The 142,538-nt window shown below is 45.2% G+C and overlaps 9 protein-coding genes and 1 pseudogene across 18 annotated transcripts; 4 read left to right on the top strand and 6 right to left on the bottom strand.

Annotated features, from left to right (window-relative positions):
* Window positions 1-53,785: 53,785 nt before the first annotated feature.
* Window positions 53,786-56,845, bottom strand: LOC125510845 (putative ALA-interacting subunit 2). 5 transcript variants are annotated; one of them, XR_015602776.1, is made up of 9 exons: window positions 56,609-56,845; window positions 56,080-56,141; window positions 55,908-55,982; window positions 55,699-55,815; window positions 55,403-55,473; window positions 55,010-55,304; window positions 54,584-54,885; window positions 54,249-54,331; window positions 53,786-54,135 (listed from the first exon to the last, which is right to left on the bottom strand). XR_015602776.1 is itself a non-coding variant. In XM_087521906.1 (9 exons), the coding sequence occupies exons 1-8, from the start codon at window positions 56,685-56,687 to the stop codon at window positions 54,277-54,279; spliced, it is 1,044 nt and encodes a 347-aa protein (XP_087378032.1). In that variant the 5' UTR covers window positions 56,688-56,844; the 3' UTR covers window positions 53,786-54,135; window positions 54,249-54,276. The 5 variants fall into 5 exon arrangements, 3 of the variants coding, with proteins under 3 accessions (XP_087378032.1, XP_087378033.1, XP_048532076.1); XR_015602777.1 differs by having other exon boundaries at window positions 54,254-54,331; XM_087521906.1 differs by having other exon boundaries at window positions 54,596-54,885; window positions 56,609-56,844.
* Window positions 56,846-57,027: 182 nt separating this feature from the next.
* On the top strand, window positions 57,028-63,498 carry LOC125510844 (uncharacterized). Its single transcript, XM_048676118.2, has 7 exons — window positions 57,028-57,198; window positions 58,280-58,526; window positions 58,881-59,004; window positions 59,863-60,203; window positions 60,325-62,065; window positions 62,487-62,728; window positions 62,966-63,498. The coding sequence occupies exons 1-7, from the start codon at window positions 57,104-57,106 to the stop codon at window positions 63,035-63,037; spliced, it is 2,862 nt and encodes a 953-aa protein (XP_048532075.1). The 5' UTR covers window positions 57,028-57,103; the 3' UTR covers window positions 63,038-63,498.
* Window positions 63,499-63,716: 218 nt separating this feature from the next.
* LOC125510847 (transcription termination factor MTEF1, chloroplastic-like) lies at window positions 63,717-65,098 on the top strand. The gene has a single exon (XM_048676121.2). It carries the CDS (start codon window positions 63,816-63,818, stop codon window positions 64,776-64,778), a length of 963 nt encoding a protein of 320 aa, XP_048532078.1. The 5' UTR covers window positions 63,717-63,815; the 3' UTR covers window positions 64,779-65,098.
* A 2,060-nt stretch (window positions 65,099-67,158) lies between these two features.
* On the top strand, window positions 67,159-71,310 carry LOC125510843 (uncharacterized). Its single transcript, XM_048676117.2, has 5 exons — window positions 67,159-68,379; window positions 68,473-68,571; window positions 69,292-69,402; window positions 69,483-69,624; window positions 70,937-71,310. Exons 1-4 carry the CDS (start codon window positions 67,618-67,620, stop codon window positions 69,621-69,623), a joined length of 1,113 nt encoding a protein of 370 aa, XP_048532074.1. The 5' UTR covers window positions 67,159-67,617; the 3' UTR covers window position 69,624; window positions 70,937-71,310.
* A 1,905-nt stretch (window positions 71,311-73,215) lies between these two features.
* On the bottom strand, window positions 73,216-74,555 carry LOC125510842 (uncharacterized). Of its 4 annotated transcripts, none has more exons than XM_048676113.2 (2): window positions 74,406-74,555; window positions 73,216-74,242 (listed from the first exon to the last, which is right to left on the bottom strand). In XM_048676113.2, exon 2 carries the CDS (start codon window positions 74,108-74,110, stop codon window positions 73,304-73,306), a length of 807 nt encoding a protein of 268 aa, XP_048532070.1. In that variant the 5' UTR covers window positions 74,111-74,242; window positions 74,406-74,555; the 3' UTR covers window positions 73,216-73,303. The 4 variants fall into 4 exon arrangements, with proteins under 4 accessions (XP_048532070.1, XP_048532072.1, XP_048532073.1 ...); XM_048676115.2 differs by having other exon boundaries at window positions 73,216-74,283; window positions 74,406-74,495; XM_048676116.2 differs by having other exon boundaries at window positions 74,397-74,491.
* Window positions 74,556-79,815: 5,260 nt separating this feature from the next.
* On the bottom strand, window positions 79,816-85,477 carry LOC147973129 (uncharacterized). Its single transcript, XM_087524582.1, has 3 exons — window positions 85,457-85,477; window positions 82,841-83,199; window positions 79,816-82,751 (listed from the first exon to the last, which is right to left on the bottom strand). The coding sequence occupies exons 1-3, from the start codon at window positions 85,475-85,477 to the stop codon at window positions 82,112-82,114; spliced, it is 1,020 nt and encodes a 339-aa protein (XP_087380708.1). The 3' UTR covers window positions 79,816-82,111.
* Window positions 85,478-96,562: 11,085 nt separating this feature from the next.
* Window positions 96,563-97,761, bottom strand: LOC147973128 (uncharacterized; annotated as a pseudogene). Its single transcript, XR_015603577.1, has 2 exons — window positions 97,657-97,761; window positions 96,563-97,514 (listed from the first exon to the last, which is right to left on the bottom strand). The product of XR_015603577.1 is annotated as an uncharacterized LOC147973128 (transcript).
* A 498-nt stretch (window positions 97,762-98,259) lies between these two features.
* LOC125510839 (Zinc finger C-x8-C-x5-C-x3-H type family protein) lies at window positions 98,260-104,748 on the bottom strand. Of its 2 annotated transcripts, XM_087521903.1 has the most exons (10): window positions 104,579-104,747; window positions 104,320-104,446; window positions 103,405-103,563; window positions 103,168-103,302; window positions 102,868-103,026; window positions 101,709-101,801; window positions 100,206-100,322; window positions 99,925-99,999; window positions 99,539-99,765; window positions 98,260-99,458 (listed from the first exon to the last, which is right to left on the bottom strand). In XM_087521903.1, the coding sequence occupies exons 1-10, from the start codon at window positions 104,647-104,649 to the stop codon at window positions 98,486-98,488; spliced, it is 2,136 nt and encodes a 711-aa protein (XP_087378029.1). In that variant the 5' UTR covers window positions 104,650-104,747; the 3' UTR covers window positions 98,260-98,485. The 2 variants fall into 2 exon arrangements, with proteins under 2 accessions (XP_087378029.1, XP_048532066.1); XM_048676109.2 differs by having other exon boundaries at window positions 104,320-104,748.
* Window positions 104,749-104,950: 202 nt separating this feature from the next.
* Window positions 104,951-107,430, top strand: ACD11 (Glycolipid transfer protein (GLTP) family protein). Its single transcript, XM_048676110.2, has 4 exons — window positions 104,951-105,275; window positions 106,212-106,384; window positions 106,539-106,684; window positions 107,038-107,430. Exons 1-4 carry the CDS (start codon window positions 105,081-105,083, stop codon window positions 107,142-107,144), a joined length of 621 nt encoding a protein of 206 aa, XP_048532067.1. The 5' UTR covers window positions 104,951-105,080; the 3' UTR covers window positions 107,145-107,430.
* A 588-nt stretch (window positions 107,431-108,018) lies between these two features.
* LOC125510841 (small ribosomal subunit protein eS12) lies at window positions 108,019-110,240 on the bottom strand. The gene is made up of 5 exons (XM_048676111.2): window positions 110,110-110,240; window positions 109,958-110,005; window positions 108,848-109,151; window positions 108,421-108,486; window positions 108,019-108,313 (listed from the first exon to the last, which is right to left on the bottom strand). The coding sequence occupies exons 2-5, from the start codon at window positions 109,960-109,962 to the stop codon at window positions 108,254-108,256; spliced, it is 435 nt and encodes a 144-aa protein (XP_048532068.1). The 5' UTR covers window positions 109,963-110,005; window positions 110,110-110,240; the 3' UTR covers window positions 108,019-108,253.
* Window positions 110,241-142,538: the final 32,298 nt, after the last annotated feature.

Below are 142,538 nucleotides of genomic sequence, written 5' to 3'. Positions count from 1 at the left end.
GGACTACGATAGATCCCCTATACTTGTGGGTCATCAAGTTGCCACGGTGGCCTTCATCTTCGCCCAGTGCATCTTGACACGGGCAATGGCCATCCGCGCACCTTCTATGCACACCGAGTGCTTCACAGCTTTGACTCGGGGCAGTGGATCGGCGAGTCGCTTCACCAGGCTGAAGTAGCTGCTAGGAATGGGTTCGGCTGGCTAGAGCCGGACTATGATGTCCTTCATGGCCAGACCGGACATCCTATGCAGCTCCGACAGTTGCATCATCTGGTTGTTCAACAGCGCCGGACGCTCTAGCGCCAGGAACTGTGACCAGAATGGCTTCTCTGTTGTGTTCCACTCCTGGGCTTGGAATAACTCCGCAGCGTCAGCAGCACTCTTCGGAAGATCCGCAAAGGCGTCTGGAGAACTCCATAGTCGAGTGAGCAAGGCATATATTCAACCCCCAAATATACTCTGCAAGAGAAAGGGCCTGTCGGACCTCTTCACGAGCACTCCAGGACTCGGTATGTGCCTCCTTGGCCTCGTGGAGGGCTTTGGCGAGTTCGGCCGCCTGGGTCGTAGTCTTCTCCTCCAAAGTCTTGCATTTGTTGATGGCGTCTTTCAGCTCTTGCTCCACTTCAGCCACCCTCTCTTTGTGCTGGCGGCGGGCGACCTGTTCGGTCTTTAATTCCGAAGTCGCTTTATCAACGGCTGCTTTGCTCGCTTTCGCCCCCTCCTTGGCTTGGGAAAGGGTGCTCTTGAGGGTCTCCACCTCGGCTGCACTACCTGCACCCATAATCACAGTAGTACATGAGTTATACTCTGAATTTGCATGTTACTACAGATATATGATTAAACTCTTTTAAAAGTAGACACATACCTTGCGCCTCATCGAACCGCTTGTTAATGCGGTCGATCTCATCATCGGCCAGCTTCAGCTTCTGATTGAGTTCGTAAACTTCAGCGGCCTGGGCGGTTGCCGCCAACAGGGAAGCCTGTTGAAAAAAAATAAAAATATGTCACCTTCTCTGAATTCAATAAGATCCTATATTCGGCTTTTTTCAAAAACCGGACAGAGTATCGGGGGCTACTACCTATATATAGGTATATTTACCTCATATGAAAAGCATCTAGAGCATTACGTCGCATACCTCAAAGCCTGTTAGCAGGCTGGTAAAGGCTTTGTTCAGCCCGCTCTTGGCGGACTGAACCTTCTCAACCACCACACCCATCAGGATGCGGTGCTCCTCCACGATGAAAGCATGTCATAATGCTTCCATCAGAGCATTCAGCACCTATGGATTAGTGGAGGTCGCCGTCGGAGCTGATGCTCCTCCCTCCTTCAAAGGGGGCTGCTTGCCAGATTCTAGAACCGTATGGGTCTCCGGAATGGTGTCCGGCTAGGGCCCGGACTGGTCGGGGACCCTGCTGTCGGTCGCCATGGGGATCGCACCCCCCATGTCTTTGGCAGCCGAGGTATTACCCTTGGGCTCCGTTTTGGCCGCCTCACTCACTCCTCCACAGCCTGGAGAGGTCCTTCGGGACAACATCTCGGTGTCATCCACAACGGTAGGCGGAGTGGCTCGCGGAGGCATCTCGCTCTCTGCCATCTCAGGCGGCAGAGAGCTCCCCGGAGATAGTGAAGGGTTGGGGAGGTCGCGAGCAGGGTTGAAATACACAGAATATAATATGTTATATTAAAAGCATAAAGGAACGAATACTTGTAATGAAGTCTTTGGTACTTACGATTCGGCCAGGGGCTTCGCCCTGGGAAGCCTCTTGGGGATGGGTTCGACCTCTTAATCCGAGCCATCCGAGAGGGTCACCTTCCCCCTTTTGGACGCCCCTCCTCCGGGTCTATGGACGCTGCCCTCTTTTCTTCCTCCCCTTGAGAGGGGGGTCGCTTTCCGCCTCCTCTTCCTCTTTGTCTTCATCTTCCTCGTGGGAGGAGGGGATTTTGGTTTCTTCGGACACCGCGTCTAAAGTACCCTTTCGGCAGGGGCCGCCCTTGGCCTCCTTGCCCTTCTTCTTGGCCTTCTTCTCTAGTGCCTGATAGGGCACTGGGACCAGCATCTTCGTTAGCTGGGGAGTGGCTGGATCTTCAGGTAGCGGAGCCGGACACTTGATCCGCTCCGCCTTCGCTATCCAGGCCTGAGCAAGGGACGGAGAACTCGTTAGGCCCAATAACTTATGGGATGAATGTATGTTCGGGAATAACACACTTACCAGTGTGGCCAGATTCTCGGTGTCGTGGCCGATGTCTTCGGTCGTCTGCGGCCACGCTTTCTGGGTCTTGAAGAGCATCTTCCAGATATCTTCGTGCATTGTGCCGAAGAAGCGCTTCAGGGTCCGTGGACACTCCGGATTGAACTCCCACATGTGGGAGGGCCAGAGTTGGCAGGGAAGGATCCGGCGGAAGAGCATCACCTGAATCATGTTGGGCAGGCTGGTGTTCTTGCTGATCATGTTTGTGATGCGCTTTGGCAGCATCAACACTTCCGCCGGGGATCCCCAATCAAGACCCTTGTTGGTCCACGACACGAGCCGCATAGGGGGTCCGGATCTAAACTCAGGAGTGGTCGCCCACCTGGCGCCGCAGGGTTCGGTGATGTAGAACCACTTCTGTTGCTAGACCTTGACGGTCTCCACAAAGGCCCCTTTAGGCCAAGTGGTGTTGGGGAGCTTTCTCACCATGGCGCCGCCGCAGTCTGCATGTTGCCCGTCGACCACCTTCGACTTCACATTGAAGACCTTGAGCCATAGTCCGAAGTGTGGGGGTGCGGAGCAGCACCTCACACATGACGATAAACGTTGAGATGTGCAGGAAAGAGTTTGGGGCTAGATCATGGAAATCTAGCCCGTAGTAGAACATGAGGCCGCGGACAAAGGGGTGGAGGGGAAACCCTAGCCCATGGAGGAAATGAGGGATGAACACCACCCTTTCGTCGGGCTCTGGGGTGGGGATAACTTGCTTCTTGGCAGGGAGCCTGTGCGAGATGTCCGCAGACAGATACCCCGCCTCCCAGAGCTTGTTGACGTCCTTCTCCGTGACGGAGGAGGCCTCTCACTTGCCCTTAGAGACAGATCCGTACATGGCTAGAGAGGTTGGTGGCGGCAGGAAAGATTGAAGTTTGGGCGCTAGAGCTCGAAGATGGGAAGGCAGGAGAAGGAAGAAGGCATGGGAAAAGGGAGGAATCTTTATCCTCTTATATAGGCAGTGAATATCAAACGCCCCCCCCCCCCCCGCTCAAGCCTTAAAACTTGCCCGTTCCCAAGGGGTCGTGCGAATGGCACGGTTATATTACCCAAACCGTATTGATGAGGATCCCGCAATAAGTGGACATGATCTCTGTTTTGACAAGACATGTCAATAGAGGCCGCGCCTCGAGACGCGAAGCGGGAGGCAAAAAACAGTCTGAAATGCTAAAGAGGCATTATTTTGGTTAAATATTTTGCCTACATGGTTGAGGGTTGTGATTATTATGCAGAGCCGGCTACAGCTCTTTCATTCGGAAGATTGCTTTGAAGTATTCGGAAGGAGGAACCCGCCTTTCAATGCCGAAGACAATCCGTGTGCCGAACATATCGTCATTGAAGACTGGTTCAGGGGCTACTGAGGGAGTCCTGGATTAGGGGGTCCATGGGTGTCTGGGCTGTGTGATATGGGCCGGACTGATGGGCCATGAAGATACAAGGTAGAAGACCTTCCCCCGTGTCTGGATAGGACTCTCCTATGCGTGGGTGACAAGATTGGCGTCCGGATATGTAGTTTCTTTCTTCTGCAAACCGACTCTGTACAACCTTATGCCTCTCCGGTGTGTATATAAACCGGAGGGTTTAGTCCATAGAGGCTATCAGAATTCATATAGGCTAGACATCTAGGGTTTAGCCATTACGATCTCGAGGTAGATCGACTCTTGTAACCCCTATACTCATCAAATATAATCAAGCAAGATGTAGGGTTTTACCTCCATTAAGAGGGCCCGAACCTGGGTAAAACATCGTGTTCCCCGTGTCCCTTGTTACCTTCGATCCTCAGACGCACTGTTCGGGACCCCTTACCTGAGATCGTCCGGTTTTGACACCGACACCTATACCCCTCTTAATATAGGTCCTATGACTCAAAAAACAGAAGAAGAGCAACGAAATGAATACAACGTCTTCACTATGTCTTCGACTTCCGTTCTCCGCAGACAATTTCTTCGGATGGCCATACCGAAATATATGCTTCGCTTCAGCAGTAAACTTTCGAGGATTAATTCCTTCACTTCAATCTTCTCGTCTACATGTCTTCATCAAAATGTAGATCTTTCTTCTCTGCAATGCAGATATACATCAGTGAAGTTCATCGAACTTGACATCGGAGACAGCATTCTCTTTGGTTCTGTATGGACTATTTCTCTCTGTATGCACTAGCAAACAAATCAGTCCATACTTGTTTCTGTCAACAATCTCCAAAACAAAGGTAGGCAGATATTGTACCAACAAAAAGTCCAAGGAATTTCAGAGGGAAGTGGAAAATCATCGTAACAAGAAAATAAAGTATCTACGATCTGATCGTGGTGGTGAATATTTGAGTTACGAGTTTGGTATGCATTTAAGACAATGTGGAATTTTTCATAGCTCACGCCACCTGGAACACCACAGCGTAATGGTGTGTCTGAACATCGTAATCGTACTCTATTGTATATGGTGCGTTCTATGATGTCTCTTACCGATTTTCCACTTTCATTTTGGGGTTATGCATTAGAGACAACCGCATTCACTTTAAATAGGGCATCGTCTAAATCCGTTGAGACGTCACCATATGAGTTGTGGTTTGGCAAGAAACCTAAGCTGTCATTTCTTAAAGTTTGGGGATGTTCTACCTCTTTTAGCAATGCGTTGGTTTTCCACGAAGAGGAAGGGATGATGCAGCAAAGTAGCGTAAGTATTTCCCTCGGTTTTTGAGAACCAAGGTATCAATCCAGTAGGAGGCTACGCGCGAGTCCCTCGCACCTGCACAAAACAAATAAATCCTCGCAACCAACGCAAATAGGGGTTGTCAATCCCTATAGGGCCACTTACGAGAGTGAGATCTGATAGATATGATAAGATAATATTTTTTGTATTGTATGATAAAGATGCAAAGTAAAATAAAGGCAAAGTAAATAACTGAGTAGTAGGAGATTGATATGATAAAGATAGACCTGGGGGCCATAGGTTTCACTAGTGGCTTCTCTCGAGAGCATAAGTATTCTATGGTGGGTGAACAAATTATTGTTGAGCAATTGACAAAATACTGTTGAGCAATTGAGAGAATTGAGCATAGTTATGAGAATATCTAGGTATGATCATGTATATAGGCATCACGTCCGAGACAAGTAGACCGACTCCTACCTGCATCTACTACTATTACTCCACTCATCGACCGCTATCCAGCATGCATCTAGAGTATTAAGTTAAAAACAGAGTAACGCCTTAAGCAAGATGACATGATGTAGAGGAATAGACTCATGCAATATGAAGAAAACCCCATCTTGTTATCCTTGATGGAAACAATACAATACGTGCCTTGCCGCCCTTACTATCACTGGGAAAGGACACCGCAAGATTGAATCCAAAGCTAAGCACTTCTCCCATTGCAAGAAAGATCGATCTAGTAGGCCAAACCAAACTGATAATTCTAAGAGAATTGAAAAGATAACCAATCATAAATAAAAGAATTCAGAGAAGATTCAAATATTATTCATAGAAAGACTTGATCATAAACCCACAATTCATCGGTCTCAACAAACACACCGCAAAAAGAAGATAACATCGAATAGATCTCCACAAGAGAGGGGGGTAATATTGTATTGAGATCCAAAAAGAGAGAAGAAGCTATCTAGCTACTAACTATGGAACCGTAGGTCTGAGGTAAACTACTCACACTTCATCGGAGGGGCTATGGTGTTGATGTAGAAGCCCTCTGTGATCGATGCCCCCTCCGGCGGAGCTCCGGAACAGGCCCCAAGATGGGATCTCGTGGATACAGAAAGTTACGGAGGTGGAATTAGGGTTTTGGCTCCGTTTCTGATCGTTTGGGGGTACGTGAGTATATATAGGAGGAAGAAGTATGTCGGTGGAGCAACAGGGGGCCCACGAGGGTGGAGGGCGCGCCTAGGGGGGTAGGCGCACCCCCTACCTCGTGGCCTCCTGTTACGTGTCTTGACGAAGGGTCCAAGTCTCCTGAGTTGTATTCGATGAGAAAATCACGTTCCCGAAGGTTTCATTCCGTTTGGACTCCGTTTGATATTCCTTTTCTTCGGAACCCTAAAACAGGCAAAAAAACATCAATTCTGGGATGGGCCTCCAGTTAATAGGTTAGTCCCAAAAATAATATAAAAGTGGATAATAAAGCCCAATAATGTCCAAAACAGTAGATAATATAGCATGGAGCAATCAAAAATTATAGATACGTTGGAGACGTATCAAGCATCCCCAAGCTTAATTCCTATGCCACCGACCGTTACCAGCTTCTTGAAAAAGAAAGCCGAGTGAAGGCGACGGACCTGGAGAAGGCCATGGTAGAAGCCAAGGAAACCCGCTCCAAAATCAGAGCGACGAAGGAGGAGCTACGTCAAGCTGGAGATATCGCGGCTGGGAACCCCTTTTTGTTGCAGACTAAGTTCGGAGATCCGAAGTATGCCCCTCTTGATCAACTATGGAGTTCTGCAGACGCATACGTGGATTTCGCAGCCAGTGCTGGTGATGCGGCCGAGTACTTCAAGGATCAGAAAGATCGTGAAGTGGAGAAGCTGTTCTGGTCACAGTTCCATGCTCCAGTGTGTGCTGTTGTTGAATGAGCGAATGGCTGAGTGGGCCGAGCTCCATAGGTTGTCCGGACTTGCCATGAGGTCTGTTGTGGATCATCTGTGGCCGGGAGGGCCAAGGCCGAATGGTTACTTTAGTTTAGTGCAACAATTCCTTGGCGTTGTGCCGCACATCGACGCTACGAAGAGGTAGGTGTGCATAGAGGGTGCGGGGATGGCACTTGCCCGTGTCAAAACATACTGGGCAGATATGGAGGCCACCGCTATTGCAACACAGGGTTCAGCCGTGGGCCGAGTAGCTGTCGAGCACTACTTTGAAGAGGTCTTTGAAGGCGCTCGTTCGATAGAGGCGCGGTGCTCGAAGAATATTATGTTCTAGTGACATGTATCCCATTGTAAAAACAATATTTTATTGAATTATGAAGGCTGTGTTTATACTTTTGCCTGAAAGTATTATGATGCCTCCTGTGCGGCCGTTTATGTATATATGTATATAACCTGAAAGTTTGCACTCGTCGGCTTCAGCCCCCACGCATATAATGCGGGGGTGTTCGCAAAAAACGCGTATTCACACTTGATCCAACGTCTTGGTCCATTAAGGAGGTGGTAGCGTAGCGAGCGAGGCAATCGGACTATATTGCTTTAACACTTTCACTTAGCCATAGGAGTTTGACTGCGGGACTACTAGACAGCCCCTGGTACCTCCGTGCTCATCCGAATACGGGGCCCGTACGTACATGACCAGGAAATGGCCCTTCGTTAATGCGGAGGAATCCCGAAGATTCCACTAAGTCATCGAGTGGTTGACCAGTCTCGCGCTGTATCATGACAGTCAGTTTTCGGCTTTCTATACTGAGGTGCTCATCCGGATGAACCAGGGCACAATCGCATTAGTTCTCCCAGTGCTACCTTAGCCGATATAGCGGAACGTAAGGTACCAAAACATAGGAGCCGGGCAAACCCAACATTTGACCAAATACATGATTCGGAGCTGATGCATATAAGGCCAAACTCGCGACGCCGAACACTCCCTAAGGTATTCGGTCTTTATAACATATGTCGGGCTGAACAATGCCCTTAATAATAAACCCCGAGTGTCCAGGTACGTGCAATATCCTGACGTGGCCACATGCCAAGAACGTCAGTATCCTTCTCAGTTGTATTGAGTATCTGGAGGATGTGAACAACAAGAGACAGTAAAAAAGCTTTACGCAGGGTCTTAATCTGAAAAGAAACCTTTGAGCGGGTCCCTGCTGCACGTCTGCGCCTGTGTCTCCATTGTGTCGTGTCCTGGACGGGTGTAGCATGATTGTCATCTGTAAAAGAGAAGAACTTAGGTGAAAGTTGCCATGCAAGAAAATTGGTTATTATCAATAAACCATTAAAATTCAAGATAAGTCAGGTTGAGCCGAACTAGCCCTGGTTACATGTAGGAAGGCCCTGGTACCATTTATGAGGGTTTAACCATCAAACCAATCTCATGTAATTGTAGTGAGGCGCCAGACTCGTCTAACCGTGTCCATGGTCTTGACGACCTGTCGTTTATTCTGGTTGGTGAGGCCGTCTAGTGCTCGGCTGTTAAAGCCGCCGCACATTCTTCCACGCGTAGAGAACGCTCAATATTTCCACTAACTGTGATGGTGCCACATGGACCGGGCATCTTAAGCTTGAGATAAGCATAATGTGGTACTGCATTAAACCAAGTGAAAGCCGCTCTTTCGAGTAGTGCTTGATAGCCACTTCGGAATGGAGCGATGTAGAAAGTTAACTTTTCGCTTCGGAAGTTGTCGGAAGAGCCGAATACAACCTCTAGTAATAGAGAGCCCGTACAGCGGGCTTCTTGGCCTGGTATTACTCCCTTGAAGGTAGTATTGTTGCGGCTGATTTTTGTCGGGTCTATCCCCATTTTACAGATTGTGTCCTGATATATCAGATTTAGACCACTGCCGCCGTCCATAAGGACTCATGCGAGATGGTATCCATTTATTATTAGGTCTAACAACAAGGCAGCCAATCCTTCATGCCGGATGCTTGTCGCGTGATCCCTGCGATCAAAGGTGATCGGGTAGGCCAACCAGGGGTTGAACTTAGGGGTGATGGGCTCTACGGCGCATGTGTTTCGGAATGCATGCCTGCTTCTCCTCTTCGTCACATGGATCATGTTTACTGTTTTAACCTCTGGTGGGAATATTTTCTGTCCTCCAGTGCTTTGCTGGCGAGGTTCGTCCTCGTCTTCGCTTGGTGTCTCCCCCCCCCCCCTTGTGGTCGGCGTTTAGCTTACCGGCCTGCTTGAAGACCCAGCATTCTCTATGGGTGTGATTTGCAGGTTTATCGGGGGTGCCATGAATCTGACATAGTTTGTCGAGAATCTTGTTTAGGCCAGACGGTCCATCTCTGCTGCCTTTGGAAGGCTTTTTCCGCTGACCTGGTCGAGAGCCGCTGAATTCGGCGTTTACCGCCGTATTATCCGGGCTTTCTTCTTTATTTCGACGCTTGCTTTTATTGCGTCGTGGTTTTACATTGCCATCCCTAACTTCGGATGTGGTTGGGTCACTGGTGCTACTGCGGGCTAACCAGCTGTCTTCGCCCGCGCAAAAGCGGGTCATGAGGCTTGTGAGGGCTGCCATTGTTCTCGGTTTTTCTTGGCCGAGGTGTATGGCGAGCCATTCGTCTCGGACGCTGTGCTTGAAAGCTACTAATGCCTCGGCATCCAGGCAGTCGACGATTTGGTTCTTCTTAGTGAGAAACCTATTCCAAAGCTTTCAGGCTGACTCTCCGGGCTGGTGAATTATATGACTTAAATCGTCTGTATCCGGAGGTCGGACATAGGTCCCTTGAAAATTGTCTCAGAAAGCATCCTCGAGCTCCTCCCAACTTCCAATTGAGTTTTCGGGGAGGCTTTTCAGCCGGTGCCGAGTTGGTCCTTTAAGCTTGAGGGGCAAGTATTTGATGGCATGGAGATCGTCTCCACGAGCCATATAGATATGGAGGATAAAGTCCTCAATCCAGACCCCAGGGTCCATGGTCCCGTCATACGCCTATATGTTCACTAGTTTGAATCCTTCTGGGAATTCATGGTCCAGCACCTCATCGGTGAAACATAGGGGGTGTGCGGCACCCCTATATTTGGGTGTATCATGGCGTTTGGACGCTTGTAGTATTTGGTTTTGATTTTGTGCTGGAGCACGCTTCCTAGATCCATAGATGGATCTGGTCATACTGGATTTTTCACGCAAGTACTCACGTAGATCATGTGTTGACTTATGTGCGACCTTGTTAGCCGCTCTATCGCGGTCACAAGGTGGTTGATCCGGCCGGTTGGCCGTTTTATTTTTCGGCTATGTGGGCTCTAAGGCCTCATCGTCGAATTCAGGTAATAGCTTGCGCTTTTGGTAGCTCTTTGTGTGGTAACTTCCACCATACTTTTCTTTGTTGTCGAGCACTTTGTTCCACCTGTTGTTGAGCATATTGTGTGCGGCCTTAAGCCGTTGCTTCTGCTTCTTCAGACTCCTCGCTGTGGCAATAAGCCTTCTGCGGAGGTTCTCTTGCTCCAGGTGTGTTTTCGGGATGATGTGTACATCTTCGTCTGGACTATTTTCCTCCCAGAGGGGGTTTGATGAGGTTTATCCTCGGCGTCGCCGTGTTCGGATATCGGATCCATACTATGTTCGCCGTTTGCAGCTTCATCGTGCTCTGCCGCCGGGGCAATGTGGTTATCGTTTCCTCTGGAGTCGATCCTCCGTTGTCTCCTCCCGTCGATGCTTTGTTTGTTTCTTGGAGGGGTCATCCTCCACTGTCTCTTCCCGTTCCTCGTCATCGTTTTCTTTGGGTGTATCCACCATGTATATGTCATGTGATGAGGTGGTTGTCCAGTGCCCTGTGGGCACTAGTTCCTGTTCCTCTCCTGCATTGTTGTCCATGCCGTCGATGTCTGCGGAGTCAAAATCGAGCATGTCGGTTAAATCGTCGACAGTGGCTACTAAGTGGGTGGTGGGTGGGCAGCAAATTTCTTCGTCATCCGCATCCCATTCTAGCCGGACATAGTCCGGCCAAGGTTCTCCTGACAAGGAGAGAGACCTTAATGAATTTAGCACATCGCCAAAAGGCGAGTGCTAAAAGATATCCGTGGAGGTGAACTCCATGATCGGCGCCCAATCGGATTCGATAGGCACGAATGTAGGCGGCTCGGAGTCCGTGGCTGGAGATGAATCCAGTGGTTTGGCAACACGGCTCTCGTAAGGGGTGAAATTAGTATCCGGCTCCATCGCCACTGAGAGTGTGGCCTCCATGGCGGGGTCTATCCCTCCATCCTCGGATGGCTCAATTTGCTCCGGATTGAAGGCCGGAGTATTTGCAGATGCGATCTCCCAAACATTGTCCGACGGCGGAGTTATGTCATGCTCATCGTGATTGTGCGGCGCACCTGACATGGACTCGAATCCATCGAAGATCAAGTCTCCGCGGATGTCGGCAGTGCAGTTTAGGTTTCCGAACCTGACCTGATGGCCAGGGCGTAGCTCTCGATCTGCTCCAGATGGCCAAGCGAGTTGGCCCGCAGTGCGAAGCCACCAAATACGAATATCTGTCCGGGGAGGAAAACCTCACCCTGGACTGCATCGTTACCGATGATCGAAGGGGCCATCGAGCCTTATGGTGATGGCACAGTGGAACTCTCAATGAAAGCACCAATGTCGGTGTCAAAACCGGCGGATCTCGGGTAGGGGGTCCCGAACTGTGTGTCTAAGGCGGATGGTAACAGGAGGCAGGGGACATGATGTTTACCCAGGTTCGGGCCCTCTTGATGGAGGTAATACCCTACGTCCTGCTTGATTGTTCTTGATGATATGAGTATTACAAGAGTTGATCTACCACGAGATCGTAGAGGCTAAACCCTAGAAGCTAGCCTATGGTATGATTGTATGTTGTCCTACGGACTAAACCCTCCGGTTTATATAGACACCGGAGGGGGCTAGGGTTACACAGAGTCGGTTACAAGGGAGGAGATCTACGTATCCATATTGCCAAGCTTGCCTTCCACGCCAAGGAGAGTCCCATCCGTACACGGGATGAAGTCTTCAATCTTGTATCTTCATAGTCCAACAGTCCGGCCAAAGGATATAGTCCGGCTATCCGGAGACCCCCTAATCCAGGACTCCCTCACATATACTTACCATGTGGTCTTGAGCTGGCTTTGGAGGAGGTGAACTAGAGAAAACAGGGTTAGATAACACAAGAACACCTACTAAGCAATGCAAGAATAGAGAACCACAAGAGTACCAAGATTGGGATGACATGTAGAGAGTGAGTACTAGGTACTCTATTTGATATAGACATGTCCCCAAAGAGTAAAGATATGCAATGAATTCAAAGATTTCCTTCCCTTAGATGTCTTTCTCCCCCTGAATCTGATATTGGATAATGGGAGAAGATGGGGAAAACAAAATTAGAGCAAAACAAACATAACAAACTTAACACATGCTACATGTCTTTCCCCTCTCGAAGACATGTGACTTCTCTCCTCTATGGATAAAAGCATCTGGAGAAGCTTAAGGAGTGCATTCTCTCATATGTGATAAGCTTTGATGTACTCTCTCTCCCCCTTTGACATCAATTCCCAAGAAGGGATCTTCTGGAGTGTGAGTCGAATGGGTTTGGTCCTTGAGTCACATCACAAAGCAACATGTAATGTAAGATGTTGGTAGAGGTCAAGAATAATCGAGTGGAGTTGGAACAAATATGCAGGATGCAAATGGCAAAGTGTTTTCTCAGCATTGAAATCGGTAACACCGAGCCTTTTTCTTCGGTGGCACCGAGTTGTTTCGGTTTAGCCGAAAGAAACTAACCTGTGAGGCCGAATTCAACACAAAGGGAAAACAATTGTCATCTCAGGTCACTAGGCAAATAAGATCTCACAAAGATTTGCAAGGAATTAACTAAAGGATTTGCAATGAATTGGATACAGGGAATGCAGAACAAAACAGAGAAAATAAAGAAATCTAGATGAAAATGGAAACAAACATGCAACCGACTAATGCAAGGACACAGAAAACACTAGAGAACTTCATCTAGAATTGGTCGGCGACAAAGTCATGTATGTTAGAGTATATTGACTGAGGAGTCAAGTGAGAACACTTGACCGTAGGTCATACTCATCATTTAAGCTCAAAATGGGGTTGCCATTTTTCATTTAAGCATTTTGATGTATTCACATCTTGTTGAGCTGCTTTGACCCATGACTTGGGGTAAAGCTTTTCTAAGATGGAATAACATACCTTGGGTGGTGGTATTGATCTTGATCATGTAGTTGAACTTGTGTGGGATGCTCAAAGTTGATCTAGATGGGAGCATTGTTGGGGAGCGTAGTAATTTCAAAAAAAATTCCTATGCACACGCAAGATCATGGTGATGCATAGCAACGAGAGGGGAGAGTGTTGTCTACATACCCTCGTAGACCGTTCGCGGAAGCGTTATATCAACGCGGTTGATGTAGTCGTACGTCTTCACGTCCGACCGATCCAAGTACCGAAAGCACGGCACCTCCGAGTTCTGCACACGTTCGGCTCAGTGACGTCCTCGCCTTCTCGATCCAGCAAGAGGGACAAAGTGGTAGATGAGTTCCGGCAGCACGACGGCGTGGTGATGGTGTTGGTGAAGAACAATCTCCGTAGGGCTTCACCTAAACACTGTGAAAACTATGACGGAGGATAAACTAGAGGGGACGGGGTTGCCGGCACACGGCTTGGTGTTTCTTGATGTGTCTTTGGTGCTAGCCCTACCCCTCTATTTATATGTTGAGCCCTGCGGTCGAAACTTGGAGTAAAAGCCTCCTCAAAGTCGGTTTCACCCGAAAGGCAAGAGTCCTTCTCGGACTCCAGGGCTAGACGCCAGGGTTCCCGGCATCTACCCCCTAGACGCCAAGGTTCCTGGCGTCTAGCCTCTGGTCTCCGCAAAACTTCCTTTTGCACTTTCCAAAAGCCTCGTGGGCTTTCCCCTTTGGCCCAGATAAAGTGTTCTCGTGCCCAAACATTTCGGTAAACATCCGGAACCCCTTCCGGTGAATTCCGGAACCCTTCCGGAGATCAAACACTACTATCCCATATATCAAACTTTATCTCCGGACCATTCCGGAGTTCCTCGTCATGTCCGTGATCTCATCTCGGACTCCGAACAACATTCGGTCATCAACATACATAACTCATATAGTACTATATCGTCAATGAACGTTAAGCGTGCGGACCCTACGGGTTTGAGAACTATGTAGACATGACCGAGACACCTCTCTGGTCAATAACCAATAGCGGGACCTGGATGCCCATATTGGCTCCTACATATTCTACGAAGATCTTTATCGGTCAGACCGCATAACAACATACGTTGTTCCCTTTGTCATCGGTATGTTACTTGCCCGAGATTCGATCGTCGTTACCTCAATACCTAGTTCAATCTCGTTACCGGCAAGTCTCTTTACTCGTTCCGTAATACATCATCCCGCAACTTACTTATTAGTTGCAATGCTTGCAAGGCTTAAGTGATGTGCATTACCGAGAGGGCCCAGAGATACCTCTCCGACAATCGGAGTGACAAATTCTAATCTTGAAATACGCCAACCCAACAAGTACCTTCGGAGACACCTGTAGAGCACCTTTATAATCACCCAGTTACGTTGTGACGTTTGGTAGCACACAAAGTGTTCCTCCGGTAAACGGGAGTTGCATAATCTCATAGTCATAGGAACATGTATAAGTTATGAAGAAAGCAATAGCAACAAACTAAATGATCAAGTGCTAAGCTAATGGAATGGGTCAAGTCAATCACATCATTCTCCTAATGATGTGATCCCGTTAATCAAATAACAACTCATGTCTATGGCTAGGAAACATAACCATCTTCGATCAACGAGCTAGTCAAGTAGAGGCATACTAGTGACACTCTGTTTGTCTATGTATTCACACATGTATTATGTTTACGGTTAATACAATTCTAGCATGAATAATAAACATTTATCATGAAATAAGGAAATAAATAATAACTTTATTATTGCGTCTAGGGCATATTTCCTTCAGTCTCCCGCTTGCACTAGAGTCAATAATCTAGTTCACATCGCCATGTGATTTAACATCAATAGTTCACATCACCATGTGATTAACACCCATAGTTCACATCGTCATGTGACCAACACCCAAAGGGTTTACTAGATTCAATAATCTAGCTAGTTCACATCGCTATGTGATTAACGCCCAAAGAGTACTAGGGTGTGATCATGTTTTGCTTGTGAGAGAAGTTTAGTCAACGGGTCTGCCACATACAGATCCGTAAGTATTTTGCAAACTTCTATGTCAACAATGCTCTGCACTAAGCTACTCTAGCTAATTGCTCCCACTTTCAATATGTATCCAGATTGAGACTTTGAGTCATCTGGATCAGTGTCAAAACTTGCATCGACGTAACCCTTTACGACGATCCTCTTGTCACCTCCATAATCAAGAAACATATCATTATTCCACTAAGGATAATTTTGACCAATGTCCAGTGATCTACTCCTAGATCACTATTATACTCCCTTGCCAAACTCAGGGCAGGGTATACAATAGGTCTGGTACACAGCATGGCATACTTTATAGAACCTATGGATGAGGCATAGGGAATGACTTTCATTCTCTCTCTATCTTCTGCCGTGGTCGGGTTTTGAGTCTTACTCAACTTCACACCTTGTAACACAGGCAAGAACTCCTTCTTTGATTGTTCCATTTTGAACTACTTCAAAATCTTGTCAAGGTATGTACTCATTGAAAACCTTATCAAGCGTCTTGATCTATCTCTATAGATCTTGATGCTCAATATGTAAGCAGCTTCGCCGAGGTCTTTCTTTGAAAAACTCCTTTCAAACAGTCCTTTATGCTTTACAGAATAATTCTACATTATCTCCGATCAACAATATGTCATTCACATATACTTATCAGAAATGTTGTAGTGCTCCCACTCACTTTCTTGTAAATACAGGCTTCACCGCAAGTCTGTATAAAACTATATGCTTTGATCAACTTATCAAAGCGTATATTCCAACTCCGAGATGCTTGCACCCGTCCATAGATGGATCGCTGGAGCTTGCATATTTCATTAGCACCTTTAGGATTGACAAAACCTTCTGGTTGCATCATATACAACTCTTCTTTAATAAATCCATTAAGGAATGTTGTTTTGTTTATCCATTTGCCAGATGACAATTGCTAACATGATTCGGACAGACTTAAGCATAGATACGAGTGAGAAACTCTCATCGTAGTCAACACCTTGAACTTGTCGAAAACATTTTGCGACAATTCTAGCTTTGTAGATAGTAACACTACTATCAGCGTATGTCTTCCTCTTGAAGATCCATTTAATCTCAATGGCTTGCCAATCAATGGGCAAGTCAATCAAAGTCCACACTTTGTTCTCATACATGGATCCCATCTCAGATTTTATGGCCTCAAGCCATTTCGCGGAATCTGGGCTCGTCATCGCTTCCTCATATATAGTTCATAGGCTCGTCATGGTCAAGTAACATGACCTCCAGAACAGGATTACCGTACCACTCTGGTGCGGATCTCACTCAGGTTTACCTGCAAGGTTCGGTAGTAACTTGATCTGAAGTTTACATGATCATCATCATTAGCTTCACTAATTGGTGTAGTAGTCACAGGAACAGATTTCTGTGATGAACTACTTTCCAATAAGGGAGCAGGTACACTTATCTTATCAAGTTCTACTTTCCTCCCACTCACTTCTTTCGAGAGAAACTCCTTTTCTAGAAAGGATCCATTCTCAGCAACGAATATCTTGCCTTCGGATCTATGATAGAAGGTGTACCCAACATTTTTCTTTTTGGGTATCCTATGAAGACGCACTTCTCCGATTTGGGTTTGAGCTTATCAGGTTGAATGTTTTTCACATAAGCATTGCAACCTCAAACTTTTAAGAAACGACAACTTAGGTTTCTTGCCAAACCATAGTTCATACGGTGTCATCTCAACGGATTTAGATGGTGCCCTATTTAACATGAATGTAGTTGTCTCTAATGCATAACCCCAAAACGATAGTGGTAAATCAGTAAGAGACGTCATAGATCGCACCATATCTAATAAAGCACGGTTACGACGTTCGGACACACCATTACACTGTGGTGTTCCAGGTGGCGTGAGTAGTGAAACTATTTCACATTGTTTTAACTGAATGCCAAACTCGTAACTCAAATATTTTACTTCTGCGATCATATCGTAGAAACTTTTATTTTTGTTATGATGATTCTCCACTTCACTCTGAAATTCTTTGAACTTATCAAATATTTCAGACTTGTGTTTCATCAAGTAGATATACTCGTATCTGCTCAAGTCATCTGTGAAGATCAGAAAATAATGATACCTGTCGCGAGCCTCAATATTCATCGGACCACATACATCAGTATGTATGATTTCCAACAAATCTATTGCTCGCTCCATTGTTCTGGAGAATAGAGTTTTAGTCATCTTGCCCATGAGGCATGGTTCGCAAGCATCAACTGATTCATAATCAAGTGATTCCAAAAGCCCATCAGCATGGATTTTCTTCATGCGCTTTACACCAATATGACCTAAACGGCAGTGCCACAAATAAGTCGCATTATCATTATTAACTTTGCATCTTTTGGCTTCAATATTATGAAAATGTGTATCACCACGATCGAGATCCAACAAACCATTTTCATTGGGTGTATGACCACAGAAGGTTTTATTCATGTAAGCAGAACAACAATTATTCTCTAACTTACATGAATAACCGTATTGCAATAAACATGATCCAATCATATTTATGCTCAACGCAAACACCAAATAACATTTATTTAGGTTCAACACTAATCCCGAAAGTATAGGGGGTGTGCGATGATGATCATATCAATCTTGGAACCACTTCCAACACACATCGTCACTTCACCCTTAACTAGTCTCTGTTTATTTTGCAACTCCCATTTCGAGTTACTACTCTTTAGCAACTGAACCAGTATCAAATACCAAGGGGTTGCTATAAACACTAGTAAACTACACATCAATAACATTTATATCAAATATATCTTTGTTTACTTTGCCATCCTTCCTATCCACCAAATACTTGGGGTAGTTCCGCTTCTAGTGACCAGTCCCTTTGCAGTAGAAGCACTCAGTTTCAGGCTTAGGTCCATACTTGGGTTTCTTCACTTGAGCAGCAACTTGTTTGCCGTTCTTCTTGAAGTTCCCCTTCTTCCCTTTACCCTTTATCTTGAAACTAGTGGTCTTTTCAATCATCAACACTTGATGTTTTTCTTGATTTCTACCTTCGCCGATTTTTGCATCGCGAAGAGCTTGGGAATTGTTTTCGTCATCCCTTGCATATTATAGTTCATAACGAAGTTCTACTAACTTGGTGATGGTGACTAGAGAATTCTGTCGATCACTATTTTATCTGGAAGATTAACTCCCACTTGATTCAAGCGATTGTAGTACCCAGACAATCTGAGCACATGCTCACTACTTGACTATTCTCCTCCATCTTTTAGCTATAGAACTTGTTGGAGACTTCATATCTTTCAACTCGGGTATTTGCTTGAAATATTAACTTCAACTCCTGGAACATCCATATGATCCATGACGTTCAAAACGTCTTTGAAGTCCCGATTCTAAGCTGTTAAGCATGGTGCACTAAACTATCAAGTAGTCATCATATTGAGCTAGCCAAACGTTCATAACATCTGCATCTGCTCCTGCAATAGGTTTGTCACCTAGTGGTGCATCAAGGACATAATTCTTCTGTGCAGCAATGAGGATAATCCTCAGATCACGGATCCAATCCGCATCATTGCTACTAACATTTTTCAACTTAGTTTTCTCTAGGAACACATATAAAACATAGGGAAGCAATAACGCGAGCTATTGATCTACAACATAGATATGCAAATACTATCAGGACTAAGTTCATGATAAATTAAAGTTCAATTAATCATATTACTTAAGAACTCCCACTTAGAAAGACATCCCTCTAATCTTCTAAGTGATCACGTGATCCAAATCAACTAAACCATAACCGATCATCACGTGAAATGGAGTAGTTTTCAATGGTGAACATCACTATGTTGATCATATCTACTATATGATTCACGCTCGACCTTTCGGTCTCAGTGTTCCGAGGCCATATTTGCATATGCTAGGCTCGTCAAGTTTAACCTGAGTATTCCGCGTGTGCAAAACTGGCTTGCACCCGTTGTAGATGGACGTAGAGCTTATCACACCCGATCATCACGTGGTGTCTGGGCACGACGAACTTTGGCAACGGTGCATACTCAGGGAGAACACTTTTCTCTTGGAATTTAGTGAGATATCATCTTATAATGCTACCGTCAATCAAAGCAAGATAAGATGCATAAAAGATAAACATCACATGCAATCAATATAAGTGATATGATACGGCCATCATCATCTTGTGCTTGTGATCTCCATCTCCGAAGCACCGTCATGATCACCATCGTCACTGGCGCGACACCTTGATCTCCATTGTAGCATCATTGTCGTCTCGCCAATCTTATGCTTCCACGACTATCGCTAGTGCTTAGTGATAAAGTAAAGCATTACAGCGCAATTGCATTGCATATAATAAAGCGACAACCATATGGCTCCTGCCAGTTGCCGATAACTCGGTTACAAAACATGATCATCTCATACAATAAAATTTAGCATCATGTCTTGACCATATCACATCACAACATGCCCTGCAAAAACAAGTTAGACGTCCTCTACTTGGTTGTTGCAAGTTTTACGTGGCTGCTACGGGCTTAGCAAGAACCGATCTTACCTACGCATCAAAACCACAACGATAGTTTGTCAAGTTGGTGCTGTTTTAACCTTCGCAAGGACCAGGTGTAGCCACACTCGGTTCAACTAAAGTTGGAGAAACTGACACCCGCCAGCCACCTGTGTGCAAAGCACGTCGGTAGAACCAGTCTCGCGTAAGCGTACGCGTAATGTCGGTCCGGGCCGCTTCATCCAACAATACCGCCGAACAAAAGTATGACATGCTGGTAAGCAGTATGACTTATATCGCCCACAACTCACTTCTGTTCTACTCGTGCATATAACATCAACGCATAAAACCTAGGCTCTGATACCACTGTTGGGGAACGTAGTAATTTCAAAAAAATTCCTACGCACACGCAAGATCATGGTGATGCATAGCAACAAGAGGGGAGAGTGTTGTCTATGTACCCTCGTAGACCGTTCACGGAAGCGTTATATCAATGCGGTTGATGTAGTCGTACGTCTTCACGTCCGACCGATCCAAGTACCGAAAGCACGACACCTCCGAGTTATGCACACGTTCAGCTCGGTGACGTCCTCGCCTTCTCGATCCAGCAAGAGGGGCGAAGTGGTAGATGAGTTCCGGCAGCACGACGGCGTGGTGACGGTGTTGGTGAAGAACAATCTCCGCAGGGCTTCGCCTAAGCACTACAAAAACTATGACGGAGGATAAACTAGAGGGGACGGGGTTGCCGGCACACGGCTTGGTGTTTCTTGATGTGTCTTTGGTGCTAGCCCTACCCCTCTATTTATATGTTGAGCCCTGGGGTCGAAACTTGGAGTAAAAGCCTCCTCAAAGTCGGTTTCACCCGAAAGGCAAGAGTCCTTCTCGGACTCCAGGGCTAGACGCCAGGGTTCCCGGCGTCTACCCCCTAGACGCCAGGGTTCCTGGCGTCTAGCCTCTGGTCTCCGCAAAACTTCCTTTTGCACTTTCCAAAAGCCTCGTGGGCTTTCCCATTTGGCCCAGATAAAGTGTTCTCGTGCCCAAACATTTCGGGAAACATCCGGAACCCCTTCCGGTGAATTCCGGAACCCTTCCGGAGATCAAACACTACTATCCCATATATCAAACTTTATCTCCGGACCATTCCGGAGTTCCTCGTCATGTCTGTGATCTCATCTCGGACTCCGAACAACATTCGGTCATCAACATACATAACTCATATAGTACCATATCGTCAATGAACGTTAAGCGTGCGGACCCTACGGGTTTGAGAACTATGTAGACATGACCGAGACACCTCTCTGGTCAATAACCAATAGCGGGACCTGGATGCCCATATTGGCTCCTACATATTCTACGAAGATCTTTATCGGTCAGACCGCATAACAACATACGTTGTTCCCTTTGTCATCGGTATGTTACTTGCCCGAGATTCGATCATCGGTATCTCAATACCTAGTTCAATCTCGTTACCGGCAAGTCTCTTTACTCGTTCCATAATACATCATCCCGCAACTAACTTATTAGTTGCCATGCTTGCAAGGCTTAAGTGATGTGCATTACCGAGAGGGCCCAAAGATACCTCTCCGACAATCGGAGTGACAAATCCTAATCTTGAAATACGCCAACCCAACAAGTACCTTCAGAGACACCTGTAGAGCACCTTTATGATCACCCAGTTATGTTGTGACGTTTGGTAGCACACAAAGTGTTCCTCGGTAAACGGGAGTTGCATAATCTCATAGTCATAGGAACATGTATAAGTTATGAAGAAAGCAATAGCAACAAACTAAATGATCAAGTGCTAAGCTAATGGAATGGGTCAAGTCAATCACATCATTCTCCTAATGATGTGATCCCGTTAATCAAATAACAACTCATGTCTGTGGCTAGGAAACATAACCGTCTTCGATCAACGAGCTAGTCAAGTAGAGGCATACTAGTGACACTCTGTTTGTCTATGTATTCACACATGTATTATGTTTCCGGTTAATACAATTCTAGCATGAATAATAAACATTTATCATGAAATAAGGAAATAAATAATAACTTTATTATTGCCTCTAGGGCATATTTCCTTCAAGCACCACTTGTAGTTTGAGTTCATCTACCTACATGGGTTAGTTTTGCAAGGAATAGCACTTGTATATCCAAAATGATAATCATGAAGTTTGATACCAAATGAAATTTGATATAAAGAAATTGTCAAAGGATTCATGCTTCCTTGTCTTCAACCACCATATTGTAGAGACTTGGTGATGTAGAGATTGCTCAAGATGTGAGTGAGTTACAATCTCATAGGTTTAGATTCATCCAAGTACCTACTGATACGTCCATTTTGCATCATGCTTTTATATTGATATTTATTGCATTATGGGCTGTTATTACACATTATGTCACAATACTTATGCCTATTCTCTCTTATTTTACAAGGTTTCCATAAAGAGGGAGAATGCCGGCAGCTGGGATTCTGGGCTAGAAAAGGAGCAAATATTAGATACCTATTCTACACAGCTCCAAAAGTTCTGAAACTTCACGGAAGATGTTTTCAGAATATATAAAAAATACTCAGCAGAAGAAGTTAACCGGGGGGCACACCCTGCCCACGAGGGTGGGGGCGCGCCCTACCCCCTGGGTGCGCCCCCCTACCTCGTGGGCCCCCTGGTGGCCCTCCGACGGCCATCTTCTGCTACATGAGGTCTTTCGATGAGAAAAAAATCATAAGCCATCTTATCAGACGAAACTCCGCCGCCAGGAGGCGGAACCTTGGCGGAACCTTGTGAGTGGAGCTGTTCTGCCGGGGAAACTTCTCTCCGGGAGGGGGAAATCATTGCCATCGTCATACCAACTCTCCTCTCATCGGGAGAGGGCAATCTCCATCAACATCTTCACCAGCACCATCTCCTCTCAAAACCCTAGTTCATCTCTTGTATCCAATTCCTATCTCCAAGTCCGGGATTGGTACCTGTGGGTTGCTAGTAGTGTTAATTACTTCTTGTAGTTGATGCTAGTTGGTTTATTTGGTGGAAGATCATATGTTCAAATCCTATATGCATATTAATACCCCTCTGATTATGAACATGAATATGCTTTGTGAGTAGTTACGTTTGTTCCTGAGGACATGGGAGAAATCTGGCTATTAATAGTCATGTGAATTTGGTTTTCTTTAGATATTTTGATGAGATGTATGTTGTCATCCCTCTAGTGGTGTTATGTGAACATCGACTACATAACACTTCACCATTATTTGGGCCTAGAGGAAGGCATTGGGGAGTAATAAGTAGATGATGGGTTGCTAGAGTGACAGAAGCTTAAACCCTAGTTTATGTGTTGCTGCGTAAGGGGCTGATTTGGATCCATATGTTTCATGCTATGGTTAGGTTTACCTTAATACTTTTGTTGTAGTTGCGGATGCTTGCAATAGAGGTTAATCATAAGTGGGATGCTTTTCCAAGTAAGGACAGTACCCAAGCACTGGTCCACCCACATATCAGATTATCAAAGTACCAAATGCGAATCTTATGAACATGATGAAAACTAGCTTGACGATATTCCCATGTGTCCCCGGGAGCGCTTTTCTCTATATAAGAGTTTGTCCAGGCTTGTCCTTTGTTACAAAAAGGACTGAGCCACCTTGCTGCACTTTATTTACTTTTGTTACTTGTTGCTCGTTACAAATTATCCTATCACAAAACTATCTATTACCAGTTATTTCAGTACTTGCAGAGAATACCTTGCTGGAAACCGCTTATCATTTCCTTCTGCTCCTCGTTGGGTTCGACACTCTTACTTATCGAAAGGACTACGATAGATCCCCTATACTTGTGGGTCATCAAGACTCTTTTCTGGCGCCGTTGCCGGGGAGTGAAGCGCCTTTGGTAGGTGGAATTTGGTAAGGAAAAGTTTATATAGTGTGCTGAAATTTACTGTCCCTTGTTACTATGGAAAGTAATCCTCTGAGGGGCTTGTTCGAGGTATCTTCACCCCGACCAGTAGAGCAAAGAGTTGCTCCTCAACCTACTGAAAATGAAAATGTCTGCTTTGAAATTACTTCGGGTATGATAGAAAAACTGCTAGCTAATCCTTTTGTAGGAGATGGAACCAAACATCCTGATGAGCATCTAATATATGTGGATGAAGAAGTTTGTGGATTATTTAAGCTTGCAGGTGTACCCGGAGATGTTGTTAAGAAGAAGGTCTTCCCTTTATCTTTGAAGGGAGATGCATCGACATGGTATAGGCTATGTGATGATATGGGATCTTGGAATTACAAACGATTGAAATTGGAATTTCATCAGAAGTTTTATCCTATGCATCTTGTTCATCGTGATCGCAATTATATATATAATTTTTGGCCTCGCGAAGGAGAAAGCATCGCTCAAGCTTGGGGGAGGCTTAAATCAATGTTATATTCATGCCCCAATCATGAGCTCTCAAGAGAAATGATTATTCAAAATTTATATGCTCGGCTTTCTGATAACAATCGCACCATGCTCGATACTTCTTGTGGTGGCTCTTTTATGATGAAGACTATTGAATTCAAATGGGATTTATTGGAAATAATTAAACGCAACTCTGAAGATTGGGACCTCGATGAAGGTAAGGAGTCAGGTATGACACATAAGTTTGATTGTTCTAAATCTTTTATGGATACTGATGTTTTCCGTAAGTTTAGCACTAAATATGGACTTGACTCTGAGATAGTAGCTTCTTTCTGTGAATCTTTTGCTACTTATGTTGATATCCCCAAGGAGAAGTGGTTTAAATATCATCCTCCCATAGAAGTAAAAGTAGTTGCACCTATTAAAGTTGAAGAAAAGATTATCGCTTATAATGATCCTGTTGTGCCTACTTCTTATGTTGAGAAACCACCTTTCCCTGTTAGGATAAAGGATCATGCTAAAGCTTCAACTGTGGTTCGTAAAAGAAATATTAAAACATATACACCTCCTGAGCAAGTTAAAGTTGAACCTAATATTTCTATTGTTAAAGATCTCTTGTCTAATAATATTGATGGGCATGTTATTTATTTCTGTGATGAAACTGCTAGAATTGCTAAACTGTGTGCTAAAGATAAACCTAGACCTGTGGTAGGCATGCCTGTTATTTCTGTTAAAATAGGATATCATTGTTATCATGGCTTATGTGATATGGGTGCCAGTGCTAGTGCAATACCTATTAGCCTATATAGAGAAATTATGCATGATATTGCACCTATTGAGTTAGAAGATATTGATGTCACAATTAAACTTGCCAACAGAGATACTATTTCACCGATGGGAATTGTTAGAGATGTTTAAGTCTTGTGTGGGAAAACTAAATATACTGCTGATTTTCTTGTTCTTGGTTCCCCACAAGATAGCTTTTGTCCTATTATATTTGGTAGACCCTTCCTGAACACTGTTAATGCTACCATAGATTGCAAAAGGGATGTTGTTACTATCGGTTTAGATGATATGTCTCATGAATTTAATTTCTCTAAATTTAGTAGACAACACCGTGAAGAAGAATTGCCTAGTAAGGATGAAATTATTGGTCTTGCTTCTATTGTCGTACCTCCTAGTGATCCTTTAGAACAATATTTGCTAGACCATGAAAATGATATGTTTATGAATGAAAGAAGGGAAATAGATGAAGTATTCTTTAAACAGGAACCTATTCTGAAAAACAATTTACCTGTTGAAATCTTAGGGGATCCTCCTCCACCCAAGGGTGATCCCGTGTTTGAGCTTAAACCATTGCCTGATACTCTTAAATATGCATATCTTGATACTGTTATTATTAGTGCTAACCTTTCAGAGCATGAGGAAGAGAGATTATTGAAAACTCTGAAGAAGCACCGTGCTGCTATTGGGTATACTCTTGATGATCTTAAGGGCATTAGTCCCACTCTATGTCAACATAAAATAAATTTGGAAGAAGATGCTAAACCAGTTCGTGATCATCAACGACGGCTGAATCCTAAAATGAAAGAAGTGGTAAGAAAGGAAATACTAAAGCTCCTTGAGGCAGGTATAATTTATCCCGTTGTTGATAGTCAGTGGGTAAGTCCTGTCCATTGTGTCCCCAAGAAGGGAGGTATTACTATTGTTCCTAATGATAAAGATGAATTGATCCCTCAAAGAATTATTACAGGTTATAGGATGGTAATTGATTTCCGGAAATGAAATAAGGCTACTAAAAAGGATCATTACCCCTTACCTTTTATCGATCAAATGCTAGAAAGATTATCCAAACATACACAATTTTGCTTTCTAGATGGTTATTCTGGTTTCTCTCAAATACTTGTGTCGGCCAAAGATCAATCGAAGACTACTTTTACTTCCCCTTTTGGTACTTTTGCTTATAGATGTATGCCTTTTGGTTTATGTAATGCACCTGCTACCTTTCAAAGATGCATGATGGCTATATTCTCTGACTTTTGTGAAAAGATTTGTGAGGTTTTCATGGACGATTTCTCCGTCTATGGATCTTCTTTTGGTGATTGCTTGAGCAACCTTGATCGAGTTTTGCAGAGATGTGAAGAAACTAATCTTGTCTTGAATTGGGAAAAGTGCCACTTTATGGTTAATGAAGGTATTGTCCTGGGGCATAAAGTTTCTGAAAGAGATATTGAGGTTGATAAAGCCAAGTTTGATGCTATTGAAAAGATGCCATGTCCCAAGGACATCAAAGGTATAAGAAGTTTCCTTGGTCATGCCGGGTTTTATAGGAGGTTCATTAAGGACTTCTCCAAAATTTCTCGGCCTCTGACTAATTTATTACAAAAAGATATACCATTTGTTTTTGATGATGATTGTGTAGAAGCATTTGAAATACTTAAGAAAGTGTTGATCTCTGCACCTATTGTTCAGCCACCTGATTGGAATTTACCCTTTGAAATCATGTGTGATGCTAGTGATTATGTTGTAGGTGCTGTTCTAGGGAAAATAGTTGATAAGAAATTAAATGTTATTCAATATGCTAGTAAAACCCTAGACAATGCTCAAAGAAATTATGCTACTACTGAAAAAGAATTCTTAGCAGTTGTATTTGCTTGTGATAAGTTTAGACCCTATATTGTTGATTCTAAAGTAACTATTCACACTGATCATGCTGCTATTAAATATCTTATGGAAAAGAAAGATGCTAAACCTAGACTTATTAGATGGGTTCTCTTACTACAAGAATTTGACATACATATTGTTGATAGAAAGGGAGCTGAGAACCCCGTTGCAGACAACTTGTCTAGGCTAGAAAATGTGCTTGATGACCCACTACCTATTAATGATAGCTTTCCTGATGAGCAATTAAATGTCATAAATGCTTCTCATGCTGCTCCATGGTATGCTGATTGTGCTAATTATATTGTTGCTAAATTCATACCACCTAGTTTCACATACCAACAAAAGAAAAGGTTCTTCTATTATTTGAGGCATTACTTTTGGGATGACCCACATCTTTATAAAGAAGGAGTAGATGGTGTTATTAAACGTTGTGTACCTGAGCATGAACAGGAACAGATCCTACGCAAGTGTCACTCCGAAGCTTATGGAGGACACCATGCTGGATATAGAATTGCACATAAGGTATTGCAATCTAGTTTTTATTGGCCTACTATCTTCAAAGATGCCCGTAAGTTTGTTTTATCTTGTGATGAATGTCAAAGAATTGGTAATATTAGTAGACGTCAAGAAATGCCTATGAACTATTCACTCGTTATTGAACCATTTGATGTTTGGGGCTTTGATTATATGGGACCTTGTCCTTCCTCTAATGGATATACACATATTTTAGTTGCTATTGATTACATTACTAGGTGGGTAGAAGTTATTCCAACTAGTAGCGTTGATCATAACACCTCTATTAAAATGCTTAAAGAAGTTATTTTTCCAAGATTTGGAGTCCCTAGATATTTAATGACTGATGGTGGTTCACATTTTATTCATGGTGCTTTCCGTAAAATGCTTGCTAAGTATGATGTTAATCATAGAATTGCATCCCCTTATCACCCACAGTCTAGTGGTCAAGTAGAATTGAGTAATAGAGAACTCAAATTAATTTTGCAAAAGACTGTTAATAGATCTAGAAAGAATTGGTCCAAGAAACTTGATGATGCATTATGGGCCTATAGAACTACATATAAAAATCCTATGGGTATGTCTCTGTATAAAATGGTTTATGGAAAAGCATGTCACTTACCTCTCGAACTAGAACATAAGGCATATTGGGCCATTAAAGAGCTCAATTATGATTTCAAACTTGCCGGTGAGAAGAGGTTATTTGACATTAGCTCACTTGATGAATGGAGAACCCAGGCTTATGAAAATGCCAAGTTGTTTAAAGAAAAAGTTAAAAGATGGCATGACAAAAGAATACAAAAGCGTGAGTTTAATGTAGGTGATTATGTATTGCTATACAACTCTCGTTTAAGATTTTTTGCAGGAAAACTTCTCTCTAAATGGGAAGGTTCTTACGTTATCGAGGAGGTCTATCGTTCCGGTGCCATAAAAATTAACAATTTCGAAGGCACAAATCCGAAGGTGGTGAACGGTCAAAGAATTAAACATTATATCTCAGGTAATCCCATAAATGTTGAAACCAATGTTATTGAAACCGTAACCCCGGAGGAATACATAAGGGACACTTTCCGGAACGTTTCAGACTCCGAAAAGGAATAGGTATGTGGTACGGTAAGTAAACCGACTCCAAAACAGTTTTTAAGGCAATATTTCTCCGTTTTGGAATATTTAGAAAAATAGAAAAATAAGTAGCAGTCCGAGAAGGACACAAGGCTTCCACGAGGGTGGAGGGCACGCCCTACCCCCCTGGGCGCGCCCCCTACCTCCTGGGCACCTCGTGCGCTTTCCGGACTCTGTTTTCTTATACGACACGTATTTTGGTCGGTAAAAATTCATTATATAATCTCCCGGAGGTTTTGACTCTCGTATCACGCAATTATCCTTTGTTTTGTGTTTTGAGCTGTTGCTGCTGCAGATTAGAGCAAGATGTCTTCACAAGAGTCAGTCGGGGAGAGCCGGGTGTCTCACCCGGCATCGAGATCAATGACAAACAACAATGTTGACCTCTTTGGGCCAGCAACGGAGGAAGAAATGGAGGCCGAATTGAAGATGATAGATGCCATGGAGGAGGATTAAGAAGTCACTTCCCGCTTCCGAGCTGGATTCACAATGGGAGAACTGCAGAGCTCGGCTATTCCAAACTCGGTTATCCCTTTCAATGTTAGATTTCTTTCTTATGAGAATATGAAAAAGAGTGTCACTGGTTCTCCCGCAGCTATGCATCACCCTTGGGTGCAGGGAGCTTTGGCTATTACAGGAAAACTCCAAAAGGAAATAATGGACCTCAAGCAGCAAGTCAATAAGCTCGAAGAGGAGAATCGTATCCTGAGGGGCATCATCGCCAAGAACATCACATCACCACCCACGAAAAGAGAGACATAATCACCTGGGTATGGGCACTCCCCTTGGCAACTGCCAAGCTTGGGGGAGTGCCCCGGTATCGTATCACCATCACTTTTATCTTTACCGTTTTTCTTAGTTCGATCCTTTTGGTAATATCTTGATCTAGTAGAATAAAAGTTCTTAGTATGATCTAGTCGTGAGTTTTGCTTTATAATTCCTCTATGTAATCGAGTGCGTGAGTTATATAATAAAGATTAGTGTTGAGTCAAGGGCTTGATTCTTTAGCCATTATCCTAAGTGAATAAAAGAAAAGAGAAAGAAATAAAAAGAAACAAATAGATCATGTGGATCTCATGGAGAATAATGAGCTCACATAGAAAAAGTATGATGAATAAAAGTTGTTGAGAGTTGACAAGCATAGTTTTGGTCATCGTTGCAATTAATAGGAAGTAATAAAGAAAGAGAGGTCTTCACATATAGATATACTATCTTGGACATCTTTTATGACTGTGAGCACTCATTAAAATATGACATGCAAAAGAGTTGATGTTGGACAAGGAAGACAACGTAATGGGTTATGTTTTCTTACATCTGAGATAAATTATATTGTCATGGATCATCCAACATGGTTGAGCTTGCCTTTCCCTCTCATGCTAGCCAAATTCATCGCACCAAGTAGAGATACTACTTGTGCTTCCAAATACCCTTAAACTAATTTTGCCATAAGAGTCCACCATACCTACCTATGGATTGAATAAGATCCTCCAAGTAAGTTGTCATCGGTGCAAAGCAATAAAAATTGCTCTATAAATATGTATGACTTATTAGTATGGGAGAAATAAGCTTTATACGATCGTGTGATATGGAAGAAATAAAAGTGACAGATTGCATAATAAAGGTCCATATCACAAGTGGCAATATAAAGTGACGTTCTTTCGCAGTGAGATTTTGTGCATCCAACCATAAAAGCGCATGACAACCTCTGCTTCCCTCTGCGAAGGGCCTATCTTTTACTTGTATTTCCTACCTTGCATAAGAGTCATGGTGATCTTCACCCTTCCTTTTTATTTTTTATCCTTTGGCAAGCACAGTACGTTGGAAAGATCCTGGTATATGGCTAATTGGATGTGAGTTTCATGAACTATTATTGTTGAAATTACCCTTGAGGTAAAACGTTGGGAGGCAAAACCATAAGCCTCTACCTTTCTCTGTGTTCGATTAAAACTCCATACCCATAAGTATTGCGTGAGTGTCAGCAATTGTGAAAGACTATATGATAGTTGAGTATGTGGACTTGCTGAAAAGCTCTTATACATTGACTCTTTCCTATGTTATGATAAATTGCAATTGCTTCAATGACTGAGATTATAGTTTGTTGGTTTTCAATGAAGTTACGATTCATACTTGAAATTGTGATTGAATTATTACTCTAGCATAAGAAATTATATGACAAGAATTATATAAGTTGTTGTTCTAAGAATGATCATGATGCCCTCATGTCCGTATTTTATTTTTTATCGACACCTCTATCTCTACACATGTGGACATATTTTTCGATTTCGACTTCCGCTTGAGGACAAGCGAGGTCTAAGCTTGGGGGAGTTGATACGTCCATTTTGCATCATGCTTTTATATCGATATTTATTGCATTATGGGCTGTTATTACACATTATGTCACAATACTTATGCCTATTCTCTCTTATTTTACAAGGTTTCTATAAAAAGGGAGAATGCCAGCAGCTGGGATTCTGGGCTGGAAAAGGAGAAAATATTAGAGACCTATTCTACACAGCTCCAAAAGTCCAGAAACTTCACGGAAGACGTTTTCAGAATATATAAAAAATACTCAGCGGAAGAAGTTCACTGGGGGGGCCACACCCTGCCCACGAGGGTGGGGGAGCGCCCTACCCCCTTGGGCGCCCCCCCTACCTCGTGGGCCCCCTGGTGGCCCTCCGACGGCCATCTTCTGTTATATGAGGTCTTTCGATGAGAAAAAAAATCATAAGCCATCTTCTCGGATGAAACTCTGCCGCCACGAGGTGGAACCTTGGCGGAACCAATCTAGGGCTCTAGCAGAGCTGTTCTGCCGCGGAAACTTCTCTCCGGGAGGGGGAAATCATCGCCATCGCCATCACCAATGCTCCTCTCATTGGGAGAGGGCAATCTCCATCAACATCTTCACCAGCACCATCTCCTCTCAAAACCCCAGTTCATCTCTTGTATCCTATTCCTATCTCCAAGTCCGGGATTGGTACCTGTGGGTTGCTATAGTAGTGTTAATTACTCCTTGTAGTTGATGCTAGTTGGTTTATTTGGTGGAAGATCATATGTTCAGATCCTATATGCATATTAATACCCCTCTGATTATGAACATGAATATGCTTTGTGAGTAGTTACGTTTGTTCCTGAGGACATGGGAGAAGTCTTGCTATTAGTAGTCATGTGAATTTGGTCTTCGTTTGATATTTTGATGAGATGTATGTTGTCATCCCTCTAGTGGTGTTATGTGAACGTCGACTACATAACACTTCACCATTATTTGGGCCTAGAGGAAGGCATTGGGGAGTAATAAGTAGATGATGGGTTGCTAGAGTGACAGAAGCTTAAACCCTAGTTTATGCGTTGCTTCGTAAGGGGTTGATTTGGATCCATATGTTTCATGCTACGGTTAGGTTTACCTTAATACTTTTGTTGTAGTTGCGGATGCTTGCAATAGAGCTTAATCATAAGTGGGATGCTTGTCCAAGTAAGGACAGTACCCAAGCACCGGTCCACCCACATATCAGATTATCAAAGTACCGAACTTGAATCTTATGAACGTGATGAAAACTAGCTTGACGATATTCCCATGTGTCCGCGGGAGCGCTTTTCTCTATATAAGAGTTTGTCCAGGCTTGTCCTTTGCTCTAAAAAGGATTGGGCCACCTTGCTGCACTTTATTTACTTTTGTTACTTGTTGCTCGTTACAAATTATCCTATCACAAAACTATCTATTACCAGTTATTTCAGTACTTGCAGAGAATACCTTGCTGGAAACCGCTTATCATTTCCTTCTGCTCCTCGTTGTGTTCGACACTCTTACTTATCGAAAGGACTACGATAGATCCCCTATACTTGTGGGTCATCACCTACAAGGGTTAAATAACATGCAAGGGTGCAAGTATATATATAATATATCCAAGACATATGATCACCTTCATAAGAGAAATACCAAGGATTAGTCAAAGCCTCATGCCTTGCATGTATCCAAATGGAGTTTCTACTCCAAGTTTGAGGAATCAATGATGTTCAATTCACGTCTCAAACGGCAAAATACTTTCTCATCAAGCGGTTTGGTGAATATATCCGCCAATTGCTTATCGGTATGAACATGCTTAAGATCAATATCTCCTTTAGCAACATGATCTTGAATGAAATGATGACGAACTTCAATATGCTTAGTTCAAGAATGCCGCACGAGATTGTGAGCAATCTTAATAGCACTTTCATTATCACAAAGCAATGGAACATGTTTCACATATATGCCATAGTCTTTAAGAGTTTGGGTCATCCAAAGTAATTGAGCACAACATGAACCGGCGACAATGTATTCCTCTTCGATGGTGGATAAGGATACCGAGTTTTGTTTCTTGGAGGACCAAGACACAAGAGATCTACCAAGAAATTGACAAGTACCCGAAGTGGACTTTCTATCAACCTTGTCTCCTGCATAGACAGAATCAGAGTAACCAACAAGATCAAAAGAGGACCTCTTAGGATACCAAATGCCAAAATTTGGTGTATGAATTAAGTATCTCGCTATCCTTTTCACAACCTTAAGATGACATTCTTTGGGGGCCGCTTGATATCGTGCACACATGCACACACTTAGCATAATATCGGGACGGGAGGCACATAGATATAACAATGAACCAATCATAGAGTGATAAACCATTTGGTCAACTAGTTTGCCATCCTTAGTCAAGTCAAGATGTCCACTAGTAGGCATGGGTGTATTCATACCTTTGCATTCTTGCATGTTGAACTTCTTGAATAAGTCCTTGGTGTACTTTGTTTGAGAAACAAAGGTACCCTCCTTATTTTGCTTGATTTGCAACCCAAGAAAGAACTTGAGTTCACTCATCATAGACATCTCAAACTTCTCCGACATTAGCTTTCCAAACTTTTCACTAAAATGAGGGTTAGTCGAACCAAATATGATATCATCAACATAAATTTGACACACAAATAATTTACCATTAACCCTTTTAGTAAAAAGAGTAGAATCAATTTTTCCAATCTCAAAGCCTTTTTCAATAAGGAACTTGGTCAAGCATTTATACCACGCTCTAGGAGCTTGTTTAAGACCATAAAGAGCTTTGTGAAGTTTCTAAACATGGTCGGGTTTCTTAGGATTAACAAAGCCGGGAGGTTGTTTAACATAAACTTCCTCCTCAATTTCACCATTTAGAAAAGCACTTTTAATGTCCATTTGGTACAAGGTAATATCATGGTTATTTGCATAGGCAAGTAAGATGCGGATGGACTCAATTCTAGCAACGGGGGCATATGTCTCACCATAGTCCATACCTTTGACTTGAGTGTAGCCTTGGGCGACGAGACGTGCTTTGTTGCGAACAACTTGTCCATCTTCGTCTTGCTTGTTGTGAAACACCCATTTGGTAACGATGATGTTGTGGTTGTTGTCCGGCTTCTCAACCAATGTACACACTTGGTTCCTCTCAAAGTTGTGTAGCTCTTCATGCATCGCATTTATCCAATCTGGATCTTCCAATGCTTCTTCAACCTTCATAGGTTCAATGCTAGAGATGAATGAATAATGTTCACAAAAATTAGCCAAACGAGTTTTAGAGCGAGTGATTCTCCCAGTTTGGATATCATTGAAGATTTGTTCGACGGGATGGTCTCGTGACACTCTTGCTCGAACTCGTGAGAGCTTTTGATTGGGTCGGGGTGGAACATCTTCTTCATCATCTTGTTCTTCCTCTTGCCCTTCTTCATTGTTGACTTTGTCGTTCTCTTGTCGAGGTGGAGAAGGAGGTTGATGAGGTTCATCTTGGTGTACTTTCTTGTTTTCTTCATCTTGACGTGTCCCACTTGTGGATGCCTCCGTGTCAACTCTTGCTTCACCTTGTCGTGAGGTAGAAGCTTCCACTTGGAAGGACGAGGTACTCTCCTTCACCTCCGTTGGACGAATCTTGTCAATAGACAAGTCTTGGATTGCTTCCGAAGGGTCTTTGTCTCCTACATCAATTGGCAATTGCTCTACTTGCGAGCCGTTAGATTCATCAAACTTCACATCTACCGTCTCTTCAACCTTTCGAGTGAAATTGTTGTAGACACGGTAGGTGTGAGAGTTTGAGCCATAACCGAGTAGGAAACCCTCATGAGATTTAGGAGCAAATTTAGAACGACGATGCTTATCAAGAATGTAACACTTTGAGCCGAATACTTGAAAGTATCCAACTTGGGGTTTGTTACCGGTGAGAAGCTCGTATGCCGTCTTGCCGAGTAGCTTGTGAAGATATAAGCGATTTGTTGCATGACAAGCTATCTCAGCCGCTTCCGCCAAAAAGTGTTTTGGTGTCTTGTACTCATCAAGCATCGTTCTTGCCATCTCAATAAGAGTCCGGTTCTTCCTCTCAACAACTCCATTTTGTTGAGGCGTGTGCGTAGCCGAGAACTCATGTGAAATCCCTTCTTCATCAAGGAAGGTATCCACATTTGCATTCTTCAACTCCGTTTCGTTGTCGCTGCGAACCTTCTTGATCTTCAATTCAAATTGATTTTGGGCCTTCCTAGCGAAGTTCTTGAAGATCTTTTGGACCTGCGATTTATCATCAAGAAAGAACATCCACGTAAATCTTGAAAAATCATTGACTATGACTAGACCAAATGATTTTCCACCGGGACTTTTATAAGCGTTGGGACCAAAGAGATCCATATGAAGTAGCTCGAGCGGTCTTCTCGTGGTCATGATGTTCTTTGTGGGGTGACTCCTCCAACTTGTTTTCCTGCTTAACAAGCACTGCACAATCTATCCTTGTCAAATATAACATATTTTACTCCAAGGATATGATCACCTTTAATAAGCTTATCAAGATTTTGCATGCCCACATGACCTAACCTTCTATGCCACAACCAACCTTTAGAAGATTTAGCAATTAAGCAAGTTCTAGGTTGAGCCTTTTTAGTGAAATCAACAATGTATAGATCACCTCTACGTATACTGGTAAATACCATTTTATGATTATCTCTACGAAACACTTGGCAATCTACTTAAGTAAATAAGACATTGAAACCAAAGTCAGCAAGTCTAGATACGGAAAGTAAATTATAGCCAAGAGATTCAACGAGCATAACATTTTGTATGCAGCTATCATGTGAGATGGCCACCTTACCAAGGCCAACCACCTTACCCTTTGAGTTATCACCAAAGGTGGCATACTTTCGAGGGCCGTCGTTTTCAGCAAACTCACGAAACATATCCTTGTCTCCGGTCATGTGATCGGTACATCCACTATCAAGAGCCCATTCCTTTCCTCCAGCCATGTAGTCGCGAAGAATAGCCATAAGACCAAAATGTCTCATAGACTCATCAAGATCAAAGTCACTATCATCATCCTCATCATAGTATCCATGTTCAACATCGTCTTGTGATTGATCAATTCCTAGAGAGAGTGATTCATTAGATAAGTGATCATCACAATGTTCATCTTTATGAAGTCTAATGGTTTCGGAGATGATATTGCTAATGATTCCAACATCTCCTTTGGCACGCATAAGGTCACGAAGCTCAAATAAACAATCACCAAACTTAGGATCATTGGAATTCATCTTGCTCAAAGCAATAGACTTGTGATGAATCTCATCTAAATTTTGCAAGGAATAGTTTGGGAATCGTTCCTCAAGAAATCTCCATATGGTGTAAGAACAATCAAGAGTAGGCAAGCAACCAAATATATTTCTAGGCAAACCTCTAGTAATAAGATTGACAGTTCTAAGATTGCGGATCATGTCAATAGACTCATCAGGGGTAGGATGCAAGGGGTCAACAAGGGGTGCACACGGGCTAGTAATGTACTTGCTCAAGTGATATTCATTGAAAATCTCAAGCATCTCATTTTTCCATTCATGAAAGAACTCTTCATCAAGTATAGGCACTCTACGTCTAAGACTCCCCAACATAGACTCATCCATCTTCCTCCTATGGTGATTAAACCAAAGCAATTGAGACCAATGCTCCGATACCAATTGTAGGATCGAGAAGAGGTGTCTAGAGGGGGGGTGATTAGACCCTCAACAAGGAAAAATAGCTGTTTTTAATTCCTTTAAGTTAAGGTGGGGTTTTAGCATAGTTTTAAACTTTCACAATACATTTCAAGCAAGCATGGCAAGAGTATATGAGCAGCGGAAAGTAAAGCATGCAAATTGCAAGAAAGTAAAGGGATGGGATTGGAGTGTGCAAACGCAATTGGAGACACGGAGATTTTTGGCGTGGTTCCGATAGGTGGTGCTATCGTACATCCACGTCGATGGAGACTTCAACCCACGAAGGGTAACGGTTGCGCGAGTCCACAGAGGGCTCCACCCACGAAGGGTCCACGAAGAAGCAATCTTGTCTATCCCACCATGGCCATCGCCCACGAAGGACTTGCCTCACTTGGGTAGATATTCACGAAGTAGGCGATCTCCTTGCCCTTACAAACTCCTTGGTTCAACTCCACAATCTTGACGGAGGCTCCCAAGTGACACCTAACCAATCAAGGAGACACCACTCTCCAAAAGGTAATAGATGGTGTGTTGATGATGAACTCATTGCTCTTGTGCTTCAAATGATAGTCTCCCAACACTCAAATCTCTCACACAGATTTGGATATGGTGGAAAGATGATTTGAGTAGAAAGCAACTTGGGGAAGGCTAGATATCAAGATTCTTGTGGTTGGATTGGAATATCTTGGTCTCAACACATGAGTAGGTGATTCTCTCTCAGAAAATGAATGCTAGAAGTTTAGGCACGTTCTGATGGATCTCTCCACGAATGGAGGAAGGGTGGAGGGGTATATATAGCCTCCACACAAAATCTAGCCATTACACACAATTCACCAAACTCGGTGGGACCGAATCGAGAAACTCGGTCAGACCGATATGGTTCAAAATGTGAATGTTAGAGTTTTCGTTGGGACCGATATGATCAACTCGGTGGGACCGATATGATCAACTTGGTGGGACTGATGTGCTAGGGTTAGGGTAAAACCTCAACTCGGTTTGACCGATCACACAAACTCGGTGAGACCGATTTTGGTAATAAGCAAAATAGAGAGTTGGTCAAGCAAACTCGGTGGGACCGATTGCATATCTCGGTGAGACCGAGATAATTGCAATAGGCAACAGAGAGTTTGCAAGCCCATCTCGGTGAGACCGAGATCCCATCGGTGATACCGAATTGATTAGGGTTTCTGGCAGTGGCTATGTCAAGTGAACTCGGTGGCGCCGGATGGATCAAATCAGTGGGGCTGAGTTTGACTTCAGGTTTTGGGACATATGTGGAAATGAGAAAGTGGTTGAGGGCTTTGGAGCATATCACTAAGCACTTTGAGCAAGCAAGCCATTAAGCAACACCTCATCCCCTTTTAATAGTATTGGCTTTCCTATGGACTCAATGTGATCTTGGATCACTAAAATGAAAATGTAGAGTCTTGAAGGGGTTCCACATCCTATTGTCCACCACGCCTTTGTTGAACTTTCTAAAATATACTAGATAAAAGTATTAGTCCAACAAGAGATATGTTGACATTAATTACCAAAATCACCCAGGGAGCACTTGTGCTTTCAGTTCCATAAACCATGAGATCTTGTAACTCCCTAACACCAAAGGAATACTTAGTATGTATCCAAACATCACTTTGTAACTGTGTGATCATAAAGGTGCTCTATAGGTATCTCTGAAGGTATCTGTGGGGTTGGCATGGATCAAGACTGGGATTTGTCACTCCGTATGGCGGAGAGATATCTCTGGGACCTCTCGGTAATACAATATCTTAAAGAGCTTGCAAGCAATGTGACTAATGAGTTAATCACGGGATATTGTATTACGGAACGAGTAAAGAGACTTGACGGTAATGAGATTGAGCTAGGTATGGAGATAGTGACGATCGAATCTCGAGCAAGTAACATATCACCGGACAAAGGGAATTGCATACGGGATTAACTGAATCCTTGACATCATGGTTCAATTGATAAAAGATCTTCGTGGAATATGTAGGAATCAATATGGGCATCCAGGTACCGCTATTGGTTATTGACCGGAGAGCTGTCTTGGTCATGGCTACATGATTCCCGAACCCGCGGGGTCACACGCTTAATGTTCGTTGACGCTAGAGTAGTATTAGGATACTTGATTATTGGTAACCGAATATTGTTTGGAGTCCCGGATGAGATCCCAGATGTTACGAGGAGTCTCAGAATGGTATAGGGGTAAATATTTATATATGGGAAGTCATATTTTGGGTTCCAAAAAAAGTGCAATTTTTCGGTATTGTACCGTGAAGCTTCTAGAAGGTTCTGGAGGATTCCGGAGGGGTCCGGAAGTCCACAAGTGGGTCTACCATGACTCAAGGGCTGGCATGGGATGAGGGGTTGCGCCCTGGCCTTATTGGGCTAGGCGCACCAAGTCCTCAAAAGCCCATGTGGCTAGGGAAGGGGGAAAAGGGGAGTCCTAGTAGGAATATGATTGGACTTGGAGTCCAAGCAAGTCTTCTCCCGCTTGGCTGCACCCTAGGGCTTGGAGGGGCTGTTCCCAACGCCCCTCCACCTATATATAGAGGGGAGGGGGCGCCCAGGACACACCAAGCCCTTGGCGCCCCTCTCTCTCCCGTTACTCCATAGTTCCTCCGTCCTCGTTCTAGTAGCGCTTGGCGAAGCCCTACTGAACTAGCTCCACAACCACCATCACCACCACACCGTCGTGTTGGTTGTGATCCCACCTACTTCTCCGCCTTCTCTTGCTAGATCAAGGAGGAGGAGACGTCATCAAGCAGCATGTGTGCTAAACTCGCCGGTGCCATCCGTTCGGCACTAGATCGGTTGGATCGTGATCGGATCGCGAAGTGTACAACTACATCAACCGCGTTATATACGCTTCCACTTTCGGTCTATGAGGGTACGGAGACACACTCTCTCCTCTTGTTGCTATGCTTCTCCTAGATAGATCCTGGGTGTTCGTAGGAAATCTTTTGATTTTCATGCTTCGTTCCCCATTATCTCTCCCCCTCTAACCTATATATAGTGGAGGTATTGGCCCTTTTCTTCATACAAGTTTTAGGTGCCCCCTCTAGCCCAATACTACTAGTCCTAATTGAGATAACTAGAGCTAGTTCTAGTTCCTATAATCGTCATAATGAGAAGCCACAAGTGGCTCTAATATTCTCCTCTAATTCTCCGGCGGCGATTAGTTCTAGGGTGAAGCGTTGCTGTATCGTGAAGACCGTACGCTTGTAAACTGTAGAGAGGTCGTGCTTTCAGTCTTCGGTTCGAAGCGGTTCATGGGATCGTTCATCCGCGGTACAATGAACTCCAAGTACGATCTAAACTGACTTGTCTGCTTCCGCTACATACTCGGAGTTGGTAACGATCATGATCCAATCCCCTAATGCACCTTCATATTGTTCCTGGGTATTTGTTGGCTAATTTGTTTGTTTTCTATTACGTTTCACAACAGTAATAGACAAAGGCTTTGACTGGACGATAGTGCTCCATTTGTACTTTTGTATGCAGGTGATGGGGGTAGGGGAAAAGTTGAGCAAAGTTAGTTGGCTTGAGCAAAACTGAGCACAACTAAGAAACTAGGGGCATGAAAATAGAAATCTTAGCATATTAACGTTGTCCTCATTTCAAAATTTATATAGTTTGACCAAGTTTATATAAAATAATTTGAACATTTATGATAAGAAGTATATATTATGTGAAAATATATTCAATGATGAATCTAATGGTATTTATTTCATTTTGTAGATATTAATTCTTCATAAACTTGGTCAAAGTTATAAAATTTGACTTGGGACAAAACTAATATGCAGAGTAAATAAAAACTTAGGGAAGATTATCACCAATACCCACATAAGATTATCACCAAAGGTTGGAGAGGCAACAAAGCTTGTCTGTGATCGCTTGTTCCTGGTGGTAGAAGGGTCGGACCTTGTCCGCCTCTCTATGTTTTCTACGTGGCACTAAACATGAGGAGGAAGGGTTTGTATGGAAGGGCACGGGAGAGGTGTGCAGAATAGTGACAATTGGGTCCATCAGCAGCAGCCGGCCCATACTCACCAATAGGCTAGGACTCACATGGAAAAACAAGAGGGGAGAATAGCACACAGAAACCAATATTCAATGAAAACATCATGAAAACCATGTTTCAAAGTTTCAAAAATATATGAAAAAATACATAATGATAAGAAGGTGTTGTTTTAGTGCATTGCAAAATTCCAAGTTGAAACACATTACGAGATGTGAGCTATGAAAAAAATAAATTCAGCAATGGCAATAGATCATCACCCTCTTGACATCCTATATTTTTTTAGGTTTTTTGGAAACTTGGAAACATCTTTTTCACGTGGCTTTCACCTGTTTCTGCCGAATATTGGTTTCCATTTGATATTCAGAAGAAACTACAGCTCCATAAGTGTCCTTCTAATCTCGAGCTCAAATTAATGCTCCGGCATTGAAAAGTACAATAAAAAAATCATATTTGGTTTAGAAACATTGCTTAGTTTTCTCCTCATGTGCAAATTTTTGTGATGAAATCACAGATGTGGAGGTCTGGGCAAAAAACAATCGATTCTGTTGTTTTTGCCCGGGCCTCTGGGATGTTTTTTCTCACAAATTTACATGTAGGAATGCAAGCGGGGTGGGCTGGCGGACAGTACAGCATAAATATAGTGTTAATTTTAGGCAAGTGATGAGCAAATTATGAACTAGATAATGATTTTCGCAGGACTAAGCAGGATGCCGCTTGCACCCCTATTTACATGTATGTAGAACATTCAACATTGTTTGTTGTAAAAAAACAGATTTTTTGTGTTTTAACTAATTTTTTGATTTTTTTTTTGGTACATTTAAGCTCAACAGAAGAAACTCCATGTCTCCGCAACTCTCCATTTATAGGGAGCCTAATATGAGTGCGAAATTACTGAGGACGGGGGCATTGGAGGACTTCTTTCAAATGATTCAAAAACTATTTTTCCAAGTTTAAAAAAAGATTAAAAAATCAGCCAAAACTAATTAACACATATTCGAGATGGGTTTGTAAAATAAAATTGAACGATCCAGCTGGCTTTTCATATTGATCTTAGCAGAGAGCAGTGGATAACAAAATACATGGATGTGGTCCTAGGATCAAGAGAAAAAGATAAAAAGGGGGGGCAAGCAAACTACAACAGATCATAGGCGAGATCATCACCCGATCCCCTCTGGTGGCAGCGTGAAACGGGTGCAGCAAACATGTTGCTCCAGCCAGCGTAAAAAATTATTCAAAAATATTATGAGTTGCAAGCTGCAAAAAAGAAATCCCGGCCAATAAAAACAAAAAATAACCCATTTATCTTTTTGTCTACGCCACGTATGAAAATACTCTCTCTGTAAACAAATATATATAAGTAGAATGTCGTATACTTCGTATATTTGTTTATAGAGGGAGTATGTTCTTATGAAGCTTTCCTTGAAGTATATATATTTTTTGTGCGTGTGCGTGTGCGTGTGCGCGCGCTTATGTACGTGCAAATTTTTTTATATTTTTTGCAATGTGGAAATATTTTTTAAAGTCCTCCACGGCCCCGTCCTCCTCCGTTTGCACTTTTTGACCTAACATTACCTTGGCAACTCCCTTTGAAACACAGTATGCGATATCCAAATTAAGAATTTGCGATCAAGCCACGCATTTTCGCCGCATCACAGCGCGCCACCGGGAAAAGCGCGCACAAACCGTCGACGGTCCGGTGGATGGATCGGCGTGGAGCAACAGAAGATTGAAATGCTTGCCAATGCAGGATGCCCCGCACTCCTTAATCGCGCGGCCACCTCCTGTCCCTCTCCGACACCGCAACAGCACAGTACGGCGTTCATCTCAGCGCCGCTCACTTGCCCACCTTAACACAGTAAACCTCCTGCGCATTTCCTCAAGCGACGGTAGGTGGCCTGGCCATGCTTTCCACTGCAAAATTCCCGGTTGCGCCGTAGCACGTGATGGCAACGCAGCAGGCCGACGAGGCAAAGTCAAGTTATTGGGACGTACACGTACGCGTACGACGTGCGTGTCACTTGCATGCAGGCGTCCACATCGGCCATGGATGGATGGACGGACCATCATGGACGCGACTGTTCCCGTTTACTAGAGCTCGACCGGAGCCCGGCCGACCGGCGCACAATAAAGTCTGCAGCGACGTACGTACGCGGCAGCGGCAGCGGCAACGACTTTTCCTTTTCGGAGCCGGCGGGCGAAAGATCCCAATAATTGCCCACCGGGCTAGGCTGACTGACACCCCGCTAGCTCTCTCTCCGGCCGCTGCGGCGAGCGAGCAGCGGCAGCGCTGTGGCTGTGGCAGGGGGGGAAGAGATCAAGGAGATGAAACTGCATGCACAGGCTGATTCTGGTAGGCAGAGGCTGTCCCCTCCCCTCCTGCGTGGCGTGGCGTTGGTGCATTGATGTGATGCTTTGGCTAGCTCCTGCCTGCCTACGCTGCGCTCCTTCACGCCGCAGACTGCACTGCTGCGCCGTATATGGCGATGGCCGGATGGGCATCCCGGTGGCCTTTTGGAGCCTAACTCGGTTCGAATCAGCACGCAGACGTTACTTATTAATGTCATCCTGCAGCGTTTGGTCCAGTGCTCAGTGGCCCTATGGCAACTCTAGGTCGTCATATGCCTTCGGATCGTCATAATTTATGAAGCACGGTTCAAAACAGGCCTGCGAGAATTCACATTTGGAGGTTTGGTGTGGCGATATGACGCGCCTTCCATAGACTTCAATCTTGGGCTCACGGACATTTCAAGACGCGTGATCCCTTCCGCCGCCGCTCACATTCCCGCGCCCCTTTCATTTGAAGCAACACCCGTCGCTCGGACCGTCGCGATTTCGCCCCAGTCGCCTCTGCTAAGCCGTTCCTGGGCGCCACGTGCTTCGCCACAGCCCCGCACTATCCTTTCCACTGCGTGACCTCAAGTTCAATTTCCCTAATCTTTTCATTTAAATTTAGTTTAGAGCATCTCTACCAGATGATGTATAAGTTGGTGCCAAAAATAGTTTTACATGACCGAACAGTTGTTGCATCGAATTGCCGACGATGTGGAAGCCGCTAAACATTTCTTCCAACAACGGAGGAATGTCGTTGAACCTTTCTTCCAACAACGGATAAATGTCGTCAGTTTTTTGGGGGTTTTTTCTTCAAAAGGTGACTGCGGCACTTCAAATGCTTGCGTATAGCTCTCCCGCAAATTCGTTGGATGACACTCTTCAAATGGCGCAAGATACAATAGTCAAGTGCACAGATGTTTTCGCTGTAACTGTGGTGAAGGTTTATAAAGAGCGGCATATGCAAACACCCAATGCTCATGACACACGACCAGGCTTCTTGTGATGCATGAAGCAAAAGCCTGGAATGCAATGCTATAGAGTATTTTACTGGATGCATTGGAAGTGAAATAAACTGCCCTGCAGCTTGACATGGTCAATTCATTAGACATTACAAGGATCCAACCATAATTTTAAAAGTTGTTGCCTCTGAATATCTGTGAATCTAGCATTGCTACTTTGGGTTGTCTGGTTATCACAATAAAATCAATGTCTTACAGAGATCTCATATGTTTGCAAGGCTACAGGGCCGACTCTGAGGGGGGGCAGAGGGGCGGCCGCCTCGGGCCCCCGGAATGCAGGGGGGCCGCGCCAGGTGGTGCGCCCTATGCAGCTAGCCCATGACCGAAATCACTAGTTAAGAAGTACTCGTTGCAAAGATCACTTCAACTCCCCAAGTTGCGACAAGTGGCGCACAAGCAGTGTGCCACTTGTCGCAACCTAGAGTTTTTCCTTTTTTTTCGTAGATCCGTTTATTTAAAATGTTTTATCTCTCAAACCGTGCGTCCAAATCTCGAACCGCTTTCACCGTTGGATTTCTCGTGTCGAGATCTTCAAAATAAGATCCCATGTTGATAGGTTTTGACGAACTTTTTTTCATAAAAAATACCAGACGAAAAAACTGAACCGGAAGCACGGGGTTTTTCCCTTTTCAAAAGAGGCATGACCGTGCCTCTCACGAAATCACAACCGTGCCTCCCGAGAAAGCAAAACCGTGCCTCTCGTGAAAAGAAAAAAAGAGAAAACGCGTTTTTTTTCCTTTTCAAGAAGGCACGACCATGACTCTCGCGAAAACACAACTGTGCCTCTCGTGAAAAGAAAAACAGAAAACACGTTTTTTCATTTCCGAGAGGCACGGCCGTGACTCTCGTGAAAGCACAACCGTGCCTCCCGCGAAAACAAAACCGTGACTTTCGCGAAAGGAAAAAAACAGAAAACGTATTTTTTTCGTTTTCAAGAGGCACGGTCGTGACTCTCGCTAAAGCACAACCGTGTCTCTCGCGGAAACAAAACCATGACTCTCGCGAAAGGAAAAAAAATAGAAAACACGTTTTTTCGTTTCCGAGAGGCACGACCGTGACTCTCGCGAAAGCACGCCCATGCCTCTCGCGGAAGCAAAACCGTGACTCTCGTGAAAGGGAAAAACAGAAAACACGTTTTTTTTCGTTTCCGAGAGGCACGGCCGTTACTCTCGTGAAAGCAAAACCGTGACTCTCGCAAAAGAAAAAAAACACATGTTTTTGCACACAAAAAATCGATTTTTTTATCGCAAAGCTAAGGAAGACCGGTGGAAAACCAAAACGTCAAAAAAACCGTTTAAAAAGCCGAAAACGCGTGCAGAAAAATAAATAAAAAATTCAAAGAGAACGCTCAAAACGCTACACATAGCGAATGGCTGGGAGCGCACCAAATGGCGCTGATCGTTGCGAGGCTCCCAAAGAAGCGCTTGTTAATTAGTTACTCTCACCCATCACCCTATCCCGGTACACAGCCTCGTGGTAACAGGCTAGCAGCGTTGATTGTGTCTATGCAAAACATTCTAGCTAGCAGGTATGTTACGTACTTAGTAGCACAATCCATCCCGAGAATCCCGTCTACTACTCCCACGGTTCGACTCAAAGAAAAACTACTCTCAGGGCAATTTTTCTTTCCATCATGAGTTCGCATATCTGGTTCTTTCAGGGGCGGAGCCAGAATTTAGTATACGGGGGCCAAGCCAAGTAGATAGAAAAAGAATCCAGTGCAAAAGATAATTATAAAGAACATGGTTGAGAACTTGCACAACAATCTCATTAACAATTTCAGTATGTCAAGAATTCGAAAAAACCAGCTGAGAAAACAAATTAATTTTAATAGTGTTTGGAGTTGTTTTTTTCTCTTCTTAGTTGACGAATTTCAGTTTTATAAGTAACCAACTTAAAAAACAAATTAATCTTAATGGTTTTTGTCAGTTCCTTTTCTATTCATAGTTTAGGAATTTCAATTTCAGAAATTAGCTATACTATATACAGTGAACATAGGAAAATTCTGCATCACAAATAGGACATCGTACAATATAATTTGCATCACGATAATTTCTAGGACACGTATGAGATATGAATTTTTGATAGCATCTCAAATAAAAAAACAAAGCAAATAAAATCTAATGTATAATTTCAACACTAATACGAGATGGGAATTGCGATGAGAGAGATAAGTATAGTGTTAACCTACTAGTTCGTTACCTGAAGCAATAAAATAGGCCTTTCTATTCACAGTATAGATCAGATCGTAAGCAACGGAGCAAAGAGATCAGAGGCAGATGGGCACACGACGGCGCCATGGCCGCAGGGGCACACGACGGGATGTGACCCACGTAGACCTAATCACGCACGAAAGAAAGCAGTTTCACTGCTCCAGGAGATTAGATCGAGGCTTCTTTGCTAATCTCGATGCTAGTGGGCTTTTGTTATGGGCCTTTTTATGCTTTTTAAGGCCAACTCCACCGCGTGACCCATCTGTGACTCATCCGGTCCAAATTTGTTCGTTTCGGGTAAAATACGACCCAGCGGTAATACCCAAACGGGCAGAGTTGTCTTTTGGACACTTTTTTTTGTCCTGCCCAATTCTAAACTTGAAGCAAACTTGGTCCAAAAATGCTCCCGAACGGACAGAAAACAGACACTCCTCACCCCTCTCGTCCGCTCCTGTCCGCCCGTGCCTTCCCTCTGGCCCACAAATCAGTGAGACCGAGAGGCTAGGGCGCGTGCGCGGGCGGGGCGGCGCCGCGGCAAGGGCGCGGCCGAGGCTGGACGAGCGCGGGCGGGACGGCAGCGCGGCGCGCCGGCGGGGCGGGGCGCAGGCGGCGGCGAGCCAGGCGCGGGCAAGGCTATTTTGGACCTCGGGAAGCGCGGACGCACTATATTTTGAAATGGAGGGAGTAGTTCTACATACATTTATTTTGATGACAAGTATTTCCGGACGAAGGGAGTAATGTACAAGACTGTTCAACCTTTCGATGCAAAAAAAAATCCCAGCCCTTCTCTTATCATGTCATCTACAAAGTATGATTCTGGTAGAAAAAAAATAAAGGAAAGGGAACAACGTGTGGATCATTGGTGCTTCGACGAACCCAAATGATGAGTTGGCTATTGGGGATACTTCTGTGAAGGAAGAGGAACCAACTATGCGATTGGAATTATGATCTTTAACAAGATGAAAATATTGGCATCAACATCGGCAATAACAAACAATGTATGCGTCTTTTTTGGGGGGAAACAATGTATACATCAGTGAAAAGAATTTTTACCGGTAATATCAAACACATAGATTTTGCTTATTATTGTTAAATGAGGTTTATACTAGGGGCCCCGAGGTTTGGTTTAGCCCCGGGCCCCTGAAATCACAGAACCGGCCCTGCAAGGCTAGCTGCCGGTACTTCTCCACCTTACAACTTCATGGTGAATGTCCATCAGTATAACCAAGGCTAATTAATGTCCAACAGATGGCATATATCCATTTTGGTCAATCTTTGTGAAGATAATTTCTAAGTCTGAGAGTAGGAGACATAAACATTTCGTCAAGGCACGAGAAGCTTAGAGGAAAGACATTGAGAGGTAGTGATGCAATCAATGTTTGTAATTATTCAAGGGCCTGCTCGTTTCTGGAACAAGTATGTCCTGGTCATAACGGGGAGTAACTTAGACTAGTGTCATATGCCTAATTTACTATCCCTATAATGCAAAGTATCTTAGTAGTAGTGTCATAGTTTGTTTCATTTATTGCCTTATAGACTCATTTTACCCCGGGAAGCGCTATGTCACAGTAACATATTATGTTACTCCAAACACCTCTCTCCTCATTAAATACTTGCCACATAAGCAAAATTGTCTTGGGATGTGTTAAATTACTACCTAAGTTACCTCCACTATAGCTAGCCTTACAAATATCATAACATGTTGTGTTATTTCACACAACATGATCATAGATGATCAGAGGAAAATGCTATGAACTTAATGGCACACCAATCAGGTCTCGCGGACACATAGTGCGCATTCAAACATTTCTTGAGGCGTACTGAAAGAACGAAGACCGAGCATCTCATCATCTTGAACCAGCTGGTAGATAGTGCCCCAATTTTATTTATTTGTACTTGAACATTTTATTTGATTGGATTATTTGTTATACTTGGATATATATTTAATCCAAAAATACTAGAAAGAACGTATGTCGCAGTGACAGATAGATCCTACTTGCAGGAAAATACGAAGGTCGTACATATGACAACTCTATGTTTACGTACAGCCACCGCCGCCTTCATATCCATACGAAATGTGCTCTATATTTCATACGACGACCGCACACTAGTGCGGGGGTATCGAGCCAGGGTCTGAGTGGTGGCCTGGCTCTGTACTGGGATGAGAGTCTGCAAGTAACAGTCTTAGATGCTTGTGCACGGTACATTGACGTGCAGATAGTGGATGCAGCTAATAATAAGTCATGGAGGACAACCTTTGTGTATGGCGAGCCGAGAGTGGAGAATCGGCATCGCATGTGGAGCACACTATCTAACCTTAGGGCAGTTTCTGCGGAACCGTGGTTAGTGTATGGCGATTTTAACGAAGCTATGTGGCAACATGAGCACTTTTCTCAATCTCAGTGTTCTGAAAATCAAATGCAAGTGTTTCGTGATTGTTTGGTAGTATGTGAATTGATGGATCTTGGGTTCAGTGGCGTTCCTTTCACATACGATAATGGCTAGTATGGTGTGAGGAATGTTAGGGTTCGTATGGATAGGGCTTGTGCGGACGAGGCTTGGAAGGATTTGTTCCCTCTCTCATAGGTGGTGCACCTTGCGACGTCTTGCTCGGACCACTGCCCGGTCCTTGTCCATTTACTTTCAACACCACCGAGAACTCGACTGGCGTCACGCTATGAAATCATGTGGGAGAGGCACCCTGGTCTATCTTCGGTGGTGGCGGATAGTTGGGAGCGCAGTGCCCAGCTAGGAACTTAGGTGCGGTTCGGGACGCACTAAAAGAAATGATGAACAAGATGAGATCTTGGAGTAAAGAAAACTTCGGTCATGTCATATCAGATCTGGAAAAGCTACGGGCGGAATTGGCAGACCTGCAACTTTATGATGCGGACAGGAACTTGATCAAACAGAAAATGCATCAGCTAGATGAACTCCTCTATAGGAAGGAAATGCTTTGGTTGCAGAGATCGTGGATCACGTGGCTCAAAGAAGGAGAACGTAATACGACATACCTCCACCGACGTGCTGTGTGGCGGGCTCGTAGGAATTATATTCAGCGTCTCCGGTGACAGGATGGCACGTGGTGCTCGGTCCCGACGGATATGCAGCGTATGGCCACGTCCTATTTTAAGGAGGTGTATACCAAGGACCCAACTTTGACGCCGGAGAGTGTCTTGGAGGTTATTGCACCAAAGGTTACTCAAGGTATGAACGCTTTACTTTGTGCACCCTTCTCGGAGGAGGAGGTGTCGGATGCTCTTTTTCAAATCGGCCCGCTTAAAGCGCCAGGAACAGACGGTCTCCCGGCTAGATTCTTCCAAAGAAATTGGGCCGTGATGAAAGCTGAAATTATAGCGGCAGTGTTGGAGTTCTTTAAGACAGGAATTATGCCTGATGGGGTGAATGACACGGCTATCGTTCTTATTCCGAAAGTTCCTTTCCCAAAGGAACTCAAGGATTTTAGACCGATAAGCCTATGCAATGTTATCTATAAGATCGTTTTCAAAGTGCTTGGTGAACAGGCTAAGGCCGATGCTTGCGGAGTTAATATCAGAAAATCAGAGTGCCTTTGTCCCAAGGAGGCTTATCTCTGACAATTCTATAGTTGCTTTTGAATGCCTTCATCATATTCAATCATTGAAACAGACTAGGCAGGCAGTGTGTGCTTACAAGCTTGATCTATCGAAGGCATATGATCGTGTCGATTGGGACTTTTTGGAGAAAGCTCTTGGCAAATGGGGCTTTGCCCAACAGTGGATCTCGTGGATTATGGTTTGTGTGAAGTCAGTCAAATATTCTGTCAAATTCAATGGACAACTGCTTGAGAGTTTCATCCCTTCTAGAGGACTGAGGCAAGGTGACCCTTTATCACCGTTCTTATTTCTTTTTGTTGCTGATGCCCTATCTGCTTTATTCTCAAAATCAGTGGAGGAAGGGTCCCTGAGGGGAGTATCTATCTGCAGTGGTGCACCAGTTATTTCCCACCTGCTTTTTGCGGATGATACTATGTTGGTGTTTGAAGCGTCTAGCCAGCAAGCGGGCATTGTCAAGGGACTGTTGAACACTTATACTTCAGCAACGGGTCAGCTCATTAACCGAGAGAAGTGTTCCATCCTTTTTTCAGACAATTGTTCGACTGTGGAGGTAGATGAAATCAAGAGCACACTTGAGGTTACGCAACAGGTATTCGAGCCAAAGTATCTCAGTCTTCCGGTTCCGGAAGGTAGAGTGCATAAGGGGCAATTTGAATCACTACAAGAAAGACCGAGGAAGAGATTAATTGATTGGAGTGAGCAATATGTCTCATCGGGGAATAAAGAAATCTTGATCAAGGTGGTGGCACAAGCAATCCCCACGTATGTTATGAGTGTTTTCTGGCTACCGGCTTCTGTGTGTGATGATCTAACACGTATGATGAGACAGTACTGGTGGGGAGTTGAACAAGGCAAGAGGAAAATGGCTTGGCTTAGTTGGGAGAAAATGATTCTGCCCAAGGACATGGGAGGCATGGGATTCAGAGATATGAGGGCGTTTAACCAGGCATTACTTGCAAAGCAAGCCTGGAGATTGCTTGATAGCCCGGACAGCTTATGTGCACGCCTACTCGGGCTAAATATTATCCCAATGGAAATCTGCTCGATACAGTCTTCCCCTCTAGCTCGTCTGCTGTGTGGAAGGGAATTATGTTTGGACTTGAGCTGTTGAAGAAGGGTCTTATATGGCAGGTGGGTGATGAATCGCTAATCAAGACTTGGAGGGATCCTTGGATTCCGAGAAGGCATGACTTCAAACCGATCACCCCAAAGAGGAACTGCAGATATAATTGGGTTGCAGACTTCCTTGATGAGGCAGGTGCATGGAATATGCAGATGTTACGGCACTACTTCTGGGATATGGACATACGCGAAATCATCAAGATCCGGACGTCGCCACGACAAGGTCAGGATTTCCTGGCTTGGTTTCCAGAGAAGAGCGGGTTGTTTACTGTTAAGAGCGCCTATCATCTAGCAGCAGAGACCCAGGTGACACAAGCGGGGGGGGTCGTCTAGCACTAGCCCTAATGGACACAGGACCATATGGAGGCGAGTGTGGGATGCTCGGGTGCCGCTCAAAATGAAAATCATGGCGTGGAAGGTGGTGTCAGGTGCGTTAGCTACTAACCAATGCAAGAAATATAGGCACATATCCACGCGTGATACATGCCCTCTCTGTGGTACGGAACAGAGACCAGCTTCCATGCGTTGGTTACATGTGATCATGCTCGAGCAGTGTGGACGCAGATGCGCTCACTATGGAACCTCCCTGATCCTATACTGCTACGAGATACAAGTAAAGAATGGCTTCTGAATATCCTTATGCACTGTGATGATGCTATGCGGGATTGCACTATCATGTTAATTTGGAGGATATGGACGTTGCGGTCGGATCTGGCACATGGCAAAGAGGTACCGGCTCCGGCAGTAACGGCTGACTACCTCCAAAGCTATATGCACTTGTTACAGCTGGCTTGGAGGTACTCTACTGAGGAGATCATCAAGGGGAAGATGCCAATGAAATGTGAAGACCCAATCAGGCAGCGCGGTGCGGCAGTGCATTTACCATGGCCGTGACCGGCGGAGGGCCATGCCGCGCTTTCGGTCGATGGGTCGTTCTTAGCTTCGGATGAATCAGCGGCAGCAGGCATGCTACTAAGAAGACATGATGGTTCGGTTATCTTTGCAGCCTACCGCTATATCTTCAATTGCAATGATGCGCTCGAGGCGGAACTACATGCAATAATGCAAGGAATGGCATTGGCAATTCAGCATTGCAATATTCCTATCATCGTTCAATCGGATTCCTCTCAGGCTCTTTTAGGTTTGTTAGGAGAGAGCCTATCCCGTTCGGCATATGGCCACCTAGTTGCGGAGATTCGTCATCTGTTGGATGAAAGAGAGTTTATTCCTTTGAAAATTAGACGAGAACAAAATAGGGTAACAGATCGTTTGGCTATGTATAGTCGTACAGAGAGAACTACAGCTGTATGGTTTGGGCAGGGCCCTCCTTGTGTGGAGGAGCTGTTGCCATCTGATTGTAACCCTATGAATAAGGAATAAAACTCTTTTATCTTCGCAAAAAAAAAAAGCATCTACACAGCCGGACATTTCAATCCCCTCAAACGACCGGGCGGATGACCCAGTCACCCCGTCGGAGGTACAGAGATCCGGATTTACCTTACCTTGGCTGAAGATGCTCTTACTCCTCGCGACGTGGCATCTTGGTTATACGCCAAACCGAACAGTGAAACAGGTCCAGTGCCCAGTGGTCGTACAATTTGTAACTAATAATGGCTCTCCCGAACAGCGCCGGTGACAGCGATCCAAACTGTAGACGTCGTGGTCATGCTCCCCGACGAGGCCCGGATTTGTCCGAAGCCTCCTCGGTGTTAAAAAACTGGACGCCATATGCATGTGGGAATGGGAATGGGGGCACGGCGACACACGCCTCGTATCTCCAACAAACTTTATCGGTGGGGGCTGACAAATAACAAACCCTAATCTTCTACTACGTACTACTCCATGTGAGGCCACACCACAGGCAGGGGATATCGGCGTCGTGTTTTGCTACGAGCAGTAGTACTAGCCACTTATCAGTCTGCCACTGGCTGATGCCGGACACTTGTCGGTCTCTCGGCACCGAGTATCTTACTATTACCATTTCACGGCTCCAGGTTCAAGCTGGTTTGGTTCCACATGTCGATATACTATCCAGTCCAGGCACGGCGACACGGCGGAGCCGGTAGCCTGAGACATTCTGCAGGCGGAGCCACCGTAAACGCACGCCAAAAACACGGAGATTCATGAGCAGCAGCAGGCATCGTGGCAGGCAGATCACTGCGACGCGGCGTTATGGGCCATGGACCGTGCCTAGTGCTTCACCGGCCACGACTGCGCGCCACTGTGCGCACATCATCAGCCGTGCAGCGGCAGCAGCAGGCCGGCAGCCGCCAGGCATGACAAGGTGGCCGAACAGCGCCAGGCTTGTCGTATCCTTCATTACCGGTGAACGTCCACATGGCAGCCACACCCCCCGGCCCTGCTCGGCCGGTACAGACGTACCCCTCCTACGATGCAACGGCCTCTGAGCGGGACACGTCGCTGCTGCTAGCATCGCACGCAACGCAAACACAGGCTTGATCAATCATCTCAAGTTTCTTTCTTCTATCCAGTCTTATTAAACGGGCGAATGAGAATGAGACGGCCAGCCGGCTACAGTAGCGTGCGTGCGTAGATGACGCGACGCACAGACAAAATGAGATGATGGTGGAGATACAGATACGGGACCGAATCATAGAGGGGGAAATTAAAAAAGGCAGATCATACAGGTGCAGGGGGAATTAAAGGGCGAGGTACACACGGCAGCTTTAGGGCGTCACGTTCAGCGGCGCATGATGTAGATGTAGATGCAGATGCAGGTGCGGCAAACGAGGCGACGTGTTGCTGCTGTCCTAGCTCTAGCTGAAAAGGAGAGCTGCTCTGGTTGGGTCGCTGACAGGGCGCTGGGTGATGTGATGTGATGTGAGCCTCCGATCGATCTTGCGACGCACGACTGAAGACAGAGTCGTCGAGCGTCATGTCTGCGCTGGCGAGCCATCTGAGAGTAAGTTCAGGCGGGGCTGTCGTCTGAGGCAATGGGATGCGGAGTGCCGGAGACTATCGGGGGAACAGATGGTCACGTCGCGGTTGGGTTGGTTGCTAGTGCCGGACGAGGCGCGCGATGAGAGGTGATGATCTGCACGCGATGGAGGAAGCAGGGGAAGATGAAGACAGGCCAGAGAAAAACATGCACAAACAAACCCGCTTCCGCGTTCGCGGGCCATTATCGTATGCAGCTGTAGTGATCCAACGTCACTCTCACCGGATGTCGATGCTATGTAGAAATGCACGCGAAACCGGATTTTTGAAGCGGGAAAGCATGCTTCGACATCGGTGCGAAACTTAAACATTATATGTATTCATACAACATCATGGAATCCATGGTATGGCGCTTTTTACATACATACTCCAAGTATATGTCAGTTTTACACGGCTCTAGTTTTCCTCGAGGACGCCGTGTCGGTGAACCATGGCCTTACCATATATCCTCAGCAGTCATCAAGCATTTCATGCTCCAAGTATGTGTATGAAACCTGAAGCTGCTACGCATTTCATGCTCCGTCCAAGTGTCAAGTGTATGAAACCTGAAGCTGCTACTATGCCATTTCCCTCGAGACATGGTGCGGAGACGGAACGCCGCCGGGAACCTCTGGCCAGGGTGCTATGCTACTAGCTGCACGGCAGAGTACTTGGAACATTATCTCAACTGCATGTTGTTACAGGTAAAAGAAACAGGATATTTCCTTCCGGCTTTTACAGGGGGGCTAGTGTCGATCGAGCGTGTACCTTACCAAAAAGAACTATGCACAGCAGCTTAGTTATTGCCGTTTTTCCTGCTCCAAGATAGGTAAGCAGCATCACCATGTGGCCTGCAAATTCATCAGCTATGAGAAACAGATCTAGCCAATCCACAAACTACATCGTATATAGCGTATGTGAATATACATGCAATTCAACAATCAGCACTAGGAGGTTTTGTTTACTGCTGCGTAAATACAGTGTTAGGCTGTTATGAGGGGGGGAATCAAAGACTAGTAGTATCATCGCCTTCAGACAACATGCTCTAAGAGAGATATAGAAGAAGTAGAAGATGGTCACACGGGATAATTCAAAACATTCACCTTATCGATTACCTTGGGATTTTCACATGGATCAGAGCAAAGAGAATGGACAAGAAAATGCTCGAGGAACCAGTGATAAGGTATGCATATCCAAGAAAGTCATTCTTGCCACCTAGCCATGTTGATGTTGTAAGAACCAGGCTTTTCTTTCCACCAAAACTGTAGGTATTGTAATTGTTTGTTATGTGCATGGTAATGGTTTCATCAGCTTGTATATCCTCTTCAATGACACCGTACAGCTTTCGAAACTGGGGAAGAGCAGCTGCGCGCATCCACACAATAAGATCTTCCTGATTGCTTAGCTGGCAAAAGGACACCAATTGTTCAGTTAACATAAAAGAAAACCAGCATTAACTTGTCTTCTTAAGGAAAAATGTGAACTATTGCATGAGCAACCAACAACATTCTAGATATAGAAGTACTCACTGGTATATCAGGGTCAAGTTTTCCTCCTCCAATCAAGGATCCATTCTGAAAGTTGAAAGGATAGACATCCTGGCCATACTTATGTTCCCGATCACTTCTCCACGAAATGTTTTTCCTATCAACCATCAATCCCATGGACCCACGGGTAAAATCATAAGTATCATTGAACAAGCTCCAAGCAATCAATCCACAGGGAACAACTGGAAGGCCGTTGCTCCTTTCCATCGGACTGCATGAGCTATCAGTGTATTGGAGCCCATGGCGTAGTTGCTTATCGCTTCTACTTTTGATATACCTGTTCAGCATTTACAGATTCCTTTTGTTCAGCAAGACAGGACATAGTGTTTCTTCTTGTAAGACACCGACCAGTAAATTAATCAGTTGTATAATTACCTACGATGATTCTGGTAGAAGTTGTCGAGTTCATAATACACAAATATTGGAGCTTTCATATGGTATTGAACCTGTAAATATACACTCTCAAGTCTTAATATTTTCTGAAGAATTAACATATAAATAAACAGAAAAATTACGAAGATAGGACAAGAAAACTGTAATATGTGCCTGATGTAATCGCAAAGTCCCAAACTGAACTCAATCAGTTGTACAAAGAAATTATAGTCCAGCCTGTAGTCAGATGACAAGTAAATAGGAGAAATAAGGTCTGACTAGATCTGATAAGAAACTACCTTCACTTTCTGAATACATTTCTTCGAAATCGAGCTGTCTTTGATATAAGCCTGCTTATTGCTTCTGTAAGCATTAGGTACACAATCAATATCATAACGGTGAACGATTTCTGCAACCTGCACGCCCAGAGCAGGAGTGCACATTTAGCATGACAACCAAACTAATGCCAATTCAGCATCCATCAGACAGAAAAGAAATCAATTATTACTCTGTTTGAAGCTTGAAGACAAATTAGCCCAACAGGTACGAAAATAATCCCAATTATCAAGAAAATGGCTATCACCTGCAACAACGGAAGTAATGCCATATAAGGTGGGAGTACTATGCAAATACTTAATGCCATATGTAAAAACCTATATTTAGTGTTAGTGCCAGCTTACGTATCCTGGTGTCATTGTCGGTTTCCAAGCTGGAAGATCCTGCTGGGTGAATTTATAGAATACTGCAAAACCGACATGATCAACCTTGATAGCATCAGGAGGGAAGAAACTTATAGTCTGTAAGTGTGTAAACGACATTCATTCTCTCACTGTGTAACAAACAATTTCAGTAAAGTTGAAACAATGAAGCTTGCTGATAGCGCATCGACATTTGCATCTCCCTCAATCTAGATAATGTTGTGGATGACTTATTTCGTCACTCGATTAACCCTATGCGAAATGGCCTCTGGATACAACACACTAACATAGCATGCCCACACCTAAGATCACCAAAGTCAAGCTACCACGGTACAACACACTAACACGTAGAGGTAAATCCATATATAGCAGCTAAGAGGCATTTGTCGCACTAATTTCTCGAGATCGCACACAGCTAGCAACCCTAGCACACGGAGACACCTAGTCACGCAGATGGGGGCAGTACACAGCTCATCAGCGGTCGAATCGAAGCGAGCGGCGTGGTCGAAACCTGGCTCACCTCCCGATCTCGCCGGGCGCCCCCCGCGCGGGGCGGAGCCTGCGGACGCCGAGGTGCCCGCCTCGTCCATCACGGTTGCGAGCTCGCCGCGCGAGCCCCGTAAGCTCGCCGGAGTCCGTACTTCGCAGGGTATCGGAGCAGGTCGCGGCCGAGAGATCGGGGGAGAGGGGCCGGAGAAGAAGAACAGATGCTGCAGCCTGCAGGTGGGAGAGCCCACGGGTCAGGTCAGCACGGAGAGAGTGACGAGGGGGATGCGGGCCTCGGCTAGGCCCGGTGGATAGGTTTGGGCCAGCAAAGGTGGGGGCCCATGTCTGGCCCACGTAGTGTGGGCTTTGGGTTGAGCGGGCCGTGAGGTTGACGGCGTGAGACGGGGCTAACGACCGGTGGTACCGCCGTTAATTCGCTCTGCGCGTCGCGGTCAGGAGCTCATTTCCCCATTTCGCCCCAGAGAGGGAGAGAGGCGCCGGAGAGAGAGAGAGAGAGGAGATGCGGGAGGAGGTCAGGAGCTCGTCGGGGGCGGCGGCCGAGCCGCAGTTCGCCGTCGTCCGGTCGTCGTCGCCGCCGCCCACCCCGGTCGCCAGGTATGGTCGCCGTCGCTCCTCGGGCCCCCCCTCCCCTGGTGGTAGATTCGCCGAATCGAAGCGAAAGCTGGATTTATTTTGGGCGCGATTCTACGTAGACCTAGGGTAGGATCGTAGGTGGGATACGCGGGGCAGCAGACAGTGGGTATAAATGTTCGATTAAACCATTGGGGAGGAGGAGGGCTATGATCTACAGCCATCACGCTTTCACTCTCCTATGGATTGAACGCATCATTTTTAGGTCTAGGGAGACGATATTTGGTGGCTCAATTCATACCTACTGTGTGAAAAATATAGGGGGTTTTGCTGTGTATTTTCGTAGCACTTTTTTTCCCTTTCAACACTCAACCGAATTATGATGAGGAAATGACATCCAAGAAGTCCAGAAAGGAGTAGGGAAAAGGATAGCTGAGTTTGACTTATGTGCCGTTAGCAGTTTCTCTCGATTACAAACTACAGGGTGAAAACCTAGTAGCACTATCGTACAGCCATATAGGAAAAGCACCACCAGCCAAACATGGGCTAACAAAGAGAAGAGGCAGCGAGCAAACGCAACTAACTAGCCATATTGCACGTCTGAAATCATCAAAAAGGGGGTACCTCACCATCTTGAACAGGGGTTTCAGCAGAGTCCTGAGCAAGTGGCCATGTTAATCACAAACGAGTCACAGCGCCTTCTGCATTACCTGTTCTGTCCCTAGCTGTGAACCCTAGGATCTGTGCTGTCTAATGGTCGCTGTCTCTGTAAAATTGAAATAATGATGCACTGGGCCATTGGAACTGGATGATGCAAAACCTTATGATATACTTGGAGCTTGTGATGCCATATTGCTCGGTCCTTTTCGAGGGGCATTCGTTTCTCGGACCTTGGTCTGCAGCGCTGCTATTTCTGCTTGTTAGAATTCTTAAAGCTTTATAAGTGTTTTTGTTTTCCATATATTTGTTTGGAGGAAAAACTGATTTCAGTATCATCCTTTTGCAATTTAGGGTCCAGCCAGGCGGCTACAGTACTTTGTTGAGAGTCTTGTCATAAACTCGTAACGTTCAATTTCTTGCACTGAACCCTCTTTTGCTTTTTCAGTTCTGCTGGTGCCTCATCACCTGCTATGCAAATTAATATAGTAAGCATAGATTGGTTGGGTAGCAGACAAGCTTCCAGGGTTGATTCCTCATCACATGTTGCACCACATGCCTATGGGCCTGCTCATAGCTTTGATCCTGCTGGAACTGCTTTGGATTCTGCACCATCTTGTAGACCATGGGAGCGTGGAGACTTACTTCGTCGACTGGCAACATTCAAGCCTTCAACTTGGGATGCTAAGCCGAAGGTCATCTCTTCTTTCTTGTTTATTTATAGGAATTTAACATTTCTTGTTGAAAGTAACCGATGCATGCCGTGCTGTGTTAACTTTTCTTTTTATATTTTAGTTTGCAATAAAATATAATCATGGACTCATGGTAACCTAAATCCATAAGCACAGTCAGACTTTTCCTATGATATCACTTATGATGTTTATCTCTAGTTTAGTTAATACTGAATTTGATCCAGGCCACTGTTCCTTTGTTCTCTGTAATTGGCATTTTGGTGGTTTTTATTTGGTTCATATTAGAATAAGATTGTGGACTATTTATGAAAATTCTAATCCTGCCATCATAAGATATGCTGAAATTAACTTTTGCAGGCTGCCAGTTCATTGGCTTGTGCTCAAAGAGGCTGGGTAAATGTTGATATGGACAAAATTGAATGTGAATCATGTGGTATGCATCTTATATTCAGTGCACTGGCATCCTGGTCCCCAACTGAAGGTATGTGATTCTGCTGAAACTACATTTGTTTCTGGTCCACAGGTTTCTTCGTGCTACATTAACTCCTAGTTGTAAAAACCAATATATTCACCACCATGTTTTAACTGGGTTTACTCTGAAAGTATTATCCTTTTGATGTATATCTATCCGACATGAACTTATATTTAGCTCACATTCGTTAACCAAGAAATTATGCATTCAACTATGTAATGGCTAGCAATGCACTTATGCTTGCCACCTATCTGATTGTAATGACTAGTTGTAAAAACCAATATATTAACCACCATGTTTTAAATGTCTTTACTCTGAAAGTATTATCCTTTTGATGTATATGTACCTGACATGAACTTATATTTAGCTCACATTTGTTAACCAAGAAAGTATGCATTCAACTATGTAATGGCTAGCAATGCACTTATGCTTGCCACCTATGTGATTTGTGCATTTGCAGATGTCAGTATTTTCACCTTTCAGTCTAACTATATAGATTTGATTTGGTATTAATAATAATTTCAAATTTTACATGAGCCATGGTATGTTGTGCTCCTTGCTGATTAAAAAAAACATATCTATGGGTCATATTCTCACTTCACAGTTATTTATATTCAATAATTTGATTTACTGACTAACACCTGATGTTGTTTTGATAAAGTAAGTGACAACATTACATAGCATCAACGGTAACATAAATTTGCAGTGCCATGATTTTTCATAAGTCTCACTGATGTATTCATGTCTCCAGTGCCATAAATTTCTAGTACTGTTGTGTTAGGCTGGAAAAATAATTAGTTGTACGTCCTCCTTTGCAAACTGAGTTTTATTCAGCTGTGAAACCTTTCTTTTTGTGTTCTGTATTAGTTACAAATGCTGGAGAAGCCTTTGCGGAGCAGCTTGATGCATCACACAAGAATAGCTGTCCCTGGAGGGGCAATAGCTGTGCTGATAGCTTGGTTCAGCTCCACCTTACACAGTCAGCGCTAATTGGAGGTTTTAAAGATCGATGTGATGGACTTCTACAGTTTCTCTCCCTTCCTGTTATTGCTCCGTCTGCAATTGAGAACATGAGGTTGACAAGGGCCGCTCAGATTAACCGCCTATTAACACAATCGATTAGCTTCTTATCTGGGGAGCTGGGTTACAAAGCTGAGAATACACCAGGAGTTGACATCCATCAGGGTGGTTCTTGTGGCTACTCAAGAGTATGTATTTCTGTTTCTCGTATTGTGTGCAATTTGTGGCACCACTGTAGTATTATTGTTCGATGCCTTTCGTTCTTGTGTCTTTCTTAAATTTGAACATTTATCCTGGTTTACTTTCTAGGCGCAGAAGCTTATAAGCCTTTGTGGATGGGAGCCTAGGTGGCTTCCAAATGTCCAGGACTGTGAAGAAAACTCAACCCACTCAGCTAAAAATGCACTTTCAAATGAACCAGATGAAATGTTCTATTCCCCCCTTGTTGAACATCAGAAAAGTTCATTCTCTGCATCAGCCAAGAAAGATAAAGGAAAAGGCAAAAGGCCCCTCAAAGATTCGGGATGCAGCATGAGCTCACCTCTATTAGATTGTAGCCTGTGTGGAGCTACAGTTAGGATCTGGGACTTCAGATCTGTGTCACGTCCTAATCGTATTAGTCCAAATAACACTGATGCACCAGAAACAGGCAAAAAGCTAACACTGACACGTGGAATTAGCGCAGCCAGTGGGATCAACGGATGGGTTAATGATGGGGTGGTAAGAGATCAAGCTGAAGGACGTGATGAAGCAGCAACTTATGAGGGGAAATTAGTATCAAATGCTGGAGTAGACCTTAATCTATCGATGGCTGGAGGACTACCGCCACTTCATTCTTCAATGGCTGTTGCATCTGAGTGTTGTAATGGAGGGATGGGAAGAGATCTGATGATTGCGCAGCCCGCTGGAAGTGAAGTTGGTGATCGTGCAACATCATATGAGTCTCGGGGTCCAAGCTCGCGGAAGCGTAACCTTGAGGAAGGTGGGAGCACAGCTGACAAGCCACAAGACGGGGTTCGACATGCTGACAGCATAGAAGGAACTGTCATTGATCGTGATGGTGAAGAAGTTGACGATGACGTTCAAGATTCAGACACCAAGAATAAAAAACCGCGCGGATTCAACTTTTTTGATGCCAATCTTCCATCTTCTTCTGGAGCTGGTCCTAGTAGAAACTTGGGCTTTGACTTGGATGTGGATATTAGTATGTTCGGTCACTCTAGAGCTGTTGGTCTAGCTCCTGTTGAGCATCCGTCTGCTAGAGATTCTATGAGGGCCTCTTCTGTTATCGCAATGGATGTTCGCAGCGCTGACGAAGATTCGATGGAGAGTGTTGAGTATCATCCAGATGCTGGTATAGATATTAATATGCCTTCATCTAGTGGACACAGGAATATTGAAATGAATGATGCCTTTGATCTCAACGATAGCAACCAAGCACAGCAAAGTGCTTGTGCACAACCTGCTGCTGGAAGTGACGGAAGGGAGATAGGAGGAAGCAGTACTAATGAAGGGGAGGAAGTCCTTAATGCAGGCACAACTCCTGCTTTTGCAAGGGATCAGCTTAGCTTAGGAATTAGTGGTGGAAGTGTTGGCATGGGTGCTAGTGACGAGGCTGAAATTCATGGCATTGATGTATCTGTGCAAAGAACCGAGAGTGGTGTAGGTGATGCAGAACCTATTACTGACCTTACTGAGACAATGGGCCATACCGGTGAATCAGTTCCAGGGCCTGGATTGATGGATGAGTTTGTACCTGAAGAAGTTGATCGGGAAGAACCTCATGGAGACAGCCAAGATATTGTGTTCCGTTCAGCAGGCCGTGCTGACAGTGGATCAAAATATTTTGGTTCTAATAAAGCTGATTCTGGTGAGAGTGGAAAGAAGATAGGACATGCCATTGGTCATGAAAGCAGCATGCATCCTTCTCTCTCTTGCAATGCTGGGGTGTATGCCGGCTTCGATGCATCTAAAGAGGAAGTGACACAGGTTGGCAAAGCAGTGACTACTGATGATCAAGGCTTGCATTATGATCTGCAGAATGGATTAGGTAATTATCATCAACACTTTATCTTGCTACAGATAACCTAAAAGATATTTCTATACATTTTTGGGGGAGAGTTGCTTATCTTTTGTGGCTTCATGCTATGTTTTTCCTATTAAACTACGGTCATTCGACTGGTACTGGTACTTGCTAGCCATGCTTCCTTTGAAGTTGAAGTTATTCATAGTGATTTGTTTGTGACCAAGGAGCAGCCAGCTAGACTTCCAGGACAGGTGGTATCGATCTCAGATCGGTTTTAGCACCTGCTACTCCAACAAAATAAATGCCATCCTATACCAACTGCTTCCCACAGAAACACATGTTTTTATTATTTCTTACACCTCTGTTTTTAATGTACTTATTCTATTCTTTTCTGCTCAGTTATCTGTGTTCTGCTCATCTCAATACTCTATTATTTGTTTCTCAGGAGCAACAAATGGAGAAAACGACTATGAACCAGGTCTTCCAGATTTTGATCCTGTTAAGCATCACAACAGTTACTGTCCATGGGTCAATGGAATTGTTGCAGCAGCTTGCTGTTATGATACTAGTTCCAGTTCAGAACTTTCTGGCTGGCAGCTAACTGTCGATGCAATTGATACATTCCAGTCTCTTGGTCAATCTCAAAATCAAACTATGCGGTCTGAATCTGCGGCCTCGCTAAACATGGTAATTTTTGTCATGCTCATCTTCTCCATTTCTTCTTCTTTGCACTTCTTCGCAATTCACCATATAAAACATTGGAACCTGGTTGTCCATATTTCAAAACCTGGAGCAAGTGATCTGCATTAGCTGTGACATCTGGACGGCCCCAGCAGTGTGCCTTGCAGAGTTGAACTGCTCACATAGTATGTTCCCTTGTTCACCAAGCTATCCTCACAGAACTCTGGTCTTCCTGTGGCGCAGGATGATCAAGCAGCTTCCAACCGCAAGCTGGCGAGAAGGACTTCAGTGAACAAAAGCCATGGGAAATGTTGAGCGAAGCTTCTTCCTACCCAGCCAGCTTGTTTCGTCCACCTGCTTCTCAAACATGCATAGCATTCGGCCAAGTTCCAGATTGGCGCATCCGGGTGCTTGTTTACGTGCAGTGCTGCTGCCTGCTGTACCCTTTCAAAATTAGGTCTGGCATCGGAGGAAGAAACCAGTTAATAATCCATTTGAGCTAGTCTGTAGATTGTTGTCGCCTATGGTCTCTGGCAATTCGATATATGTTGTTCCAGTGATTTTATATCGGAAGAGTCGATTCAAATCGCCGCCCCTTGTTCCAAAAGGAACATTTGCAGAATTTTGCAAGTGAATTGATTGTTGTTCGCCCCCAGTTTAAACTTGTAAGACACTGTTTATATTCTTGGGGAAGGCCTGACACCTAGTTCAAGGAACATATATATTTAGTGTGAGTCACCCTTGACCTTGAGAATAAAGAATTTAGTTCGAATCCACAGAGGGCATACTTCACTTTCAGTGATGAAAAATATCTTTGAGCCTTTTTCACTTATATTAAGGACAAAAAAAGATATGTCTATCGCTTGTTGTCTCTTGTTTGCGCCTCTGCTGAGTAGTAGCGAGCGGTCTCTTTCTGGTTCAAAATCTGACCACCCAATGAGCAGCACCCAGCGCGCCAGGTCATCACCAACGATGAGATAGAGAAGTGGATGAGATTCCACTTCGCCGCACCCCCCATCATCGTCTCCCCCCTCCCATCTCCGAACCATCAGATCAAGAAGCTTTGGGAGAGAAGCTCCGGCCGCCAGCGACAATGCCGCTCTGCAGCTTCTACGCCTCCACGTCCCTCCCGGTGGCGAAACCCCACTCCTTGCCCTCCTCCGCCGCGGCGGTCACCACCGTGCAGGCAAAGAAATCGCCGCCGGCCGTGGCTGCGGCTGCGGCGGCGACCGTCCTGCCGACGACGGCCGAGAGCACAGCGTCGATGATGCCGGCGGAGGCGCTGTCGCTGCACCTGCCGGAGCTGCCGTCGGCGATGCGGGACAAGATCCTGAGCCTGGAGCTGATGGGGGTGGACTACGGGCGCGCGCTGTCGCTGAACCCGGCGCTCCGGGGCGCGGCGCCGGAGTCCATCCACGCGGTGGTGACCTTCCTCCAGTCGCGCGGGCTCCACTTCAAGGACCTGGGCCGCGTCTTCGGCATGTGCCCGTCCGTGCTCACCGCCAGCGTCCGCGCCGACCTCCGCCCCGTCTTCGCCTTCCTCACCGACGACCTCGGCGTGCCGGAGGCGGCCTACCGCCGCGTGGTCGTCAAGTGCCCGCGCGTGCTGGCCTGCAGCGTCCGCGACCAGCTCCGGCCGGCGCTCATCTACCTCCGCCGCCTCGGCTTCCGGGACAACCGCGCGCTGGCGTTCCAGGACCCCATCCTCCTCGTCTCCAGCGTGGAGCGCACCATGGCGCCCAAGCTGGAGTACCTGGCCGGGCTGGGCATGTCGCGGGACGACGCCGTGGCCATGGCGCTCCGGTGCCCGGCCCTCTTCACCTTCAACGTGGAGAGGAACTACAGGCCCAAGTTCGAGTACCTGGTGGGGGAGATGGGCGGCGGCGTGGAGGACGTCAAGGCCTTCCCGCAGTACTTCACCTTCAGCCTCGAGAAGCGGATCGCGCCGCGGCACCGTGCCGCCGCCGACGCCGGCGTCGACCTGCCGCTGCCGGACATGCTCAAGGCCACCGACGAGGAGTTCAGCGAGATGCTCGAGAGGAGAAGGAGCAGATGAAGCGTGCAGTATGGCCGCCGGCCGGCCGGCTGAGCGCGGCGTGCGCCATGCTCATGCACGCAGGCGGCCGGCGGGTGCTTTGTACACTTGCCACCGAGCTATGGCGACCACGGTCTGTACTGTACATAATGATCAATGGTCGATGCCACGGCTCCCGACTCACATCGTGAAGTGATGGTGCTTCTTTCTTTTGTAGAGGATGTATAATAAGTATACCAATGAAGTAGTCGAGAGCCAAAGTGAATTTCTCGGACGTGCCATGTGTATAGTGTTCATAACACATGTTGGGGCTGTAAATAAAGTCATGGAGGAAAGTTCAATCGGGATGAACTCTATTATAATATCAAGAAGTGTAAAGCAGAGTGAACGTGAAACTTTGCGACCATCCGATCTATTTTTGAATCGGATGGCTCAAGAGCACTTCTCTAGTGTAAGTTTGCAACTGAAACAAGAAATGTAATCCTTTCCACGGCAACGGTTGCTCTGTTGCAAGTCAACCGGTTCTAGTAGAGGAATCAATGGGTGGAAGCAGTGGAAGGCAGGAAGGGGGCCGAGCTCGGTGGCCTCCCCGTCTGTGACTGCACGCCTCGACGTCATCGTCTTCTCGCAACCGCGTGCCTCAACGACCCCTATTCCGATGGCCGCACTCCTCCTCCGACGGCTACGGGTTGTGGGCTCCCGTACCCGATGGTAGGAGCTCGACGACCTCCCCGTACAACGGTCGCGTGCCACGGCGCCATCGTCGCCCGACAGTTGGGCTCGCCTCCCCTGTACATGGCACACTTGCCTCCCCGTTGATGGTCATCTCTCCTTCCCGCCCGGTAGCCGCCGCCCCCCCTCCCCTAGGTGTGAAAACAAACTAGCTCTAGGAGCCAACTTAGGTATGAAAAAAAACCAACTTTGGGAATTAATGAGGTAGGTTATGAAATTGCCAGGTAATGTGTGGGTAGCTGGTCCTGATCAAACATTGTTTTGCCAGAATCTGAACATAGTTTCTTCAGCAGAAAACTTATTTCTTCATGAACTCCTAACTTTGTTTCTTCGATATAAAACATTGTTTCTACACAAACTGAAAAGTTGTTGGCCTTCTTTGATATTGTATCTGAGTTCAACCAACAAGAAGAAGATGAAAAAACAACCACACTTTAAAGAGAATAGGGTAAATTTGAGTTAGCATTCAATTGATCACGTGTTTGCTTGGTGTGTATAGCGGTTGAGTCGTTGATGGTCGAAGGGGCGTCCATGGCTATCATTCCCTCATCAAGGAGGAGCAACAGCAGCTTGTAGTGGTCGCTCGTGAGTCTCGTGCCTACACATATTTTATGGATCTCTTGTGGTTGTCGTCGGAGGAGGAGGACGACTAGGGGCGTGGACTCTAATCGTCGACCACCACTAGTGTAGGTAGTGGCAATACTAGATAGCAATGCCACTAAATGGGCATTTAAAATCATTAATTATCTATAAAGCGGCCGATTTTTGCGGAGATTATAATTCTTATAAAGTTCTTTACCTGATACATCTAATTTAAGCTTAAATTGCCCATACAAAATGGACGATGGTGAAAAAAAAATAAAGGGTTTGAAAGCCAAGATAATGACTAAGTTTGTGTCGCCGGCTCTAATATCCATATGAAGTGGTGGATGACGATCGTTGACACAACGAGTCTGATGATTCGGAGTTTGGACGTCACCGGCTCTATATCCAATTGAAGTGGTGAATGATGATCGATGATACGACGAATCTGCTAGAGTTGCTCTAAGCTTGCATTACAAGTAAGTAAATGTGGGATCCTAACTCAAGCGAAATTAGTACTTTCTTTGTTTCTAAATATAAATCTTTTTAAAGATTTCACTATTGACTATATACGGAGCAAATGAGTGAATTTACACTTTAAAATATGTCTACTCCCTCTATCTATCTATACAGGTCCTAATGCATTTTTTGAGGTTAACTTTGACCACACGTTAGAACAATAATATATGACATGTAAGTTACACAAAGCATATCGTCAAAATCGTACGTGAAAGGAGCTTCCAATGATTTAATTTTTCACATTATACAACTGATATACTCTTAATCTTATGAATAGTCAAAGTCAATTTTGAAAAACACATTAGGCCCTATATATATGGATGGAGGGAGTATATACATCCATATGTATTTGTAATGAAATAGTCAAAGTCAATTTTGAAAAACACATTAGGCTCTATATATATATATATGGATGGAGGGAGTATATACACCCATATGTATTAGTTTGTAATGGAATCTCTAAAACTACTTATATTTATGAACAACCAATACGCTCGATTAACGCTTTAAATTATAAAACAATCTTGCAAGCCGTGACGGTAAATATATTACCATAAACATTTGACCAAGACACATAAGCAATTAAATAGACGAGGATTCGACAATGATCCCGCTTGGTGGCCTTGTCTATGCAGCCAGGGGCAGGCCACTCGGTCACACTCTCCAGTAGGCACCACTCGGGCCCAGGTTTTTTGGGTCGGGCTTGGCTAGGCCCGGCCCAAGGTTTGGCCAGGTATACTCCGGTCCTTCTCAGCTCAGCTCGTCCTCTCTTTACTGCTGCTTCTTCTTCTTCCTCCTCTCTTCCCCTCGAAGCCCCGGGCATGGAAGACAGCTTGAGCCATGGAGCCATATCTCCATCCATCCCCAAGAGAGCCTCCCCCTCAAGATGGAGCTCTGCGCCCGCTGGCTGTCTCAGTGGATTAGCCCCCAAGCCCAAGATCCATGGGAGGAAGGATGGAATCCGTCCTTGTAAGAGAAGAGAGAGGTCTTTGTGTTCTTCACACTCGGTGCGGCAGCACAGCCACGGATGCGAGGCGTGGGGGTGCGGGTGGGGTTGACAGAGGGCCACATTGGGCGTCTGACGGGCGGGTCCTCGGATAAACCCACCCATCCCCAAAGCCCCCAATTCCCCTCCCCGCCTCCCCGGATTTCCCCCGATTCCCACCGCCGGCTAGGGTTTCCGAGATGGGCAATCCGGCTCGCCCGCGCGGGTTCAAGGTCGGGCGCAAGGACCACGGCGGTGGGGGCGTTCGCCAGCCGCGGCGTGACCACGGCCCTGCGCGCGCCCACCTCCCGCCGGCCTCGGTGCCCACGACCGAGGCCCCTGTGCCTGTCCTCCTCCCGCCGCCCTCGCACGCGGTCCCTGAGCTCGCCCTCCTCCCGCCGCCCTCGCCCTCGCCCACCACCCCTGCGCCTGGCGTCCCCCCGCCCACCACCACCACCTCTGCGCCTGGCGTCCACCCATGAGCGCGCTCATCTCACGACGCCCACGGCCACGCCCCCTGCGCCCGGCCTCCTACCGCCGGCCTCGGTGCCCTCGACCGCGGCGGCCCCTGCGCCCGACCTCCTCCCGCGTACGTCAGCGCCGCCGGCCTCGTCGACCGCCCCTGCGCCCGGCGTCCCGCCGCCGGACTGGGTGCCCTGGTACATGGCCCCCGCGTCCTGGTACATGACGCATGAGCGCGCTCACCTCACGACGCCCACGGCCACGCCCCCTGCGCCCGCCCTCCTCCTGCCGCCCACGGCGCCCTCAACCGCGACCTCGGAGCCCTGCAACCACAACGGCATGGTGAGTTTCACATCCGCTCGCCTGAACATCTACTGTCGGTACCAACGATTTGATCTGTTCCGTGCGAACACTGATTCGATTTGTTCTGTGCAGCTGTTGGGTCCCCGTGTGCATGCTAGTGATCTCTCTCTGGCCACAGCACCCGCCACCAGCGTCACTACAGCAGTTTCCTTACCACCTACAGCTAACCCCGTGAGTAACTGACATGTGTTGCCCTGCTTTCACAAAACAATTTCGTTGCAATGAAATGCTCAACGCTATCAAATGTTCAACTACATTGAACCACCAAATCCATCACATCACTGACTAGGATTTTTCTTATTTCTTGGTGTAAGACTTAAAACTTGACTGAGAAATCTCAGCCAAGTTGGTTAGCTGATCTTGCACCAGTTTCGGAGTCTTGAGGTTTTGGCATTTCCATCCATGAGCATTGTTGGGCTCCTGCGTTTTGGGTTAAAAGGAGAATCAGCTACTTCAATCCCATCATCTTTGTTGTCCCCAAGGTCAAAATTTATGTGTCAGTTGCTTTAGTGCTTGGTTGTGGCAACACTCCTGTTGCCGGACAACAATGACCACTTCCATCGCTCATGATGTGTTTGAGCATCACCTTAAGATCCTCTTCGATTTGAATTTCTTTCTTTCGGAATCTGCCACGGCCTGGAATATCCAATTACACAAAGAGCAAGGACATGTTAATACTCCCTCGCAAAAAAAAAAGACATGTTAATACTGTAGAAGAAATAGTGGCTGCAGCCTGCAGCAATGGAAGTACCTTTTTTTTGGCCTTCTTCCACCACTCAGCATCCTGGTTCCGCAGATCTACCCACCTGCCCATCTGCTGTCTAAACCAATGACTTGATATGTTTTTTTATCTGTTTTGTGATTAGAACCAAATTGTGTTTGTACGTGCAGTTCGGTCCCCGGTTATCTGCTCATGGTCTCCTGCCGGCCACAGAGCTCACGACCACCGACCCTCCACCAGCACTCCGTCCGCTGCCTACGGCATCTTCTATCTATAACCCCGTGAGTGATACTATATCTTTGTATTGCATTCAAAGAAACTTCTGGCTGGGATAGCTTGTGTGACGCTTTTATATTTTCAGATGGTTATGGAAAGGAGAAATCTGGCACTGCTGGATTCATTGGCTTTGGAGCTGATTGATGGTGAAACGGAAGCTGACGAGCACTCGATGGATGAGGACGACGAGTGGGATCTTAAGGCAGCTTGGTGCAGTGGTGCTTAAGGTTTTTTGGCTCTTAACTCTGTATCTAGATACGTAATCTTGGTTGCTACATAGTACTCCCTCCATTCCAAAATAGATGACCCAACTTTGTAATAACTTTAGACTAAAGTTATTACAAAGTTGGGTCATCTATTTTGGAACGGAGGGAGTACATACATAGCCAAGTGCATAGTTGTTTGTGTCTTTGGTTACCAGTTTCTCTATCAGGGTTTCCTGATATTACGTGACCGTTCAAAGCTTACAGTTATTTTTCTTAGATTGCCCTTTTAAAAGAAGTCATAACAATGAACAATTAGCTTGTTGACTTCGCAGAAATAACTAGCCTGACTTTTGAGGTGCATGACATCATGAACGAGGTGTGGAAAGTACGGGATGTGTTTTTTTATGACTGCAGAAATGCATATCATGAATGTCAGGATCTAGCACATGTGAGCCAGTCAAATGACCATTTTCAAACACTTGGAGAGGATTATTGAAAATATCAGGATGAGCTTTCTCTGCTTCATCAAGCCAGTTGCTAGCTTGATCCATGTGCCTAGATAAAAAAATAATGGATCTGATCATGCTTCCATGCATGATCAGGAGCTCTAGCTAGCTTGTTTCGTGTGCTTAGATTGCACTGATTGTTGATGAGTGTTTTGCTGGCCGTACTAGCTTGGTAGCCCGTGGTACATGCCACTGCCTACTTTTAAGCCTCCTTTGGTTTACAGGAATTTTGTAAGAATTCTATAGGATAGGATTCCTATAGGAAATTTCCTTTTGAGCCCTTTGATTTGCAGGAATGGATTCCCATTCCTATGTAGGATTGGTTCCTATCCTTCACATTTCAAAGGTAAATATTTTTAGCTCAGACCTATTGGAAAAAATCCTACCCTATGAACCTGAAATGTCTTCTCCTATAGGACTTGAGATGCATGCCATCTCATTTCCTATGACTTCAACCAAAGAGGCTTTTAAAAGACTGTAGGATTGTGCAGAGGAGATGCCTGTGGCCGAAAGCCTGCGTGTTATGTACATGCAACAGTTTGCGATAGTATAACTGGCAGATACAAATCCAGTAGGTCATATTTTTGTGTCCAATGTTTGCATTCTTCAGTCTACTGTTCTTATGCATTTTTCAGTCTACTGTTCTTCTCGTGCATAATGATATTCTATCTAATGTTTGTAGGTTCAGGTGGCAAACTAAGATTTTAAATTCTCTGCAACTACTTTTAAAACTTGCAAACACTTGGGACAAAACAACAAGGAGCCAACCACTTGTATATGTGTTTTTTCTGAGCAACTAACTTCCTTTTCTGCCTTTTTTTTTGCAGAGGCCAGGTGCAAGGCCATAAACAATCCAAAGCAAGCGCATGATGAAGCAAGTTCAGCAAACAATCGGGTTTTTCAGGGAGGGCAAAGATCTAAGAAACTGAAAGTAAGTTGCATGCACGTGGTACAGGGAAGTTTGCAACTATATCGTGTATGAATAACAGAGAGTCGGGGGCCCTTTTCTACCTGATTTTGTGTTTTGTTACCTGATCGTCAACGCACAAGAGAGGTTCCAGAGTTCGTGTGCAACAAAGAATTTGCAGGTCATTTTGGCTTGATTAGCTTTTCGCCTGGGATGTTATCTTTCAGGACAGGAACTCCTCCCCCCTAAGGCCATCATGGCGTGTTTGCCTAATCGTAACACATGGAGATGTTATTTTGCGTGTTTTTTTGCTGTGAATCAGGTATATGTGTGGGGGGCCGTAGGGTGTTTGATGGGGTAAAGTGGGGTTCACGGAGGGGGTGAGGCGTTTTTTGTTGGGGACCAGGGTGTGAGTTTTTTGGGGACATGATAATTGTGGGGGAGGGTAAAACTTAAGCTTTTTTTGCTTGTGGGAAGACCAGCATGTGATTTCTTACCACACGAAATGGTCCGAGCATCAAACGTTTGCAGGTTCAGGTGGCAAACTGATAACACGCGGAGCTCAATCAAAAATAGTCTTGGTACTGTGCAGTTGATTTTGGGTTAAAGAACGAATAGCATTGCCTATGCTCTTCCAGAATTGACTCAATGGCTGTGACGGAGAGAGGAGATTCTCCCAGCACCGCGGGGAAGAGGCTGCCGCCAGTGAACGGCGGTGCTGGCCCATGCAATTATGCGAGTTCGTGCGCAGATTGACCTGCTGCTCCTTCAATGCTTGATTTTGTAGCATCTCCTCTCTCCTTCCCTCCCCACTTTGTTCCTCAGTTATTCAGTAGTACTAAAGAATCTGGTTCAGTCGTCGTATAATCCATGGATGTTTGATGCTGTGAAACCTTGTCACCCGTAGTGCTTTATCAATTTTTGTGAAGAAATCTGAGAATATGTACGCGATAAAGCGTGTGAACTTGTATGGCTCCTTTTCCTTCTTAAAACTGATGGTTACAGTGCCTTCTGCTGGAAAAAATTTCTCGCAAAAAAAAATACTGATGGTTACAGTGCGTTCTGTTGGATTTTTTTTTCACGTCTTCTCTTTGACAAAACAACATGATACGTGGAGCAAAATAAGAAGACAAGAAGAAGAAGCTAATCCTTCATCTTTCAGAGACATGATTCAGATAAAATAAATGGTTTCTTAAGGCCTTGGCTTACTGGAGTTCTTTAACAGTTTCAGTTTGACAAAGCAAACAATTATCTCCGCGTGTGAAGATAGTTGGTCACCAAATCTTTCTTGTATCCTGAGGCTAACGAGCAATGATGATGTGCCCCACAGCCCCAGGTAAACGAACGTGAAGTTTAATTTTTCCTTTTGTTGTTATTTGGCTCCGTGCAGCTTGCTGGAATTAATACTTCCATTATTGATTCGGCTCAAACTTTGTTGAGCAAATAGACAGTATAATCTTCTCACCTTTAACAGACGAAATAACCTGAAGCTTTGTTTCGGAAATTGTGTAACTGAAACTTGGAACAGCAACACATAAGCGCGTAGTGAGGGATTGGAAGAGCCGAACAGGGCAGAGGGCTTATCCAAGGGTCGTGCATCACAGTTTTTTTGAATTGTTTGGATTGCTTACCACATGTGTCATGTGGTTCGTGCATCGCAGTTTGCCTCGCCTCTGCGTAGGGCTACGATGGCACCTTTTTTTTGTTAGAATACAAACGCGGGAGCTGCTGCTGAGAGATTTCAGGAACATAATGCGATGCGATTTGAGGGGGTTTCTGCAAATTTTGTTTAAGCGGATCTGCTTGCCAACCCACCTGCCATCTAATGCCTCCGTAAGCGATCTGATGTTCCAAGAACAAAGTTTTTATCAACCAACTAAAATAAATAGAACAAACTTTTCAGATTTTCACCAAAAGTTAGTTTTCACTGGATGCTTATAATCAAGTCCACCAAATAAATTATCAGATATAGCTTTAACCAAAAAAAATGATATTAAAAACATGACATGGTACATTATCAAAAACTGCAACCAACTACTACAACAACAAAAGCTAAACACACCGAAAACAACAACTACGTCTACTGTGATGCTTAGTAAGGCTTAATTCTCACTTTAGAGTTTACCTTGTAAGTTAGAAAAACAACGTGTTTTTGGCTTTGGCTTTGGCTTATGGCTTATGACTGAATATTGTTGAATATGAGCCACAACCAAAACACATAAATAGATATTTTTTTGACTTACAAATCAAACTTGAAAAGTCAAAGTTAAACCTAACGAAACAACTCCTAAGTTATCTTTTTAACACCGCATGCTTGCTTGACGACTCCCGGGCGAAATCTTCTTCGGCCTCTTCCTCGTGGAGTGATCCAAGGAGAAGTTGTCGCTGCTGCACCGTCATTCTCCTCATGAAAAGATGCCGCTGATGTTTCATCCTTCTCCTTGTAAGGAGTCGTCACTGCTGCTGCTTGTGCATCGTCATTCTTCTCATGAAAAGATGCCGCTGATGTTTCATCCTTCTCCAAGTTCTCCTTGTAAGGAGTTGTCACTGCTGCATCATCGTTCCGCTCATGAAAAGATGTCGTCAATGTTTCATCCTTGTCCTGATAAGGAGTCGTCACTGCCGCGTCTTCCTCCTGCTCATCATCGGTGACCTCCGCTTCAAACGTGGCGTAGCCCAGGGCCTCGTACTGCCGCCTCATCTTGTCCTGCCCGGCGAGAAAGCCTACCTTGATCTTCTCCATCTCGGCGACGACCCAAGGATAGCGTTTGGCCGCACTCTGCCAAGCGGGCGCCGGCGCCGCTTGGTACAAAAGAATCTCATCCAGCTCGTCCTGGGGCACACGGAAAATCTTCTTCTTGGTCTTCTTGTTCCCCACATTCATACTGCCCCCCTCTCCTCCTACTCGTCTGAGGTTGATGTAATTTGTTAGCGCCTCTATTTTCATATCCACATCGGTGATCTTCATCGGGCTGTGGTTTGGCAAATGGCGTCCGTTGGAATCGACATGATTTGGTACAAGAAGAAGCTCAGGCACCTCTGTTTCCATGTTGACATCGGTGACCTTCATCGAGCTGTTCATCATGCTGTGCATCGGCAAATGGCGTCGTCCAGCGGAATCGACGTGATCCGGTAGAAGCTCAGGCGATCTCCACACCCATATTTATGTGTGTATATGCTCCGGCGGAAGACAACACCCACGCTCCGAGTCGGCCTGTGGATCTATCTGCACAGGAATCGGCCAGAGACTCAAATCGGTAGGTAGATCTGCACCGAATTCGGATTCCAGAATGAAATCGGGCTTGAGGACTAGCCGGCCGAACCTCGTCCTCTCTCTCAGACGTACCTACAGAGGAATCGAAGAGATAGAAGGCACGTACAGTACGTACCAGCGCAGTCGCCGCCGGCGCCGATCTGCGTCTCCACCCTTCTCCTCGATCGCCAAGGCTTGTCCCCAGAAGGGCGGCGTTTTTTTTTTGGAGAATATATGGGCGGCGTCTGTATACCACGAGACATACAGAAATCGGGCTGTGGGATCCCAAAGGCCTAGCGAACACAGTAGCTCAGACCCACGCAGCCCGCCTAGTAGCTACCAGGCCAGCCCTAAAAAAAAGTAGCTACCAGGCCGAAGTGCGTGGCTAGGGTTGCTCACAAAAAAAAAGTGCTTTGAATAAAGTGCGAGGCTCAATGGAATAAATATAATTTTGAAACTGAGGTATATGTATGCAAAATATGGAAGAAATGGCAGAGGAAAAATTACTGGGATTGAGTTTAAAGAATGTACTAGTTGAAGTGTACCAATACCCAGAATTATTGGGAGTTTTATAAGTTTAGAGAATGCGTTGGAGATTCTCTTTAGCATAAAGTCAGTGGAATTCCATGGCGTAACCGAGGGTGAGATGTAAACAACTCTAAATTACCAAAATTAGTACAAGCCTTTTGCTTTGCAAGAAATCTCTATCCGGAAAAAGAACCGCATCGGCCAAGAGGAGAAGAAAAGAAGAGGTTTAGAAAGCAAGGCTCGCAAGGACCACTGCATGAGCTACTGGCATCTACACCACATTTGATCGTCTAAAAACCAAACTTGTCAGTCTAGCGACCAAATGATCAGATATTACAGCTGCATCATGAATCATGACCACGGCGACCCTTCCTCCGCGTGTGCAATGAGAGATCCTCCTCACTGCTTCTTGATCGACTCCTCCACGCATGCGAGCTCAAATCCCTAATGTCACTAGAGTCCGAGGGGCCATCGCTGTCGCTATTCTTCCTGATTTCGCTGTGATGCTTCTTCCTCTTCCTACTCCTCTTGTGCTGGAATTTTGTCTATTTTGGGCCTAGCCCAATAGCAGTTTCAGAAATTCCTAATAAATCTTAGAGGCCCACACAGCCCATTCATGCAAGGCAAGAGGTGGAACAAAAGTTTAGTCCCACATTGCTAGTTTAGAGGGAGTTGGACCTCTTTATAAGGAGGTTCTTTCCCCACATGTATGAGCATGAGAACAGGAGGGACATCCATGCGCGCTCCTCCTCGGCCGCCCGCCTCGCCGCGGGTTGCGGGAATGAGCCGAGCACAAAGTTCCGATCACTGCGATGCTACTACGTTCTTCATATATGAAGATGCTGTTTACCGTTTCTTTGTCAAATCGCATGGCTTGTTTTGTCACTGTTATATTAGTCATGCTTTATCTAATAATAAAATCATTTGGTAAATTGCTCATATTTCCAACAATCCAAAAACTTTATTATAGGCAATTTACCCCAAGTGGTTTTGCTACTTCCATGAGACCTCCTATGTTTGAGGGTATCCGCTATAAGATGTGGCGCGTGAGAGCAGTCTTATGGTTTCAAACCATGAGTTGCTATGAGGCCACTCTCGGCAAACCTGAAGGGGAGCTTGATGCTCAACAGGCACAAGCTTTTCAGAAAATGGATACTCTATTTAAGGCTGCTCTCTTGAGTGTTCTTGGTGAGAACATAGTTGATACTTATGCGTTAATTGATAATGGAAAAGATATGTGGGATGCACTCGAGGCCAAGTTTGGGGTCTCGGATGCTGGCACTGAGCTGTACATCATGGAGCAATTCTATGATTACAGGATGACTGAAGAGCGCTCCGTGGTTGAGCAAGCTCATGAGATACAGTCATTTGCTAGAGAACTTGAGCACTTCGGTTGTATGCTACCGGACAAGTTTGTTGCCGGAGGTATCATCACTAAGCTTCCTCCTTCATGGAGGAGCTTTGCTACCTTGCTGAAGCATAAGAGGCAGGAGTTTTCCGTCCCGGATCTCATTGGCACTCTTGATGTGGAAGAAAAGGCGAGAGCAAAGGACACATGTGCTCGAGGTTTTGAGGGAGAATCTAGTGCCAATGTGGTACAGAAGCAGAACTTCCAGCCCCACAAGTTCAAGAACAAGGGCAAGTTTGATGGTAAAGCAAAGTTTGATGGGAAAAACAAGGTTGTCCAGCACAAGAACTTCAAGAAGAAGAATGACAAGAAGAAAGGTGTCTGTCATGTGTGCGGGGATCCTGATCATTGGGCTCCTAGTTGCCCTAATCGCTATGACAAGCGTCATCCTGGGAAAGGCGGCAAGACCGCTAATGTTGTCATTGGAGACACTGACATGAAGGATGATAGGTATGGTATATTTCCCACTATTCTTTCAGTATGTCATTCTCCTGATTGGTTGATTGATACGGGTGCTAATGTGCATGTATGCGGTGATATTTCCATGTTTTCGTCTTATCAGACCGCATGGACTTCAACCGTGCTGATGGGAAACTGTTCAAGTGCTTCTATTCATGGTGTTGGCACGGTCGATCTGAAGTTTACTTCAGAGAAGATCATGCGGCTGAAGAACGTGCATTATGTCCCCTCCGTCAATAAAAATCTTGTTAGCGGATCCCTTCTGTGTAGAGATGGCTACAAGCTTGTCTTTGAGTCGAATAAATTTATAATATCCAAGTATGGAACCTTTGTTGGTAAAGGCTATGAGTCAGGAGGCTTGTTTTGTTTATCCTTATCAGACGTTTGCAATAAAGTTGTTAATCATGTTTGCAACAATAATGAATCAAATGTGTGGCATTCATGTCTTTGTCATGTTAACTTTGGTTGCATGTCGCGACTAGCGAAGTTGAAATTAATCCCTAGTTTCACCACCGTCAAGGGATCTAAGTGTCAAGTGTGTGTGCAAGGTAAGCAACCTCGTAAGTCTCACACGACTGCGGAAACGAGAAATCTTGCACCACTAGAACTCATACATTCAGATCTATGTGAAATGAATGGTGTTTTAACAAAAGGTGGAAAGAAATATTTCATGACGTTAATTGACGACTCCACTAGATACTGCCGTGTGTATCTTCTGAAATCTAAGGATGAGGCTTTGAACTTTTTCAAGATCTATAAAGCTGAAGTGGAAAACCAACTTGATCGAAAAATCAAGAGGCTTAGGTCCGACCGTGGTGGAGAGTATTTTTCCAATGAATTTGATGCTTTTTGTGCGGAACATGGTATAATCCATGAGAGGATGCCTCCCTACTCACCTCAGTCAAATGGGGTGGCCGAAAGAAAGAACTGTACTCTAACTGATTTGATTAACGCCATGTTAGACACATCGGGTCTCTCCAAGGCATGGTGGGGAGAGGCGATATTGACAGCATGTCATGTCCTAAACCGAGTCCCCACAAAGAACAAAGAGATAACTCCATTCGAGGAATAGGAGAAGAAAAGGTTAAAACTCTCTTATCTACGAACATGGGGTTGTTTGGCGAAAGTCAATGTTCCAATTTCAAAGAAGCGGAAGCTTGGACCAAAGACTATGGATTGTGTTTTCCTGGGATATGCTTTTCATAGCATTGGCTATAGATTCTTGGTTGTAAAATCTAAGGTACCTGGCATGCATGTCGGTACGATCATGGAGTCGAATGATGCGACTTTCTTTGAAGATATCTTTCCCATGAAGGATATGGCTACCTTATCTAATCAGGAGATGCCTAGTTCATCGAATCAGGAACCAGTTACAATTACCAAACCTGCCATTTCGATAGAACACTTTGAAAGTCCTATGGAGGAGAACAATGATGTTCCTACTAGGAGCAAGAGACAAAGGACTGCAAAGTCCTTTGGTGATGATTTTCTTGTGTATCTCATAGATGACACTCCCAGTTCTATTTCAGAGGCATGTGCATCTGAAGATGCTGACTACTGGAAGGAAGCAGTTCGTAGCGAGATGGATTCCATCTTAGTGAATGAAACTTGGGAGATAACTGATCGTCCTTATGGGTGCAAACCTATAGGATGTAAATGGGTATTCAAGAAGAAGCTTAGGCCTGATGGTACTATTGAAAAGTACAAGGCTCGGCTCGTGGCTAAGGGTTATACCCAAAAGGAAGGTGAAGACTTCTTTGATACTTACTCACATGTGGCTCGACTGACCACTATTCGAGTTCTACTTTCACTAGCTGCCTCGCATGGTCTTCTCGTTCATCAAATGGATGTTAAGACTGCTTTCCTAAATGGAGAGTTGGACGAGGAAATTTATATGGAACAACCAGATGGGTTTGTACTAGATGGTCAGGAAGGAAAAGTGTGCAAGTTGCTGAAGTCTTTGTATGGACTCAAGCAAGCACCCAAATAGTGACATGATAAATTTGAAAGAACTTTAACAGCAGCAGGCTTTGTTGTAAATGAAGCTGACAAATGTGTGTACTATCGCCATGGTGGGGGCGAGGGAGTTATCCTTTGCTTGTATGTTGATGACATACTGATTTTCGGAACAAATCTGAATGTTATTAAGGAGGTCAAAAATTTCCTATCTCAATGTTTTGAGATGAAGGATTTAGGAGTGGCTGATATCATTCTGAACATTAAGTTGTTGAGAGATGATGATGGTGGGATTACATTGCTTCAATCTCACTATGTGGAAAAGATCTTGAGTCGCTTTGGCTATAGTGACTGCAAGCCCTCTCCAACACCATATGATGCGAGTGTGTTACTTCGAAAGAATCGAAGAATTACTAGAGATCAATTGAAATATTCTCAGATTATTGGCTCGCTTATGTACTTAGTCAGTACTACAAGACCTGACATCTTTTTTGCTGTTAGCAAACTGAGTCGGTTTGTTTCAAAACCAGGAGATGTGCATTGGAAATCTCTAGAGAGAGTTTTGCGTTATTTGAAAGGCACTGCAAATTATGGAATTCACTACACCGGGCACCCAAAGGTGCTTGAAAGGTATAGTGACTCAAACTGGATCTCAGATGCTGATGAGATAAAGGCCACGAGCGGATATGTATTCACTCATGGAGGTGGTTTCTTGGAAGTCTTGCAAGCAGACCATCTTAACGAGGTCAACAATGGAAGCAGAATTCACAACACTAGATACAGCTATGGTCGAAGCAGATTGGCTTCGTCGGCTCTTGAAGGACTTGCTGGTTGTTGAGAAACCTGTACCGGGTGTCCTTATGAACTGCGACAATCAAACTGTGATCACGAAAGTGAGCAACTCAAAGGATAACATGAAGTCATCAAGACACATTCAGAGAAGGTTAAAGTCTTTCAGGAAAATGAGAAACTCCGAAGTTATTGCATTGGATTATATCCAAACGTCTAAGAATCCGGCAGATCCTTTTACTAAGGGTCTATCACATAATGTGATAGATAATGCATCGAGGGAGATGGGTATGAGACCCACAATATGAGTTGTTCACAGTGGTAACTGTGACGCCCTCGATGCGGCTAATATCTCCTACGTGTTGAAGCACGACTTAGAGGCATAACCGCATTGAAAGCAATGTCGCAAGTGAGGTAATCTTCGCACAACCCATGTAATACATAAGAGAAAGAGATACATAGTTGGCTTACAATCGCCACTTCACACAATTACATGAATAAAGCATTACATCAACCAGATACAATCAGGGTCCGACTACGGAACCAAAATAAAAGAAGAACCCCAAATGCGACAAGGTCCCCGATCGACCCCAACTGGGCTCCACTACTGATCAACTAGAACGAAACAACACAAAGGACAAGATCTTCATCGAGCTCCTCCTAGAGCTTGGTTGCGTCATCTGCACGGACTCATCGGCACCTGCAAGCTGGTTTTGGAAGTATCTGTGAGCCACGGGGACTCAGCAATCTCGCACCCTCGCGATCAAGACTATTTAAGCTTATGGGTAAGGTAAAGGTATGAGGTGGAGCTGCAGCAAGCAACTAGCATATATGGTGGCTAACATACGCAAATGAGAGCGAGAAGAGAAGGCAAAGCACGGTCGATAAAAGTATGATCAAGAAGTGATCCTAGAACAACCTACGTCAAGCATAACTCCAACACCGTGTTCACTTCCCGGACTCCGCCGAGAAGAGACCATCACGGTAACACACGCGATTGATGCATTTTAATTAAGGTCAACTTCAGGTTTTCTACAACCGGACGTTAACAAATTCCCATCTGCCCATAACCGCGGGCACGGCTTTCGAAAGATCATATCCCTGCAGGGGTGTCCCAACTTAGCCCATCACAAGCTCTCATGGTCAACGAAGGATATTCCTTCTAGCGGGAAGACCCGATCAGGCTCGGAATCCCGGTTACAAGACGTTTCGACAGGTAAAACAAGACCAGCAAGACCGCCCGATGCGCCGACATCCTGATAGGAGCTGCACATATCTCGTTCTCAGGGCAACACCGGATGAGCGCTCCGTACAACTAAAACCAGCCCTCAAGTTTCCCCGAGGTGGCGCTGCAAAGGACTCTAGTTCGGACCAACACTTAGACAAGCACTGGCCCGGGGGGGGGGGGTTAAAATAAAGATGACCCTCGGGATGCGCGACTCCCAAGGGAAAAAGGCTAGGTGGCGAATGGTAAAACCAAGGTTGGGCCTTGCTGGAGGAGTTTTATTCAAGACGAACTGTCAAGGGGTTCCCATTATAACCCAACCGCGTAAGGAACGCAAAATCCGGGAACATAACACCGATATGACGGAAACTAGGGCGGCAAGAGTGGAACAAAACACCAGGCATAAGGCCGAGCCTTCCACCCTTTACCAAGTATATAGATGCATTAATTAAATAAGAGATATTGTGATATCTCAACAAGTAAACATATTCCAACAAGGAACAACATCTCCATGTTCCAACAAGGAACAAACTTGAATCTTCACCTGCAACTAACAACGCTATAAGAGGGGCTGAGCAAAGCGGTAACATAGCCAAACAACGGCTTGCTAGGACAAGGTGGGTTAGAGGCTTGGTTCAACAATATGGGTGGCATGATAAGCAAGTGGTAGGTATCGCAGCATAGGCATAGCAAAAGAGCGAGCAACTAAGCAAGCAAAGATAGAAGTGATTTCGAGGGTATGGTCATCTTGCCTGAAATCCCGCAAGGAAGAAGAACGAGTCCATGAAGAAGATAAACGGACATAGACGAACGAATCCTCACAACACGACGTTACCGGATACAACTCGAAGAAGCATCACCGGAAAGAAGCAAACAACATCGTAAACAAACATCACATAAACATGAAATGATGCACAACGAAATATGATGCATGTCCGGTTTAAATATGCATGGCATGGCAAAGTGCACAAACAACACTACAAGTTAAGTGGAGCTCAATATGCAACGGGTTGCATATTGACGGAACACCACATCAATTATTTAGTTCTCTCTCGTTTATGTACCCCAACAATATTAAATGTTCTTAACATGGCAAGGGTGAAGCAAAGTAAACTACCTATCTAGTCAAGTTTAAATGAGGCCGGAAGCAACGAACAACAAATTCTGGTAAATCCCCATATGCATATTTTAGATTTGGTGCTTTTCTGCCCTAAACACAATTTTAGAGTTGTTAAACATACAAAGTGATGCCACCATGTTAAACTAGGCATTTTTCTACCCCATTTACATATAAAGATTATTTAATTCGGAGCTACGGTTATTTAGTTATGAATTAAATCATTTTAACATGGCAATAGGCAAATATAAGCAAACATCATTTTAAACATTTTAAACATAGATGAAAGTTGCAAATTATTAAACTAGATGAAAATCTAAGCAAGTTTCATATATAAAACATTTTGATATGATGCACGGTTCATGAGTAATTATATGCATGAAGTGCAAGGGTTTTTCTGCAATTCTGCAATCTCTGGGATAAAAGAAAAAAACACAACAGGAAAAAGAACACGAATGGGCTGAAACTGGTTGGCCCATCAGTGCACAGGAGGGGCTGGGGGTTCTCACAGCGGGTCTTGGGCCGGACGGTGGTGAGGTAGGCCGGATCTGGGCTTGGAGGCTGCTGGGCCGCAGCTGGAGAGGAGGCCGGCCCAGGCGAGTAGCGAGGCCGCTCGGTCAAAACAGAGGGAGTCAACGAGGCTCCGCTAGCTCGTCTTTGGCGCAGAGGAACCAGGGGCGCGGCGGCTGGGAGTCGAACTCCGGCGAGCGGGGCATAGGGGCGGCGAGGTGAGGGACTTGGCGACGGCGGCGGACTACAGGTGCGGCGGCCTGGAGCGGCAGCGAACCAGTCGTCGCAGCGGGCGTTGGAGCAGCTCGGCTCGATGCAGAGGAGGCGCGGGGTGAGCAGGATGGAGAGGATGCAGCAGCGGGACTCGAGGAGCTCGGCGAGAATCGAGCACGGAGGAGGCCAGGAGGCGTGGGGACGGCGGATCCATGCAGCGAGGCGGTAACCCGGCGAGATCCAAGGCGAGGCAGGGGTCGGTGGCCATGGTGTTTTCCTGAACAGAGAGAGTCGAGAGGGAGTTGAGGACGCATAGAAGAAAAAGAAGGAAGGAAGGAGGAGAAGGACGGCGCACGAGGGACGGGCCTGGAGGTCGCCGGCAGGACGGGCTCGCTGGCACGACGCGAGGAGGCTCGGGAGGCCCTCTCCAAGGGTGCTCGGGCGAAGGAGCTCTGGAACAGGGAAGCGAGGTGGTTCGAGGTGGAGGCACGCAGGGGATCCGGCGGCCGCGGGGTTGAGGACGAGGTGGAGGCAGCGCGGTCTCCGATTGCTGCTACTACTCCGGTGAGGTGGCTCGGGCACGCTGGTTCCTCGGGCACGAGGGATCGAGCAAGGAGGAGGGGGTTGCGCTGGTTGGTGGGTTGGAAAAATCGAGGGGGGATTTTTGGACTTGGAGAGATCCCGAGGTGGGAGAAAGTGCGGCGGCGGTGGCAGGGACAAATCCCCTAGATTTTAGGGTTGGCTTGATTGGGTAGGTGGTGGACTATATATATAGGGACAAACGGATTAGGTTTGGACCCTCCGATCAAAATCAGACGGTCTCGGATAAATAGGTTAGGGAGCCCAATTAAGAAAACGGAGACGTTTTGTAGATGTTCGGGGATGATCCGGACACAATGGTGGCGACAGTCCGGGTCGGGTTCGGGACAACTTTTGGACGCGTGCGAGGGGGGCTGTGGGCTGACGAGAGAGGTTAGGTTGGACCTGGCGGTAGGTAGTGAGCTGTGTAGACAGTCTCGAGCTGAGAGAAGAGAAGAGAGGGAGGCCCGACGACTGTTTCCGGAGACCGAAAACGTCCGACGAAAAGACCGGCTATATTGCCGCTATAGTTAATCGTTGGGGCGTCAAACGAACTCCAAATGCGATGAAACTTGGCAGGCGGCCTACCTACACTATAATAAGACCGCACGCCAACTTTCATCCCATTCCGAGAACATTTTCCGGCCACTTATACAATACTATTTCGGACATGCCGCGGACGCGTGCAAGTGTGGTTGGACTCAGAACGGACAACGGAAGGAACAAGGAGACCCGGACGGATGCAAGTTTTGAAAACATGATGATGCAATGCACATGATGACATGGCAAGATGCAACACGCAAGCAAATGACATGGCAACAACAGCGAATAATAGGAAGACACCTGACACATCGGTCTCGGGGCGTTACAGTAACCTATTCTTTGTGATCGGAGATCCCGTGAATTAGATGTGGAAGACAAGCTGTTGGTCAACTGAGAGGAGAGTATCCTTACTATCAACAATACCACTCCATGAAGATGCAATACTCTCCTAATCTGCATGGCAGGTTGATGTATATCTTAACGTGTTATAAGTGGCTCATTGAAGCAGAGATGTCGTCTTGCAGAACATCTTTTGAAGAACACACCTATATGAGTCTGATTGTTAAACGTCGCAATCTATGAGAGTAGGGTTCTCTCTAGTAAACTCACGAAAGGTCTCGGAGTATGATGCATAAGCTCCATCCACGGGGAAGACCCATGGTAGCCACGTATCAGTCAAGGCTTTATGTGAAGCTAGATTCATAGAAAACTTGCAGTTCAAGGCCCAGTCCACTGTTCAAGTTGCTTACTAGTGTAGCATAGAGTTCTAGGTGGAAGTTCAACTTAACAGTCTCCACTGCAGTACCGGTATATAAAACAGTGTTTTGAAACCAAAGGCAAATTTTGTGTGCCTCTGGGATCTGGTGGGGGATTGCTGGAATTTTGTCTATTTTGGGCCTAGCCCAATAGCAGTTTCAGAAATTCCTAATAAATCCTAGAGGCCCACGCAGCCCATTCGTGCAAGGCAAGAGGTGGAACAAAAGTTTAGTCCCACATTGCTAGTTTAGAGGGAGTTGGACCGTTTTATAAGGGAGGTTCTTTCCCCACATGTATGAGCATGAGAATAAGAGGGACATCCACGCGCGCTCCTCCTCCGCCGCCCGCCTCGCCACGCCACGCCTCGTCACGACGCGACGCGACGCGACGCGATGCACCGCGCCGCGGGTTGCGGGAATGAGCCGAGCCGTCGTCTAAATTTTGCCACGCACGACGGGTATATGAAAGGTCACGTGGGAGTTGAAACATTTTCTGTAGTGGACACTGAATTCGAAAGGCGCGCCTCTTCGGCCGCTGCCTGTTCGCTTCGTCTCCCTTCGTTGCTTCACCTCCCACCACAGCCTCTTCGCGTCCTTATCCTCTGCCTATATAAGAGAGGTCGCTCCTCTCTAGAGAGACACAACAGAAGCTCCTCTTCCTCTCGCCACAAAGTTCCGATTACTGCGCTGCTGCTATGTTCTTCCCCATCCCATCTTGCGGCGTGCACCGCAGGTCAGGACAGTAGGCCTCTGGAACCGCATCTTTTGAGTCCTGTACGGAAGAAGGGTGATAAGGTTTTTGGGGAGCGCTCCGCGCGACTACTGACTTCTTCATCACGGACTCCGACGACTACTTCCCCGACGACGACTTCTACCCCGACCTCCTCGACGACATGGCAGGCGAGGACACCGACCCCAAGTCCAGCGCTTCTACTGCTGCTGTTGTCCCATACGTGTTCTTCTCCTTTCAGTTAGAGGTCCTGCTGCAGTTTCTTCTTCTATTATTTTCCCTACATATGTTAGACTCTATTTCATATATGCAACTTGCTATACTGGTTGCTCTAGATATGTTCAGTTATAGTTCATATATAAAGATGTTGTTTACCTTCTCTTTGTCAAATCGCATGGCTTGTTTTGTCACTGTTATATTAGTCATGCTTTATCTAATATTTCTGCTAATAAAATCATTTGGTAAATTGCTCATATTTCCAACATCTTGTCATCCTTCGCTCTTGACCTAGCAGACCTGCTGCTGGACCTTTGATAACGATCATCCTCATCTGGAGTAGCATTATCATTCCTTCCACCTTTACCAACTCCACTGCTTGACCTCGGGAATTGAGCTTCTGCATCTGAATCAACATCACTATTTGTTGCTAGCCATCTATCATCAGGGTCATCACAATGACCACTGTGCTTTCCAGATTTGCCTCTTCTACTACCTTTCTCACCATAAGAGTCATCTTCAACATAATGTCTCGAGCTACTTTTGGCAATGTGCGCTTTCCCTGATGATTTGTCCGCAGCGGAGTAGCCCCTTTCAAGATTGGGAACATCCGAGGATTGCCTCCGGCTCCTTTTGTGATTATTGTACCTATTGGTGGACTTGCTGCCTGAAGGACTTCTTCTCGTGCCAGCATCAGCAAATTCTGAAGGCCAATTAGAACATCCAGACTCCAGACTTTCGTGCTGTTCAGATCTGTGCTTCCTGGACTTGATTTTACCATTGTATCCACGTGCAACATCGCCATGGCCATCTCTATGTTTCTCTTCATGCTTATGTGCTTGGGACACTCTTTCATTTTCCATGGGCGAACAGTATCTGCCAATATCATCTTCAATCTCTTGACCTCGTTGCTCATTTGTTGCAGATGGTTCTCTTCTATCTCGAGTATGCCCATATTTCATGATATGGTTGCTCTGCTCTTGCTTAGAATGTGAAAAAACTCTTGATGAGTGTCGTTTATGTGCATCTCCATCCCCATGTCTACTTGAAATATACCTACAGAATCCTCTCATTTTAGACTTCAGTATAATAAAAACTGTACAGATTAAATGACTAAAATAATTGAACATGTACCTGTCATCAGAACTTCTCAGTCTCTTCCTATCTGAACTGTGTAACTGTTCAAAATATGGGGTATCACTCGCCTTGTCAAAAACAGCATCATCTGAGGGACCAAACAGAGCAACCATCTTCCGAGTCCAGTATTTAGGTGGAGGATTGTCCCAATCAGCCCACTCATAATCTCCACCAGGGTTACGAAAGCAATGAATGAAATTACAAGCAACTCCATGTGAACATGTCTGTTAAACAAGAGAGATGAAACAGAACACATAGATGGTATTAATCATTTAGTCATTTTCAAACTAAAATAGTGCTCACAAATATGAATGGTGTTAATATGCTTCGTACATGTCAAATAAAACAAAGAATTCAGGTGACAGAGTGTAAACTTAAGATACCTTGAATCTTGACCTCATGTACTCACCACAGATCGCTGACTTCCATTTCGTCAAAGCAACAAACTCACATGTTATCTGAAGAGCAGGAAAAAAAATTCAAGGTAAGCTTATGCAAGAGTAACATATGGAAACATATTTCTTATTTAAGAACCAGGAACAGCATCTAAGGTGAAGTATTCTCTGAGATGTAAGAAAGCATTCACAAGAATACTCTAGCAATTCTGCTCACATAACTCACAGTACTTGAGGAATAAAATTAAGTAATCACGTGCTTCCCAGCAAAATATCGACCATTCATGCTGTTGTAGGCAAGAAGAACTCAATCCAAGGCTTTATAATGCACATAGACATTTCCTTGAAGATGGAATGATCCATTTCTACATACCTGAAATAATATCTAGAATTATTTCTATGGAAAAAATGTTATGCAGAAGCCAAATTTCAGCATAACAGATAACATGAGAAGACTAGAAAAATAATGAGAATCTTGAATTAGTTAATTGTTCAGCTGTAGATTAAATGCTTAGGCCAGGTCGCATAACCTGAGAAAACTCGTGCTGCATCCCAGGGCCAACTCTGACCAGGATTTAGAAATTAACCATGTCATCTAGTTTAAATTTAGAATTCAAATTTAAATACAGATTTCTGCTTCTTAGTGTTGCGCGCAATGGAACCACTGATGAATGGTGATTAACATTTTTGGTAACCATTTCAGATAAATATGTGTACTAATTCAAGCTAACAAACCACCCAGTTGTTTTTCAATTAACAAAAATCCAGCACAGACCTAGGTCCGAGGTTCCTTTTCCTTTTTGTATTTAGTTTTTACAATATTGGTGCGTAGTCCACGAGACCATTAGGTGGGTGTCATAATGAACTGGAGGTGAGGTTAAAATGCCTACGCAAGTCCGCATTTGAAAAGTCCCTAGGGTATAGCATGTGCAACAAAGTGAAGTCGCTATGAACAACTACAGTTAACAAGCTAGCTACCTACGGAACAACACAATACCTTGAGTAAATTACAGCAAGATTAAAAAGACTTCCCCCAAGTCTTTGTTGGGGAACGTAGTAATTTCAAAAATTTCCTACGCACACGCAAGATCATGGTGATGCATAGCAACGAGGGGAGAGTGTGATCTACGTACCCTTGTAGACCGACAGCGGAAGCGTTAGCACAACGCGGTTGATGTAGTCGTACGTCTTCACGGCTCGACCGATCAAGCACCGAAACTACGGCACCTCCGAGTTTTAGCACACGTTCAGCTCGATGACGATCCCCGGACTCCGATCCAGCAAAGCGTCGGGAAGAGTTCCGTCAGCATGACGGCGTGGTGACGATCTTGATGTTCTATCGTCGCAGGGCTTCGCCTAAGCACCGCTACAATATTATCGAGGATTATGGTGGAAGGGGGCACCGCACACAGCTAAGAAAATGATCACATGGATCAACTTGTGTGTCTAGGGGTGCCCCCTGCCCCCGTATATAAAGGAGCAAGGGGAGGAGGCCGGCCGGCCCCTATAGGCGCGCCAGGAGGGGGAAAGAAGTGGGGAGGGAGAAGGAAAGGGGGGCGCCGCCCCCCCTCTCCTAGTCCAATTTGGACCAAGGGGGGGAGGAGGCGCGCGGCCCACCCTGGCGCCCTTCTCTCTCTCCACTAAGGCCCATATGGCCCATTACTACTCCCGGTAGGGTTCCGGTAACCCTCCGGCTCTCCGTTTTCTCCAAAATCACCCGGAACACTTCCGGTGTCCGAATATAGCCGTCCAATATATCAATCTTTATGTCTCGACCATTTCGAGACTCCTCGTTATGTCCGTGATCACATCCGGGACTCCGAACTAACTTCGGTACATCAAAACTCATAAACTCATAATATAACTGTCATCGAAACCTTAAGCGTGCGGACCCTACGGGTTCGAGAACAATGTAGACATGACCGAGACATGTCTCCGGTCAATAACCAATAGCGGAACCTGGATGCTCATATTGGCTCCCACATATTCTACGAAGATCTTTATCGGTCAGACCGCATAACAACATACGTTGTTCCCTTTGTCATCGGTATGTTACTTGCCCGAGATTCGATCGTCGGTATCTCAATACCTAGTTCAATCTCGTTACCGGCAAGTCTCTTTACTTGTTTCGTAATACATCATCTCGCAACCAACTCATTAGTTGCAATGCTTGCAAGGCTTATGTGATGTGCATTACCGAGAGGGCCCAGAGATACCTCTCCGACAATCGGAGTGACAAATCCTAATCTCGAAATACGCCAAACCAACATTTACCTTTGGAGACACCTGTAGAGCTCCTTTATAATCACCCAGTTACGTTGTGACGTTTGGTAGCACACAAAGTGTTCCTCCGGCAAACGGGGGTTGCATAATCTCATAGTCATAGGAACATGTATAAGTCATGAAAAAAGCAATAGCAACATACTAAACGATCGGGTGCTAAGCTAATGGAATGGGTCATGTCAATCACATCATTCTTCTAATAATGTGATCCCGTTGATCAGATGACAACACATGTCTATGGTTAGGAAACATAACCATCTTTGATTAACGAGCTAGTCAAGTAGAGGCATACTAGTGACGTTTAGTTTGTCTATGTATTCACACAAGTATTATGTTTCCGGATAATACAATTCTAGCATGAATAATAAACATTTATCATGATATAAGGAAATAAAATAATAACATTATTATTGCCTCTAGGGCATATTTCCTTCAGTCTTCCCAACGGTTCTACTTGGCACAAACACTAATTAAACACAAAAAACACAACCAAAACAGAGGCTAGATAAATTATCTATTACTAAACAGGAGCAAAAAGCAAGGAATAAAAATAAATTTGGGTTGCCTCTCAACAAGCGATATCGTTTAACGCCCCTAGCTAGGCATAATATTTCAATGACGCTCACATGAAAGACAGGAATTGAAGCACAAAGAGAGAATCATAGAACATGTGACAAACACATCTAAGTCTAACATACTTCCTATGCATAGGCATCTTATAGGCAAACAAATTATCAAGGAAAGCAAAAACTAGCATATACAAGAAAGCGGAAAGAAACAATAGCAATCTCAACCTAATGAGAGGTAATCTAGTAACATGAAAATTTCTACAACCATATTTTCCTCTCTCATAACAATTACATGTAGGATCATAAGCAAATTCAACAATATAGATATCACAAAACATAATCTTTACAAGATCCACATGTATGCAAAGTTGACACTCTTCCAAAATAGTGGGATTAGCATTAACTAAAGTCATGACCTCTGCAAACCCACTTTTATCAAAAACTTCATAAGATTGAACATTCTCCAAATATGTGGGATCTAAAGTTGACACTCTTCCAAACCCACTTTCAATAATATTGCAAACACTATTATCAATCTCATATTCATCATGGGGCTTAAATAAATTTTCAAGATCAAAAGAAGAATCACCCCAACCGTGATCATTGCAAAAAATAGTAGTCATAGCAAAACTAGCATCCCCAAGCTTAGGGTTTTGCATATCGTTAACACAATTGACATTAAGAGAATTTATAATAACAACATTGCAATCATGCTTTTCATCGAAGGAACTATTAAATATGGGTGCAATAGCAACGATCTCATGTTTAACATAAGGAGCTATAGCAAATTCATCTTCATAAATATTGGCATCATGGCCACAAGAATAGCAAGCATCATGTTCATCAAGGGATATTTCAATCAAATCATCGGAATCATAATTATCTATAGATTCATGCATACCATTATTTTCTTCCGAAGTAACGGTCATTCTTTCAATAAATTCTTTGGCATAGACATTATGAGCATAGTTTTCATAGCAATATTTAAGTATGTCAAAATTTTCAGATTCGTAGAGAGTAATATCATATTTTTCAATCAAAGAAGCAACTTCATAAGCACCCTTAAAAGCAACAAATTCTTCAATTCGTTCGATATCGTAGTAACTATAAAAACCCTTTGCATAAGAAGATAAGATTTCAATATCATTAAACTCACATAGGTAGGGGAGGTGTTTTTAGGGTTCTTAGAGCAACAAGTAAAATCAAAAATTTCACAAAGATTCCAAGCATAACACAGCAATCTGTTTATTTGATTCCATAAGAGTCTCCCTTTTTCAGACAAATGGTGACGCAAAAAATGAGCATGCTCATCTAATGATTTCCCATCAACTAGGCTAGTTGGGGTATCAGCACGAGCGCATAAGGATCGAAAATGATCTAAGTAGAACACTTTAAGTGGATCCATATCAATAGATTTTTAGCAAGCAAATAGAAGGCACATGGAACCACAAACAAGGATACATACGGGAAGAAGGCAAACAAAAGAAGAGGCAAATAGGGAAAGAGAAGGAGGACGGAGAGAGAGGGCGAATAAAACGACAAGGGTGAAGTGGGGGAGAGGAAAACGAGAGGCAAATGGCAAATAATGTAATGCGGGAGGTAAGGGTTTGTGATGGGTACTTGGTATGTTGACTTTTGCATAGACCTCCCCGGCAACGGCGCCAGAAATGGCTCGTTGTCGGGAGTCAAATCTTAACTTGCGCGAACCTCCCCGGCAACGGCGCCAGAAATCCTTCTTGCTTCCTCTTGAGCACTGCGTTGGTTTTCCCTTGAAGAGGAAAGGGTGATGCAGCAAAGTAGCATAAGTATTTCCCTCAGTTTTTGAGAACCAATGTATGAATCCAGTAGGAGGCTACACGCGAGTCCCTCGCACCTGCACAAAACAAATAAATCCTCGCAACCAACACGATAAGGGGTTGTCAATCCCTACACGGTCACTTACGAGAGTGAGATCTGATAGATATGATAAGATAATATTTTGGTATTTTATGATAAAGATGCAAAGTAAAATAAAAGGCAATGAAAATAACTAAGTATTGAAAGATTAATATGATGAAGATAGACCCGGGGGCCATAGGTTTCACTAGTGGCTTCTCTCAAGAGCATAAGTATTTTACGGTGGGTGAACAAATTACTGTTGAGCAATTGACAGAATTGAGCATAGTTATGAGAATATCTAGGTATGATCATGTATATAGGCATCACGTCCAAGACAAGTAGACCGACTCCTGCCTGCATCTACTACTATTACTCCACACATCGACCGCTATCCAGCATGCATCTAGAGTATTAAGTTCATAAGAACAGAGTAACGCCTTAAGCAAGATGACATGATGTAGAGGGATAAATTCATGCAATATGATAAAAACCCATCTTGTTATCCTCGATGGCAACAATACAATACGTGCCTTGCTGCCCCTACTGTCACTGGGAAAGGACACCACAAGATTGAACCCAAAGCTAAGCACTTCTCCCATTGCAAGAAAGATCAATCTAGTAGGCCAAACCAAACTGATAATTCGAAGAGACTTGCAAAGATAACCAATCATACATAAAAGAATTCAGAGAAGATTCAAATATTGTTCATAGATAAACTTGATCATAAACCCACAATTCATCGGTCTCAACAAACACACTGCAATAGAAGATTACATCGAATAGATCTCCACAAGAGAGGGGGAGAACTTTGTATTGAGATCCAAAAGGAGAGAAGAAGCCATCTAGCTAATAACTATGGACCCGAAGGTCTGAGGTAAACTACTCACACTTCATCGGAAGGGCTATGGTGTTGATGTAGAAGCTCTCCGTGATCGATGCCCCTCCGGCGGAGCTACGGAACAAGCCCCAAGATGGGATCTCATGGATATAGAAAGTTATGGCGGTGGAATTAGGGTTTTGGCTCCGTATCTGATCGTTTGGGAGTACGTAGGTATATATAGGAGGAAGAAGTACATCGGTGGAGCAACAGGGGGCCCATGAGGGTGGAGGGCGCGCCTGGGGGGGGGTAGGCGCGCCCCCCTACCTCGTGGCCTCCCTATTGGTTGCTTGACGTAGGGTCCAAGTCTCCTGGATCTTGTTCGTTCCAAAAATCACGTTCCCGAAGGTTTCATTCCGTTTGGACTCCGTTTGATATTCCTTTTCTTCGAAACCCTAAAATAGGCAAAAAAAACAGCAATTCTGGGCTGGGCCTCCGGTTAATAGGTTAGTCCCAAAAATAATATAAAAGTGGATAATAAAGCCCAATAATGTCCAAAACAGTAGATAATATAGCATGGAGCAATCAAAAATTATAGATACGTTGGAGACGTATCAGGCCACTGCTAGCATGTCATCCCTGACTTGGAATTCTATGCACTTATGATTGAAACTATTAGCAAGCATCCGCAACTACTAACATTCATTAAGGTAAAATCCAACCATAGCATTAAGATATATTGGTCCTCCTTCAATCCCGTATGCATCAATTTCTATGCTAGGTTGTAGCTTCTATCACTCTTGCCCTCCAATACATAATCCTATCAACATACAACTAACCCTATGGTGTGATCCACGCGCGTGCTCATATGACGGGTGCCAAAGGATAGCAACATAACCACAAGCAAATTAAACCAATCATAGCAATTCACCAATTACCGATAGGACAACGAAAATCTACTCAGACATCATAGGATGGCAACACATCATTGGATAATAATATGAAGCATAAAGCACCATGTTCAAGTAGAGGGTACAGCGGGTTGCAGGAGAGTGGACCGCTGTAGATAGATGGGGGAAGGTGATGAAGATGTTGGTGAAGACGACGGAGGTGTTGGTGTAGATCACCGTCACACGATGATGGCCCCGGCGGCATTCCGGCGCCACCAGGAGAGAGGGCGAGAGAGAGCCCCCTTGTTCTTCTTCCTTGACCTTCTCCCTACATGGAAGAAGGGTTTCCCCTCTGGTCCTTGGCTTCCATGGCATGGGAGGGGCGAGAGGCCCTCCAAGATTGGATCTGTCTCTCCATCTCTCTCTGTTTTCTGCGTTTTAGATTCTGGCCTTTCACCGTTTCTTATATTTCCGGAGATCCGTAACTCCGATTGGGCTGAAATTTTAACACGATTTCTATCTGGATATTGGCTTTCTTGCGGCGAAAGAAGGGCACCAACCGCCTTACGGGGTGGCCACGAGGGTCAGGGGCGCGCCCCCTGCCTCGTGGCCCCCTCGGGCATCGTCTCGCGTTGATTCTTCTTCCCAAAAATCACATATATTCCAAAAAAAACCTTCGTAAGTTTTTATCCCATTTGGACTCCGTTTGATATGGATTTTCTGCAAAACAAAAAACATGCAACAAACAGGAACTGGCACTGGGCACTGGATCAATATGTTAGTCCCAAAAATAGTATAAAAAGTTGCCAAAAGTATATGAAAGTTGTATAATATTGGCATGGAACAATAAAAAATTATAGATACGACGGAGACGTATCAGCTCCTACATATTCTACGAAGATCTTTATCAGTCAAACCGCATAACAACATACGCCATTCCCTTTGTCATTGGTATGTTACTTGCCCGAGATTCGATCGTCGGTATCATCATACCTAGTTCAATCTCGTTATCAGCAAGTCTCTTTACTCGCTCCGTAATGCATCATCCCGTAACTAACTCATTAGTCACATTGCTTGCAAGGCTCATAGTGATGTGCATTACCGAGAGGACCTAGAGATACCTCTCCGATACACGGAGTGACAAATCCTAATCTCGATCTATGCCAACTCAACAAACACCATCGGAGACACCTGTAGAGCATCTTTATAATCCCCCAGTTACGTTGTGACGTTTGATAGCACACTAAGTGTTCCTTCGGTATTCGGGAGTTGCATAATCTCATAGTCATAGGAACATGTATAAGTCATGAAGAAAGCAATAGCAATAAACTAAACGATCATAGTGCTAAGCTAACGGATGGGTCTTGTCCATCACATCATTCTCTAATGATGTCATCCAGTTCATCAAATGACAACACATGTCCATGGCTAGGAAACTTAACCATCTTTGATTAACGAGCTAGTCAAGTAGAGGCAAACTAGGGACATTCTGTTTGTCTATGTATTCACACATGTACTAAGTTTCCGGTTAATAAAATTCTAGCATGAATAATAAACATTTATCATGATATAAGAAAATATAAATAACAACTTTATTATTGCCTCTAGGGCATATTTCCTTCAGTTTAAAGGAGAAAGAGCAGGCTTTCAGCCATCATTAGATCTTTGATATATCATTATCAGATGAAATGATTTAATAAGGTAATTTTTGCAATTAACGTTGTTTTCAAGACTAATTGCAATCAATACAAGTAATGATGTTTCCAAGGTTAATTGCAGTTAATACAATGAATGTTGTTTTCAAATCATGGTGATGTGTTGGATACACCATTGGAGTGTCGTTGGACGTTGGATATATGCGGCTGAATAGCTGAGACTGTTCGGATTCACTAAATTTGTGCTTCTATAAGTAATATAATAGTAGTAGATAGATATATTTCGTTTTTAGTTGGATCTCTTATCCATATGTAATTATGCCTTGAATCTATATAGAGGTACATGCCAAGCCTTGAATTCATGAGATTCGATTGCTGCTCATATGAACCCTATGGACTGAACTTAATAAAGATAGCACAACTGCCAAAACTGCGCCTACAAATACATGGAGGTGATACCTTTCCCAAACTGATTTCATATTTTAAGATTGACCACCACCGCTCATTGAGACTTTTTTATGTAAGTCTTCTTTGTCGTCAGTGTTCGTCGTCGCGTTTCTATCGTATGTACTATAGTAGTCTTCAAGGGCGTCTTTGGTTCCTGCATCAATTTTGGTCTGATTGCATCGATGGCTCGATTGAGCCCGTCTAAGCTAATGCAGATTCTAAACAATGTTCTGCATTTTGTTTGGTTGCCCACAAAAACCTAAGTTGCATTATAGCAGAAACACTAGCATGATGTTTGATTGCAATCATATGCTCCCCAGATACAATGTGATCATGTTTGGTTATGGGCAAGACATGCGGTGTGGTAACCTCTTCTTGGAGTGGTGAGGTTATCATCACACACACAGACATAGGCACAACAAACAACACATCAACAGTGAGGAACATAGATTAAAGCACTTTAAAAAAGATAGATTAAACCATAGTCATAGCACACGCATACCACATTAATGAACATAATTTAGGACCGACATAATAGTGACAAATACGGTTATAGGCAGAGTAATACATGACCGACAGAGTAAACATTACACATCCTCAATCATTGCAAGGGATCGGTCGTGCTCGCCGCACTTCACCACCACCTCAATGCTAGAAAGTGTTGTTCGTCCTGAGAACGGCTTCGCTTGGGATCATGGTCATGTGCTGGCGGAAGGCATCAGGAGATCGGAAGTAGATCCAACATTCATTGGCCTCCCTGATGCCTTTTGGAGGCTCTACCTTCTGCCATGACCTTGCCCTTGTAGCAGTTGTCCGGAGCATGATTGTCTATGAGCAACTTGTCGGCAGAGTGCTGCAATGAAGAATATTAGGATGAACACACCACTGACCTACAATGTAAATTGAACTACAATGTTTGGGATCACAATGTGCATGTCAAGGATGATGGCCGTCGGTGCATGATGTCATGTATCACTCCGTTCCGAAATATAAGTCTTTTGAGAGATTTGAATACGAACTACATACGAATGTATGTAGACATATTTTAGAATGTAGATTCAATCAATTTGGTCCCTATGTAGTCTGCATTGAAATGTATAAAAAGACTTATATTTAGGAACGGAGGTAGTAGAATGGAAGAGCTGGTACAAGGACCAGAAGTATAATGTGTAGAACCAACTCTCACAGCAACAATCACCCTAATACATGGATTGCACATTAGTTAAGATCAGTGTACACATCACTGCACAGTCTAGGCCTAAGTTATACTACATGACAAAATACAGTACCATAAACTGCGTCCAACTAATCCAACAACTAAAACTAAAACACACCAAAAGAAAATGATAACTACTAGGCCTAAGTTATTTTCTTAACGCCGCTTGGTTGCTTGACGACTCCCGGGCGAAATCTTCTTCGGCCTCTTCCCCGTGGAATAACCCAAGGAGAAGATGTAGCTGCTACGTCATCCTTCTCCTCGTGAAAAGATGTCGCCGTTGCATCATCCTTCTCCACCTGAAAAGATGTCGCCGCCGCATCATCCTTCTCCCCGTGAAAAGAAGCCACCGCTGGAATCGCCACCAATGTGTCTTCCTCCTCCTCATCATCATCGGTGACCTCTGCTTCATACGTGGCGTAGCCCATGATCCGGTACTGTAATCTCATCTTCTCCCGCTCGGCCAAAAAGCTGTCCTTCATCTTCTCCAACTCGCCGACGAGAGAAGGACGGCGTTTAGCCAGAGACGGCCAAGCGGGCGGCAGCTGGAACGAAAGTATGTCATCCAGCTCCTCCCGCGGCACGCGGAAAATCTTCTTCTTGGTCTTCTTGTTCCCCACATTCGCACTCCCCCCTCTCCTCTTCGTGTGAGACGGATGTGATTTGCTAGCGCCTCTATTTCCATATCGACATCGGTGGCCTCCATCGAGCTCTGCACTGGCAAGGGATTGATGTGATTTGCTAGCGCCTCTGTTTCCATGTTGGCACCGGTGACCTTCGTCGAGCTGTTCATCAGGCTGTGCATTGGCAAATGGCGTCCGGCGGAATCGACGTGGTTCGGTAGAAGCTCAGGCGATCTCCAGGCCCATATTTATGTGTGTGTATGCTCCGGCGGAAGACAGCACCCACGCTCCGAGTCGGCCTGTGGATCTATCTGCGCAGGAATCGGCCAGAGACTCAAATCGGTAGGTAGGTAGATCTGCACCGAATTCGGATTCCAGAATGAATCGGAGAACCGCGTCCTCTCAAACGTATCTACAGAGGAATCGAAGAGATAGAAGCACGCACGTACCAGCGCAGTCGCCGCCGGCGCCGATCTGCTTTCTCCCCCTTTGTTTTTTTTTGAAGGGATCCCCCTTTGTTTGCTCTCGCCAAGGCTGGCCCCGATGGGTGGCATTTGTTATACAGTTTTTTTTTTTTGAAGTGACTTGTTATACAGGTTTTTTTTTAGGCAGGTAGGTTTTTTTTGAGGCAGGTAGGTATGCCACGCCACCGGCCATACAGAAATTGGGCTGCGGAAGCCCGCCTAGTAGCTAGCGGGCCAGAGTGCGAGGCTCGTGTTTGGAATAAAGTGCAATGGAAGTATATTTCTCAAAACAAAAGTGCAATGGAAGTTTTTCAAATTCTTGTGAAAAGGGAACTTGTGGAGAAGGAAGCTACTGACTGATAAGTTCCATTTATGTTGGTCTGGTGACAGGGCGCTCTTGAAAGCGAGCGAGCGAAGCCTTCCTGGAGCTTCCCCTTCCCTCACCCGAGAATTGCATTTCCGGAGGATCGATGGAACAAATTCTTTCAGTTGGAGGGAAGGGAAATTTTTTCTTGAAGATGTGCCTTTTCATTCAATAGCAAGTGTGATGAGCAAAAAGTCGGTGGAATTCCAGGGCTGGACCAAGGGTGACATGTAAACAACTCTAAATTAGCACTGCTTTGCAAGAAATCTCTATCCGGGAAAAGAACCTCATCAGCAAAGAGGACAAGACAAGAAAAGGAGAAGAAAGCAAGGCTGGCAAGGACTACTGCATGAGCTAGTGGCATCTACGGAGTAATATCACATTTTCTTTTATCGTCCGAAATCCAAAGTCGCTAGTCTAGTGACCAAATGATCAGATATTTCAGCTGCATCACGAATCATGACCACGGCGGCCCTTCCTCCGTTTGTGCAATGAGAGACCCTCCTCGCTGCTTCTTGACCGACTCCTCCACGCAGGCAAGCTCAAATCCCTAATGTCACTAGAGTCCGAGGGGCCATCATCGCTGTCGCTAGTCTTCCTGATTTCACTGTGATGCTTCTTCCTCCTGCTGCTGCTCTTGTCATCCTTCGCTCTTGACCTACCAGACCTACTGCTGGACCTTTGATAACGATCATCCTCATCTGGAGGAGCATCATCATTCCTTCCACCTTTACCAACTCCACTGCTTGACCTCGGGAATCGAGTTTCTGCATCTGAATCAACATCACTATTTGTTGCTAGCCATCTATCATCAGGGTCATCACAACGATCACTGTGCTTTCCAGATTTGCCTCTTCTACTACCTTTCTCACCATAAGAGTCATCTTCAACGTAATGTCTTGAGCTACTTTTGGCAATGTGCACTTTCCCTGATGATTTGCCCGCAGCGGTGTAGCCCCTTTCAAGATTGGGGTCATCCGAGGATTGCCTCCGGCTCCTTTTGTGATTATTGTGCCTGTTGGTGGACTTGCTGCCTGAAGGACTTCTGCTCGTGCCAGCATCAGCAAATTCTGAAGGCCAATCAGAACATCCAGACTCCAGACTTTCGTGCCGTTCAGATCTGTGCTTCCTGGACTTGATTTTACCATTGTATCCACGTGCTCCATCGCCATGGCCATCTCTATGTTTCTCTTCATGCTTATGTGCTTGGGACACTCTTTCATTTTCCATGGGCGAACAGTATCTGCCAGTATCATCTTCAATCTCTTGGCCTCGTTGCTCATTTGCTGCAGATGGTTCTCTTCTATCTCGAGTATGCCCATATTTCATGATATGGTTGCTCTGCTCTTGCTTCGAATGTGAAAAAACTCTTGATGAATGCCGTTTATGTGTATCTCCATCCCCATGTCTACTTGAAATATACCTACAGAATCCTCTCATTTTAGACTTCAGTATAATAAAAACTGTATACAGATTAAGTGACTAAAATAATTGAACATGTACCTGTCATCAGAACTTCTCTGTCTCTTCCTATCTGAACTGTGTAACCGTTCAAAATCTGGGGTATCACTCGCCTTGTCAAAAACAGCATCATCTGAGGGACCAAACAGAGCAGCCATCTTCCGAGTCCAGTATTTAGGTGGAGGATTGTCCCAATCAGCCCACTCATAATCTCCACCAGGGTTACGAAAGCAATGAATGAAATTACAAGCAACTCCATGTGAACATGTCTGTCAAACAAGAGAGATGAAACAGAGCACATACATGGTATTAATCATTTTGCCATTTTCAAACTAAAATACTGCTCACGAATATGAATGATGTTAATATGCTTCGTACATGTCAAATAAAACAAAGAATTCAGGTGACAGAGTGTAAACTTAAGATACCTTGAATCTTGACCTCATGTACTCACCACAGATCGCTGACTTCCATTTCGTCAAAGCAACAAACTCACATGTTATCTGAAGAGCAGGAAAAAAAATTCAAGGCAAGCTTATGCAAGAGTAACATATTTCTTATTTAAAAACCAGGAACAGCATCTAAGGTGAAGTATTCTCTGAGATGTAAGAAAGCATTCACAAGAATACTCTAGCAATTCTGCTCACATAACTCACAGTACTTGAGGAACATAACTCACAGTACTTGAGGAATAAAATTAAGTAATCACCTGCTTCCCAGCAAAATATCGACCATTCATGCTGTTGTAGGCAAGAAGAGCTGAATCCAAGGCTTTATAATGCACATAGACATTTCCTCGGAGATGGAATGATCCATTTCTACATACCTGAAATATTATCTAGAATTATTTCTATGGAAAAAATGTTATGCAGAAGCCAAATTTCAGCATAACAGATAACATGAGAAGACTAGAAAAATAACGAGAATCTTGAATTAGTTAATTGTTCAGCTGTAGATTAAATGCTTAGGCCAAGTCGCATAACCTGAGAAAACTCGTGCTGCATCCGAGGGCCAACTCTGACCAGGATTTAGAAATTCACCATGTCATCTAGTTTAAATTCAGAATTCAAATTTAAATACAGATTTCTGCTTCTTAATGTTGCGCGCAATGGAACCACTGGTGAATGGTGATAACATTTTTGGTAACCATTTCAGATAAATATGTGTACTAATTCAAGCTAACAAACCACCCAGTTGTTTTTCAATTAACAGAAATCCAGCACAGACCTAGGTCCGAGGTTGCTTTTCCTTTCTGTATTTAGTTTTTACAATATTGGTGCGTAGTCCACGAGACCATTAGGTGGGTGGCATATTGAACTGGAGGTGAGGTCAAAATGCCTATGCAAGTCCGCATTTGAAAAGTCCCTAGGTATAGCATGTGCAACAAAGTGAAGTCGCTATGAACAACTACAGTTAACAAGCTACCTACAGAACAACACAATACCTTGAGTAAATTATTAGAGAGCCAGCCTAATAATACTATATTGTATGAATCAGCCATAATCAATCATATTCATATCTATATCTCTACTTGTAACTTGTAAGAGTAGAAGAGGCAATGCTTGTTGTGCTGAGCTGGGGTACGAACAGAGTACATATGAATATTAGAGTGAAGGTGAAGGCGTTTGAGATATGGGACCAACATGAATTAAGGTGAAACTGTTTTTCCTGATTGACTCACAGTGGTGTTGGTTACTTTCAGTCCAAACCATGCATACATCATATTAATAGCTGGCAGAATTAGTCTCCTAATCACCAACACTAATAATCTCTTAATTGCATGCTTACGGCTCATGATTTAAACATGCATGCTTATGGCTCACGATTTAACATATGTAATCTCCAGGATTTTTTCATTTGAGTGGTTTACTGGAGAAGAAATAAATTTAATGATGCGTACACTTAGGTCTTATAAATATGGATTTCCACAATGTTAGTACACTTCACAAGTTCACATTGAATGTATATTATGGGAACCATGCATTGCACGTGCATGATTGATAGTTGTAGCAAACACATAACGGTAATACAAACATTCTTGAATTAGGCCACTAACCCCATTAAGTAAGAACAAATTATCATCCTTGGAGACTAATAACCAACTAACCTAACCCTACAAAGTTAGTGATAAAGTACTATTCTTGCAACAGACAAAGAGATGCTGCCAGAGGGAAAATCAACTACTCTCGGTAGGGTAGGAAGAAAAAAGAACCTTGAAGTTGACAAGTTCACCAAATTTCAGAAATTCTGTGTGCACGTCCTCATAAAATTCTTCATAGCTCTGTTCAATCTCTTCGTCTGTAAACTGGAGGATGTTACAAAAAACCTTATTAGCTATGGATCAAATCAACCATTCAACTGCAACTTCCACGACCTATGAAGTAAACACGGGAGAAAACACAAAGGGAGAAACAGATAATTAAAACTAGAAAACACAAAAGTAATACTGAGGGCCTACTTAAGCAATAGTTTACCATCAAAAAGTATTTTCTATACTAAAGGGGTTAAAAACAAATTCACCTGTCACCTAATGATCATCAACACGTCCAATAAAAGAACATCTCACAAGTACTATGGGACTGTCAAGGAGCTGCTTCATCAATAATTCTCAAGGCATGTTGTAAACTTTAAATATTGGTGTATTTCCTTTTGAAAAGTTAAAAACATAGCAAATCTCAGCAACACAAGCAACATGAAAATTTAGGATACGGTAGCAGATGAAAGTTCAGGGCGTCTCCAATCAAATGAAACCAACTGGCTGGTTGGTCACTGCTTGCCTCGAGACGGAATTCTTGGAGAATGCATCAATGAACATGTATTATGTCGCAGGTCTGAGAGTAGCCAGAAGATCAAGCAAAACTTCTAAAGAGCAACAGGCACATTTTAACACTTCGAAGAGAACTTACAAAAGAATTAAAGTAACCAGTTATTTCTACCTATGGTTGTTCATTGTACAACACAAAGTTTAAGCTTAATCCATTTGGCTCACTAAAAAATCACTGTAACCAAGGAGGACCTAATTAAGTGATGGACCATGTATTAATGCAGCATGCATGGTTTTTCAAGAACTAAATTTAGAACTAAATTCCACATTGAGAACTAAATTTAGACAGAAATTAATGTGACTGTACTTAATATTTGCCTATTCCTAAAGCAATGGGCCTTCCAAAACTGACAATTCAGATTTTTTGAGATGTAACAAACCTAAAGGGAGGGAGTATAATCTTAAAACAGTGAGTAGGTCAGGAATAAGTATTATAATGAGTATAACTGTCCATGAAAGTGAGGGTGAACAACACTAAAAAGCTGTGCCAAAACACAGAATAGTTCAGGATACCAATTCGTTTGCAAGGGATTGTCCTCTAACAAACCTCAAGCCCTTCATCTTGTTCCAAAACAAGGCCCGGACCATTATACATGTTTTTCATGAGCAATGTGCATGATTTGTCAGGGTAGAAATGAACTCTGCTGCAGCGCACTCCAAAGCGGCAAGCTGCTGTCTTGAGGTAAAATGGGCAATGGGCCTTATCCTACCGAGAAAATAATAGAGTCATTACATTGGTGCAAATATAGGCAAATGTGTTGATTAGATATTGGGATTTGTCTTCCTATATTTTGCAATAGAAGTACATCCTTCCCTGTCTAGCTGAAAAGAGAACCATGGAGTATACCTGTTCAGTTCCGAAATTTGGAGTCTCTTGAGCAACTTTCTCAAGTAGTTCTCGAGCAGACAAGGAAGGTTCTCTCCTCTGAGAAGCAACAGGTACAGACTGAGGTGGCAGCGGATTTGATGTAGGTCTCTCTTCCTGCAAGACATTGTACATGCCCTTTTCAGATGGTAAGTCAAAAACGGATCCTTGAGCAACAGTAAAGAGACAACAAAACTTTATCACAAACATAAGCTTGACCTCTTGACTTAGTGGTTTATCCTCTGTCCTCTTTGGTATTTTGATCTTTTTCTTCTTCAGAATGATCTCATTTCCTTGCCATATGATCTCTGCTGGTCCATCTTCAACATACTCCCATTCCCCATCATCTTCTGTCTCGTCTCTGTGCTCATCGTTATACTGAAATAGCCCAAGAAGCAACAATAATCAGGACCCATTAGAACGTAATGTATTCTCAAACATTCCACCAGCTAGTAAAACATTTTCGATGAAAACCACACAACACATGCATTGAGTTATCAAAACAACACGCATATATGATGTATCAAGAGGATGGGAATAAATATATCCGATGGACAGCCAGAATCTGTGAAATCACGTGCCATGGACCAAGCATGAGTGTCCTTAAACAGTGAGCTACCAAGGAGCGGAGAACTGAAATGGGGTAAGGTGAACAGCATCATGTGGAAGCATATAAGTATAACTCTAGTCCGGGGAATCCAAATGGGCTCAAACAGATGGCAAGGACAATGGTCTTCTTTTTCATCAATGCTTGGATTTTTAAACCTAAACTTTGCTTCCTCTTCTTCTTCCTGATTAGTATCCTCTTTGGCTTCTTATTATCAATCCTATTCCAATAATTTCCGAGAACACTGGTAGAATTTTCGTTATGCTATTGTTAAGTGACAATTCACATCGAAGGCAGCAAACACCAACCTACCAGTGCTCTTCATGTCAGTTAGACAACATACAACTTAAGCCGTCCCATGTTCCGCAGATTATGCTATTATTACGAAATCAGGTGTGTGTGCAGGTTCATGGACAATAGAAACGGAGTGCGTATCCATTCTAGGTTTGAAGTAAGCAAGCAACTGGCTAAATACTCTAGTTCAGTTGAAGGAGCCAAGGCACTGGGGTAAGTGAGAAGCAGGAGACCTTGTCGCGTGTGGAAGCCTCGGCGGCCCTCGCCTCTTCTTCCGCAGCCGCCGCGGCTGCCTCCTCGGCGGCACGCGAGGCGGCCTTCTCAAGCCAGCGGCGCTCGGCGTCCTCAAAGGCGCGGCGCGCGCGGTCGGACGCGGCGGCCTCGGCCTCCTCGAGCTCCCGGAGGCGGCGCCCCTCCTCTGGGTCGGCGGCGAGCGCCTCTGCCGCAGCCCGCGCGGCCGCCGCCGCCTCCCTGCGCGCGCGCCGGCGGCGCTCCTTCTTCCGCTCCTTCCGCCTCTCGCTCCTCGTCGACGCCGCCGGGAGATCACCGGCCGCCGTGGACATGGAAGCTCCTCGATCCACCCCCTCGGCCTCTTGGTTTTTTTTTCTAGGGCTTTCTCTATCGACCAAGGCCCAGTTCCTTTGCAGCGTAGCAGCTTAACTTAGAAATTCCTTAAGCTACAAGCCCAAAAAAAACATTCTTACGCTTCATGGGCCTAGCAGAGAATGGCCCAAGTTGTTTCATTCCATTCCGTAGCCCGAGCCTGCTACCGTGCCCACTTTCAGGCCCATCACAGGACCAACCGACCCCAACCTCGCCATCATCGCCGTCGCCCTCTTCACACAACAACGCGTATACAACCACCGAAAGCACAAGGCATCACCACACAGAGAGAAAAAAAAAGAGCACAACGCATCAGCCCAGACGCCGACGCCACCCAACCCAAGCTCTCCAACTCGAAGCGCCCACCCTCTCCGCCGGCGGCGACCGGCCGATGGGGTCCAACGAGGCGGACAAGCCGCTGCGCCGGATCGGCGCGTCGTTCGAGCAGCTCGCGGCCGTCGCCAAACAGCAGCAACAGCCCGCGATGGCGGCGGGGGACTTCTCGCGCGCCTGCTCCAACGTCTCCGTCCTCTTCGGCTGCCTCGGCATCGCCTTCAAGTTCGCCGAGATGGACTACGTCGCCAAGGCAAGCGGCCGCTCCTCCGCCCCCCTCTCCTCTCCTCCCCGCTACCTGCTCTGCTCTAGCTCGCGTCTCGCGATTCCTCCCCCGGTTGGAGCGCTCGGCTGCTTAGGGCGAGTCGGCTGTTCGGTATGCTACTTCGGTGTGCTTGTATGTGGTAAAATTTCTGGTGATTCCGGGGACATTGGTTTCGTTATGTGTGAAGCTTGGGAGGTTTGGGGTGAAATGACCTCAAAATTCTCAACCGGATCGAGTTTGGCGAGTTCTGTTTTGAGTTTATTTTTGATTGGTATACGCTGCATAGCTATGCATCATCCACGTGGGAAGGTAATTGTGTTGATCGCTAGGAGGTTTGGGTGAAATGACCTGTCGAATTCCGAACTGGATCAAGCAGCAATAGTTGGGTGTTTCATCAGGATCGGACTGTCTAATTCTGCTACTGTGTGCTATGCTTGTTGAGGTTGTACGCTTCAGGTGTAGAATATCCTATCCACTTCTGCACTTGAGTTAGTACTACTGCTTTAATTGTATACATCTCTGTTTTAAGGTAATTGTGGTGATCTCCTAGGCTTGTTTAAGGCTAGGAGGTTAGTGCTAGATGGTCTCAATTAATTTTCAACTTGATCAAGCCAGGAATTAGTGTGTGCACATAAGGACCCTTTAGCAAAACTGATTATCTATTTCAGGCTTTCAGCTATTATTTTGATATGCTTGTTCTGATGTATGCTTAAGAGGTGTTGGAGCTTCCAACCTACTTCTGCACTTATTATAGCACTACTGCTTAGCAAACCAAGCGTGTGGCCATTTCGGGTTTCACATGTTATCTTGTTACAGAAACCTCATATACTCATGCGTGCTTATTACCTAGTTAATTGTAGCATCCCCTTTTCAAGGCTTTTGTTTGGTGGTCTTGTCTGATTACTTCGTCTTATGTGGCTGCAGGTTAATGATTTACTGGAGGCATCCAAGACGATTTCAACATTGCCCTCCATGGTTGAGCTTGACATTCAAAAGGGCACTGTCAGGCAGGCGGGGAGCCATACGAGGAATCTACTGAGGGTTAAGCGTGGGATTGATATGGTGAAAGTTCTGTTTGAGCAGATATTGGTCACAGAGTAAGTTCAAGCTGCAAACGGGATAGTGCTGTCACTTATATTATGTTGTGATTAAAAAAAAACTTACAGTATGCTGTCAACCCTTTAGTTTGCTACTCTTAGATGCCTGTTGAGTAAACGTTATCTGAATGCTCACATTCTCTTCTGTTTTCAGAGGCAACTCCCTGAAGGACGCAGCGTCAAAGGCTTATGCTCAGGTGTTTGCTCCTCACCATGGCTGGGCCATAAGGAAGGCCGTTGGTGCTGGAATGTATGCCCTCCCTTCTAAGTCGCAGCTCTTGAAGAAACTGAATGAAGATGGTGAGTGTGTCCTGATCTCCAGAACACTGTTTTATCTCTCCAGTAGTTTACACATGTTATTACTCTGAACTTCCATGCTAAGCAAGCAACTGATCAGATCACATTGCTTTTTTGGTTGCCTTACAAAAGGCGTAGATCTAATTGTTTGTTTGTATAGATGTTTGCTTGTATTAGAGGGGGTCATATGCAAGTTGCTTTTTGGTTGCCTTAGTACAGTTCTATAGTTGCTCAGGTTGCATGAGGAGAAAATGATTGGGACAAAATATGTCAAAAACACAATAGGTTATCTTAGCTTCTTCGTCTTGGTGTCACTTGATTCTGATCTCGGGTCACTGCCTCTTTTAACCTTGCAGAAAATTCGGCAAGGGCTCAAATGCAGAGTTTCGTCAGGTCGTCTGGACCAGTAATTCTCTACGTCGAAGACCTCTTCACCTCCAAGAATTTAGGGCTGGACTGGTGAGCAAAGCCTATACAGAGAGACTTCCAATGTACTAATGCGACTAGATGGTGTGCTGTGACCTCAAACAACTGTAGCTGGTTTTGGTGTTTTGAGTTCGAGAGTTCAGAGTTGTAACCTAAATTCAATAAGCTGTGCTACCGTGGAGGTTCTTGACGGGTGGATATGGGCGGGAGCCGTTGTTACAAACCTGAAATTCCAGCTTATCTCTGAGCTGTTAAACTGGAATGCTACCCTGCAATGTATGATGTAACAACATGAAATTCCAGTTTATCTCTAAGCTGTTAAACTGGAATGCTACCTGCAATGTATGACGCGTGCCCTATGCATCTTTGAGAATAGTCTGATCGGAACAACTGCCAAGGCTTGATTAATGAACCTACAAAATCCCTCGGAATTGGATCTGACTAAATCTGGGTATTGTTGGCATTCCTTTGTTTCCATTCCAGAGCATCTTAATCTTAAGTTTCCTGTTTATCAAAGAAAAATTCCATTATCAGCTCACTCTTCATCAATCCCTATGGATCGATCTAGCAATCATGGAATTCCCTATGCTTCTACAGTGAGAGTCCCTATCTACTTTCGATTCCCTTCTTGACACTTACGCTTTCTTTCAAGCATTGCTTCCAGGACAACCGAGAGTATTCGTGTTTGCTGCTTCATGAAAGTGCACGTCCATGCATTTCCTGCTTTACCTGGGTGGGATAAACCACAATGATCTAACGAAAAACATACATCAAATAATTCTTCCCAGGGTAATTTATCTTTCACTAATTCACAAATGGGCGTTGCTTACTATGGTTATGCAGATCGTTCCGTCAACATCGCGCGTGGAGTAATTTCGTTCATCAAACTTAGCAGTAGACACAACACCTCATGCAAGCTCAAAATCAACATACTCCCATATTTAATAGAGATAGCACCAACAAAATGGAAACTGGAAGATCTGTATCTCTGGCAATCAAGCCATGATGTCCCAGCACCAGAAACGAAACTCTGATTCGACAAAACCGCATACGATAATTTTCATAGGCTAACAAGTTTCAGACATGGAACACAATCATAAAGAAGCTACTAGCATCCTGCAGAATCCGGAAACTGGAAGGCCGTCCCTAGTGCGACTTGACGTATTCCTGCACGATGTGAAGACCCTCGGAATCTTCGCCGTAGTCCTGGTTAGAGGGGAAAGAACAGCCAAAAGTTAGATTAGGGCAAGATTCTCTTTGCACTAAAATAGAACATGATTCTTCTTTCACTACAATCAGAATGGAATCCTTACCTTCACGACGACACATGAGCAGCCCACCACCTTTCTCGCCTTGCCCTCAGAGTCAATCTTGCAAAGCTGCATCAAATATAGCATATGGAATTTGTCAGCAAGCAATTCCAGCTTCCATACAAGGTTTGTTGCAAACTAAGAAGAACCATCATACTGCATGCCCAACTTTAAGCTACAAGCTGAGCAACAAACTAGGAAAACAGCTAGTAAATGACCAGACATAAGCTTTGACCATTAATAACATGAGAGACCAAGCATGCCTAGTGGAAATCAAGTAGATGTAACAGACCACATGTTCATTGAGGTATATATTGGATTAATGCAAATTTCGCTTTGCAAATGAACATGACGTGTATATGAAGATAAATATGAGGTGAAATTTGGGAGAAATGTAAATATTACTAAGCAGATGAACAAGAATACTAACCCCAGCCCACTCGCCAAGAGTTTTGGCACTAGGCACAGTGACCAAGTGAACGTTGTGCTCAGCACACAGTGCCTTCACCAGCTTCACGTAATCAGGCTGGTCGCAGTCCTCAGCAAGCACACAGATCTGAGCAGCATGCTTCTCAATCGCTTTCGCAGCTTCACGGAGTCCCTTGACAAGGCCATCATGAGCGCTTGACTTCTTCATCACAAGCTGCAGAGCAGTCATCAAGTCCATGGGCTCTCCAAGAACTGGGGTAGGGGCCGCAACCGGAGCGGCAACCTCAACTGGGGCATTTTCCTCCCTGATCAACATAAAGGAAAGACTAAGTCGACAGAAAAAACAAGCCAGCTCATGCATTTGCATCACACAGTGAATTGACAGTTTCCCGAAAGTAAGGCATCACATAAAGACCAAATGGCCTTCTCAGGATTAGTTTTCAATACAACATCCTCTATGTACAGCCATCTTTCTAAATTACACATTGTTATACTGCTCACGGCAATGCATAGCATAATGACCAAATGACCACTTAATGATAAAACATGCACACATGCTATAGTTACCTATATTACATATTACATTACTCGTACAGTAAGATAACAATCAAATCTACCCCAGGAAAAAGGTAGTTAGTATAGCATCCTCTATCCTCTATCCGGTTGTGTTCCTACAAGGGCAATATTGGTTACACTACAGCTATAAAATGCAACCTTGCATGACCGGGTACTTTGCATGACAGATACCACCTCTCAACCCACTTAGAAGTAAATTAGATAAACTAAACTACACGAGGTCGAGCAAAACCAATTAGGCAACTAGACAGGATCTATCAAACATGAACACCTAGAGCAGTGAGGCAGCGACACGAAATTGATCAAGCAGGGCCATGCCGCCCTCAACAACATCACTTGCTATCTCAAAGACAGCTTCTCCGCAACAGCAGCACATTCCTCCGAGGTAAGGCAACAAGTAGCACAAACAAACGTGCGCCGAGTAACCGCAGAGTCTACTGCACGGCCAACAGTTCGCCGGACCAGACAAACACACGGCGCTGCAGTCGGATTACACGGCCACAAACCCCTACAGATTTGGATGGGGGGAACTTACGCCATGTCTCGAGCTCCGAAGACCGAACCGAACCTCGCGCGCGTAGATCTGCAACAGGGAGGGGAGATTCGAGGATTAGCGAGGCCGCGGACGGAGGAAGATAAGAGATACGGAGGCTGGGAGGAGAAGAGGGGCTCAGCGCCGCCACCCACCTGTTGGGGGCGGAGGGACTCGGCGCTCCTGGGAGGCAGGCTAGGGTTTCGTCTGGGGTTTGGGGAGGAGGGCGGAGGCCGAGGGTCGCGGCTTTTGTTGTCGCTCGGCGGGGCCTGCCCGGCGGGCCGCGCGAATGTGGTGGTGCGTTGGGCCAGTGGGTGTTGGGCCATTTCTCCGAAAAGCCTTGCTTTAGACCCGTGAGAAGCCTCGTTTCTGCTTATTGTTTTCTTCTCTCTCGAGGAGCTTCGCTTGTCTTCTTCTTTTGCGACCTGAGCCTCGTTTTATCTTTGTCAAAAAAAAAACGTGAGCCTCGCTTTATTATTTGTATATAAAAATGAAAAAAAAGGAAAAAGGAAAGAAAAGGCCTCTCGTTGACCATCCGCCAGCAATCAGCCGCGCAGATTCAAGGATTGGTGGATCACATCACGTCAAGCCTACCCACATGGCGAGCATCAGCGCTTTCGAAGAGCAGCCGGCTAATTCTCGTCAAGTCTATTCTGTTGGCGATGCCAATCCATGCGATGTTAGCTTTCGAGGTTCCCGTCAAGACTATCAAGGCCATCAACAAAATCTTACGTGGCTTCTTGTGGTGTGGAAAAGCTGAGGCGAACGGGGGCAATTGTGCGGTGGCATGGCCCGTAGTCTGCGCCCCTAAGTGGGCCGGGGGCTTTGGAGTGCCAGACATCAGGTGGATGAACACGGTCATGCAGGCTAGGTGGCCATGGCTTGCTCGGACCGACAACTCGAGGCCGTGGAGTGAGTTCACGCTATCAATACCAAAAGTAGCCAAACAACTGTGTAACGCGACAATGCACACGACGATCGGGGATGGCAGACGAGCTTTGTTTTGGGAGGATCGATGGTTAGATGGCTACAGGATTGAGGAATTCGCTCCAAACATCCATTCCAGAATCCCCAAGCACATACACAAACTGCTGCATGTCAAGGAGGTTGTAACGAGCGGAGCATGGGCGCATGATGTTGGCCCCGACATGGACGGGTCGACGCTTGTGGAATTCATGGAGTTATGGGCGAGAGTCGACGTGGTGCAACTCCATGAGGGAGTGCCAGATGTGATCACCTGGGCGTGGAAGCGTGATGGGGGATATTCTACCCGTTAGCATACGCTGCCAAGTTTATGGGCAGGGAGGTGGCTCCGACGGCGATGGCAACATGGAAGAGCCGGGCATCCCTGCAGTGTCGCTTCTTCCTATGGCTTGTTTTCCGCAACCGATGTTGGACCTCCGATCGCTTGGCTAGGTGGGGCTGCCGCACCATGATGCATGCCCACTATGCGACCAAGAGTATGAAACGATAAATCATATCATGTTGCAGTGTGCTTTCTCCAGGGCTTTTGGGTTGCAGAACTGCACGGTGTTGGGCAAACCAGAGTGGACTCCAGGACCAGACGACATGCTCTCGGAATGGTTGCTTAACAAGAGCATAGAAGGCATTCCGGAGAAGGACACGCGGGCCATCATCATACTTGCTCTTTGGAAACTATGGAAACACCACAATGGGATCGTGTTTGAGGGGGAATCACCGTCGCTTAATAGACTAGTTGGTAGGTGCCTTACGGAGGGGAGAGCTTGGAGGACGGCAGGTGAGGGAGTCCTGGATTAGGGGGTGTCCGGATGGCCGGACTATACCTTCAGTCGGACTCCTGGACTATGAAGATACAAGATTGAAGACTTCGTCCCATGTCCGGAAGGGACTTTCCTTGGCGTGGAAGGCAAGCTTGGCGATACGGATATGCAGATCTCCTACCATTGTAACCGACTTTGTGTAACCCTAACCCTCTTCGGTGTCTATATAAACCGGAGGGTTTTAGTCTGTAGGACAACATACACAACAACAATCATACCATAGGCTAGCTTCTAGGGTTTAGCCTCTTCGATCTCGTGGTAGATCTACTCTTGTACTACCCATATCATCAATATTAATCAAGCAGGACGTAGGGTTTTACCTCCATCGAGAGGGCCCGAACCTGGGTAAAACTTCGTGTCCCTTGCCTCCTGTTACCATCCGGCCTAGACGCACAGTTCGGGACCCCCTACCCGAGATCCGCCGGTTTTGACACCGACATTGGTGCTTTCATTGAGAGTTCCTCTGTGTCGTCGCCGTCAGGCTTGATGGCTCCTACGATCATCAATGGCGATGCAGTCCAGGTGAGACCTTCCTCCCCGGACAGATCTTCATCTTCGGCGGCTTCGCACTGCGGGCCAATTCACTTGGCCATCTGGAGCAGATCGAAAGCTATGCCCCTGGCCGTCAGGTCAGATTTGGAAGTTTAAACTACACGGCCGACATCCGCGGGGACTTGATCTTCGACGGATTCGAGCCACTGCCGAGCGCGCCACACTGTCACGACGAGCATGATCTAGCTCTACCGCCAAACAGTTCCCTGGAGGCCGCACCCGCATCAGCTTTGACCCTTAATTCGGAGCCAACTGCGCCGATCGAGGATGGGTGGTTGGACGCCGCCTCGGGGGCTGCGATCCCAACGGCGATCGAGCCGAACACCAGCCCCACACTCTGCGAGACTCGTGACTCCAAGGAGCCGGACTCCTCTCCGGACTCCGAACCCTCCGCGCCCCTGCCGATCGAATCCGATTGGGCGCCGATTATGGAGTTTACTACCGCGGACATCTTTCAGCACTCGCCTTTCGGCGATATTCTGAAGACACTGAAGTCTCTCTCTTTATCAGGAGAGCCCTGGCCGGACTACGGCCAGCAAGGTTGGGATTCGGACAATGAAGAAATTCAAAGCCCACCCACCACCCACTTTGTAGCCACTGTCGATAACTTAACCGACATGCTCGACTTCGACTCCAAAGACATTGACGGTATGGACGCCGATGAAGGAGACGATGAAGAACCAGCGCCTATCAGGCCCTGGAAAGCCACCTCGTCATATGACATATACATGGTGGACACCCCAAAAGAAGGAGATGGCGATGGAACAGCGGAGGATGACCCCTCCAAGAAGCAGCCTAAGCGCCGGCGTCAGCGGCGCCGCTAAAAATCCCACCAAAACAAATACGGTGATTCCAACAAGGGAGATAATAATACTCCGGAAAGTGCCGAAGAAAACCCCCTCCAGCAAGATTTAGCACAGGAGGATGGAGAAACCAGCCCTCATGAGAGAGCGGCAGACAGAGAGGTCAAGGACGATAATTATATGCCTCCCTCCGAAGACGAGGCAAGCCTCGACGACGACGAATTCGTCGTGCCAGAGGATCCCGTCGAGCAAGAGCATTTTCAACGCAGTCTTATGGCCACGGCAAGAAGCCTCAAGAAAAAACAGCAACAGCTTAGAGCTGATCAAGATTTGCTAGTCGACAGATGGACTGAAGTCCTTGCGGCCGAAGAGCATAAACTCGAACGCCCCTCCAAGAGCTACCCAAAGCGCAGGTTGCTACCCCGATTAGAGGAGGAAGCACGTGATGCGGCCGACCGGCCACCTCGTGGCCACGACAGAGAGGCCTCTCAGCCCTCCACTCAAGCCGCACCCCATACCAAGGCACGGGAATATGCGCCGGACTTATGAGATATGTTGGAGGACAAGGCAAGGCAAACAAGATCGATCTACGAATCGCGTGGGTGCCCCATGGCTCGAGACGGTAACCGTCACGCCGGCCACAAATTCGGCAGGGCCGAACACAGTAGACAAAGCTCATTGGAGCTACGTCGTGATATAGCCCAGTACAGAGGCGCCGCACACCCACTATGCTTCACAGACAAAATAATGGATCATCAAATCCCCGAGGGTTTCAAACCCGTAAATATCGAATCATATGATGGCACAACAGATCCTACGGTATGGATCGAGGATTATCTCCTTCATATCCACATGGCCCGCGGTGATGATTTCCACACCATCAAATACCTCCCACTCAAGCTTAAAGGACCAGCTCGGCACTGGCTTAACAGCTTGCCAACAGGATCAATCAGTTGTTGGGAGGACCTGGAAGCCGTATTCCTCGACAATTTCCAGGGCACTTATGTGCGACCCCTAGACGCCGATGACCTAAGTCACGTAATTCAGCAGCCAGAGGAATCGGCCAGGCAATTCTGGACACGGTTCCTAACAAAGAAAAATCAAATAGTCGACTGTCCGGACGCTGAGGTGTTGGAAATATGCCCTAGAGGCAATAATAAATTGGTTATTATTATATTTCCTTGTTCATGATAATCGTTTATTATCCATGCTAGAATTGTATTGATAGGAAACTCAGATACATGTGTGGATACATAGACAACACCATGTCCCTAATAAGCCTCTAGTTGACTAGCTCGTTGATCAATAGATGGTTATGGTTTCCTGATCATGGACATTGGATGTCGTTGATAACGGGATCACATCATTAGGAGAATGATGTGATGGACAAGACCCAATCCTAAGCCTAGCACAAAGATCGTGTAGTTCGTATGCTAAAGCTTTTCTAATGTCAAGTATCATTTCCTTAGACCATGAGATTGTGCAACTCCGGGATACCGTAGGAGTGCTTTGGGTGTGCCAAACGTCACAACGTAACTGGGTGGCTATAAAGGTACACTACAGGTATCTCCGAAAGTATCTGTTGGGTTGGCACGAATCAAGACTGAGATTTGTCACTCCGTGTAACGAAGAGGTATCTCTAGGCCCACTCGGTAGGACATCATCATAATGTGCACAATGTGACCAAGGAGTTGATCACGGGATGATGTGTTACGGAACGAGTAAAGAGACTTGCCGGCAACGAGATTGAACAAGGTATCGGGATACCGACGATCGAATCTCGGGCAAGTACAATACCGCTGGACAAAGGGAATTGTATACGGGATTGATTGAATCCTTGACATCGTGGTTCATCCAATGAGATCATCATGGAATATGTGGGAGCCAACATGGGTATCTAGATCCCGCTGTTGGTTATTGACCGGAGAGTTTTCTCGGCCATGTCTGCATGACTCCCGAACCCGTAGGGTCTACACACTTAAGGTTCGATGACGCTAGGGTTATAGGGAAAGTATGTACGCGGTTACCGAATGTTGTTCGGAGTCCCGGATGAGATCCCGGACATCACGAGGAATTCCGGAATGGTCCGGAGGTAAAGATTAATATATAGGAAGTATGGTTTTGGCCACCGGAAGTGTTCCGGACATCACCGGTAGTGTACCGGGACCACCGGAGGGGTCCGGGGGTCCACCGGGTGGGGCCACCAGCCCCGGAGGCTTACATGGGCCAATAGTGGGAAGGGACCAGCCCCTAGGTGGGCTGGGGCGCCTCCCACCAAGGCCCAAGGCGTCCTCAAGGGGAGAGGGGGCAAACCCTAGGCGCAGATGGGCCCTAAGGCCCACCCTAGGTGCACCCCCCTCTCTCTCCCCCTTGGCCGCCTCCCAGATGGGATCTGGGGGCTGCCGCCACCCCTAGGGAGGGAACCCTAGGTGGGGGCGCAGCCCCTCCCCTTCCCCTATATATACTTGAGCAAAGGAGGCAGCCCAACACGCGATTCAATCTCCCTGTTGGCGCAGCCCTACCCCTCTTCCTCCTCATCTCTCGTGGTGCTTGGCGAAGCCCTGCTGGAGTACCACGCTCCTCCACCACCACCACGCCGTCGTGCTGCTGCTGGATGGAGTCTTCCCCAACCTCTCCTTCTCCCCTTGCTGGATCAAGGCGTAGGAGACGTCACCGGGCTGTACGTGTGTTGAACACGGAGGTGTCGTCCGTTCGGCACTAGGATCATCGGTGATTTGGATCACGACGAGTACGACTCCATCAACCCCGTTCACTTGAACGCTTCCGCTTAGCGATCTACAAGGGTATGTAGATGCACTCTCCTTCCCCTCGTTGCTAGATTACTCCATAGATTGATCTTGGTGATGCGTAGAAAATTTTGAATTTCTGCTACGTTCCCCAACAGTGGCATCATGAGCTAGGTCTATGCGTAGTTTCTATGCACGAGTAGAACACAAAGCAGTTGTGGGCGTCGATATTGTCTATTTACTTGCCGTTACTAGTCTTATCTTGATTCGGCGGCATCGTGGGATGAAGCGGCCCGGACCGACCTTACACGTACTCTTACGTGAGACTGGTTCCACCGACTGACATGCAATAGTTGCATAAGGTGGCTAGCGGGTGTCTGTCTCTCCCACTTTAGTCAGATCGGATTCGATGAAAAGGGTCCTTATGAAGGGTAAATAGAAATTGGCAATTCACGTTGTGGTTTTCGCGTAGGTAAGAAACGTTCTTGCTAGAAACCTATAGCAGCCACGTAAAAACTTGCAACAACAATTAGAGGATGTCTAACTTGTTTTTGCAGCAAGTGTTTTGTGATGTGATATGGCCAAAAGGATGTGATGAATGATATATGTGATGTATGAGATTGATCATGTTCTTGTAATAGGAATCACGACTTGCATGTCGATGAGTATGACAACCGGCAGGAGCCATAAGAGTTGTCTTTATTTATTTATGACCTGCGTGTCAACATAAACGTCATGTAATTACTTTACTTTATTGCTAAAGCGTTAGCCATAGTAGTAGAAGTAATAGATGACGAGACAACTTCAAGAAGACACGATGATGGAGATCATGATGATGGAGATCATGGTGTCATGCCGGTGACAACGATGATCATGGAGCCCCGAAGATGGAGATCAAAAGGAGCAAAGTGATATTGGCCATATCATGTCACTATTTGATTGCATGTGATGTTTATCATGTTTTACATCTTATTTGCTTAGAACGACGGTAGCTTAAATAAGATGATCCCTCACTAAAATTTCAAGAAAGGTGTTCCCCCTAACTGTGCACCGTTGCGAAGGTTTGTTGTTTCGAAGAACCACGTGATGACCGGGTGTGATAGATTCTAACGTTCGAATACAACGGGTGTAAGCCAGATTTACACAGCAAAAACACTTAGGTTGACTTGATGAGCCTAGCATGTACAGACATGGCCTCGGCACACGGAAGACCGAAAGGTCGAGCATGAGTCGTATAGAAGATACGATCAACATGAAGATGTTCACCGATGTTGACTAGTCCGTCTCACGTGATGATCGGACACGGCCTAGTTGACTCGGATCATGTTTCACTTAGATGACTAGAGGGATGTCTATCTGAGTGGGAGTTCATTAGATGAACTCAATTATCATGAACATAGTCTAAATTGTCTTTGCAAATATGTTGTAGATAAATAGCTCATGTTGTAGCTCCCTGTTTCAATACGTTCCTAGAAAAAGACCAAGTTGAAAGATATTGTAAGCACTGATGTGGACTAGGTCCGTAGTCCGAGGAGTGTCCTCACTGCTACACAGAAGGCTTACGTCTTTGATGCACCGCTCGATGTGCAAACCCCTACAACGTCGTCTGTGGATGTTGTAAACACCTAAGAGACACATCCTGATGACTACTTGATAGTTTAGTGCACCACACTTTACGGCTTAGAATCGGGATTCCAATGACGTTTTGAACACCATAGAACATATGAGATGTTCCAAGAGCTGAAATTGGGATTTCAAGCTCATGCCCATGTTAAGAGGTGTGAGACCTCTGACAAGTTCTTTTGCCAACAAGATGGAGGAGAATAGCTCAGTTAGTGAGCATGTGCTCAGAATGTCTGGGTGCAACAATCACTTAAATCAAGTGGGAGTTAAACTTCCGGATAAGATAGTGATTGATAGAGTTCTCTAGACACTATCACTAAGCTACTAGATCTTCGTGATGAACTATGACATGCAAGGGATGGAGTTGATCCCGGAGCTGTTCGCGGTGCTTAAGACCGTAAAAGGTAGAAATCAAGAAGGAGCATCAAGTGTTGATGGTTTAATAAGACCACTGGTTTCAAGAAGGGCAAGGGCTAGAAGGGAAACTTCATGGATGGCAAACCAGTTGCTGCTCCAGTAAAGGAACCCAAGGTTGAACCCAAACCCGAGACTAAGTGCTTCTATTGTAAAGGGGACGGCCACTGGTAGCGGAATTACCCCAAATGCATGGTAGATAAGAAGGCTGGCAACTTCAACAAAGTATATACGTGTTATTAATGTTTACCTCGCTAGTACTCCTAGTAGCACCTGGGTATTGGATACCGGTTCAGTTGCTATTACTGGTGACTTGAAGCAAAAGCTACGGACTAAACGGAGACTGGCTAAGGGCGAGGTGACGATGTGTGTTGGAAGTGTTTCCAAAGTTGATGAGATCACCATCGCACGCTCCATCTGCCTTCGGGATTAGTATTGAACCTAGATAAATGTTATCAGGTGTCTACGTTGAGCATGAATATGATTAGATCATGTTCATTGCAATACGGTCATTCATTTAAGTTAGAGAATAATGGTTATTCTGTTTACATGAATGATACCTTTCATGGTCATGCGCCATATGTGAATGGTTCATTGAATCTCGGTCGTGGTAATACACATGTTCACGCCAAAAGATGTAGAGTTAATAATGATAGTACCACTTTCTCGTGGCACTGCCGCTTAGGTCATATTGGCGTAAGATGCATGAAGAAACTCCATGTCGATGGATGTTTGGAGTCACTTGATTTTGAATCGCTTGACACATGTGAGCCATGCCTCATGGGCAGGATGACTAAGACCCTGTTTTCAGGTACAATGAAACAGGCAAGTGACTTGTTGGAAATCATACATGCAGATGTGTGTGATCCAATGAGAATTGGAGCATGCGGTGGATATCGCTATTTTCTCATCTTCACTGACGATTTGAGTAGATATAGGTATATTTACTTAATGAAGCACAAGTCTGAAACGTTTGAAAAGTTCAAGTGATTTCAGAGTGAAGTTAAGAATCATCATAACAAGAAGATAAAATTCCTACGATCTGATCAATGAGAATATCTGAGTTATGAGTTTGGCAAACACTTAAGACATTGTGGAATTGTTTCACAGTTGAAGCCACCTGGAACAACACAAGGTAATGGTGTGTCCAGACATCGTAATCGAACCTTATGAGATATGGTGCGATCTATGATGTCTCTTATCAATCTATCGTTTTCATTTTGAGGTTATGCGTTAGAGACAGCTGCATTCACTTTAGATAGGACACCATCTAAGTCCGTTGAGACGACGTCATATGAACATTGGTTTGGCAAGAAACCAAAGTTGTTGTTTCTTAACGTTTGGGGATGCGATGCTTAAGTCTTCAGCCGGAGAAGCTCGAACCCAAAGCGGACAAACACATCTTCATAGGATACCCAAAGGTGATAGTAGGGTATACCTTCTATCTCAGATCCGAGGGCAAATTGTTTGTCGCTAAGAACGGGTCCTTTCTCGAGAAGGAGTTTCTCTCGAAAGAATTGAGTGGGAGGAAGATATAACTTGATGAGGTTGTCGAACCTTTATTTCAACCAGAGAGTGATGCAACACAGAAAGATGTTTTCTGTGGAGCCTACGTCTGTTGAATAGGAAGTTAATGATAGTGATCATGAAGCTTCGGATCAAGTTGCTATCGAACCTCGTAGGTCGACAAGGATATGTACTACTCTTAAGTGGTACGGTAATCCTGTCTTAGATATCATGTTGTTAGACAACAATGAACCTACGAGCTATGGAGAAGTGATGGTGGGCCCGTATTCCGACAAATGGTTAGAAACCATGAAATCCGAGATAGGATCCATGTATGGACTTTGGTGGACTTGCCCGTTGATCGGCAAGCCATCGAGATAAATGGATCTTTGAGAAGAAGACGGTCGTGGGTGGTAATATTACCGTCTATGAAGCTCGACTTGTGGGAAAGAGTCTTTTCACAAGTTCAAGGAGTTGACTATGATGAGAATTTCTCACCCATAGCGATGCTTAAGTCCGTCGGAATCATGTTAGCATTAGCTGTATTTTTCGATTATGAAATCTTACAAATGGATATCAAAACAAGTTTTCTTACCAAGTTTTCATAAGAAAAGTTGTATGTGATACAATAAAAGTTTTTTGACGATCCTAAGGATGCTAAAAGGTATGCTAGCTCCAGCAATCCTTCTATGGACTAGAGCAAGCATCTCGGAGTCGGAATATATGCTTTGATGGAATAATCAAAGCTTTTAGGTTTATACAATGTTTGTTAGAAACTTGTATTTACAAGAAAGTGAGTGGGAGCACTACAACATTTCTGATAAGTATATGTGGATGACATATTGTTGATCCGAAATAATGTAGAATTTCTGGAAAGCATAAACGGTTTGTTTGAAGAGTGATTTTCAAAGGAAGACCTGGATAAAGCTACTTACATATTGGGCATCAAGATCTATAGAGATAGATCAAGACGCCTGATGATACTTTCAAAGAACGCACACCTTGACATGTTTTTGAAGGAGTTCAAAATAGATCAGTCAAGGAAGGGATTCTTACCTGAGTTGTAAGGTGTGAAGTTGAGTAAGACTCAAAGATTGACCACGGCAGAAGAAAGAGGAAGGACGAAGGTCATCCCCTATGATCTTGTCATAGGCTCTATACGGTATGCCATGCTGAGTACCACACCTGATGTGTGCATTGCCACATGTCTGGCAAGAGGGTACAAAGGTGATCTAGGAGTAGATCACCAGATAGCGGTCAAAATTATCCTTAGAGGAATAAGGAAATGTTTCTCGGTTATGGAGGTGATAAAGAGTTCGACGTAAAGAGTTACGTCGATGCAAGCTTAACACCTATCCGGATAGCTCTGAGTAGAGATACCGAATACGTATAATGGAGCAACAATTTGGAATAGCTCCAAGTGGAACGTGGTAGCAGCATCTACGATATAAAGTTTTGCGAAATACATAGGGATCTGAATATGGCAAGACCCGTTGACTACAACCTCTCTCACAAGCATAACATGATCAAACCCAAAACTCTATGAGTGTTTATCACATAGTGATGTGAACTAGATCATTGAGTCTAGTAGACTCTTGGATGTTGGTCACATGGCGATGTGACCTGTGAGTGTTAATCACATGACGATGTGAACTAGATTATTGACTCTAGTGCAAGTGGGAGACTGTTGGAAATATGCCCTAGAGGCAATAATAAATTGGTTATTATTATATTTCCTTGTTCATGATAATCGTTTATTATCCATGCTAGAATTGTATTGATAGGAAACTCAGATACATGTGTGGATACATAGACAACACCATGTCCCTAGTAAGCCTCTAGTTGACTAGCTCGTTGATCAATAGATGGTTATGGTTTCCTGACCATGGACATTGGATGTCGTTGATAACGGGATCACATCATTAGGAGAATGATGTGATGGACAAGACCCAATCCTAAGCCTAGCACAAAGATCGTGTAGTTCGTATGCTAAAGCTTTTCTAATGTCAAGTATCATTTCCTTAGACCATGAGATTGTGCAACTCCGGGATACCGTAGGAGTGCTTTGGGTGTGCCAAACGTCACAACGTAACTGGGTGGCTATAAAGGTACACTACAGGTATCTCCGAAAGTATCTGTTGGGTTGGCACGAATCGAGACTGAGATTTGTCACTCCGTGTAACGGAGAGGTATCTTTGGGCCCACTCGGTAGGACATCATCATAATGTGCACAATGTGACCAAGGAGTTGATCACGGGATGATGTGTTATGGAACGAGTAAAGAGACTTGTCGGCAACGAGATTGAACAAGGTATCGGGATACCGACGATCGAATCTCGGGCAAGTACAATACCGCTGGACAAAGGGAATTGTATACGGGATTGATTGAATCCTTGACATCGTGGTTCATCCAATGAGATCATCGTGGAACATGTGGGAGCCAACATGGGTATCCAGATCCCGCTGTTGGTTATTGACCGGAGAGTTTTCTCGGCCATGTATGCATGACTCCCGAACCCGTAGGGTCTACACACTTAAGGTTCGATGACGCTAGGGTTATAGGGAAAGTATGTACACGGTTATCGAATGTTGTTCGGAGTCCCGGATGAGATCTCGGACATCACGAGGAGTTCCGGAATGGTCTGGAGGTAAAGATTAATATATAGGAAGTATGGTTTTGGCCACCGGAAGTGTTCCGGGCATCACCGGTAGTGTACCGGGACCACCGGAGGGGGCCGGGGGTCCACCAGGTGGGGCCACCAGCCCCGGAGGCTTACATGGGCCAATAGTGGGAAGGGACCAGCCCCTAGGTGGGCTGGGGCGCCTCCCACCAAGGCCCAAGGCGTCCTCAAGGGGAGAGGGGGCAAACCCTAGGCGCAGATGGGCCCTAAGGCCCACCCTAGGTGCGCCCCCCTCTCTCTCCCCCTTGGCCGCCTCCCAGATGGGATCTGGGGGCTGCCGCCACCCCTAGGGAGGAAACCCTAGGTGGGGGCGCAGCCCCTCCCCTTCCCCTATATATACTTGAGCAAAGGGGGCAGCCCAACACGCGATTCAATCTCCCTGTTGGCGCAGCCCTACCCCTCTTCCTCCTCGTCTCTCGTGGTGCTTGGCGAAGCCCTGCTGGAGTACCACGCTCCTCCACCACCACCACGCCGTCGTGCTACTGCTGGATGGAGTCTTCCCCAACCTCTCCTTCTCCCCTTGCTGGATCAAGGCGTAGGAGACGTCACCGGGCTGTATGTGTGTTGAACACGGAGGTGTCGTCCGTTCGGCACTAGGATCATCGGTGATTTGGATCACGACGAGTACGACTCCATCAATCCCTTTCACTTGAACGCTTCCGCTTAGCGATCTACAAGGGTATGTAGATGCACTCTCCTTCCCCTCGTTGCTAGATTACTCCATAGATTGATCTTGGTGATGCGTAGAAAATTTTGAATTTCTGCTACGTTCCCCAACATGAGGCCCTAGCAGCCTTCAAGCACAATATCCGTGACGAGTGGCTTGCCCGGCACCTTGGACAGGAAAAGCCGAAGTCTATGGCAGCACTCACGACACTCATGACCCGCTTTTGCGCGGGAGAAGACAACTGGCTTGCTCGTAGCAACAATATGTCCAAGAACCCTGGTAATTCGGATACTAGGGACAATAGTGGCAGGTCGCGTCGCAACAAGCAGAAGCGCCGCATTAACGGCGACAATGCTGAGGATACGGCAGTTAATGCCGGATTCAGAGGCTCTAAATCCAGTCAGCGGAAAAAGCCGTTCAAAAGGAATCCTAGGGGCCCGTCCAGTTTGGACCGAATACTCGACCGCTTGTGCCAGATACATGGCACCCCCGAAAAGCCAGCCAATCACACCAACAGGGATTGTTGGGTGTTCAAGCAGGCAGGCAAGTTAAACACCGAAAATGAAGACAAGGGGATGCATAGCGATGACGACGAGGAGCCCCGGCCGCCGAACAACAGTGGACAGAAGGGTTTCCCCCACAAGTGCGGATGGTGAACATGATATACGCAACCCACGTCCCCAAAAGGGAGCGGAAGCGCGCGTTACGGGACGTATACGCGGTGGAGCCGGTCGCCCCAAAGTTCAACCCATGGTCCTCCTGCCCGATCACCTTTGATCGAAGGGACCATCCCACTAGCATCCGTCATGGCGGATTCGCCGCATTGGTTCTAGACCCAATTATTGACGGATTTCATCTCACTAGAGTCCTTATGGACGGTGGCAGCAGCCTGGACCTGCTTTACCAGGATACAGTGCGGAAAATTGGCATAGATCCCTCGCGGATTAAGCCCACCAAAACGACCTTTAAAGGCGTAATACCAGGTGTAGAGGCCAACTGTACAGGCTCAGTCACACTTGAAGTGGTCTTCGGATCTCCGGATAATTTCCGAAGCGAGGAGTTAATCTTCGACATAGTCCCATTCCGCAGTGGCTATCACGCACTGCTCGGGCTACGCATACCTTAAGCTCAATGCGGTACCGCACTACGCATACCTTAAGCTCAAGATGCCAGGCCCTCGAGGAGTAATTACGGTCAATGGAAACACCGAACGCTCCCTCCGAACGGAGGAGCACACGGCGGCCCTTGTAGCGGAAGTACAAAGCAGCCTCTCCAGGCAGTTCTCCAGTCCGGCCATTAAATGACCGGACACCGTCAAGCGCGCCCAGAGTAACCTACAACAAGACTGCCTAGCACGATCCGAGCAGGCGTAGCAATGCGGCCCCAACCCTAGCCCTCGCAAAAATGCGACACCAGTACTTCGCGTACATAACTACGCTCTAGAAATACCATGGGTACAGGGGGAGGGGCACCATCACGGCATGCCCAAAACACGGCTTAAACCGCACCAGGGGCTGCCGATTTTTTAATTTTCTCTTACTTTCAGGACTCCACTCTTCGGAAGGCCTGTTCGGCAGTTCAATTGCCGCACAAACGATGCAAGAACCAGGGAAGCAGACAAGCCACGCCGCATTACGGAACTCCCAGGTGGTCTCTATCACGAGCAGTATACCTGTTTCGCATACTATTCCACAGCTTGCCCCTGGAACAGACATGTTACATAGTCCAACTTTTAGCTTATCGCATTATTTATATCATTCTGCTTTGATCGCAGCCCTCTTTAATAAACAGTGCGTAGCTTTTGTCTATTTTCGCATTACTCTTTTTTTATTTATATATGTTCCTTAACGATATATTGCACCCGTACACTTTAGTACGACCTAAATACACCAGGGGATTTAGTACCCCTCAATATGGTGTGAGAAGTCCGAACACTTTAACAAGTGCGGCACCCCGAACTTATAGCATTATATGCATCGGCTCCGAATCATGTCTTGGGTCAATAGTTGGGTTTGCTCGGCTCCTATGTTTTGGTGCCTTACGTTCCGCTATATCGGCTAAGGTAGCACTAGGAGAACCACTGCGATTGTGCCCCAGTTGAGCTGGGTCGAGCACCTCAGTGGAGAAAGCTAAAACTGACTGTCATGATGAAGCGAGAGCTGGTCGCTGTTTGAGAGGTTTTTCGAGTCCCTAACGACTTATGCCGCTTAAAGCGAGGAGTCGGCTTTGTCCGGCCAAGGTGTGGATAGCGCCCCGAACTCGGTCTTCCGAATACCAGGGGCTTCGCCGAAATTTAAAATTATAGAATTCTATGGCTAAGTGAGAGTGTTCATGCATTATAGTCCGATTGCCTCGTTCGTTGGGCTGAGCGCCTCCCTCGAAGGACCCAAACATGGGAAAAAGAGCGCTCAGGTTTATCCCCGAACACCCCAGCACTAGCGGGACGGGGGCAGAAGCCGACGACTTGCCATCTCTCAGAATTGATAAAAAGCCGCACAGAAGGTAATATTTTAAATTCCAACAGCATTGCTTAGCGCATATGAACAGGTTTTCAGCGCACAGGACAAAACGAGCAAGTTTCACTCAAAAATTACATCCCTAGAACATTCATCCGCCACAAGGCAGGCACCCTTCAGAACATCCTTATAATAATTCTCGGGCTTGCGATGCTCTTTCCCCGGCGGTGGCCCGTCCTTCACAAGCTTCTCAACATCCAGCTTGCCCCAGTGCACCTTAGCACGGGCAAGGGCCCTACGGGCACCTTCAATGCAGATGGAGCGCTTGATGACTTCGAGCCTTGGACAGGTCACCACCAGCCGCCGCACCAGCCCAAAATAGCTCCCAGGCAGAGCCTCTCCAGGCCACAGCTGAACTATGAGGCCCTTCATGGCCTGTTCGGCCGCCTTGTGGAGCTCGACCAGTTGCTTCAACTGGTCGCTCAGGGGCACGGGGTGTCCGGCCTCAGCATACGAGACCAGAACACCTTCTCTATCGAGCTGCCCTCCTCGGCTCGGTAGAATACGGCGGCATCGGACACACTCCGGGGAAGATCTGCGAACGCTCCTAGAGAGCTCCGGATTCGGGTAAGTAACAAGTAACTCACGTTTATGTGTTTGCTTTGCATAAAGAATGCCTTACCCGCCGCTATCTTCTTCACCTCATCCAACTCCTGGAGGGTCTTCTAGGATTCGGCCTTGGCAGACTTGGCATTTTCAATAGCCACCGCAAGCTCGGACGCTCGCGTCTTTGAGTCAAGCTCCAAACTCTCATGTTTTTCCATGAGAGCCTGGAGCTCTTGTCGTACCTTGCCAACCTCGGCCTCATACTTCTCCCGCTCGGTGCGCTCTGTGGCCGCCCTCTTCTCGGCCTCGACCAGCGCTTGCTTAAGGGTCGCCACCTCAGACGTGGCCCCTACAATAGCCATGATAATCCTGTCATTTTTTGCAATTGCACCTTTTTATATATATTTAAACAAGGTATTTCTTACCTTCATTGTCCTCAAGCCGCTTCTTGGCACGCCCGAGCTCTTGGTCGGATCGCTTGAGGTTCTGCTTTAGCGTGTCCACTTTCGCAGTCAGTGCGACGGACGCAAGCAGAGAAGCCTGCATACGCATATTGACTCCTTTTTGTTAGACTCCTGCGAATTTTATTTGATCCTCTATTCGGCTTTTCTTCCCGAACGCCAAACAGAGCATCAGGGGCTACTGTCTATGCGGTAATATTATTTACACATTCTTTACTTACCTCAAAGCCTGTTAAAAGGCTAGTACAAGCTTCAGTCAGTCCGCTCTTGGCGGACTGAACCTTCTGGACCACCGCACTCATAATGGTGCGCTGCTCCTCGTCGATGGAGGCGCCTTGGAGCGCCTCCAACAGATTGTCTGGCGCCTCCGGTTGGACGGGGGTCACCGGCACGGTGGGCTTGCTCCTCTTGGAAGGAGGTCCCCCGCCGGACTCTGGAATCTTTGAAGGTTCCGGAGCGGTGTCCGGCCTAGAGCCGGACTTGGAGCCCTGGGGGGTTTCATCCCCTTTACTCCTGGAGTCCGGGAGGTCGCCTTGCGGCGCCTCCAGGACCACCTCCTCCCGGCTTGGAACCTGTTGGGACAACACTTCGGTGTCATCCGTAGGGCGGGGGGAGGAAGCCGTCGGAAGTGAGTTCACATCCGACGAGTCCAGTGAGCCGCTCGACGATGCGTCGAGTCGGTCTTTGGGTGGGCTGCATAAACATATTCGACATAAGGGAAAGCTGTGCAATAAACGAATACTATGAATTACTCTGGTATCCGGATACTTACGATTTTGCCAGGGGCTTGGCCCTGGGTGGCCACTCCTCTCCGCCGTCGTCGGCGTCAGTGGAGTAGTCCAGAGGAAGGGTTTTCCCCTTCTTGGACCCTCCGGCCTCCCCAGAGAGGGTGGCCTTCCTTTTCTTCTCTCCTCCTGCTGGAGGGGGAGAGGTCTCTTCTTCTTCCTCCTCCTCGTCTTCACGGGAGGAATGCGCCTCGGAACCGTCGGATGATGGATCCGACACCTCCTGGCGCCGGGCACTCTTTCGAGTCCCCGTGGCCTTTTTCGCGGCCTTCTTCTCCGGCACCACGTAGGGTGCCGGAACCAGCAGCTTCTCCAAGCGAGTGTCCGCTGGGCCTTCGGGCAAAGGAGGCGGACAGTTGATCTGTCCGGACATCACCTGCCAATCCTGTCAAAGGTAAGGGAGCTTAGATCCCGCATAGAGTCAAACTATGAAAAACTGATACCCTGTAAAAGGAAAAAACAGCTTACCGCATGAGCGTGACGCTGCATACTGAATCTGCGATCCTCGGTAGCGGATGCTGGGGCCTCGGCGCCCTTGAAAAGCACCTTCCAGGCATCTTCGTACGTCGTGTCGAAGAGCCTACTCAGAGTTTGGTGCCGCGCTGGGTCGAACTCCCACAGGTTGAAAGCCCGTTGTTGACACGGGAGGATCAGGCGGATGAGCATAACCTGGACAACGTTGACAAGTTTGAGCTTCTTGTCCACCAGGGTTTGGATGCATCTTTGGAGTCTGGTTAGCTCTCCTTTTTTACCCCACGACAGGCCCGTCTCCTTCCAGGAGGTGAGCCGCGTAGGGGGTCCGGATCGAAACATGGGGGCTGCGACCCATTCGGGGTCGCGCAGCTCGGTGATGTAAAACTACCCCGATTGCCACCCCTTCAGGGTCTCCACAAAGGAGCCCTCGAGCCATAAGACGTTGGCCATCTTGCCCACCATGGCGCCTCCGCACTCCGCCTGGTTGCCGCGCACCACCTTCGGCTTGACATTGAAAGTCTTGAGCCATAGGCCGAAATGAGGGCGGATGCGGAGGAAATCCTTGCACATGACGAAAAACGCCAAGATGTTGAGGACAAAGTTTGGGGCCAGATCGTTGAAATCCAGGCCATAGTAGAACATAAGCCCCCGGACAAATGGGTGAAGAGGGAAGCCCAGTCCGTGGAGGAAATGGGGGAGGAACACCACCCTCTCATGGGGCCTAGGGGTGGGGATGAGCTGCCCCTTTTCGGGAAGCCGGTACGCAATGTCGTTAGACAAGTATCCGGCTTTCCTCAATTTTTTGATGTGTCCCTCCGTGACGGAGGAGACCATCCACTTGCCTCCCGCTCCGGACATGGCTGGAGAAGGTTGAGGTGGGGAGTGCGGGCTTAGGCGCTGGAGCTCGAGTGCGCGAGAATGGATAAGCAAGGGAGGAAGAAGGCGTAGGTGAAAAGGTGGATCCTTATCCCCTTATATGGGTGGACGCAACTACGTGTCCCCACCATCCTGGTAAAACTCGCTTATCTCCAAGCGCCGTAATCAATGGCGCGGTTAGGTTACCCATGCCCGTATTGATGAGAATCCCGGAATAAGGGGACACGATCTCTGCTTTAACAAGACGTGCCAAGGAAACCGCCTCGCATGACGCGCTGAGGTGGGATAATGAAACGACTCGGATAAAGGCTTGGCCGTGGTGTGTCACACTATGGAATACGTCAGCAGATTAGATTTGTGTAAATATTATTCTCTCTATGGCAATATGTGGAAACTTATTTTGCAGAGCTGGACACTATCTTTGTGTTCAAAATCTTCTATGAAGTACTTGGAGGAGGAACCCGCCTTGCAATGCCGAAGACAATCTGCGCGCCGGACTCGTTGTCATTGAAGCCTGGTTCAGGGGCTACTGAGGGAGTCCTGGATTAGGGGGTGTCCGGATGGCCGGACTATACCTTCAGCCGGACTCCTGGACTATGAAGATACAAGATTGAAGACTTCGTCCCGTGTCCGGAAGGGACTTTCCTTGGCGTGGAAGGCAAGCTTGGCGATACGGATATGCAGATCTCCTACCATTGTAACCGACTTTGTGTAACCCTAACCCTCTCCGGTGTCTATATAAACTGGAGGGTTTTAGTCCGTAGGACAACATACACAACAACAATCATACCATAGGCTACCTTCTAGGGTTTAGCCTCTTCGATCTCGTGGTAGATCTACTCTTGTACTACCCATATCATCAATATTAATCAAGCAGGACGTAGGGTTTTACCTCCATCGAGAGGGCCCGAACCTGGGTAAAACTTCGTGTCCCTTGCCTCCTGTTACCATCCGGCCTAGACGCACAGTTCGGGACCCCCTACCCGAGATCCGCCGGTTTTGACACCGACAGCAGGCCTCATAAGGACGGACATGAAGCGCTTCTTTGGACGGATCCACATGTGGGCAACGAACGAGACATAGGACTAGGATGATGTACGGTGGTGTGGGTGTGTTGTAACACCCTCGGTGGAGAGTTCTTGTACCCTTTTCTCTCTATAATGCAAAATACACATGCTATGCGTATTTGAGAGAGAAAAAAAGCGAGTGTCGGTTTTATCGCTAGGGGTATTTCGAGTTTTTTGCCACTACATTCATTAGCACGTTACTAGCCAATTTTTTTTTTGAAAGTCTCTCAATCTCAATCTTATTAACTAAATAACAGGTCCAGGAATTTCATCTGATACAAGACGAAGAATACAATCAGGGGGCTCAAAAGGCCTAAAGCTTACACAATTTATTACTAACTTCTTCCCTGACCAGTACATTGGCGCATTGTTTGCCAACCTCCTCACCCAGCTCACTCTGTGCTGATCCCTAGTGCTTAGTGATACGTCTCCATCGTATCTACTTTTACAAACACTTTTGCCTTTGTTTTGGACTCTAACTTGCATGATTTGAATGAAACTAACCCAGAGTGACGCTATTTTCAGCAGAATTGCCATGGTGTTATTTTTGTGCAGAAATAAAAGTTCTCGGAATGACCTGAAAATCAACGGAGATTATTTTTGGAATATATAAAAAATACTGGAAGAAAGATCCACGTCAAGGGGCCCACACCCTATCCACGAGGGTGGGGGCGCGCCCCCTGCCTCGTGGGCCCCCTGACGCTCCACCGACCTCAACTTCAACTCCATATATTCGTGTTCGGGGAGAAAAAAATCATAGAGAAGGATTCATCGCGTTTTACGATATGGAGCCGCCGCCAAGCCCTAAACTCTCTCAGGAGAGTTGTTCTGGAGTCCGTTTAGGGCTCCGGAGAGGGGAATCCGTCACCATCGTCATCATCAACCTTCCTCCATGACCAATTTCATGATGCTCACCGCCATGCGTGAGTAATTCCATCGTAGGCTTGCTGGACGGTGATGGGTTGGATGAGATTTATCATGTAATCGAGTTAATTTTGTTAGGGTTTGATCCCTAATATCCACTATGTTCTGAGATTGATGTTGCTATGACTTTGCTATGCTTAATGCTTATCACTAGGGCCCGAGTGTCATGATTTCAGATCTGAACCTATTATGTTTTTGTGAATATATGAGAGTTCTTGATCCTATCTTGCAAGTCTATAGTCACCTATTATGTGTTATGATCCATTAACCCCGAAGTGACAATAATCGGGACACTTACCAGTGATGACCGTAGTTTGAGGAGTTCATGTATTCACTATGTGTTAATGCTTTGGTCCGGTACTCTATTAAAAGGAGGCCTTAATATCCCTTAGTTTCCAATAGGACCCCGCTGCCACGGGAGGGTAGGACAAAAGATGTCATGCAAGTTCTTTTCCATAAGCACGTATGATTATATTCGGAATACATGCCTACATTACATTGATGAACTGGAGCTAGTTCTGTGTCACCCTATGTTATGACTGTTACATGATCGATCACATCCGACATGATTCTCCATCACCGATCCAATGCCTACGAGCTTTATATTGTTCTTCGCTTATTTACTTTTCCGCTGCTACTGTTACAATCACTACAAAACCCAAAAATATTACTTTTGCTACCGTTACCTTTTGCCACCGTTACCACTACTATCATATTACTTTGCTACTAAACACTTTGCTGCAGATATTAAGTTTCCAGGTGTGGTTGAATTGACAACTCAGCTGGTAATACTTGAGAATATTCTTTGGCTCCCCTTGTGTCGAATCAATAAATTTGGGTTGAATACTCTACCCTCGAAAACTGTTGCGATCCCATATACTTGTGGGTTATCAAGACCATTTTCTGGCGCCGTTGCCGGGGAGCATAGCTCTATTCTTTGTGTCACTTGAGATTTATATTTGCTTATCACTATGAAGAACTTGAAAGATCAAAGAACCAAGATTTCTCCCTCAACTACGAGGGGAGGTAAGAAACTGCCATCTAGCTCTACACTTGATTCACCTTCTGTTTTGAGTAAACTTGCGACACCTACACATGCTATTGATTCCGATAGGTTGCATGTTATTGGTGATGCCACTTCTGATTTTGCATGATACTTATGATGAAACTACTTCTATGCTTGATACTACTGTGCCACTTGGTGAATTTCTTGATGAACAACTTGCTAGGGCTAGAGAGAATGAAATTATTGAAACCGATAATATTGATGAAAGTGATGATGAAGATTCTCCCCCTAGATATGAATTGCCTGTTGTACTTGAGGGTTATGTTATGGATGAAGAAATTGCTAGAGACTTTCTTGCTTGCAATGATAGAAGTGATCTTAAGAAACTATTAGCTAAGCTTAAAGAAAAGTCTTTGAATGCTAGAATGAAATATGATCCTGCTTATGCTACTTCACCTATCTTTATTACTGATAAGGATTATGATTTCTCTTTTGATCCTGATATAATTACTTTGGTTGAATCTGATCCTTTCTATGGCTATGAATCTGAACCTGTTGTGGCACACCTTACTAAATTAAATGATATAGCTACCCTGTTCACTAATGATGAGAAAACTCGCTACTATTATATCCTTAAATTATTTCCATTCTCATTAAAGGGTGATGCTAAGATATAGTTTAATTCTCTTGATCCTGGTTGTGTGCGTAGTCCCCAGGATATGATTTACTACTTCTCTGCTAAATATTTCCCCGCTCATAAGAAACAAGTTGCTTTAAGGGAAGTATATAATTTTGTGCAAATTGAAGAAAAGAGTCTCCCACAAGCTTGGGGGAGGCTTCTCCAATTACTTAATGCTTTGCCTGGTCATCCTCTCAAGAAAAATGAAATACTTGATATCTTTTATAATGGACTAACCGATGCTTCCAGAGATTACCTGAATAGTTGTGCTGGTTGTGTTTTCAGGGAAAGAACAGTTGATCAAGCTGAAATTCTATTGAATAATATGTTGACCAATGAACATAATTGGACACTTCCTGAACCAGCTCCTAAGCCAACTACGAAGAAAAGGGGTATTCTATTTCTCGGTCCTGAAGATATGCAAGAGGCAAAGAAATCTATGAAATAAAAAGGTATAAAAGCTGAAGATGTTAAGAATTTACCTCCCGTTGAAGAAATACATGGTCTTAATTCATCACCTATTGAAGAAACACACGGTCTCGGTAACCCGACACATGTAGTAAAGGTAAATTCTCTCTATAGATTTGATGAAGGTGATATTCCTTGTAATAAGTCTGCTACCAATGCTTAGATGAGTTTGATAATTTTATTGTTAAACAAGAAAACTTGAATGCTTATGTTGGTAGACAATTGAAGCATAATGCTTATATGATTGAACATTTGAGTAATTATATGACTAGTGTTAAAGGTGAACTTAAACTTATTAGTAAACATGCTTCTATGGTTACCACTCAAGTAGAACAGGTGCTTAAAGCTCAGAATGATTTGCTCAATGAATTAAATAATAAGAAGAATGATAATGCTGTTAGAGTTATGACTGGAGGTGGTAAAATGACTCAGGAGCCTTTGTATCTTGAGGGCCACCCTAAGAGAATTGAGCAAGATTCTCAGAGAACTACTATAGATGCACCTAGTCCTTCTAAAAGGAAGAGAAAGAAAAATGATAGGACTTTGCATGCTTCTAGTGAACCTGTTATTGACACACATGAGAATCCCAATGATATTTCTATCTCCGATGCTGAAACACAATCTGGTAATGAACATGAACCTAGTGATAATGTTAATGATGATGTTCATGTTGATGCTCAACCTAGCAATAATAATGATGTAGAGATTGAACCCGTTGTTGATCTTGATAACCCACAATCAAAGAATCAATGTTATGATAAGAGAGACTTTGTTGCTAGGAAGCACGGTAAAGAAAGAGAACTATGGGTTCAGAAACCCATGCCTTTTCCTCCTAAACCATCCAAGAAAAAGGATGGTGAGGATTTTGAGCGCTTTGCTGAAATGATTAGACCTATCTTTTTGCGTATGCGTTTGACTGACATGCTTAAAATGAATCCTTATGCTAAATATATGAAGGAAATTGTTACTAATAAGAGAAAGATACTGGAAGCTGAAATTTCCACCATGCTTGCTAATTATACTTTTAAGGGTGGAATACCAAAGAAACTTGGAGATCCAGGAGTACCAACTATACCATGCTCCATTAAAAGAAACTATGTTAAAACTGCTTTATGTGATCTTGGAGCCGGTGTTAGTGTTATGCCTCTCTCTTTATATCGTAGACTTGATTTGAATAAGTTGACACCTACTGAAATATCTTTGCAAATGGCTGACAAATCAACTGCTATACCCGTCGGTATTTGTGAGGATGTGCCTGTTGTGATTGCAAACGTTACTATTTTAACGGACTTTGTTATTCTTGATATTCCCGAGGACGATAGTATGTCTATTATTCTTGGAAGAACCTTTTTGAATACTGCAGGGGCTGTTATTGATTGCATGAAAGGCAATGCCACTTTTCATGTTAATGGTAATTAGCATACGGTACACTTTCCGAGGAAACAACCTCAAGTCCACAGTATAAATTCTATTGGAAAATTTTCAACAATCACTATTGGAGGTTTTGAATTTCCTCTTCCTACTATCAAGAAGAAATATGATATTCTTATTGTTGGGGATGTGCATATTTCCGTTGAGGTAACATAGTGTTATTCGAAATTTCTCCGGTTTCATGCAATTCGGAATGAGTTTGTTAACAAGACTTGATCAACCTTGTTAGTGGATTCCTTTTGATGAGCATGAGATGGATGAAGTTAGAAAACACAACTCTTTGTACCCTCCTTTTACTTTTTGTTATTTATATTAAATAAAGCAAAGATAGTAATTTCTGTCTGTTTTCTGAATTATCCATGCAATAAAAAATACCCCGAAAATAAAAGTTCTCCAAATGCCCTGAAAATTAAATATGATTTTTTCTAGAATATTTGAGAATATCTGGCACTGAGAACACACCAGGGGGAGCAAGCACCTGGCCACGAGGGTCCAGGGCGCGCCCACCCCCTTGGGCGCGCCCCCTGCCTCGTGGGCCCATGGTGGCTCCCCTCCACTTATTCCAGCCACCACACACTCCTACTTCCTCCCAAAAAATCACCAACCAGCTCAAGCACGAGTTCTAGCTCATTTTGCTGTCATTTTCGATCTCCTAGCTCAAAGCTCCATTCACAAAACTGCTTTGGGGGATTGTTCTTTGGTATGTGATTCCTCCAATGGTTCAATTAGTTTTTGTTCTAGTGCATTATTCATTGCAAATTTTTGCTGCTTAGGTGACCCTATTCTTGAACTTTCATGTCAAATTTATATGGTCAAAAGTAGTTTTAATGCATGATATTGCCTCTAGGCACTTTGTAGGAGTAGTTGCTATCAATTTTGTTGAGTTTGGTTCACTTTTATTTTGAGTTGCTAAAATTTTCAGAAATTTTCATAAAAAGAGGAAGAGATTTTTGAGGGGCTCATCGAGCCGAAGCTCGAAGGATAAACAAAGTGAAGAGAACAAGAAGCCCAAGTATAATCTCCCTCGCACCACAGAGGTTCGGCCTTGTGATGATTTCTTGAGAGCGGCCGGGATTTATGATGATTTCTATGAGTTGGCTGAGAATGTAGGCCTCACCGCCTTCCTCCACGACCAACGCGAACAATATCTCTTACTCACCAATATCTTTATGCAAAACTTTCATTTCCATGCTAGGAGCTCACCACCTTCGGTAGAATTTTATTTATATGATGAGCATAAGGAGATGTCACTTCGTGATTTTTGTCGGGTTTGTTTGATCCCTTTTGAAGGCAGCATAGAGGAACCACATCGTGATGATGTGGAGGGATTTATTGATACGATTGCTGTAGGGGAAACGAGGAAAGTTTCCGATGCAAGAATCACTAGCATACATTTTCCTGTTTTACGTTACTTTGCAACATTTTCTAGTAGATGCTTAATTGGTCGCGGAAACTATGGCAACCTTAGTGCCCCTGATAATGTTATTTTGTGCCATGCCTTGTTCCGTGATGACACATTTAGTCTGGACGCTATTGTTGCAAAGCGGTTAAATCTTAACCGTACAAAGGGCCCCATCTTGGGAGGTATCTTCGCCTCGCGCCTCGCTGCACATTTTAACATACCTATTAGGCATTATGAGAAAGAAGAAAAGTTGTTGCCTCCTGTTTTTCTAGACTATAAGAGTATGGTAGCACATGATTTTATCGTTAAGAATAAGGAAAAGATGCTTAAGTAGAAGCTGATATTTGATAAAAATCACCCTGAGACTATTACTTTGCCTGCTCCTTCCTTGTTTGACTTATCTGCGGGCAAGTACCTTATTCCATCGGAGTCCATTCACGCCTACTGAAACCCCACACCAGCTATAGATCCAGAGCCGGAACCACAATTTGATCCTCACCGGCAGTCTGTTTATCAGTGGAATCCGGAAGAGATCGCCAACCAGTGGCACCAGGAGGATCCTTCTCAGTATGACCCCAACTATAACTTTGGATATCCGCCAGGCCAGCCATGGCCATAAACCAACTTAGGCCAAAAGCCTAAGCTTGGAGGAGTGCGTACTTCTCACCGACATTACATTCCTGTTCACACACTCATGCTAGTTGTCGGTGCTCGTACTTTTTCATTGTAATATCCATGCTAGTTTATTTCCCTTTTTATGCTTTCTTCTTGTGTGTTTGATAAACCTTAAGAAAACCCCAAAAAAATTAATTGTAGCTTTTAGTTAGTTTACTTTCCATGCCTGTAATAGTAGTAATTAAAAAGAAAACCCAAAAAGATTTCTCGTTCTTCTTTTGCTTGTTGGGAGCTTTCCCGTGTAAATAGTTTTGTTTCTTTTCTTTAGGGGTCGAGAGGAGAAGACCATAATGAAAATGTTGAGTGGCTCTCATATGCATTATTGTTGATCTAACAAAGAGCCCATATTACCTTGTCTTCTCTCTTGAATTGAATGCTTGCAGATTCCAGCTTAGTCCAATGCACGTGCGCTATTAGTATTATCCACACTATTCGGTCGTGCAAGTGAAAGGCAATAATGATGATTATATGATGAACTTATTGAGATGAGAAAAGCTGGTATGAACTCGACCTCTCTTGTTTTTGTAAATATGATTAGTTCATCGTTCTTGATTCAGCCTATTATGAAAGAAACATATTTGCAATGACAATTAGAGATTGTAGTTGCTTATGCCATGCTTAATTAGCTAGGAGTTTATAATGGTTTACCTTGCGTGCCAACATGCTATTAAAATGGTTATGATGTGGTATGATAGGGTGGTATCCTCTTTTGAATGATTCGAGTGGCTTGACTTGGCACATGTTCACGCATGTAGTTGAAACAAAATCAACATAGCCTCTACGATATTTATGTTCATGGTGCATTATATCCTACTCATGCTTGCATTCGGTGTTGATTAATTTTAATGCATGTTCATGACTGTTGTCGCTCTCTAGCTGGTCGCTTCTGAGTCTTTTTCTAGCCTTCACTTGTACTAAGCGGGAATACTGCTTGTGCATCCAACTCCATAAACCCCAAAGTTATTCCATATGAGTCCACCATACCTACCTATATACGGTATCTACCTACCGTTCCAAGTAAATTTGTATGTGCCAAACTCTAAACCTTCAAATAAACATTCTGTTTTGTATGCTCGAATAGCTCATGTATCAACTAGGGCTGTCTGTATCTTCCATGCTAGGCGGGTTATTCTCAAGAGGAGTGGACTCTGCTCCTCACTCACGAGAAAATGGCTGGTCACCGGGATGCCCAGTCCCATGCTTTATGCAAATCAAATCAAAATAATTGCAAACAAAACTTCCCTGGGACTCTTGTTAGTTGGAGGCACTCCTTGTTTCGAGCAAGCCATGGATTGATGCTTGTTGGTGGAGGGGGAGTATAAACTTTACCATTCTGGTTGGGAACCGCCTATAATGTGTGTAGCATGGAAGATGTCAAGATCTCTCGGTTGTTATCTTGACAATGAAAGTATACCGCTCAAAATATTATTCATATCTATTTCAAAACCGAGCTCTGGCACCTCTACAAATCCCTGCTTCCCTCTGCAAAGGGCCTATCCATTTACTTTTATGTTGAGTCATCATCCTCTTATTAAAAAGCACCAGTTGGAGAGCACCGCTGTCATTTGCATCCATTACTGTTAGTTTACATTGAGTATGACTTGACTGGATCTCTTTTACCATGAATTACAATGTCTAGTGAGTCCTTGATCTTTAAAGGTGCTCTGCATTTATGTTTTGCGGTCTCATAAAGGGCTAGCGAGATACCATCCTGTTATATCATATTATGATTGTTTTGAGAAAGTGTTGTCATCCGAGATTTATTATTATTGCTCGCTAGTTGATTATGCCATTGATATGAGTAAACATGAGACCTAAGTGTTATTGTGAATATGGTTATTTCATAATCTTTGTTGAAAACTTGAATGCTGGCTTTACATATTTACAACAACAAGAGCAAACAGAGTTTGTAAAAGTTTTTCTTTATCACTTTCAGTTTATCAACTGAATTGCTTGAGGACAAGAAAAGGTTTAAGCTTGGGGGAGTTGATACGTCTCCGTCATATCTACTTTTCCAAACACTTTTGCCCTTGTTTTGGACTCTAACTTGCATGATTTGAATGGAACTAACCCGGACTAACGCTGTTTTCAGCAGAATCGCCATGGTGTTATTTTTGTGCGGAAATAAAAGTTCCCGGAATGACCTGAAAATCAACGGAGATTATTTTTGGAATACATAAAAAATACTGGAAGAAAGATCCACGTCAGGGGGCCCACACCCTGTCCACGAGGGTGGGGGGCGTGCCTACCCCCCTGGGCGCGCCCCCTGCCTCGTGGGCCCCTTGACGCTCCACCGACCTCAACTCCAACTCCATATATTCGTGTTCGGGGAGAAAAATCAGAGAGAAGGATTCATCGCGTTTTACGATACAGAGCCGCCGCCAAGCCCTAAGCTCTCTCGGGGGGGGGGGGGCTGATCTGGAGTCCGTTCGGGGCTCTGGAGAGGGTAATCCATCGCCATTGTCATCATCAACCTTCCTCCATCACCAATTTCATGATGCTCACCGCCGTGCATGAGTAATTCCATCGTAGGCTTGCTTGACGGTGATGGGTTGGATGAGATTTATCATGTAATCGAGTTAGTTTTGTTAGGGTTTGATCCCTAGTATCCACTATGTTCTGAGACTGATGTTGCTATGACTTTGCTATGCTTAATGCTTGTCACTAGGGCCCGAGTGTCATGATTTCAGATCTGAACCTATTATGTTTTTTTGAATATATGAGAGTTCTTGATCCTATCTTGCAAGTCTATAGTCACCTATTATGTGTTATGATCCATTAACCCCGAAGTGACAATAATCGGGACACTTACCAGTGATGACCGTAGTTTGAGGAGTTCATGTATTCACTATGTGTTAATGCTTTGGTCCAGTACTCTATTAAAAGGAGGCCTTAATATCCCTTAGTTTCCAATAGGACCCCGCTGCCACGGGAGGGTAGGACAAAAGATGTCATGCAAGTTCTTTTCCATAAGCACGTATGATTATATTCGGAATACATGCCTACATTACATTGATGAACTGGAGCTAGTTTTGTGTCACCCTATGTTATGACTCTTACATGATCGATCGCATCTGGCATAATTCTCCATCACCGATCCAATGCCTACGAGCTTTTCATATATTGTTCTTCGCTTATTTGCTTTTCCGCTGCTACTGTTACAATCACTACAAAACCCAAAAATATTACTTTTGCTACCGTTACCTTTTGCCACCGTTACCACTACTATCATGTTACTTTGCTACTAAACACTTTGCTACAGATATTAAGTTTCCAGGTGTGGTTGAATTGACAACTCAGCTGCTAATACTTGAGAATATTCTTTGGCTCCCCTTGTGTCGAATCAATAAATTTGGGTTGAATACTCTACCCTCGAAAACTGTTGCGATCCCCTATACTTGTGGGTTATCACTTAGCATCTCCTTGACCTCCTGAATGACCTGACCAACACTTGACAGATTCTTCTTTGGATCATTCAACATGTCCACTACAGACCTGCAGTCTATTTTAATGTGCAAGCGTTGCACATTCTTCTCCAATGCAAGCTTGACTACTAACACGCATGCGAGGAGCTCTGCCACTTCAGGATTGGAGACATGTTCAAAGACTTGACACGCACCTCCTCTAAAGGCTCCTTCATGGTCTCTAAACACTACACCCCCAGCCGCTAGGTCCTCAGATTTTGAGGTAGAACCATCTACGTCGGCTTCAATCCAGCCGCAGTCTGGCTTCCTCCATGGATCTTTTAGATTTTGCGTTGTTTGTGGAGCCTCCTTGTGATGCATTGCATGTCGTTCCTCCAGATGGGCCATAACCAATCTTGCTATCCTTTTTGCAGCAGCAATCCTTTTCCCATCTCTTGGTCGTTTCTAGCAAGCCAGAGTTCATACACTCCTTGCACCATGACAGCTCTTTCTTCCTCTGATGCCGCCGCAAACCAAGACAATATCCAGACATAGAGGGCACTCTGAGAACCAACTGAAACCGGTGGGATCACCACCGGAGCTCTCAATTCTGAGTGCAAAGCTTTCCAAAAGAGGGCTAAATGTGAACACTCCCAGAACCTATGATACATGGTCTCTTCTCTCCCACACGCAGCACAAAAAATGCCCACCTTAATCCGGCGATGAAGTAGTTCAGACCGATAGCCAATCCATTTCGCATGAACCTCCAGGTATGTATCTTGGCTTTGTTAGGTGCACTGGTATCCCACGGGCTCAGCCATCCTCTATGATTTGCCACCGTGGATGACGGTCCCGGCTGCCCGCCCTTCATACTGTTCATGGCTATCCGCGGATGATAGGCTGACTTCACATTAAATTGTCCATCCTTTGTAAAGTTCTAGGCAAGGTAATCCTCCTTGCCGACCCCTCCCACCATGATTTGCATGATATCCTGTGCATCATCGAGCATGAACATCTGCTCGATTTTATCTCTGTCCCATCAATCCCCTTATTCTGATAGTAGATCACCAACATGGGTAAGCCCAGAATGTAAACTTGGCCCAGTGGTGGGAGACGCCCTCTCCTCGGGATCCAGTTATCATGGTGGATCTTCATTTGTCATCCACCCCCCACACCAAGCCCTCTTGCAACAAATCCCTCCCATGCAAAATACTTCTAAAAGTATAGGATCCACTAGCCGGACATGTTGCATTCAGAATGTCGCCCTCCTTGTAATATCTTACATTAAGGACACATGCACACAATGATGTTGGAACCTGCAATAAGCGGTTAGCATGTACATTAGCGATTAGCATATGTCACTTGTTTACTGCAGAAGAAAAAGGTTAATTGAGAAAAATTACATATGGCTTGTGAAGCATATGGTGGCAAAGATTAATATTACACCTACGGATTTTTTGTTACGAATATTTTTTTCTTAGTGTAACCTCATACGTCTATTTCGTAGGCTATTGGCCCATACGTTTAGCAATTTCGGGGGGCTAACTGATGTTAGGCTTTTCTAAAAGAAGGTTGTGCTAAAATTTTAACAGGACGCGACTAACCACTATTGTATTAGGTTGAGCAATGTCCCGACCATCGATTTGCGATGGTGCCTCACATTGTTAGGGGGTGTGGTCCGTGTGTATTGTAAAGGGATATTCTGTATATAGGTCATGCCACAATTTAGATTCAAACTAGCAAATGTGCACATGCGTTGCAACGGGAGAAATAATGGTCATATGATGAAATCAATTAGTAGTGCCCAATCATGAAAAACAATTGAGTTGATGATACATGTGATAGGATGAGAAGGAAGGTTGGATGGTTGAGGGGTGAGGGATGGGCCGCCGACCTTAGCCGGGCCTCCAACACCGCCTTCGTGATGGCCACCAAAGTTGTTTGAGCGACCGTCGCCTGAGTGTCCTCGCATTCCTCCCATTGTATCTCATTGTATGTATTTGAAAGGTGCTACTTGTGAGCTACGTTGGGATTTTCCCCAAAGAGGAGAGGAGATGCAACAAAGTAGAGATAAGTATTTCCCTTAGTGAGAACCAAGGTATCAATACAATAGTAGAATCACAAAGGCCCCGTGAACAACATCTGCACACACAAAAGTAAATACTTGCACCCAACGCGGGCAAGAGGGTTGTCAATCCCCTTGAACTCGTTACCTGCAAGGATCAAATCTTTGTATAGGTAGATGAATAAACTGCAAAACAAAATAAAAGATAAAAATTGCAAATATTCTCCTCCACGATGAGATCGTAGAAACTTACTTTCTTGTTACGATGATTTTCCACTTCACTCCAACGTATCTATAATTTTTGATTGCTCCATGCTATATTATCTTCTGTTTTGGAGATTATTGGGCTTTATTATCCACTTTTATATTATTTTTGGGACTAACCTATTAACCGGAGGCCCAACCCAAAATTGCAGTTTTTTGCCTATTTTAGGGTTTTGAAGAAAAGGAATATCAAACGGAGTCCAAACGGAATGAAACCTTCGGGAACGTGATTTTTGGAACGAACAAGATCCAGGTGACTTGGACCCTACGTCAAGCAACCAACAAGGAGGCCACGAGGTAGGGGGGCGCGCCTACCCCCCGGCGCGCCCTCCACCCTCGTGGGCCCCCTATTGCTCCACCGACGTACTTCTTCCTCCTATATATACCTACGTACCCCCAAACGATCAGATACGGAGCCAAAACCCTAATTCCACCACCGTAACTTTCTGTATCCACGAGATCCCATCTTGGGGCCTGTTCCGGAGCTCCGCCGGAGGGGGCATCGATCACGGAGGGCTTCTACATCAACACCATAGCCCTTCCGATGAAGTGTGAGTAGTTTACCTCAGACCTACGGGTCCATAGTTATTAGCTAGATGGCTTCTTCTCTCTTTTTGGATCTCAATACAAAGTTCTCCCCCTCTCTTGTGGAGATCTATTCGATGTAATCTTCTTTTGCGGTGTGTTTGTTGAGACCGATGAATTGTGGGTTTATGATAAAGTTTATCTATGAACAATATTTGAAT

This window comes from Triticum urartu, chromosome 5A (genome assembly GCF_056163025.1).
Source record: "Triticum urartu cultivar PI428250 chromosome 5A, HENAU_Tu73, whole genome shotgun sequence".
Lineage (NCBI taxonomy): Eukaryota > Viridiplantae > Streptophyta > Magnoliopsida > Poales > Poaceae > Triticum > Triticum urartu.
The sequence above is the reverse complement of the archived record's forward strand: the minus strand, read 5'-3'. Positions and strand labels throughout refer to the sequence as shown.

Excerpts from the sequence above, each read along its gene's own strand:
- LOC125510845 (XM_087521906.1), bottom strand. The coding sequence starts at position 56,687 with ATGGACGAGGCGGGCACCTCGGCGTCCGCAGGCTCCGCCCCGCGCGGG. Across the intron at positions 56,142-56,608 it reads GAGATCGGGAGGTGAGCCAG|TATTCTATAAATTCACCCAG; the intron begins GTTTCGACCACG and ends TCGGTTTTGCAG. Across the intron at positions 55,816-55,907 it reads GTCTTCAAGCTTCAAACAGA|GTTGCAGAAATCGTTCACCG; the intron begins GTAATAATTGAT and ends CTGGGCGTGCAG.
- LOC125510844 (XM_048676118.2), top strand. The coding sequence starts at position 57,104 with ATGCGGGAGGAGGTCAGGAGCTCGTCGGGGGCGGCGGCCGAGCCGCAG. Across the intron at positions 57,199-58,279 it reads CCGCCCACCCCGGTCGCCAG|TTCTGCTGGTGCCTCATCAC; the intron begins GTATGGTCGCCG and ends TTGCTTTTTCAG. Across the intron at positions 62,066-62,486 it reads TGATCTGCAGAATGGATTAG|GAGCAACAAATGGAGAAAAC; the intron begins GTAATTATCATC and ends TTTGTTTCTCAG.
- LOC125510842 (XM_048676113.2), bottom strand. The coding sequence starts at position 74,110 with ATGCACAGCATGATGAACAGCTCGATGAAGGTCACCGATGTCAACATG.
- LOC147973129 (XM_087524582.1), bottom strand. The coding sequence starts at position 85,477 with ATGCGATTTGACAAAGAGAAG. Across the intron at positions 83,200-85,456 it reads TGCGATTTGACAAAGAGAAG|GGGATTTGTCCCTGCCACCG; the intron begins GTAAACAACATC and ends CCTAAAATCTAG. Across the intron at positions 82,752-82,840 it reads GTCCTGCCGGCGACCTCCAG|GAAAACACCATGGCCACCGA; the intron begins GCCCGTCCCTCG and ends CTCTCTGTTCAG.
- LOC125510841 (XM_048676111.2), bottom strand. Across the intron at positions 108,487-108,847 it reads CTCTTGGCGAGTGGGCTGGG|CTTTGCAAGATTGACTCTGA; the intron begins GTTAGTATTCTT and ends TATTTGATGCAG. Across the intron at positions 108,314-108,420 it reads GCTCATGTGTCGTCGTGAAG|GACTACGGCGAAGATTCCGA; the intron begins GTAAGGATTCCA and ends CCCTCTAACCAG.
- ACD11 (XM_048676110.2), top strand. The coding sequence starts at position 105,081 with ATGGGGTCCAACGAGGCGGACAAGCCGCTGCGCCGGATCGGCGCGTCG. Across the intron at positions 106,385-106,538 it reads GAGCAGATATTGGTCACAGA|AGGCAACTCCCTGAAGGACG; the intron begins GTAAGTTCAAGC and ends TTCTGTTTTCAG. Across the intron at positions 106,685-107,037 it reads GAAGAAACTGAATGAAGATG|AAAATTCGGCAAGGGCTCAA; the intron begins GTGAGTGTGTCC and ends TTAACCTTGCAG.
- LOC125510839 (XM_048676109.2), bottom strand. The coding sequence starts at position 104,649 with ATGTCCACGGCGGCCGGTGATCTCCCGGCGGCGTCGACGAGGAGCGAG. Across the intron at positions 100,323-101,708 it reads GTGAACTTGTCAACTTCAAG|GTATGTAGAAATGGATCATT; the intron begins GTTCTTTTTTCT and ends ATAATATTTCAG. Across the intron at positions 100,000-100,205 it reads GATATTTTGCTGGGAAGCAG|ATAACATGTGAGTTTGTTGC; the intron begins GTGATTACTTAA and ends CCTGCTCTTCAG.
- LOC125510847 (XM_048676121.2), top strand. The coding sequence starts at position 63,816 with ATGCCGCTCTGCAGCTTCTACGCCTCCACGTCCCTCCCGGTGGCGAAA.
- LOC125510843 (XM_048676117.2), top strand. The coding sequence starts at position 67,618 with ATGCGAGGCGTGGGGGTGCGGGTGGGGTTGACAGAGGGCCACATTGGG. Across the intron at positions 68,380-68,472 it reads CCTGCAACCACAACGGCATG|CTGTTGGGTCCCCGTGTGCA; the intron begins GTGAGTTTCACA and ends TGTTCTGTGCAG. Across the intron at positions 69,403-69,482 it reads CATCTTCTATCTATAACCCC|ATGGTTATGGAAAGGAGAAA; the intron begins GTGAGTGATACT and ends TTATATTTTCAG.